Genomic DNA, 144,179 nt, shown 5'->3' with positions numbered 1-144,179 from the left:
CCTCTGTCTGACTAATTCTGTTTTCTGCTTCTGTTAGTCTGCTTTCCCTTGCCTCAGCTTCTTTCTTCATTACAGCTATTTCAGCTTTCAGTTCTCTAATTTTCTCAAGATAATCAGTATTTTCCTTGGGTGTCTCAACTGTTGTTTCCCTAATACTGCCATTCCTTTCCTCCAATGTTGTTTTCATTTCTGTGATTAATAAGTTTATTATTGCTTGCATACTTTTCTTATCTATGGTTACTTCTGATTGATTTATGGTTTCTTCTGGGCTCTTGTCTTCATTCACTGGGGTAGCAGTTTTATTTGTTTTTAATCTACCCATATTTTTTTTATTTATGTGTTTCTCTTTCTCTCTTTTTTTTTAATGCTCTGTTGTTCCTCAGTTGTTGTGTTGTGAGCACAAGTAGCACTGTACTAAATACCTTTATGACAATTGCACTCACCAACCTCCGGAATTACAGTAGCAACTGAGGTAAGTATTGAAGGAGTTTAATCATTACCAGTTAGCCAAAAAATTTCTCCAGTCCGTGAAAAAATAGTAACCAAATCCCAGTGAAGAAAGAGAAAAGAAAGAGAGGATAGCAAGAATAGACAGTTATACAAATCTACTATCCAGTGTATATTCTAGGGGTAACAAGAGTGTAAAGGGAACTAGAGCCGAGATACACACATAGAAAGTCCACTCTGGGTCAGATTTCTTCCCCAAAGTAATTCACAAATTCAGAAAGGCAAAGAAGAAAGAAGTGTATGACAGGATAAAAAAAAATAGTAATAATAAAAAAATAAAAAAGAGATAGAGAGAGATAAGAGAGAGAAAAGGGAGAATATAAGAAGAAGGGTTGTAATTAAAGAGCAGTGCGAGGAACTTCCCAAATGTGTATCAGTGAGTTTAAAAAAAAAAAAAAAAAAAAAACCCTGTTTGGTGGTATGGGGTATCCTGCTAGTAGCTGGTCCCAGGCGCTGATTATGGTGGGGCGGGGGGAGCGGCGGGAAGGATGTATGCTTGAAAATTAAAAGGAAGAAAAAAGAATTTTTTTCCCTTACTCTAATTCTTAACCCAAATTAAGTTATAGACACCTTGGTATGACCGCTGTGGCCCCTTATTGGCTGGCCTGCTAAAGGCAGAAAATCCTATTGTTTACAGGAGATGTGTCCGGAGCTCAAAGGCTAGCCGCTTCTCCGTAGTCCGCCATCTTCCGGGAAACCCCCCCCTCCAGACTTTTTTAAAGGATTTCTCAAAAATGAAAACTAGCTCCAAATCCTTTGATCCAATGAGAGCTATACTCAAGAAGTCTTTGGATCTGCTCTCAGGGTCGCGGTGGACCCTGGATTCTCCCAAGAGGAAGCCCCCGAGCTAAAGTGCTCTCTCCGGGTCCTCTGCCCGCCGCGCACTGCAACCGGCGGAGGAGCCGCCTTCCCGGGCGGGCGGAGGACAATGCCCAGCGCACTCGCCTTGCCCGGCGCAGCCTGGGAATTCTGGCGCCCCGCTAGTCCGTGTCACCTTTACTCTAATTCTTAACCCAAATTAAATTGTACCCACTCTTTGGTGTCACCCCTTATTAACTGGCCTGCTTAAGGCAGAAAATCCTACCGTTGCCGACGATGCGGTCAGAGCGTTCGCTGTCAGCAACTTCTCAGGCCGCCATCTTCCTCTCCCCCTTGGGTCCTTTTTATGACAATGAACCAGAATCTCAAAACCCGCCAAGCCTCTTCCCTTCTCCTCTTTGCTCTGGGTCTCATGACTGTGGTAATAATGAGAAAGAACACTGTAATAGGAGAGTTAGTTAAAGAAACTTCTGTACTTTCATTGTCTCTGACTTGATAGCAAGTCTATAATCATATAATTCACTAAATACATGGTAAGAAGCAAATCTTGTATTCTGATAAAGCTCCATAAAAATGGTATTTTTAGCATTATGATATTTTTCATTTGTTTAACTATGAAGGTAAATAAGAGATGGGACTAGAAATATAGTAATAATAATGACAGTAAGAAATGATTCTAAAACTTCACTAAGCACCATATATTGCCTTGGTGATTTTCCTACACTGCCTCATATAACTAGTTGTTAAAGATAAGTTGACGTTATCTCTGTTTCCTGTGAAGTAGAAAAGATTTTCAGAGGATTGATTAGTTTAATTTTAAATACACAAAAGAACAAAAATTATATAATACTTCTGAATCTAAAGTCTTTCCCTTATCTAATGAATAAATCAAGTTTCTCTTATTTGCTAGGATCATCCTGTGTTAAGATAAGATGCAAGCTAAAATTCTATCTGCATTCATAGTGGGAGACATTATAAAAGAGGACCATTATCATTCATGTCTTAAAGCATAACTAGGAATTTTACTAGTGAATAACATCAAGTATATAAATGTGGAAAGTTAGGAGAATGTATTTTATGGAAATAAAAATTATGTTGCTTCAGATTTAAAAGTAGGAAACAATAGAGTGTTGTTTTTTTTGGTGGTTAGGTAATAGACTATATACCAGGGACTTTCAAAATGTGAGTTTAGAGTTTGCAGCAAATATACTGAGGTAAGTGTCAGCCTTCCCTGGCTCACTGAAGGTTAATGTGTGTGTGTGTGTGTGTGGGGGGGGGGGTTCAGGAGGTGATGACAGTAACCTAGTTGGAAGAAAGCACAGAAGATGACATCAGTGCAGTAAGCAAGTGTAAGTGTCCCTTTATTATTTCTAGGTAGAGCCTTTTATCATGTCATCAGATACAATCCGCTCATACATGCAGAGTAGTTAGCTAAGTCCTTACATGAGAAGTACAGTGTCAGCATTACATCATACATTAGTGCTAGGGACAAAAGTTACTCAGTGCAGAAAATACCATGCACAGTACAGGCTTTGAGTGAGAAAAAAATATAGATTTTGAGCCAAGGCTACATCTGAAAACCAAGGCTATCATCCAGACTTTAGATTAGAGTGCCGTCCAGCCTACACTTGGCAATTTAGCCCACAGTAAGTTTCAGTGATCAAAAATAGCATCCATCAACATGCCTCAGAAGGCATAGAAAATAGTATCAAATACAATGTGCAAGGACTTGGGTTTGAGCCCCTGGTACCCACCTGCAGGGGGAAAGCTTTGTGAGTGGTGAAGCAGTGCTACAGGTGTCTCTCTATCTCTCTCCCTTTCTATCGCCCTTTCCCTCTTTATTTCTGGCTGTCCCTAACCAATAAATAAATATAATTAAAATAATTTGAAAAAGAGAGACATCTGCAGCCCTTCTTCATCATTTGCAAAGCTGTCCCCCTACTAGAGGGGGTGGGGCTCAAACCCAGGCCCTTGTGCATGGTAACATGTGAGCTCAACCAGGAGTGCCACCACCCTGCCTCTGAAATTAGAGAGGTTGTTTTATATTCACTAAAGAAAATGTAATTATGTTTGAAATGCAGTGGGGATAGAGTGTGCATGAAGGAATCTCTATATGATTTTAAAAAATGGGAAAAAGGACAACAAAAGTAAGTTACCAAAGCGTTAGTCAGTTTTGAACAATAGCTTATGCTGTAATGTTCTGCTCTTTGTTTTTTTACCCATTTAATATTGGTTCACAGTACTTTAGAATAAAAGCAGTATGCCTTTACACCTTTGTCTGGGTGTAAAATTCCATATAATCAGTACCAACTTTCTTGTTACCTCTCACAAAAACAAAATAAAGCAAAATAAAAAAATACTTATTTATACATATTTTTTCAACCCATTCATGCTTATGATTTCTAGTAAAATGTCTAAATCTTAAAATAATTTTGATTAGTTTATCAGCAATCAATAGGGGTGATTTTTCTGTGTCATTTTAAATAATTGACAAGACAAAAATTATGTTGATGTTCTTTCACAGTCATTAATAAGCACAAAAAGTGAGTGCAAGTTGTATTGATTTATGGATTTTAGTGAAATTGTTCAGTCAATCTTACGAAGGAGAAAGAGGCCCTAGAAAAATTTTACCCCCCCCCCATTCACCTTTGGACTTACTTGAGAGTAGAGACATCCAACTTAGGGGATTCAATCACAGGCCTCTAGCTTCACATCCAGTGGCTTATCCACTCAACGACAGCCATCAGCCATGCTGGGGAAGATAATCATGGAAACCTGTGAGGACCCACTTCCTGCTTTCAATCACACCTTTCAGATATTTTCCCTTCTCCATCTCACTCTTGCCTTCTTTCTTCCCTTTCCATGCCATATCTCAACAACGATCAAACCATCCTATTTAATTATTTGTGCATGCAACTTTTCCGAGTACTTTAAAACCATTTTATTTTACAACTGTAGCTTAATGCCTGCCAGAAACCTACAATCCATTGAGCTCATTGTCAATTTAATTTGCCACTTAATTCTTTCTTTCTTTTTTCTTCCTTTTTCTTTGTTGAGAACATAAGAGACCAATCACATTTGTATTGAGTCTGGTGGAGAATCAGAAAAAGAATATTTCAACAATCTATTTTTGTGTGTGAGTCATCTCTTTTTTTCCCCCACAGTAATAAAAAAGTGACTTTGTCACATTGCAACATGTAGTGATATGTTTGCGATGATTTTACTTGTATTTGTAATGTAAATTTTGTTGCAAAAATACAAGGTTCTTTGACTTTTCAGTAGCTGAATGTGTTCTTTGAATTTAAAAGGCACAATCAAAAGACGTTTCTCTAGACTGATAATGGGAACTCATTGATGTACAAGTTTAACCTTGACTACATGGGAATAAAATATATCAAGCATAAAACAATTAGTGTACTTACACTTATACAAAGGAAAATCTGGTAGGATAAGGAATATATGTTGATACTAGGGAAAGATTATATTTAAAGACATAATTTTCTTTATATTATTACATAATTTTGCCTGACTATGTAGAATAGCATAAGATACAATTCCTTTTGGTTAAAATTGAAGAGAGCAGGGCACCAATGTAAAAACACTGTGGTGGGGGGGGGGTTCCCAGAAGATGGCGGACTGAGAAGCCGCTAGCGGCATGAGCTCTGATCACATCTTCTGGAAACGGTAGGAATTTCTGCCTTTAGCAGGCCAGTCAATAAGGGGCCCTATCGGTGACACCAAGGAGTTGACTATAACTTAATTTGGGTTAAGAATTAGAGTAAAGGTGGCACGAACTAGCAGGCGGCTGCTAGAGACTTCCCAAGCGGCACCAGGCAAAAAAGAAGCTGAGGCAAGGGAAAGCAGACTAACAGAAGCAGAAAACAGAATTAGTCAGACAGAAGATGAGTTAGAGAAAACTAAGAAAGAGGTGAAAGAGCTTAAAAAGAGATTGAGAGACACTGAAAACAACAACAGAGACATTTGGGATGATCTCAAAAGAAGTAACATTCGTATAATTGGTCTGCCAGAGGAAGAAAGAGAGGAAGGGGAAGCAAACATTCTAGAGGAAATAATACAAGAAAACTTCCCAGCCCTGAATAACAGAAAGGATATCAAGGTTCAAGAGGCCCAGAGAGTACCAAACAGAATCAACCCAGACCTGAAGACACCAAGACACATCATAGTCACAATGAGAAGAAGTAAGGATAAAGAAAGGATCCTAAAGGCTGCAAGAGAGAAACAAAAAGTCACATACAAGGGAAAACCCATAAGATTATCTGCAGACTTCTCCACTCAAACTCTAAAAGCCAGAAGGGAGTGTCAAGATATCTATCGAGCCCTGAATGAAAAAGGGTTTCAACCAAGGATAATATATCCGGCTAGACTTTCATTCAAACTAGATGGAGAGATCAAAACCCACTTAGATAAAAAACAGTTAAAGGAGGCAAACATCACCAAGCCAGCCCTGAGAGAGGTACTAAATACCTCCTATAAACAAGAACATCACTATAATACTTGCAATATATCAGAGCAAACAATTTTTTTTTAGAACAATGGGACTACAATACATTAAATCCATAATATCAATAAATGTCAATGGCTTAAACTCACCCATCAAAAGGCACAGGGTGGGGGGATGGATCAGAAAACATAACCCAACCATATGCTGCTTGCAAGAATCCCATCTGTCACAACAAGATAAACACAGACTTAAAGTGAAAGGATGGAAAACTATCATACAGGCTAACGGTCCACAAAAAAGGGCAGGAACAGCCATTCTCATCTCAGATACGATAGATTTCAAATTAAATAAAGTAATAAAACATAGACAAGGGCATTACATAGTGATTAGAGGATCAATCAGCCAAGAAGACTTAACAATTATTACATCTATGCACCCAACAAGGGACCATCTAAATACATTAAGCATCTACTGAAAGAATTTCAAAAATACATCAATAGTAATACAATAATAGTGGGAGACTTCAATACCCCACTCTCACACTTAGACAGATCAACAAAGCAGAGAACCAATAAAGATACAAGAGAATTGAATGAAGAGGTCGACAGACTAGACCTCTTGGACATTTTCAGACTCCTCCACCCCCAAAAACTGGAATACACCTTCTTTTCAAATCCACATAACACATACTCAAGGATAGACCACAGGTTAGGCCACAAAGACAGCATCAATAAATTCAAGAGCATTGAAATCATCCCAAGTATCTTCTCAGACCACAGTGGAGTAAAGCTAATATTTAACAACAAACAGAAAATTATTAAAAGTCACAGAATTTGGAAACTAAACAACATGCTCCTTAAGAACCACTGGGTCAGTGATTCACTCAAGCAGGAAATTCAAATGTTCCTGGAAACTAATGAAAATGAAGATACAACCTATCAAAATATTTGGGACACAGCGAAAGCAGTACTGAGAGGGAAACTTATAGCCATACAATCACATATTAAACACCAAGAAGAAGCTCAAATGAACGACCTTAGTGCACACCTCAAGGACTTAGAGGAAGAGGAACAAAGGAACCCTAAAGCAACGAGAAGGACAGAAATCACTAAAGTTAGAGCAGAAATAAACAACATCGAAAATAAGAGAACCATACAAAAGATCAATGAAGCCAAATGTTGGTTCTTTGAAAGATTAAACAAAATTTAAAAACCCCTAGCAAAACTCACCAAACAAAAAAGAGAGAAGACTCAAATTAATAGAATTGTAAACAATGGAGGAGATATCACAACTGACACCACAGAAATCCAGAGAATCCTGTGAAACTTCTATAAAGAACTATTTGCCACCAAGCTAGAGAATCTGGAAGAAATGGAACAATTCCTAGAAACCTATGCACTTCCAAAACTGAACCAAGAAGAACTACAAAATCTAAATGCACCAATCACAGACAAAGAAATTGAAACCGTAATTAAAAATCTCCCCAACAACAAAAGTCCTGGACGAATTCTACAAAACTTTCAGGAAACAGTTAATACCCATACTTCTTAAACTATTCCATAAGATTGAAGAAACAGGAATACTCCCATCCACCTTTTATGAAGCCAACATCACCCTGATACCAAAAGCTGATAGGGACAGAACAAAAAAGGAAAACTACAGACCAATATCTCTGATGAACATAGATGCCAAAATATTAAAGAAGATCTTTGCCAACTGGATACAGCAACACAATAAAAAGATTGTTCATCATGACCAAGTGGGATTCATCCCAGGAATTCAAGGCTGGCTCAACATCCGTAAGTCAATCAATGTCATTCACCACATCAATAAAAGCAAAGCCAAAAACCACATGATTATCTCAATAGATGCAGAGAAACCCTTTGACAAAATCCAACACCAATTCATGATCAAAACTCTACAAAAAATGGGAATAGATGGGAAATTCCTCAAGATAGTGGAGTCTATATATAGCAAACCTACAGCCAACATCATACTCAATGGACAGAAGCTGAAAGCATTCCCCCTCAGATCGGGGACTAAACAGGGCTGTCCACTGTCACTGTTACTCTTCAACATAGTATTGGAAGTTCTTGGCATAGCAATCAGGCAAGAAAAAGAAATCAAAGGAATACAGATTGTAAGGGAAGAAGTCAAGCTCTCACTATTTGCAGATGATATGATAGTATACATAGAAAGACCCAAAGAATCCAGTAGAAAATTACTGGAAGTTATTAGGCAATATAGCAAGGTATCAGGCTACAAAATCAATGTACAAAAATCAGTGGCATATCTTTATGCAAACACTAAATCTGAAGAAGAAGACATCCAGAAATCACTCCCCTTTACTGTTTCAGCAAAATCAATCAAATACCTAGGAATAAAGTTGACCAAAGAAGTCAAAGACTTGTATGCTGAAAACTATGAGTCGCTACTCAAGGAAATAGAAACTGATACCAAGAAATGGAACGATATCCCATGCTCATGGATTAGAAGAATAAACATCATCAAAATGAATTTTCTCCCCAGAGGCATATACAAATTTAATGCAATACCCATCAAAATTCCACCAAGCTTCTTTAAAAGAATAGAACAAACACTACAATAATTTATCTGGAACCTGAAAACACCTAGAATTGCCAAAACCATTTTGAGGAAAAGAAACAGAAATGGAGGCATCACACTCCCAGACCTTAAACTATATTATAAAGCCATCATCATCAAAACAGCATGGTACTGGAACAAAAATAGGCACACAGACCAGTGGAACAGAATTGAAAGCCCAGAAATAAATCCCAACACCTATGGGCTTCTAATCTTTGTTAAGGGGGCCCAAAGGATTAAATGGAAAAGGAGGCTCTCTTCAGTAAATGGTGCTGGGAAAACTGGGTTGAAACATGCAGAAGAATGAAATTGAACCACTTTATCTCACCAGAAACAAACATAAACTCCAAATCGATCAAACACCTAGATGTCAGACCAGAAACAATCAAATACTTAGAGGAAACATTGGTAAAACACTTTCCCACCTACACCTCAAGGACGTCTTTGATGAATCAAACCCAGTTGCAAGGAAGACTAAAGCAGAAACAAACCAATGGGACTACATCTTATTGAAAAGCTTCTGCACAGCCAAAGAAACTATTAAACAAACAGAGTGACCCCTCACAGAATGGGAGATCTTCACATCAGACAAGAAACTAATCACCAAAATATATAAAGAGCTCAGCAAACTTAGCACCAAAAAAGAAAATGACCCCATCCAAAAATGGGCAGTGGATATGAACAAAACATTCACCTCAGAGGAGATCCAAAAGGCTAACAAACATATGAAAAACTGCTCTCGGTCACTGATTGTCAGAGAAATGCAAATTAAGACAACACTTAGATACCACCTCACTCCTGTAAGAATGGCATACATCAAAAAGGACAGCAGCAACATGTTGGAGAGGATGTGGGGACAGAGGAACCCTTTTACATTGCTGGTGGGAATGTAAATTGGTACAGCCTCTGTGGAGAGCAGTCTGGAAAACTCTCACAAGGCTAGACATGGACCAGTAATTCCTCTCCTGGGGTTATACCCCAAGGACTCCATAACACCCAACCAAAAAGAGGTGTGTACTCCTATGTTCATAGCAGCACAATTCATAATAGCTAAAACCTGGAAGCAACCCAGGTGCCCAACAATAGATGAGTGGCTGAGAAAGCTGTGGTATATATACACAATGGAATACTATGCAGCTATCAAGAACAATGAACCCACCTTCTCTGACCCATCTTGGACAGAGCTAGAAGGAATTATGTTAAGTGAACTAAGTCAGAAAGATAAAGATGAGTATGGGATGATCCCACTCATCAACAGAAGTTGAGTAAGAAGATCTGAAAGAGAAACTAAAAGCAAGACCTGATCAAATTGTAAGTAGGCCACCAAAGTAAAAACCCTGTGGTGAGGGGTAGACATGCATCTTCCTGGGCCAGTGGTGGGTGGGAGTGGGTGGGAGGGATGGGTCACAGTCTTTTGGTGATGGGAATGGTATTTATGTACACTCCTAGCAAAATGTAGACATATAAATCAGTAGTTAATTAATATGAGAGGGGGAAAATCAGTTGTATGTCTCAAAGTTTCCCAAAACACAAACTGAATCTTTTTATATATAGGCTGTGTATTTGATATGCGGACTCTCTCAAAAGCCTAGACCAAGTAGTTTAGAAGCATCCAATAGCACAGCTATATACAATATATTGGATTCTGTACAGCAAACCATAACAAAAGGACTTTTCAAAGTTAACCCAATTAACAAATAATGTGATGATAACATTAACTATTGATTGTCTTTTTGAACCTTAAGTGATTAGGAACCTCACATCTCCACTATAGAGCCCCTACTTCCCCCAGTCCTGGAACCCTTGGATAGGGCCCACTTTCCCGTATGCCTCTCCCAATCCAAACCAAATAATATTGTATCCGCCGATCACAACCTAACCAACGCAACAATTGCCACCTCAACATGCTTCACCTCAGACTGCGTCCAGAGACTTCACATGTGGAATGACAACCCTTCGGCTTCATTACTCGGGTGAGACCTTTCCTTTTATAGTACAGTCTAATTTCATCTCAGGTAGTTCACTTTCTAACAAAGTCCCATAACCTAGATATACACCAGTTTCTGTGAGAGAGAGCTTATGTTCACACATATCCATAAACCACTGCAAAATATATACCGGAAAGGAGAAGTACATTAGAGTTTGCATGAGTACCTCCATAACACTTCCTCTCCACTATTCCATTCTTGGGATCCATGATTGCTCAACAAATTGTTTGGCTTCGTATGTTAACTCTCTTTTCAATCACCCGGTTCCAGATGCCACCAGGATGCACGCCAGGCTTCCCTGGATTGAAGACCCCACCAATGTGTCCTGGAGCTCTGCTTCCCCAGAGCCACACCTTACTAGGGAAAGAGAGAGGCAGACTGGGAATATGGACCGACCAGTCAACGCCCATGTTCAGCGGGGAAGCAATTACAGAAGCCAGACCTTCTACCTTCTACAACCCTCAATGACCCTGGGTCCATGCTCCCAGAGGGCTAGAGAATGGGAAAGCTATCATGGGAGGGGGTGGGTTATGGAGATTGGGTGATGGGAATTGTTTGGAGTTGTACCCCACCTACCTTATGTTTTTGTTCATTAATCCTTTCTTAAATAAAAAATTTAAAAAAAAATAAAACCACTGTGGTGAAGGGGAGGGTGGCCATTGGTCTTCCCGGCATTGTGGGTGGTGAGGTGTGGGGGTGGCAGGGTGGGGATGGGATACAGTCTTTTGGTGGTGGGAGTGGTTTTTATGTACAATCCTATTAAAGTGTAAACATATAAACCACTATTTAATTAATATGAGGCGAAAAACTGATGATATGTCTAGAACTTCTTAAAACACAGACTGAGTCTTTATAATACATAGGCTGTCTTTGATATTTTGTCTCCTCCAAAAGCCTAGACAGGGAGAATAGAAGCAACCCATAGCACAGCTATATACAAGATACTGGGTACTATACCCCAAACCCTATAAAAGGGACTTTCCAAAGTTAACCCTATCACCAAATAATGTGACAATAACAATAACTATCCATTGTCTTCTTGAACCCTAAGACAACAGGAACCTCATATTTCCACTATAGAGCCTATATTTCCCCCAGTCCTGGAATGTTAGGGTGGGGCCCACTTTTCTGCATGTTGCTCTCAATTCAAATAAAATAATATTGCATCCATGGATCGCAACCTAATCAATGCAGTGAGTGCCACCCCAGCATGCTTCACTTCAGACTGTGACCAGAGACTTCAGGTGTGGAATGACAACCCTTCAGCTTCATCACTCGGGTGAGATCTTTCCTTTCATAGTATTCTTTAATTCCATTCCAGGTGGTCCACTCCCCAGTAAAGTCCCCAAATCTAGATATCAACCAGGTCCCCTGAGATAGAGCATAGGTTCACCCGTGTCCATAAATTAGGGGAATAATAAATACCTGAAAGCAGAAGTACACAAGAGCATTCAGGGAATACCCCCCAACACTTCATCTGCACTATCCCAGCCTTTAGGTCCATGATTGTTCAATAATTTGTTTGGCTTTGTATGTTAACTCTCTTTTCAGCCACCAGGTTCCAGATGCCAGCAAGATGCTGACCAGACTTCCTTGGACAGACGACCCCATCAATGTGTACTGGAGCTCCATTTCCTCAGAGCCCCACCCTACTAGGGAAAAAGAGAGGCAGACTGGGAGTATGGATCAACCAGTTAATGCCCATGTTCAGTGGGGAAGCAATTACAGAAGCCAGACCTTCCACCCTCTGCAACCCACAGGGACCCTGAATCCATACTCCCAGAGAGATAGAGAATGGGAAGGCTATTAGGGGATGGGATGGGATATGGAGATCGGGTTATGGGAATTGTGGTGAATTGTACCCCTCTTATTCTATGGTTTTGTTAATGTCTCCTTTCTGAAATAAATAAAGAAAAACAACTTCTATCTATTTGTTTTGTGTGTGTGCTGAGAGAGAGGTGCCAGAGCAACACTCATTTCTGGATTATGCAGCACCATAACTGAACCAGTAACCTCATATATTCATGTCTTTATTCTATATAGAGATGAAGGGAAACATACTAAGTAGGGACATGTTCAGGCTTATATATCGTTTGCACATACCTATTAATTTGCTGAACAAATGAGGGCATGTTTCATTCTATTACTTAAAATAACCCTACGACTCACTAATATTTGACTGTTGAGTATCCACATGGCTAATTTGATATTCAGGTCCCTTCATTATCTCTCTACTATCCTTTCATGGCAATTAGATCATCCAAATAAAAAGGCCATAATGGACCCAGGACTTTCATGAAAAAGGTGACATTTGAGACTCCACAGATTTAAGTATTATGCCAAGTTTCAGAGCTTCTGGAAAACAAAAGATATTGCAACCCAGCCCTTCGGTCTTAATCATAAACCTTATTTTTCTGTCACAGCATTGAAGTTAAGACTTTTTTGTGGGATCATGGCATGATGCCTACATTTTTTGATTTGATAGAAACACTATCATCTTTTAACCCTGAAATTGATTTCCCATATACCCACCAAAGTTGTTTATAAACCGGCTGTTTTTTTTTTAACAAATAATATTTCTTAACAAATCTTTCTTATTTCTTATGGAAATATCAGATGATAAATAACAAGCACAAGAAGCTGAGTGGTAGTTCACCTGGTTAAGTGCAAATGTTACCATGTGCAAGGAACCAGATTAAAGCATCCATTCTCCACACTGCATCAACAGCAGGTCTGGAAGTGTCTTCTCTATCATCTATCTGTCTATCTGTCTATCCATCCCCCTCTTCTCTTCCATTTCTCTCTGTCCTATCCAATAAAATAGAATGGGGGCTCATAAACACACAATCTTAAATAATTCAACAAGAGATTTTTATAAGAAACACAACAATTTGTCGTAGCCAGGAGACACTGTAATCACTGATAAGCTTTGATGAGCTAATAAAATATTAAGTCACTAAAAGTTAGTGGAAATTCCTGAAGACACAGGCAGACAAATGGACCGATGCTTATATTTCTGAGTCTTGTGAGGTTACTGTTTTGACAACTCCAGGGAGGCATTTTAATAAAACTTTAGCATTACTTTAATAAGGAAATGTTGTTCAGTAGGATTGTTGTTGTCACAAGGGTATACATTTCCACATTTCCCTCATACAGGTGTCTCCACCGCAGGGACTTAGATCCCCAGACTCCCATTAGCGCTCCTCTCTTCCTTCTTCTGAGTCCCCAGACAGGCTGCAACATACCACAGTCCACTGAGGTTTAGACCTTTACTGTTAAGATCTGATCTGAACAGTGCTCTTGTCCTCCCAAATCTTCTATCTTCTTTCTCTGAAAGTCTAGTAAGAGTACTGTTCTTTTTTTTCTGCATATATATATTTTTAGAGGGTTTAAACATACTACTCTTACACATGTCTAATTACACTGCTCCTTGCCCTTTTCATATTAAAAAATCAGAGCCAGAAGTAGAAATGGCATAATACCATGTTACTAAAACTTTCCTTTTCCATTTCCCTGACACTCCAAGATCCCTCTGGAGCTCTAACCCATTGCAGGCATGGCGAGGCAACTGCCCATAGCACTACCAGATGAATTATCCCCCTGCCACCTGTCACGGGCTATTTAAATTTTACCTAGACATCTTCTGAAAGTTAGAGACAAAATGGCCATGTCATAAACAGTATAGAGTTCTCAAACTCTATAGGAAATGGAAACATTTATATCCCACTTTTGATAGCATGTCTTGTTAAAACTTATGTATAGGCTGGTTAAAAAAAAATAGAGAAGACAGAATGGAACCTAAATGTTCCTCAAACTTCAAACATCTAGCCAATCCTCCAGGCAGTTGCTTTCAACTCAAAATTTCTGACCTCACTCCTGCAGAGATTTCCAATTTATTAGAGCTGGTACCAGACCCAGTAATTTTAATCAGCCATTTGTAGAAATCAGTAAGTTGAGTAAGTACCCAAGGGCATTATGATTTTTGCACTACAATATTGGAAGAACTACTCTTATTCAAAAAAACTTGAGGCATTTCATAGCAAAGATTCTTAACTTACTGAGTGAATTGGAAGGATATTTGATAGCGGAACTATTTCTTTTTTTTTTTTTTTCATTTCTTATAAGAAATTATCATTTGACGTTCCTGATTTTAGAGTGTATCATTTCTTATATTTTTATATGCAATTTGGTATTTTCTTTTCTTTTTTTCTTTTTTGGCTTTGTTGGATAGGACAGAGAGAAATGGAGAGAGGAAGGGAAGACAGAGAGAAGGAAAGATAGACATTTGCAGACCTGCTTCACGGCCTGTGAAGCGACTCCCCTGCAGATGGGGAGCCGGGGGTTCGAACCAGGATCTACTGCCTAACTCCCAATTTGGTATTTTCATTTACTATCTGGTTAACTTTATAAAACTAGACGTTTGCTTACTTGAGTACTTTGTAAATAACAGATATCTGGAAGAGCAATATACTTCAAATAAGGAAACTTGCTGTATTTTGCAACTTCTATTATTCATGTATGTGTTAAATGATATTTCTGGAGTTCAATTTACTGTGCTTTAATTTCTATAATGTGTTTATTTTCTTTTTTATTGTTTGTTATTATTATTTATTTTTTATTTATTGGATAAAGACAGCTAGAAATTGAGAGGAAAGGGGAAATAGAGATGTAGAAAGACACCTGCAGCACAGCTTCACTACTCACAAAACTTTCCCCATGAAAGTAGGGACCGTGAACTTGAACTCAGGTCCTTGGTCATTGTAAAATGTGCACTCAACCGGGTATACCACTAGCCAGTCTCTATTTATTTTCTTTTTAAAAATAAAAATTAACCTTGTAAGAATGTTCATGGAAGAGTTTTATAACTCTAAAACATTTCTCAGGTATTATTTTTCTAAATTCTCACAGTAGCCTAAATGTAAGAAAAATTTCATTTACCCACAACTTAAATATGTAAAACCACATATCACTAAAATAAAAATTAATTTTGCCTTAAATAACTTATATATCTTTCTGCCTTCAGAAGATTTTGTTCTGAAAATATTGATGAATATTTCAATCAGATGGATGAAAAATGACAGGACTATTACTGGCAAACTCATCTCTTAATTAGGCTAGATTCATAACCGACACTTTCATCTGGTCTAAGAGTTTTGTTTTTCTAACCAATGTTTGATTTTGTTTTTTAATTTTTTTTTATCAGAGAAATTACAATTTACAAGACAGTGTTTTCAAAGCATCTGTTATTGAAATTGTTAAAGAAAGGCCAGGCTAAATGTGGACAAAGATAGGTATGCCACTATAAAGGAAAGGCATGCAAAGACATGTATAAGAGTCAACCACTAGGAATCTATTTCCGTACCCATTGTTTGCCATGCTATGGACCAATGAAATCTCACCAAGTAACTTAGAGACCTGTTCTGTAGGTATCAATACCCCATAGAACAATGGCTGCTGGTGTTCTTATGAAGATATCCAACACCAAGCCCTCAAGCTTTAATAAAGTTTTTTTCTTTTCCATACTTTTGGTTTTCTGGTCTCACTCACCACAGCAGTATTTGTCTGACAATTACCTGACATTGATGAAGTATTGTTAAAGATTCATTTTACTTTACCTTCCTTAATATTTTTGCCACGACCAATTTCTTAAAATTAGCAAATGAAATTGATAGCTATTGAAAACAAAACCAGAAATTTTCTCTAAAATATAGTTTGTTTCTTCTTGCCTTTACATATGATTACTTCCTTGAAGATAAAAGTAGTATGAAGACATTATTTTGTAAATTTATAGGTTGTCAGAAAAAATAATGATACATTTTTACATAGAAAAATGTGTAATGACATTTCTGAAAACTCAGTATTTATTCAGTTAGTGCATGTGTGTTTTGCTGGGGGTGGGGGGTGGGAGTCGTCAGGGATATCAGAAACCAGAGTACCTCACCAGAATATATAGTGCTGGATATTAGACCTAGGAATCACCCATGCAAGTCCTGTGCTCCATCTGCTGAACAATTTCCCTGGACTCCATAAATTATTTCATTTAAAATTTAAAATCACGTCTGTTGTTCTCTGAGAGATATGTACAAAAGATGCATTGTCCTTATTCCTGTTTTTATGCTTCTATTATACATGGAATAGAGAAGTTACTAAAGCTTTAACTTGTCTATAAACTGACTAGATTAGATAAAAATAAAAACATTTAAACAAGTACCTCCTGAAAAATCTGCTTTTGAGATACAAGAAATTTATTTTAAAAATAACACAGGTGGCATAACTAAGATGGGGTAAAGTGAGTCCACCACTCCCAGAGGGGATTTTTTTTCTTTTGAATTGTATATACTGCCCTGGGCACTGACTAGAAGAACAGGCTGGCTGTGTTCAGGTGTCATTTTATAAAACCAGGTAATGGGCCATGTTATAAGAAATGCTTCATGGATTTTGCCTATTTCTGCTCCTTCTTGTGAGCAAAGAGCTTTGCAGTTAACTTGTTCAGAGATAACTTCTTTTCAACAACAGTGGTATAACTTTAAGACTTTAGAGATAAAAGCAGCATCTCCTTCTGGAGAACTGTTTACTTTATTATTAGTGAAGATAAGTAAATGACTTATTGTAATAAAGATAATCTTTTCTTTCTGTAGAATGGGTAAAGTTTGCTAAGTAGCCACCTTTATAGTATTTCAGCTTCCAAATGCCAGTATTCTCAGTTAATGCAAATGCCAGCAGCTTCAGGCTTCCATAATGTGTGAACTGAGACTGACAACTGCAGCAAAGATGCTACTTCTGGTATTGTTATTTTAATAAGTAAACTCAGAGTGTTCTGCCAGTGTCTGTACAACAATGACAGGGTAATTTGTCAGCTAACAACTTGGGTGAACTCTAAGATCCCTCACAATTCTAGACAAGCTGAATTTGGTCTGGGTTAATAGTAGTCTGACTTGTAGTTTAAGTAACTCTCCAGCACCACTTGTTTTTCTAGTTCTAACAGATGATTTTGCTTTCTTCCAGAATGGACTGCTTAGACATTTTTTTTTTTCCTCAGAGGCTCTAATGCTTTAAACAGGCTAGGGTTTCAAAACAATTTTTACCATCTATGAAGATATAGATATGTACCACCTTCTGGACAGTGATGTGCAGGGGAACCGAGGAGAATATGGGGATATGAAACGAAAGTTCTAGAATATTAGAATAAACAAGTTAAGAAATAATCGCTAATACAAGAGATGGACAGACAGTAAAAAAGAGTCATCTACCTTGAAAATGGCACAAAGGAAGGCATGTAGGCAAAGAGGAAACCAACTGCCTGTTGTAGGTAGCCTAAGGTGATAGAATAATGTGAAGCTAGTATGCATGTCTTAGGCCTTCTGCCAGAAAATGACTAGGCACAAACCTTACAGCTACATGCACGTGTTTTTTTTTCCCCCACTGTTGCACATGATGTAAACATGGTTTTCACTTACTGCTGCTGCACATAATCACTATATGTTATCAGTCTGATCACCTGAACCTCCCTAAATCAGCTTTTTGCACTTTTTGTGTGATTTGGTATAAAGATACACCCTTTAGGAAAGTGAGAATAGGGACATACATCTACATTCCACTTGTTGACTTTGGGGCTGTGTCTGCCATCCTGTCTTCTGACCCAGGGAGCTGTTGCTGTTGCTGCCCTGAGGGCTGACCAGGGCTGCTGACCCAGATAACAGCTGCTAAGATGCAGAGTTGCTGCACAGGGACTAAACAGTGTTACGCTGAGCCAGCTTCTCTCTAGAATAAAGCTATGGTTGTTGATGCCTACCTGTGTCTCCTTTCAGCTTCTGCTGCCCCTGGCTGCCCCAAAAGAACAAGGAACAGTGTCTCAGCATGACAAATGAAGGGATAGGACACCTGCCTGTTAGACAAGAATCTACTGATTATATACCTTCTAGCTGATATAGGCGTCTGCTGAGGCAAACTCTGGCCGGAGTACGTTGCTAGGCACTGTGACTTCAGGGGCTGCTTTCTGTCTTATTCACCTCCTAGGTGTGAAGCCATATCTACTGATAAATTATTCAAAATAGGAGCTGACCTCTAGTTTTTGCACTGGGAAATGTCTTAAGCTTCTAAGGCCTGGGGGTTTGCAGAATATTGCTAATAATTTTATGCTACAGCAATCTACATATTTTAAACTAAATAGACTAACCCAAGGAATTTTCAAGAAGTATACAAGAGTGTTCATTATGATTATGGAAAAAAGATTTCTTTTCTTTTTTTTTTTAAATTTTTACTTATAAAAAGGAAACACTGACAAAACCATAGGATAGGGAGTCAGACGGTGGTGCAGTGGGTTAAGCACACATGGCACAAAGCCCAAGGACTGGCGGAAGGATCACGGTTCAAGCCCCCGGCTCTCCACCTGCAGGGGAGTCGCTTCACAGGCAATGAAGCAGGTCTGCAAGTGTCTGTCTTTCTCTTTCTCTCTCTGTCTTACCCTCCTCCCTCAATTTCTCTCTGTCCTATCCAACAACAATGACATCAATAACAATAATAATAACAATGGTAAACAACAGGGGCAACAAAAGGGAAAAAAGTAATAATAAATAAAAAATAAACTATGAATGCATATTGTTGTTGGATAGAAACAGAGAAACTTAAAAAGGAGGGGGAGGTAGAGAGAGGAAGAGAGACAAAAAACACCTGCAACTCTGCTTCACCATTTGTGAAGCTTTCCCCTGAAGGTGGGGACCAGGGACTTGAACCTGGGTCTTTGTGCACTATAACTGTATGCTTAACCAGGTGTGGCTATCTTTCGTATTATTTAATATTGACTTACAAAATTATGAAGCCACAAATATGTGTTGAATATTATATATTAATACATATGTTTTTGGATATATATACTATTTGCCCATTTTTTCTATGATTCTGCCTTCTTTTCTTTTCTTTTCTGTTACATCTATATCTATTACTACTTCTGCATGTCTTTTTTTTTCTCTCTTCTCTCACTGGATTTTGAATATCTCTGGATCAGTGCCCTCTTGTCATATTATCCTATCACTTCTTCCCATCTAGGTAGGAACCAAAATTCTTTATGGTGCAGAAGGTCAGAGTCCTGGCTTTTCTAATTACTTCTTCACTGAACCTGTGCATCTGGCAGGTTGATCCATATCCCCATCCTGTTTCTATTTTTCCCTAGTGGGGTAGGGCTCTGGAGAGGTGAGGTCCCAGGACACACTGGTTAAGTCATCTGCCCAGGGAGTTCAGGATGGAATCATAGTAGTATTCACAACTTGGTGCATAGATGGTGGTAAGCTGTAAAGCAAGGCAAATTATTTAATAATAAAGAACCAGAAAATAGGAGTAGAATAGCTGATAATAGGGATCTTATGGTGGAAAAAATATAAAAAGGCTATTTTTGGTTATTTTCTGGGGGCCTATGACTAGTAATGTTTGTCTAAGCTTGGTAGATGACATGCAGGTGGATTGAAAATATTTAGGAAGATCGTGTCAGTGTTGAGAATAGTGTTAGAAAGCTGTATTGGGGTAGAGAATAGCTTCCAAAATTGAAGAAAATAAATATAATTATCTGTTTACCCCATCAGTCTGACCCAGGGCTCATTTATATTCACATTTAGCACAGGAGACTGTGTAACTTCTAAATCAGTCTGCACTCACAGTCCATAGTCACAGCTAGGAATATTCAAGGCTGTAATCATTTTAGGATCAGTCTTCCTTGAGTGGCATTGAAAGATAACACAACCACCAATATACCATGAAAAAGATTCATTACTTTCTGTGATGAATTTAACTTGGTGGAATGTTTTGATCCTTCTCAAATATGAGGACATCTGGAGGCAGTGGAAAATCCAAAGATCCAACATTTTCAGAAAGTATTATCCAAACTAAATTCAGACATTGCAATAATATAATTACATTGACTGAGCATGTAAAGCACTTTTTTTGGTTAAACTAATAATACATGTTAGCCTACTGTCTGCTTTTTATACTCTCATGAGGCTAATAGATTCATTTTAGGTACTTCCAGATTTTACACTTTACATAAAATTGTAAAACGTAACACATTAATTAGGACTCAAGTAGTGCATCAAAACAGGCTGGTAGATTTATCCCACATATAGGTGATGCAATGTCCTTTATATGTTATTGTATTTTAAATATTTAAATAAGTTTAAAGCAATTTTTAAATTTTTATTTATGTATTTATTTTCCCTTTTGTCACCCTTGTTGTTTTTTATTGTAGTAGTAGTTATTACTGTTGTTGCTATTGATGTAGTTGTTGGATAGGACAGAGAGAAATGGAGAGAGGAGGAGAAGACAGAGAGGGGGAGAGAAAGACACCTGCAGACTGGCTTCATCAACTGTGAAGCCTTTCCTCTGAAGGTGGGAAGTCAAGGTCCCCACTGGGATCCTTTTGCCAGTTCTTGCGCTTTGCACCACGTGCGCTTAACCTGCTGTGCTATCACCTGACTTCCTATTATTTTTATTTTTTATTGGATAGAAACAGTAAGAAATCGATAGGGAATGGAGAAATAAAGAAGAAGAGAGACAGAGAGACACCTGCAGCGCTGCTTCACCACTCACAAAGCTTTCCCTCTGTAAGTGGGAAACAAGGGCTTAAACGTGGGTCTTTGTGCACTGTAACATATGCACTTAACCAGGTGCACTACCACCCGGCCCCTATTTTAAATATCTTTAGGCCAAGGTGACTAACCCTGTAGAGTGTATGCATTAACAGCTATAAAAGAGTTCAAGACCCTTGTCCTCAGATGGAGGGGAAAAGTGTCACAAGTGGTGAAGCAGTACAAATAACAAAACTAAAAAACTTAAAAAAAAATAAGTGAAAGAAGAAATGTTCTAGGATGAGACATGATAATATGCCAGGAGGTGACTTGCCAGTGGTGTGGCATAGGGCTTGGGATAAGAATTTCATGAAGTCACAGGCTGTGAGGGAAGAAAGGTCTATTTCCAGAAGACCAAGATTCAGTGGGCAGTGCTAGGGAAATAAGTCAGTTTATCAAGAGGCTTATAATTTTGAAAGAGAGATTACAGCTTTAAAATAATGTTTCTGATTTCTAACCTGTTTGTCTATGTCAAATTAGCTTTGGCAATTACTAGTACTGACAATTCCTTTTTTTTTTTTTCTTAAGGATTCTTAGCACCTTTATTCAGTTGATTATGCACCTTTGCAAACATGAACAAGTGCTTACAGGGTCTTGCTGATATTCTGTTTGGTGAGCTGTCAATTTATGCAAGATAGGAGTGAACTTATAGAAATGCTCAACAGGCTGGGGCTTATGGCCTGCCTTAAGTCAAATACATAAGTGCTCTAGTTAATGTTTAAATTAACTCTAGACATCTTGGGCATCTTAAAACTTCCTAAATTCACATTCTGAGAACCAGTGACCTCCAGAAAGTCCATGGAGGTTAGAAATCATATCAGTGGGGTTTACAGTTAACAATATTTATATACTTTTCACATATTTGGGATCTACTCTTTCCTGATTCAGATTTCTGATCTTTTTTTTTCAATTGTGACACCATCCCCACCCCACCCCCGGCAATAACTTAGGTCAGCAGCATATTAGATGTCAAGCACAGGCAAAAACTAGTTGGATCATGGGCCGCTTGCAGTATACCTAAAATAGATCTACTAGCTTTTTCCAAAATGGAGACCCCAAATCTCATTTTTTATATTCTTGCCTTTAGGGTCCTGATTATTATTATTACCATTATCATTTTGCCTCATTATTTACTTGCACATATAGATTTTAGATAAATATTTATAATGTTGATTTTTTTGTTGTTGTTTAATATTGACAAGACCATAGGATAAGAATGGTCCATTTTCACACAGTGCCCACCCCACCCCCCAAACTCCATATCTAATCCCATCTGTTGATAGCTTTCCTATTCTTTATCCCTCTAGGAACATGGACCCAGAGTCATTATAGGGTGCCGAGGTAGAAGTTTTGGTTTCTGTAATTGCTTCCTCTCTGAACATGGGCATTAGCAGGTAAATCCATATTCCCAGCCTGTTCCTCTCTCTCCCTAGTGGGGCAGGGATCTTGGGAGGTTGGGCTCCAAGACACAATGCTGAATTTTTATGAAGATTTGCAGCATCTTCCTTGACTGTATATTACCTATTCAATCTTTAGCAATGAATTGGCAGTATATGTATTAATTAGAATTATTAGAAAGAAGTTTTTATACTTGTTTGTTGAATTTATCTGTCATTTGTTTTTATCTCATGCAGAACCTGATTTCACTTAGAGCACAGTTATGAAAACATATGAGTTTAGTCAATGAGTCTGTTTCTTAAATTGAATTATATATATATTATTGCTTTATCATAAATTTCTAGTTTTATCCCATCATGATTTGATTATATGAAGACAGTTTAACTGTGTGATTTCTATTTTCTACACTTTAGGTAAATTAAATGCAGAAAATGAATCTACTGATTATGGTCCCATTTATTAATTTAACTTGCAGAGATGATAAGTGTTTTGGTGCTATTATTCAGATCATTTGATTCTCCTCACCATAAAAAGCAAATTACCTAACAGATTCATTATTCCTATTTTCTCAGCCTTTTTTCTAATAAATATTAACTCCTCAAATATAAATATTAACTCTATTTTATCATTTCAAGTAACTTTTGTACATATCAGATAAAGGTCTATTACTAATGTAATACCAAATCTCAGTAAAGTAAGTTCAAAGTGTTAGATTCTGGGTCTTGTTCCTGTTCTCTGATATCAAGATTCATTTTTAGGTGGTAACTTGCACATGAAGACTGCCCATTATTGGAAACTGACTTTCTTTCAGTTGGACATTTCTAGATGGTAGAATGGCTAAAGTATAATTGAGATGTCAACGCATTCTTGATAACTGGTTGGCCTTTTGTTGTTGTTGTTCCTTGGTTTTTGTTTCCCTCACGAAGAATATCACTAAGGCTCAGTGCCTGTATGTTGACAGTGACCATTTTATTTTGCTTTTTCCTTATCTTCTGACAGAAATAGAGAGAAGTAGGGGGTGGAGAGAGTAAGGGAGAGAGAAAGAGACAACTGCATTCTCTACAGTTCCCCAAGCTTTCCCTCTACAGTTAGGGGCTGCAGTCTTAAACTCCTATCCTCAATCATGGTAATGTTTCCAATCAGGTGAGCCACCCCCAGGCCTCCCATACAGTTCTTACTTAAAGGTAAGATAATAAAGCTCCAACTATAAAAGTTTCAAAAAGAGAAGTCCATTATGCACTTCACAGAACGGTTTATTTACTAATCAAAGAAGACTCACAGAGGGTCCAAGTGGCACATTAAGTTAGGCATATTAGGCGAAAGACACATCACTTGATCTTAGCCAAAAGGCTGAGAAATGATGGTAAAGACAAATCAGAGATAGTGAATGGAAAAGGACTTCTCTCCTGTTTTATTCCACAACATATCATTTATCACTCCTGATCCTAAATATTTGCATAGATAGAATTATTATTATTTTTATGCAGATAAAATAGTTTTAATTTATGTAATACTGTTTAATATAATATATATATATATTTTTATTGGGGGATTAATGTTTTACATTCAATAGTAAATACAACAGTTTGTACATGCATAACATTTCCCAATTTTCCATATAACAGTACAACCTCCCACTAGGTCCTCTGTCATCCTTTCTGGACCTGTATTCTCCGCCCTGCCTCCCCCCCCGCCCCCGAGTCCTTTACTTTGGTGCAATATGCCAATTCCAGTTCAAGTTCTACTTGTGTTTTCTCTTCTGATCTTGTTTTTCAACATCTGCCTGAGAGTGAGATCATCCCATATTCATCCTTCCATTTCTGGCTTATTTCACTTAACATGATTTTTTCAAGTTCCATCCAAGATCGGCTGAAAATGGTAAAATCACTGTTTTTTTTTTAGCTGAGGAGTATTCCATTGTGTATATAGACCACAACTTGCTCAGCCACTCATCTGTTGTTAGACACCTGGGTTGCTTCCAGTATTTGTCTATTACAAATTGTGCTGCTTAGAACATATGTGTACACAAATATTTTTGGATGGGTACTTTGGGTTCCTTAGGATATATCCCTAGGAGAGGGATTGCAGGATCATAGGGTAGGTCCATTTCTAGCCTTCTGAGAGTTCTCCAGACTGCTCTCCACAGAGGCTGGATCAATTGACATTCCCATCAGCAGTGTAGGAGGGTTCCTTTGACCCCACAACCTCTCCAGCATTTGTTGCTGTTACCTATTATGATGTATGACATTCTCACAGGACTGAAGTAGTATCTCATTGTTGTCTTTATTTGTATTTCTCTGTCAATAAAGACTTGGAGCATTTTTTCATGTGTTTCTCAGCCTTTTGGATCTATTCTATGATGAATGTTCTGTCCATGTCCTCTCCCCTTTGGGGGGGGGAGTTGTTTTCTTGTGGTTGAGTTTGGGAAGCTCTTTATATATTTTGGTTATTAGCCTCTTGTCTGATATATAGGATGTAAAGATCTCTCCCATTCTGTGAGGGGTCTCTTTGGGTATGGGCTTCTTTTGCTGTGCAGAAGCTTTTTAATTTGATATAGTCCCATCGGTTTGTACTTGTCTTAGTCTTCTTTGTAACCGGATTAGTTTCATTGAGGATATCTTTAAATTTTATGCAGAAAAGAGTTCTGCCAATATTTTCCTCTAAGTATCTGATAGTTTCTGGTCTAACATCCAAGTCCTTGATCGACTTGCAATTTACTTTTGTGTTTGGTGAAATATAGTGGTTCAGTTTCATTCTTCTGCATGTTTCAACCCATTTTTTCCAACACTGTTTGTTGAAGAGACTCTGCTTTCCCTATTTAATAGTCTGGGCCCCTTTGTTTAAGATTAGATGTCCATAGGTGTGGGGGCTTACTTCTAGGCTCTCAATTCTATTCCACTGATTAGTGTGTCTATTCATGTTTCAGCACCAAGCAGTTTTGATTACAGTGGCCCTATAATACAATTTGAGATCTGGGAGTGTAATGCCTCCAGTTCTGTTCTTTCTTCTCAAGATTTTGGCAATTCTAGGTCTTTTCTGGTTCGAAACATTTGTAGCATTTGTTCCATTCTCCTAAAAAATATGATTGGGATCTTGATGGAGATAGCATTAAATTTGTATATGGCTCTGAGTAGTATATTAATTTTGATGATGTTAATTCTTCCAACCCATGAACATGGAATATCTTTCCACTTCTTTGTGTCTTTTTCAATTTCCTTGAATAGTGACTCATAATGTTCAGTGTACAAGTCTTTGGCTTCTTTGGTTAGGTTTATTCCTAGATATTTTATTGTTTTTGTTGCTATAGTAAAAATAATTGATTTCTCTATTTCATCTTCTTCTAAGTTAGTGTTTGCATAGAGGAATGCCACTTACTGTTGAATATTAATTTTGTAGCTGAACACCTTACTGTATTGCCTGATGATTTCCAAAAGCTTCTTACTGGATTCCTTAGGTTTTTCTATGTATAATATTATGTCATCTGCAAATAGGGAGAGCTTGATGTCTTCTCTTCCGATCTGTATGCTTTTAATTCCTTGCTCCTCCCTGATTGCTATGGCAAGAACTTCTAACACTATGTTGAATAGTAATGGTGATAGTGGAAATCCCTGTCTAGTACCTGATCTGAGGGGAAATGCTATCATTTTTCAACCATTGGGTATGATATTGGCTGTAGGTATGCTTTATATAGACTCCACTGTCTTCAGGAATTTTGCATCTATTCCCATTTTTTGTAGTGTTTGATCATAAAGGGATGTTGTATTTTGTCAAAGGCTTTTTCTGCATCTACTTATATGACCATGTGGTTTTTGGTCTTGCTTTTGTTGTTTTGGTGGATCACATTGCTTGATTTACATATATTAAACCAATCTTGTATCCCAGGGATAAATCCCACTTGGTCATGATGAATGAATAATCTTTTTAATATACTGCTATATCCAGTTGGCTAGAATTTTGTTCAATATTTTAGCATCTATGTTCATCAGAGATATTGACCTATAGTTTTCTTTTTTTGTTGTCTCCCTGTCTGCTTTTGGTATCAGAGTGATGTTGTCTTCATAGAAGCTGAAAGAGAGTATTCTGGTGTCTCTCTTAATTCTTCTGGAAGACTTTTAAAAGTAGAAGTATTAGTTCTTCTTTGAATAATCTGTAGAATTTATTTGTAAAACCATCTGACCCAGGACTTTTATTCTTGGGAAGGTTTTTGATAACTATTTCAATTTCATTAACTGTGATGGGCCTATTCATGCTATCTAGTTCCTCTTTACATAATTTTGGAAGTTCGTAGGTATCTAGGAAATTATCCATTTCTTCCATGTTGTCTAGCTTGGTGGCATAGAGTTGTTCATAGAAGTCTCACATGATATGCTGAATTTCTGTGGTATCTGTTGGAATATCTCCTCTTTCATTTATATTATGATTTATTTAGGTCTTCTCTCTTTTTTGTTTTGTGAGTCTGGCTAAAGGTTTGTCGATTTTGTTCACTCGAAGAACCAACACTTACTTTCATTCATCTTTGGTATGGTTTTCTTATTTTCAGTGTGGTTTATTTCTGCACTAACTTTAGTGTTTTTTGTCCTTCTGGTTGTTTTACGGTTACTTTGTTCTTCTTATACTATGTCTTTAAGATGTGCAATCAGCTTGTTTATTTTTACTTTTTCTTTTTTCCTAATTTGTTTTTGTATGACTATGAACTTTGCTCTCAGTACTGCCTTAGTTGTGTTCCACATATTTTGATAGCTTGTGTCTTCATTTTCATTGAACTCTTGAAACATTTTGATTTCTTCCTTTATTTCCTCTTTGATCCTGTAGTTTTTAAGTAGTGTACTGTTGAGTTTCCACATCTTGGGACTATTACTATTCTTTTGTTTATTGTTAAGTGTTAGTTTAATTCCACTGTGGTCTGAGAAGATGCTTGGGATGATTTCAATGCTCTTGAAATTGCTAATGATGTCTTTGTGGCTTAACATATGATCTTTCCTTGAAAATGACCCATGTGGACCTGAGTAGAATGTGTATTCCAGCTTCTTTGGGTGAATTACTTTGAGAATGTCCAAGAATTCTAGCTTATATATCTCCTAGTTGCTGTTAATAAATTGTTGTAGCTCTTTCAGTAATGTTTGATGTATTTAGGTGGCTTCTCATTTAATGCATTGATGTTATTAATTGTTAAGTCCTCTTGATTGATTGATTCTCTGAATATTAGGTAATGTCCATCTCTATCTTTTTAAATTTTATTGATTTTAAAGTATATTGTGTTAGATATGAGAATAGCTGTTCCTGTCCTTTATTGTGGGCCATTGGCTTGTATGATAGTTTTCCATCCTTTCACTTTGAATCTGTGTTTGTCTTGTTGAGTTAGGTGGGTTTCCTGTAGACAATATATTGTTGGATTGTTTTTTCTGATCTGTCTTCCTACTCTGTGCCTTTTAATAGGTGAATTGAGGCCATTGACATTTATTGATATCATAGACTGAAGAAGATATTTTAATGACATTCTTGTAGTTTTTAGAGTGTGCATATTTATGGTGGTCTGACTGTAGAAGAACTTTCAGAATTTCTTTCAGGGAAGGCTTGTTAAATATAAATGTTGTATGTAGCAATTGCATGTTGGTTCATATGTTCTGGTTCTTTCTGATGAAATTCTGTTCCCTATTAAATTCATATATATTGAAGACTGTTAAACTCATATGTTGAAAGTACTGTAGCTGAAGATATAGTCAGCCCAGAGGGAATTATGAATAAAGGATGTTGTAAACATTACTTATAATTCCATGTGAGAGTTGTTCTTATAAGAAGAGAAACTAGGAAAACTTCCAAATGCAGAAAGTTCCACTGGAAGACTATTGAGAAAAGTGTCAATGTGCCAAGAGAGAAGTCAGGAGAAAACTTCATTGGCACCTTCAATTAAGCTTCTGCCTCCAAAATTATAAACAAGAACAAAAAAAAATAAGCATCTATAGTTTAAACCACTTCAAGTCATATTTTTTATGGCAGCTCCAGAAAGTGAACATGGTGATCCTGGCATAAATTCCATTATATTGGTTGAAGCAGAAACTAACCCACTCAGAATATCAAAAATGATATCTTAATGAGATGGGTGATAAGGAATCAACAATAATATGTTATATTGACCATATATCACTGGATTTTTTTTGTTGCTATTAAGCCCCTCTGCTCTTTAGTTACTGAATTTATATATGAAAACTTGCTTAGAGTTGCTTATGATCATGTGATAATATAACCAAGTGACAGTTATTCTGATAACCTCTGAGTTCTGTTTACTTTTTGTAGAGATTTAAAGTAAAAGATATACAAAAGTGTTTAAGTTTAAATCTAACATTGATTTGATACATCTATATGTTGTGATATGGTTGCCAATTTAGCAATAACTCACAACTCTTTAATTTCTTATAATTATATATATATATATATATATATATATATATATATATATATATATATTACATATTATTTTGTGGTGAGAAAAAGTTAGACATATTCTCTCAGAAACTTTGTTTTAGCCATTACCTCTTTCCTTACACTTGTTATTGCAATAGAATACATGTGTACCTTGTCACAAATAAGAATATAAGTAATCTGCCTATTTAAAGAAAATCTGCTGAAGATTTTAATAAAACTAAGTTGATTTTATTTACTAGCTTATGCTTCAATCCAGTCTTCTCCATTTGCTAATTTTTCTTTCTTCTTAAAGCAACTTGAATCAAGAAGCACCATCAACTTAGTTGACAAAGCACTTAGAACTAATGAATGAGGGAGTTGGCCAAGCACACGTGGCGCAAAACAGAATGATCTGGGTTTAAGCCCCCAGCTCCCCACCTGCAGGGGAGTCGCTTCACAGGCGGTAAAGTAAGTCTGCAGGTAACTTTCTCTCCCCCTCTCTGTCTTCCCCTCCTCTCTCCATGTCTCTCTGTCCTATCTAACAATGACAACAACAATAATAACTAAAAGAACAACAAAAACAATTGCAACAAAAGGGAAAATAAATAAAATTAAAAAAAAGTTTTTTTAAAAAAAGAACTAATAAATGAGTATCATTTTATCTTTTTTAAAATTTGTTGGATAAAAATAGTCAGAAATTGAGAGGGAAGGGGGTAATAGAGAGGGAGAGAGACAGAGAGACACCTGCAACACTGCTTCACCACTTGTGAAGCTTTCCCCTTGCATGTGGGGACCGGGGCTCGAACATGGGTCTTTATACACTGTAACATGTGTGCTCAACCACGTGTGCCACCACCTGGCCCCATAAATGAGTATCATTAATACCAATTAATATGTTTAAGCAAATCTTGCCTGCTACCAAATAGGCAAATTCAGGTGAAGAAACTGTTTTCAGAGAGAAACAAGGAACATTTTTTATTTTCAACCCTCCCTTTTTTCCATGTGTTTCTTGGTTTTAGGAGACGTTATTTCATTTCTATTAAATCTGTAAGTCATAAATGAACTGCTTTCCTGATATATATATATATATATTTTTTTTTTTTTTTTCTGGTAAGGCTTTCTTTACTGGCCTGGTAAGAAAAAGGGATCACTCACTAGAGCATTTCAAAATGAAGTTTAGAGGATGCTGTTGATTTTAAAAATTCCTCCATTATATACAATAGTCCTAGTTTCTAGGGGATTAGAGGACTGATGTTCTTTCAGCACATTACAAAGTCAATGCTGAGAATCTGGTCTATGTTCATTTCTATAATTCATTATAAACAAGCCAAGGCAAGCTCATAAGAGTGCATGTTTTTTTTTTCTATATTTATTTATTCATTTTCCCTTTGTTTTTGCCCTTGTTGTTTTATTGTTGTAGTTATTATTGTTGTTGTTATTGATGTCTTTGTTGTAGGATAGGACAGAGAGAAATGGAGAGAGGAGGGGGAGATGGAGAGGGGAGAAAGATAGACACTTGCAGATATGCTTCACCGCTTGTGAAACGGCTCTCCTGCAGGTGGGGAGCCGGGGGCTTGAACTGGGATCCTCTCGACGGTCATTGTGCTTCGTGCCACCTGCGCTTAGACGCTGTGCTACCGCCCAACTCCCCAAGAGTGCATGTCCTATTACTGGCTACCACCTAAGGAAGGTTTCAGGAATTGATTGAAGTTTATGAACATGTAAATGTCATTTTCCCCCCTTTCTGCTTGGGCTGGTTCTACAAAAACTAAATGCATTTGAAAGAAAAACTTCCTCCCAAACCAATAAATACCGTCCCCACAGACTGATAAAATGAAGAATTGGATGGGGTCATTTGCTTTTTTGGTGCTAAGTTTGCTGAGCTCTTTATATATTTTGGTGATTAGTTTCTTGTCTGATGTGAAGATCTCCCATTCTGTGAGGGGTCTCTTTGTTTGTTTAATAGTTTCTTTGGATGTGCAGAAGCTTTTCAATTTGATGTAGTCCCATTGGTTTGTTTCTGCTTTAGTCTTCTTTGCAGTTGGGTTTGATTCATCAAAGATGTCCTTGAGGTGTAGGTGGGAAAGTGTTTTACCAATGTTTTCCTCTAAGTATTTGATTGTTTCTGGTCTGACATCCAGGACTTTAATCCATTTGGAGTTGATTTTTGTTTCTGGTGAGATAAAATGGTTCAATTTCATTCTTCTGCATGTTACAACCCAGTTTTCCCAGCACCATTTATTGAAGAGAGCCTTCTTTTTCCATTTAATGCTTTGGGCCCCCTTATCTAAGAATAGATGTCCATAGGTATGGGGATTTATTTCTGGGCTTTCAATTCATTTCAACTGGTCTGTGTGCCTATTTTTATTCCAGTACCATGCTGTTTTGATGATGATGGCTTTATAATATAGTTTAAGGTCAGGGAGTGTGATGCCTCCATTTCTGTTTCTGTTCCTCAAGATGGTTTTGGCAATTCTAGGTGTTTTCAGGTTCCAGATAAATGATTGTAGTGTTTGTTCTACTCTCTTAAAGAAGCTTGGTGGAACTTCGATGGGTATTGCATTAAGTTTGTATATGGCTCTGGGGAGAATATTCATTTTGATGATATTTACTCTTCCAATCCATGAGCATGGGATATCTTTCCATTTCATGGTATCAGTTTCTATTCCCTTGAGTAGCGACTCATAGTTTTCAGCATACAAGTCTTTCACTTCTTTGGTCAACTTTATTCCCGGGTATTTGATTGATATTGCTGAAACAGTAAATAGGAGTGATTTCTGAATGTCTTCTTCTTCAGATTTACTGTTTGCATAAAGAAATGCCACTGATTTTTATACATTGATTTTGTAGCTGATACCTTGCTATATTGCCTAATAACTTCCAGTAGTTTTCTGCTGGATTCTTTAGGTTTTTCTATGTATACTATCATATCATCTGCAAAAAATGGGCAGAGGATATGAACTAAACATTCACTACAGAGGAGACCCAAAAGGCTAACAAACATATGAAAAACTGCTCTAGGTCACTGATTGTCAGATAAATTAAGACAACACTAAGATACAACCTCACTCCTGTAAGAATGACATACATCAAAAAGGACAGCAGCAACAAGTGCGGGAGAGGCTGTGGGTACAGAGGAACCCTCTTGCATTGCTGGTGGGAACATAAATTGGTACAGCCTCTGTGGATGGCAGTCTGGAAAACTCTCAGAAGGCTAGACATGGACCTCCCATATGATCCAGTAATTCCTCTCCTGGGGTTATACCCCAAGGACTCCATAACACCCAACCAAAAAGAGGTATTTAATCCTATGTTCATAGCAGCATAATGCATAATAGCTAAAACCTGGAATCAACCCAGGTGCCCAAAAACAACAGATGAGTGGCTGAGAAAGCTGTGGTATATATACACAATGGAATACTACACAGCTATCAAGAACAATGAACCCACCTTCTCTGACCCATCTTGGACAGAGCTAGAAGGAATTATGTTAAGTGAGCTAAGTCAGAAAGATAAAGATGAGTATGGGATGATCCCACTCATCAACAGAAGTTGAGGAAGAAGATCTGAAAGGGAAACTAAAAGCAGGACCTGACCAAATTGTAAGTAGGGCACAAACTATCGATTGTCTTTTTGAACCCTAAGACAGCAGGAACCTCACATCTCCACTATAGAGCCTCTACTTCCCCCAGTTCTGGAACTCTTGGATAGGGCCCACTTTCCTGTATGCCTCTCCTAATCCATATCAAATAATATTGTTAGGACCTGACCAAATTGTAAGTAGGGCACCAAAGTAAAAACCCTGTGGTGAGGGGTAGACATGCAGTTCCTGGGCCAGTGGAGGGGTGGGAGTGGGTGGGAGGGATGGGTCACAGTCTTTTCGTGGTGAGAATGGTGTTTATGTACACTCCTAGTAAAATGTAGTCATATAAATCACTAGTTAATTAATATGAGAGGGGGAAAATTAATTGTATGTCTCAAAGGTTTTCAAAACACAAACTGAATCTTTTTAATATATAGGCTGTTTATTTGATATGCGGACTCTCTCAAAAGCCTAGACCAAGTAGACCAAGTAGATCAGAAGCAACCAATAGCACAGCTATATACAAGATACGGGGTACTGTACAGCAAACCCTAACAAGAGGACTTTTCAAAGTTAAACCAATTACCAAATAATGTGATGATAACATTAACTATCGATTGTCTTTTTGAACCCTAAGACAGGAGGAACCTTACATCTCCACTATAGAGCCTCTACTTCCCCCAGTTCTGGAACTCTTGGATAGGTCCCACTTTCCTGTATGCCTCTCCTAATCCATATCAAATAATATTGTATCTGCCGATCACAACCTAACCAACAGAACGATAGCCACCTCAACATGCTTCACTTCAGACAGTGTCCAGAGACTTCACGTGTGGAATGACAACCCTTCAGCTTCATTACTCCGGTGAGACCTTTCCTTTCATAGGAAATTCCATCTATTCTAAATTCTTAATTCCATCTCAGGTGGTTCACTTTGTAACAAAGTCCCAAAACCTAGATATATACCAGTTTCTGTGAGAGAGAGCATATCTTCACATGTATCTATAAACTACTGAAAAATATATACCCGAAAGCAGAAGTACACTAGAGTTTGCAGTGAGTACCCCTCTAAGACTTCCTCTCCACTATTCCAAGCTTTGGGTCCATGATTGCTCAACAATTTGTTTGGCTTTGTATGTTAACTCTCTTTTCAGTCACCAGGTTCCAGATGCCATCAGGATGCTGATTAGGCTTCTGAGGACTGAAGACCCCACCAATGTGTCCTGGAGCTCCGCTTCCCCAGAGACCCACCCTACTAGGGAAAGAGAGAGGCAGACTGGGAGTATGGACCGACCAGTCAATGCCCATGTTCAGCGGGGAAGCAATTACAGAAGCCAGACCTTCTACCTTCCGCAACACACAATGACGCTGTGTCCATGCTCCCAGAGGGATAGAGAATGGGAAAGCTATCAGGGGATGGGTGGGATATGGAGATTCGGAGGTGGTAATTGTGTGGAATTGTACCCCTCCTACCCTATGGTTTTGTTAATTAATCCTTTCTTAAAATTAAAAAATGAAGAATTGCATGATTGTGACTGTTCATTAAAAGTGAAAGACCCTGTGAATTAAATAAAGAAAAAGCATATCTTTTTATCAGGTGGAAAATCTCAGTTTTTTACTTTAAACAGATTTCTGGTCATTATGCAACCCCATTTCTGACTGAATTGGGAATGTTTAATCTAAATGAAAAGATGTATTTGAAAAATTCATCTTTTATATATACTAGAGTTAATTATAATATCAAAACTGTATGACAGATGATCTACAAATGGGTAATTTAGTAGTTGTTAATGGGATCAATGAATTGATATATTTTTATATCAATGAAAAGACTTTCTCAAATACAATAAAAATACATATCTTGTGTTTCTTCTTAGCATGGCACACACAATTACAGCTCCTCTTAGTTATAACTACAATGAGGTAATACATAAATTTTTGGACCAAACTTGGGTCTAAACAAGTTTGGAAAATGTCTTTACAAACGACTCATAAAGTAAAATTGGTTTAGTGTTCCGTCATTATTAAAGTAACCAACTTGTGTACAACAAATTTTTTTTCTTTTCCACTTTATTTTTATGATTTTGCCTTGTAGGAGAATCAGAGGACTTCTTCCTGCAATAAAAGCAGGAGATGGCAGTAGGAAACACTATCTCTTCCTTTCTCTTGTCCAGGAGGATGAATTAAACATGAACTAAATACTAAGGAGTGGTGGTAGATAGATAAAAGATCACGAATAATTCCTACATCAGTTAAAAATCATTTAATCAGTCATTTAATAAATGTTGACACTAGAGGATTATACCTAAAATAGTATCAGTCCTAAAAAGGAAAATAAATATAGAAGTGTAAATAAGGGGAGGCAATGGTATCATGGTGGTTAGGGTTTGGTGATGGGAGCAGTTTTCCAGAGAAAAGGAATACTGATCACTTTGAAGTGTCCAGAAAAAACATTTTTTTCAGTTTTGTGGGAATGATTTCATTGTAGCCGTAGGATGCACTTCTAAACTGTGTAAAGAAATGTAGAATTGTGTAAGTTAAACTTTAACTTTGATTTGATATATCATATGTTGTGATAATACAGTTGCCAACTTAGCATTAAGTCAAACCTCTTTAATTTATTATAATTATATATATATACATATATATTATATATTATTTTGTGGTGAGAAAAGGTTAGACCTATTCTCTCAGCAACTTTTCTTTAGTCATTGCCTCTTTCCCTACATTTGTTATTGCAATAGAGAAGTCAGGTTGGCTTATTGGTAGCAGCTATAACTTGGTGATTGAAAAAGCATTAAGATATAAAGCAGAACAAATTGTTAAATAATCAGGAACCTAAAGGCAAGAATACAGCAGATAATATTTGGGGTCTCTATTTTGGAAAAGCTAGTAGGTCTATTTTAGGTATATTCCAAGGGGCCCCTGATATTACTATATTGCACACTTTAAGTTTAAATATTTCTGGATTCACTATAGCTGCTTTCCAACTTAGGGCTAGGGATATATATCTCATCAATGATTTGGGTTTTGTTCTTAGAGCTGTGAAATCTTTCTGGGAGCCTTTAGTCAGGATATATGGCATCCTATTACCCAGATAACATCTGTTAAATTCTTTCTAGGCTTCTTCATAAGATACAGGAATTTTTTTTTCTTTTTTCAGAAAACAGTGACATACACAAGTATAGACCTAGCGTGTTCATTTCATATTATAAGAAGTCACCATTGCTATATTGTAAACCCAACCTGAGGCTATAGAGTGTGAATATTAGCCAATGTGTCAACTATAAGTTCTACAACACAATCTCTCTCTTTTATAGAAAACTGCAGAAAAACCAAGTACTTTTACAGCAGCCCAGATCAAATGTACAAGAACTCTGAATCCTCTAGTGCCATCTTGTAGTAAATATAAGGCACTTCGAAAGAGACTTAAACTGAGCCCAAATTATTCTGTTGGCATTGTTTCCTTTAATCTCCCAATAAAGACTTAAAAAAAAAATGTTAGATAGACCAAAATTCTAATGAACTACACTACTGTTGATTTTATTTCCTGAATAATAACATTGAGTGGGGAGCAAGAAGATAACATAATGATTATGCAAATAACTTTTATCTGCAATTAGGCTCCTGAGGCAATTAGGCTCCAGGTTCAATTCCTGTCACTACCAAAAACCTGAATTGAGCAATGCTCTGGATGAAAACAAACAGATGGACGTCCCTTTAAGGAAATAAGGCTGGGAGTCTGGTGACAGTGCAGCAGGTTAAGTGCAAGTGGCACAAAGCGCAAGGACCCAGAAGGGTCCCGGTTCGAGCCCCCAGCTACCCACCTGCAGGGAAATCAGTTCACAGGTGGTGAAGCAGGTCTGCAGGTGTCTTTCTTTCCTTCTCTGTCTTTCCTTCCTCTCTCCATTTCTCTCTGTCCTATCCAACAAAGGCATCAATAACAATAATAACGACAATGGCAAAACAATAAGGGCAACGGAAGAAAATAAATATCAAAAGAAGAAAAGAAAGTTAAATTCAAGACTAATGTTTGTTCATTGTCTATTAAAAAACACATATACAAATGTCTGTTGAGACAAGTACGCCCCCCAGAGGCAAGAAATGTTTTTTTTTAAGCTGATAAAGTTTTGCCCACAGAGGCAAAAAAAAAAAAAGGCCCCCTCAGGCCTTCCCTTGGCAGCACACTGGTTCTTGTTACTTGCTTACATGTTTCTCCATGTTTGTGCCAGTTTCTTTTTTAAAAATGCCTGTATGATAGAGGTTTCTGTTCACCCCACACCCCTGATACTGTAGTCATTTAGTTAAAAAGAAAAGGGGGAATTGTTGTGTGCTTTACATTGGGTTGTTCTAGCTCTCTCCCTGCCAAGAAAATTGGATCAGACCTGCTAGTTTCGTGGGCCCACTTGGCCCCGCCCCAAGGAACCCCGACAGGGTTCCAGAGTTCCAGAGTTCCAGAGTTCGAGAGTGCTTGACGCCGTCGCGTGGGAAAGAGGCAACAGAGTTCTCTTTGGTGATTAGTTTGGGTTAGTTTATGAATCGTTGTTCCTGAATAAAGAAATACAGCTTCCCTGCCCAGCCGTATGTCTCCGGTCGTCTCTGTTACCCGCCCGTGAAGCTAGGCCAGCCAGCTGGAGCCTCCGAATTTTAACAACATTTAGCCATTAATAACCACTCTCAATTGATATGCTCTAGCTAGCAAAAATAATTCAACATAAATTCCTTTTATAAAAATGGTTACCTGTTATCAGACATTATATAATTATATACAAAATTTGTTTTTGAACTACTGAAATAAATGGGTCCACATTATTTAATGAGGTCTCTATTTGGCACTGTGCCTGTGGAAGCAGAACAGCTTCATGAAAAGCACTAATAAAACATGTTACCCCCTGGTAACTGAAGGTGAAGATATAATAGGTCTGTCTTCCAAGAAACATTACAGAAATCATCTGGTGAGTGAGTCACTTACTACAAGGGATCTCACCTAATTAAAGCCTACACAAGAATGTTCCAGGGTATTACTTTTGGGAAATGAACTGCTTCTTTAGTAGATTGATCTTTGTTTCTTAGCTGAATAAAGTTAGACTCAAAGGACACTTTGGTAATGAAGTCAGAGGATGAATATAGTGCATTGTGTTTGCACTGTGTTATTTACATTCTTACCAAGGTTTACTGCAACAAGCATGTCAAGCATCTTCCAAAGTGAAGCATCTTAGGTAATCTTTTCTAAGTCTCAAAGAGAAATAGGAAGACTTAAAAATTAAGTTACACTATTAATATAGGCATGTTTTTCTGCTTTTAGATTTATTATAGTTTATTTTTACCAAATTCTAAGATGATAACTTATTTGCAACATTATATGCTTCAAATATATATTTAAATATATTACTTATTTATTCTGTAAATTTTGGATAGAGACAGAAAGAAAATCAGAGGGCAAGTGGAGATAGAGTGAGGTAAAGAGAGAGAATGGGTTCAGAGGCTTGAACACAGGTTCTCTATATGGTATGCCATTGCCTAGGCCCATAATATATACACTATTTTTTAAGTTTATTGTTTTTTATTGTTTATCCTGTAGAAATGCAGAAAAATCCATATCACAATTATCAATGGTTGGAGATATCTAACTAAAGAGATGGCTAATTTCCCTAGAATATTCGATTGATTTCAATATCCTTTGTCAACTCTTGTCTGAGTCTTAACACTCTGCACCTGGGTGTCATTTTTCAGAGGGATGTCAACTGAGAGACAGAAACAACACTGAAATGTAAAAAAAAACCCAAATACTCAATCATGAAATATCAATATTTTAATGAGTATGTATAGACATTTTCTTTGACTGATCAGTTTTACCAAGCATTTCATATATTTCAAATAAATGTTCAGATAAAGCTAACATAATAAGCTTGTAAATATGTCTTTGAAATTAAAAACACAATTTTGGAGTTTATGGTAAAGCACTTATAATTTTAAATTATTGCCCTTGATGCTATGATATGAATTAATATGAGAATGAATATGACTTTTTTTTTTCTTCCTCCTCCAGGGTTATTGCTGGGCTCGGTGCCTGCACCATGAATCCACCGCTCCTGGAGGCCATATTTTCCCCCCTTTTGTTGCTCTTGTTGTAGCTTCGTTGTAGTTATTATTATTGCCCTTGTTGACGCAATTCGTTGTTGGATAGGACAGAGAGAAATGGAGAGAGGAGGGGAAGACAGAGAAGGAGAGAGAAAGATAGACAACTGCAGACCTGCTTCACCGCCTGTGAAGCGACTCCCCTGCAGGTGGGGAGCCGGGGGCTCGAACCGGGATCCTTACACCGGTCCCTGCGCTTTGCGTCACATGCGCTTAATCCACTGCGCCACCGCCCGACCCCCGAATATGACATTTTTTAAGACTCCCTCCAGTTGATTAAAATTCTTTTTAGTCCAATGATCACAAAATTAGCTTCAACCTGAGACAATTTTGAGAATTAAATCAAATGCTATTGAAACCTATGACAGAATGATACATGTGAGGTGTTTCTTGGGAAAACTGGATTACATTATGACTTCGTTTATAGACCTCTGTTTATGCAATAGAATGGAATTATTTCCTTGAGATAAATTGATAAATTATCTAATTCAAACAATTAATTTAGATCTTCAGATAGTAGGCAGTACAATTTTGGAAATACACCTTGTCACTTTTACAGAGAAAGCAGATCTGTTACTCTAATCCACTAATATCCATAATTGTTAGTTTGTTTCTGGTTGTCTTGTCAGCTATCCTGCTGCTGTAATTGTACTCATTATTCAATCGTTAGGCGGAGAATAAACAAATCCATACAACAACATACAGTGAGAGGAGAAAAAAGATCTCCGCCTAAGCAGGGCTTCAAGATCTCCTTTTATTTTCTTTTCTAAAATTGCCTCTGCTTCCTCCAAAGTATACCTTAAATCAGGGTACTCTTAGCATAGCACTGTGCTTGTGGGTACAATGGTACCACTACAGAAATGGCTGTTTCTTTCTCTCTTTCCCTCCCTTTACTATGAGAGTCCTTAAACCCAGGCACTTTTATTTTTGTCATTTCTGGGCTGTAGAATGTTCCAGTATATAAATCTGACTCTGACCATGTCATGTTCCTGTTCTAATAGATTCCCACTACATAGAATAAAGAAGTGTGAATTCTTACCTTGATCTGAGGGTTTTCATTTCATTTATTTTCACTGATTTTTGTTTTCCATTGTTGTTGTTGCTGTTATTATAGTTGCTGTTGCTGCTGCTGTTGAACAAGAGAGAAATTGAGAAAGAAGGGGAAGAGAGAAACCTGTGACCTGCTTCACCACTTGTGAAGCTATGCCCATCCCTTCACCTCCCCACCCAGAAGGTGGGGATCTGGGGATTCTAACTGGGATCCTTGAATTGGTCCTTGTGCTTTGCACTATGTACGCCATATATTACTACCGCACAACCCCCATTTTCAATGATTTAAGATATATGTATGTATATACATATCCTATTTTTAAAATATTTATTTATAAAAAGGAAATACTGACAAAAACCTTACAATAAGAGGGGTACAACTCCACATAATCCCCTCCACCAGAAATCCATATCCCATTCCCTCCCCTGATAGCTTTCCTATTCTTTTTCCTCTGGAAACATGGACTCAGGGACAGTATGGGGTGCAGAAGGTGGACAGTGGCATCTGTAAATGCTTCCCTGCTGAACATAGGCATTGGCAGGTCGATCCATATACCCAGCCTTTATCTCTCTTTCCCTTGTGGGGAAGGGTTCTGGGGAGGGATGGCTCTAGGACACATTGGTGGGGTCATCTGTGAACCACAAGAAGGAGTCATTAGCACAACTGGTATGGCTGAAATTATAGTAGTATATTACTCCTTGATTGTTCCTGGTGAGGTTAGTATGCACCCTATAAAGATCTTTGGTCCATGCTCCCAGAGGGACAAAGAATAGGGAAACTTCCTGTGGAGGAGAAGGGATATGGAACTCTGGTGGTGGGAATTGTATGGAATTGTAGCCCTTTTATATCACAATCTTGCCAATCATTTTTAAATCACCAATAAAACATTATTTTTTTTTAAAAAACACATTACTACTATGTTGGTTGGATAATTCATCTGAGGTTGTGCCTGGTTTGCCATGTACACATTCAGATTTGAGCCAGGACCCCATCAAACTGGAGAAAATCTTTCATACTGTAGTGTCTTTCCCTCTTTCACTACTTCTCTTTATCTCTCAGCTTCTGTCTCTGTCTGTAAATGTTAGCCTGGAACAGTGAGATCCTGATGATGACAATATATATATGCTTTTGTATTCAGCAATTCTGGAAAAAAAAACAATTGGTCTTAATTAATACAAAATTAAAAGTGGCCAGATGGTGACACACCTGGTTGAGTGCAGGTTACAATGTACAAGGACCCAGGTTCGAGTCCCCGGTCCCTACCTGCAGGGAGAAAACTTTGCAAGCCGTGAAACAGTGCTGCAGGTACCTCTCTTCCTCTCTATCTCCCCCTTCCTTCTTGATTTCTGATTATCTGTATACAATAAATAAAAATAATAAAAATAAAAAAACAAAGTTTATATAAAACTTATAAATGATAAAAAGTTATTGTATAATATTTCATTTGGAAGTGTGATTTAAAATATATAACATTTAAATGTTTACATATTATTGTATATGGTACAACTTAAATTTGAAATAACTTTAAAGCTTTCAAAATGTATTCCAAATTGTTTTTCTCACGTATCTCATAATTAAAATTTGTGATCCTAACCTTATAAATATCACTAGATATATGTGCTGACATCAGATGTCTCCTACTGTGATACTGAGATGAACCCAGCATGTTTTTCTGTGATGTATATAAAGAAAGCCAAATCGATGGGTATTGTATATAATATTTAACTGATAATATTTAGCAATTTCAACATCATAGGAGACAGATTGAAGAGCTATCATGGATGAGAAAAAAAGTCTGGCAACTAAATGGTAAGGTGTGATCCTAATTTAGTTGTGACTATATAAAATGATAAAATTGGTGAAATTTGAGTAGAATATCTAGACTGACTTCTAATTTTACATCAGTAAATTCTTTTTTGTAATATTTATTTTATTTATTTATTCCCTTTTGTTGCCCTTGTTCTTTTATTGTTGTAGTTATTATTGTTGTCATAGTTGTTGTTGTATAGGACAGAGAAATGGAGAGAGGTGGGGAAGACAGAGGGGGAGAGAAAGATAGACACCTGCAGACCTGTTTCACTGCTTGTGAAGCGACTCCCCTGCAGGTGGGGAGCCAGGGCTCGAACTGGGATCCTTATGCCAGTCCTTGTGCTTTGCGCCACTGCGCTTAACCTGCTGTGCTACAGCCCGACTCCCTACATCAGTAAATTCTTATATAAAAAATAAAATACCTCCTTTTGTCAATGTTGATATCATCTTCCTTCTTCTTATAGGAACATTGGTCATTCTGGATTAAGTGCTCATATTACTTCAGTGTGAATCACATTAACTAATTTAATTATATCTGTAATGACTCAGTATTTAAATTAGTTTACATTCTGTAGTTCTAGGGTTTTGGACCTTATCTATTCAAGGGACACAATTTAACCTTTAATAGTATGTCTTCTATAAATTGTGTCTTCTATAAATTACCCTAGATATGCTACTGTTTTGTTAGCAATAAAATCCTCAATGATATTTATAATAACTGAAATAAATTGAATGCAAATTCACTATTTAAGAGAGAGCCATGTTTTTATGGAAAATAATAAGTGCTACATTCTCTTAAATTTCATGAAGCTCTGCATATATTGTAGTAGTAAACATCAACATTTATAAGTAAGGTTTTATATTAAGAATTCTTCAGAGTAATAGAACTATTCTATGTATATACACAAATGCACATACACACATACACAAGAACGTGTATCATTTATACACATAAATGATACAAGGAAAACAGAAATAAATATAAGCCAATGGGACTACTATATGTAACTGAAAAGTTTCTGCATTGCAAAAAGAATCACCTCTGAAACAGAGACTTCCCATGGAGCAGGGTTAAAGCTTTATGTCATGTATAACAGACTAAAGGCTAGTAGACAAAATACATAAAGAAGTCACTAAAATCAGCAATAAAAAATTTGAAAATAGAGGGAGTACATAAACATAATCTTCTTCAAAGGAAAGATGCAAAGAGCCAACAGCCCCTGAAAAAAATGTTCAAAGTCACTGAGGATCAAGGAAATGCAAAGAAAAGCAGCAATGAGATACTTGTGAGATACTTGCATAGAGATACTTGCTTTATACTTGTGACAATGACATATATCAGAAAAGACATGAACACCAATGGTTGGGTAGTCTAGAGGGGAACATTCAACAGAAATAGAACTTGCCTATAATGCTACAATTCCTCTTCTGAGGCTATACCCAAAGGAAACAAAGACACATACTTGAAGAAATCAAGTTGAATGAGATAAACTAGAAAGAGAAGGACCAATACTGAATGATATCATTCCCAGTTGGAGTTTAAATAATGCAAACATTAACAGAAAACATAAGGTGAAATTTGGACCCAGCAGGGTCTGTTTTATTACACCAAAGCAAAATACACAGGGAAGGAATGAAAAGGATTAGAAGGTGGAGTCTTGGTGCATAGTAGTGCAAAGGAGCCTGGGCTGGGGGAATGAGTGACTTTCAGACACCTAGACTCCTATCATATAGAGATGAGAGGTTGTGCCTATGAGTCATAATTGAACTATAGACCATGAACCTATCATAACATATGCATTAAAATAAAATATAAGTAAACAATATAAAGAGTTGGTTTATGCTATATAGAAACTGATATTATACAAAATTTGAAGAGTGATTTGACAAGATGGAGACTTAGAAGAGAAGAAGCGACAATGGTGTAATTCTGGTTTGAATCTGAAACTCCAGAAAGCATAAGATATATTGGTGTGTTGACAGTCTTGATGCTCAGGAAGAATCAGTCCTTCTAATTCAGTTTGAGATTAGAGAACATGATGCTTCATTTGCAGACAGACAGGCAAAATTTTATTTTTTTCACATTAGGGCAAGCCTTTCAGTTCCATCCAGGGTTTTAGTTGATTGGCTGAGGCCTACTCAAATTAGAGCTCATTCTACCAATGTAAATGTTATGGTTGTCAAAAGTTGTTGCACAGAATAACATTTGACCAAATATTTGGTAATCCTGTGACCAAGTCAAGTGGACATGCAAAATTAGTCATCACATATTTTAATCATACAGCTGTAATAAACTCATAACCCAAACAGTAGCAGCAGTGGGTGAAATATGCTGCTATATCCTTCATTAGTTAGCCATATCTCATGTGTAAAGCTATTTACAACTTAACATAAACATGAATGTTTATACAAGAAGATTCATCTCCTACCAAATATCTATATTTTGCCTTTGTTTTAAACAAGGATTTAGTTATAAGCCTGTAGCAGGTATCCATATGTTCCTATCCAGGCCTAACATAAAACTTTGATGACAGGGAGGTCCTAATCAGATTAAGAGTATTTCCCTGACTAGATGCTTCCAGTTTCTATGTTGTTGCTCCATGTTGAAGTCTTCCATTACCCTGAGGGAGAAAAAAAATATGAATATGAAATTTCTTTTACCTCCACCTTGAGATTTACCCTGTATTTATCACTCTCTTCTGTTGTCTTCCTGCACTGGAGACTTGACATATTATTTTCATTTATCCTGTGCATCTTGTGTCAAAAGATGTAAGAAATTAATTCAGTTCCCATGTTAGTAGTCTGATACATTTCCTCCTCTGTTTATTCTTGAAAACCCATGCTGGTTTATATCCTACTCTATGGACATCCATTGTAGTCCAATCTTGTTATTTCATATGCTAAACCACCACCTTTCAATTATTCAGTTGCTAAACTTATAGAAAGGAGCTAGTTATGTTCAAGAACAAAATCTGTTTGTTTCCAGGATTAAAACTGGTAGATGCTACCTGAACTTTAAATAGCTTGGCTTAACCCATAGGAAGCCCTCTGGACAGAAAAGCAATGTAATAGAAACCCTTGACCTTGAAGTATAGAGGCTAGAGTTATAGTACAACTCCAGAAACCTGAAGCAGTTATACTGTTGTTTCATGACTACTGACCTCTTCCTTTACCCACTGAGATTCTTTCCAGGGTTGCTGGGAATATCAAGGATCTGGACAACTAGCCTTTGGATAAATTAGTTATATATGTGAGAACCAAGCTGCAGAATCCCCAATAGTAAAAACCTTAAGACAAAAGGTGAAGATGTGGGGTGAGGGCACTAGTTAACTATGTAAAGCACACTGGTTGCTGAACTTGAGGTCAAGGAATATTATTGCCTTGTTACTTCATAGAGGCACCATGGATAATATCATGAAGAACCTCTCTCTCTCTCTCCCTCTCCCTTTTCAACAAAAAAATAGGGGGAGGGCAGTGGTGGCAAAGCTCACTCAGTGGAACCACACAGTATAAGGTGATTTCATGGATTTATTACCAGTGTTACAATAAAAAATAATGATAGTACAATAAGAAACTTGATTTTTTCTGTCTGATTATACCTATAGTATAATCAGACAGAAAATGATGATAGAGAAAGGGAAATATATGCCTTTTCCCACAACTGAATTGTTCTTCATTTGGTTCAACATTATAGTGTTCTTGTGACTTTATTTGTGTTTGATTTTAGCATTATATTATATGAAAAGGAGCACTATTCAAATGACTCCTCAGTTACAGGAGATGAATGGCTCCTGTCACCAGATAGATTTTCAGAATGTACAAACTCTTGTACCGGTAAAGGCTACATCAGGGGTAGCATCTTTTACAGACAGGTGGGTATTTTCTGACTAAAGATCTTCTAATTTGTTTAACTAATAATGAGAATTCAGAACTCTGTGTGAAAATGACTCATTAGTAGTATATGAACTACATTTATCAGGTGTAGAGAAATCAGGTCATATCAATATATAGCTAAGAGTCTTCCCCTCACTTCAATGGTGATTTTATGAATAAATCTCTCACTTTCTTTCTTTCTTTCTTTCTTTTTTTTTTTTTGCCTCCAGGGTTATTGCCTGGGCTCAGTGCCTGCACCATGAATCCACTGCTCCTGGAGGGCCATTTTTTTCCTTTTGTTACCCTGGTTGTTTTACCATTGTTGTGGTTATTATTGTTATTGTTGATGTCATTGTTGTTGGATAGGACAGAGATAAATGGAGAGAGGAGGGGAAGACAGAGAGAAAGACAACAACTGCAGACCTGCTTCACTGCCTGTAAAGAGACTCCCCTGCAGATGGGGAGCCTGGGGCTCCAATTGGGATCCTTCTGCTGGTCCTTGTGCTTTGCTCCAGGTGTGCTTAACCCACTGAGCTACCACCCAACCACCATATCACTTTCTTAACTCTAGATGAAACCATGTGTTGATTTTGCAATAGTATATCCAAAAATATAAACTTTATTTTAAGAATATTTATAAATGCCTTAACAATATAAAGTATAGTATGAGGGAAAATAATGTATATATCAATTACTTCATTATTAGGGACTATTTAAATTTTTTTCCATTTAGTTTTGAAGATATATCTACTTATAAGTGAACAACTGTTTTTGTTTATATTGAACTACAGAGAATCACCAATTTTTTTATGTGACTTAGTTTTACTCTGATTAATTCTTAATCTATAATGAAATAATTTTGGCATTCCATTTCTGTTATACCAGTGTAAGAATTCTTTATCTAGATTTCACTAACTCTCAGTGTATAAACAACTGTAGATGATATGTAAATGTCTTCTGAGAATAGAAAGTTTCTTTCAAACTTATACTTGCCTTGTGGATGATAACTTAGAACTACAAATATGACACCAAGACACATCATAGTCACAACGAGAAGAAGTAAGGATAAAGAAAGGATCCTAAAGGCTGCAAGAGAGAAACAAAAAGTCACATACAGGGGAAAATCCATAAGATTATCTGCAGACTTCTCCACTCAAACTCTAAAAGCCAGAAGAGAAAGGCAAGATATCTATCGAGCCCTGAATGAAAAAGGGTTTCAACCAAGGATAATATCCTGCTAGACTTTCATTCAAACTAGATGGAGGGATCAAAACCTTCTTAGACAAACAACAGTTAAAGGAGGCAACCATCGCCAAACCAGCCCTGAAAGAGGTTCAAAAAGACCTCTTATAAACAAGAACATCACTATAATACTGGCAATATATCAGAGCAAACAAAAAAATTTTTTTTTAACAATGGCACTACAATACATTAAATCCATAATATCAATAAATGTCAATGGCTTAAACTCACCCATCAAAAGACACAGAGTTGGGGGATGGATCAGAAAATATAATTCTACCATATGCTGCTAGAAAGAATCCCATTTGACACAACAAGATAAACACAGACTTCAAGTGAAAGGATGGAAAACTATCATACAGGCTAACGGACCACAAAAAAGGGCAGGAACAGCGATTCTCATTTCAGACACGATAGATTTTAAATTAAATAAAGTAATAAAAGATAGGCAAGGACATTACATTATGATTAGAGGATCAATCAGCCAAGAAGACTTAACACTTATTAACATCTATGCACCCAATGAAGGACCATCTAAATACATCAAGCACTTACTGAAAGAATTTCAAAAATACATCCAGAGTAATACAACAATAGTGGGAGACTTCAATACCCCACTCTCACACTTAGACAGATCAATAAAGCAGAGAACCAACAAAGATACAAAGGAATTGAATGAAGAGATTGCCAGACTATACCTCTTGAACATTTTCAGAGTCCTTCACCCCAAAAAACTGGAATACAACTTCTTTTCAAATCTACATAACACATACTCAAGGATAGACCACATGTTAGGCCACAAAGGCAGCATCAATAAATTCAAGAGCATTGAAATCATCCCAAGATCACAGTGGAGTAAAACTAACACTTAACAACAAACAGAAAATTATTAAAAGTCACAGATTTTGGAACCTAAACAACATACTCCTTAAGAACCACTGGGTCAGAGACTCAGTCAAGCAGGAAATTCAAATGTTCCTGGAAACAAATGAAAATAAAGACACAACCTATCAAAATATTTGGGACACAGCTAAAGCAGTACTGAGAGGGAAACATAGCCATACAATCACATATTAAACACAGAGAAGAAGCTCAAATGAATGACCTTACTGCACACCTCAAGGACTTAGAGAAAAAGGAACAAAGGAACCCTAAAGCATCCAGAAGGACAGAAATCACTAAATTTTGAGCAGAAATAAACAACATCGAAAATAAAAGAACCATACAAAAGATCAATGAAGCCAAATTTTGGTTCTTTGAAAGATTAAAAAAAATTGACAACCCCCTAGCCAGACTCACCAAACAAAAAAAAAGAGAAGACTCAAATTAATAGAATTGTAAACGATAGAGGAGATATCACAAATGATGCTACAGAAATTCAGAGAATCCTGCGAAACTTCTATAAAGAACTATACGCCACCAAACTAGAGAATCTGGAAGAAATGGAACAATTCATAGAAGCAAATGACTTTCCCAAACTGAACCAAGAAGAACTGCAAAATCTAAATGCACCAAGCACAGACAAAGTAATTGAAACCGTTATTAAGAATCTCCCCAACAGAAGTACACTAGAGCAGAAGTACACTAGAGTTTGCAGTGAGTACCTCCCTAATACTTCCTCTCCACTTTTCTAAGCTTTGGGTCCATGATTGCTCAAAAATTTGTTTGGCTTTGTATGTTAACTCTCTTTTCAGTCACCAGGTTCCAGGTGTCATCAGGATGCCAGCCAGACTTCCCTGGATTGAAGACCCCACCAATGTGTCCTGGAGCTCAGCTTCCCCAGAGACCCACCCTACTAGGGAAAGAGAGAGGCAGACTGGGAGTATGGACCGACCAGTCAACGCCCATGTTCAGCAGGGAAGCAATTACAGAAGCCAGACCTTCTACCTTCTGCAACCCACAATGACCCTGGGTCCATGCTCCCAGAGGGATAGAGAATGGGAAAGCTATTGGGGGAGGGGGTGGGATATGGAGATTGGGTGGTGGGAATTGTGTGGAGTTGTACCCCTCCTACTCTACGGTTTTGTTAATTAATCCTTTCTTAAATAAAAAAAAAAAAAAAGAATCTCCCCAACAACAAAAGTCCTGGACCAGATGGTTTCACATATGAATTCTACAAAACTTTCAGGAAACAGTTAGTACCCATACTTCTGAGGCTTTTCCATAAGATTGAAGAAACAGGAATACTCCCTTCCACCTTCTATGAAGCCAACATCACCCTGATACCAAAAGCTGATAGGGACAGAACAAAAAGGAAAACTACAGACCAATATCTCTGATGAACATAGATGCCAAAATATTAAACAAGATCTTGGCCAACCGGATACAGCAACATATCAAAAAGATTGTTCATCATGACCAAGTGGGATTCATCCCAGGAATGCAAGACTAGTTCAACATCCATAAGTCAATCAATGTCATTCACCACATAAATAAAAGCAAAGCCAAAAATCACATGATTATCTCAGTAGATTCAGAGAAAGCCATTGACAAGATCCAACACCCAATCATGCTCAAAACTCCACAAAAAATGGGAATAGATGGGAAATTCCTCAGAATAGTGGAGTCTATATATAGCAAACCTACAGCCAAAATCATACTCAATGACAGAAGCTGAAAGCATTCCCCCTCAGATCAGGTACTAGACAAGGCTGTCCACTTTCACCGTTACTGTTCAACATAGTATTGGAAGTTCTTGCCATAGCAATCAGGCAAGAGAAAGAAATCAAAGGAATACACATTGCAAGGGAAGAAGTCAAACTCTCACTATTTGCAGATGATATGATAGCATACATAGAAAAACCTAAAGAATCCAGCAGAAAATTGCTGGAAGTTACTAGGCAATATAGCAAGGTATCAGGCTACAAAATCAATGTACAAAAATCAGTCGCATTTCTTTATGCAAAAACTAAATCTGAAGAAGAAGACATCCAAAAATCACTCCCATTTACTGTTTCAGCAAAATCAATTAAATACTTAGGAATAAAGTTGACCAAAAAAGTGAAAGACTTGTATGCTGAAAACTATGAGTCGCTAAACAAGGAATTAGAAACTGATACCAAGAAATGGAAAGATATCCCATGATCATGGATTGGAAGAATAAATATCATCAAAATGAATATTCTCCCCAGAGCCATATACAAACTTAATGCAATACCCATCAAAGTTCCACCAAGCTTCTTTGACAAAATCCAACACCCATTCATGCTCAAAACTCTACAAAAAATGGGAATAGATGGGAAATTCCTCAAGATAGTGGAGTCTATATATAGCAAACCTACAGCCATCATCATACTCAATGGACAGAAGCTGAAATCATTCCCCCTCAGATCGGGGACTAGACAGAGCTGTCCACTGTCACCGTTACTCTTCAACATAGTATTGGAAGTTCTTGCCATAGCAATCAGGCAAGAGAAAGGAATCAAAGGAATACAGAGCTGAGGCTCTTATCCTGGAAATCCCCAAACAGTAGCTTGCTCTACAGTCCCACAACATGTTTTCCACCTTGTACCTTCAAACCAGTGCCATGGCTATGTTGATAAAGACTTTTTTAGGTTTTCTTTTTTATCAAGAGCAAACTTTTATCAAAGCTTAACCATGAGTACCCTTAATATAAGCTTAAAAGAAAATTAGTGAACACTGTATTAGCAAATATCCCCTGATTTCAAGCTGTTTTTACTTTAGTTATCATTTATTCTTTTTACCTCCCTGATTCTCTGTGTATGTCTTTCAGTTCCTGTTGCTACATAAATAGACACAGATATGTACAATTGCATCAATATAGATGAACTAGATGGATACACAGAGAAAGATAAAGGTATAAGTATGAAGGAGAAATTAAGCAGAGGCAGGCTAGTGGTGCACCTGGTTGAGCACACATGTTACAATGAGCAGGGACCCAAGTTCTAGCCCATTGGTCCCCACCTGTAGGGGAAAATCTTTGTGAGTAGTCAAGCAGGTCTTTAGGTTTCTCCTTTTCTCTCCCCCAACCCCATGCTCTCAATTTCTGGCGGCCTATATCCAATAAATAAAGATAATACAAAAATTTAAAAAAAGAAAAGAAACTAAGCAAGAATGAAATACTAATAAAGCTTCTCTATGTCTCTGAGTTCATTTCTCTCAAGTCTGAATTTAATAACATGAATGAATATATAGTTATACACACACACACACACACACACACAGCCTGTGATAGTGAAGATATGAAATGATGATGTTCATGGGATTACTGTATTTTTTTTTTCTGTATAGCTGTCAAGAAGATCATATGGTCAATCTTAGGCTTAGTGTTTCTGTCATGAGAATCTTCAGAACTGAGTGCCAGGAAAATGTGTAAAACCATTTAACTTCCAGATCTTTATTTCATTCAGTGGCACTGGAGTTATGAAGATAAAACATAGCTTGAAATTATTCTAAAAAGTAGGACAGTTTTACCCAGAAGGAGATAAAAAATTAGAAATATATAAATCAATACAAGTACCAGAAATATGATTTCAAAATGATAACATTTGGAGGCGGGAGTGGAGGGATGGTTCCTTAAATGGGAACAAACATTTTGTGGATTCTAAAAGACCTGGCTGTACATTACCTCACTGCACAAAGGGGCTGGATATGAACTAGAATACTCCTAATTTTGTCTGACAATGTCTGATGTGAATTATAACTACTTTATGTTAATATTTAATGCTTATACTGAGAGGAATAATGATATGCAAATAAACAAACACATATAAACAATGATGGAATATAAGGCTTTTGTCTATGATAAAATTAATAGAAAATTCATTATAACTTCAGTATGGAATTCATTATATTTCTGAAGTTGGTAATAAGCTTAATATCAAAGAGACAAAAATTATCAGAGCTATAACATTTGTTACTTTGGAGAGTTTGACTTTGGAAATTGAAAATAAAACAAAACAAAACAGAACAACCAAAAATCCTTTAATATAAGTTATTCTCTTCTTTTCTTGGAAAAACGTTATGGGAACCTAGATTTGTTCTTTCTATTATCAGACTGGAACATTTTTAAAATAATTTATTGACTTAAGTATTTGTTGTTATTAAGGCCTGCCACATGCATTATTCTAACATCAGGGGTGGACTCTGTTTTCTTTTTTCCTTCTTCCCTTCCTTCTTCCCCACTCTCCCTCTTTCATTCCACCTTTCTTTTCATCTATATTTATTAGATAAAAACATAGGACAGGGAGGAAGAGAGGAGAGAGAGAGAGAGAGAGAGAGAAAAAAAACCGACAAACCTTCTTTCAGTGTGTCAGGGACTGTACTTGAACCAGGGTCTTGCACATGGCAAATCATAAGACTATCTAAGTAAACTATTTCATTGGGCCTTTACTTTTCTTTCAGTTTCAAGTAGAGAGACAAAACAAGAAGAGACTCCACAGCTATGCTCTATAGTCTATGGAGCCCCCCTGCTGTGAATACCATATTGTGCCTGGGATATGAAGCCAAGTCCTAATGTATTGCAAAGCATGTACTCTATTGGGTGATCTCTCTCCCAGTCAAGAAAGGCATGTTTTTATGCTTAACTCAACATAATATGGTGTTGCATATTTAGAAATCAACTGACATTATAGAAAAATACATTTCTATGTTTCCAGTTTTTCCTGATGATAAAAATATTCAACTTAATGGGCCTCTGAAATCCCCTCTGCACTACCCCCTGGATAATTAGTAACATCAATCTTATCACATCTTAGGCCTGCTCTGTGTCAAAGTTAATTGTGATTGTAAGGACACTGATAGCAGAGCTGTCATAACTGTTCTAGGTTGCAGTGCCAATCAATATGGTTTCTTTAGGGCTGCTGTAATTGCAACTGGGTTGCCACGCCTGTCTGCACAGCTATCAACTGTGATGAAGACATTGCTCACTACAGAACTGGATCTTTCCTGATGAAAAGTTGAATAATTGCTCCAGGACCAGTTTTAATGAACTACTGTAATTGTGTGTGTTCATGCATGTGCAGGTGTGCATGTATTTGTGCGTGTGTGTGTATGTGTGTGTGGTCCAGGAGGTGGCACAGTAGATGAAGCTCTCTCAAGCATGAGGTCCTGAGTTCAATCCCTGGCAGCACATGTATTAGAGTGATGTCTGGTTCTTTCTTTCTCCTATCTTTCCCATAAATAAATAAAATAAAGTAATAAAAAAAGAAGTACTTTCATTTAAAAAATAATAATAAAGTTTGTTAGGTGGTCAGTTCAGTAAATTGTTATGTTGTGCACTGCTGCCACGAGGCTACAACAATAGGGTGATTGTTTTTTTTAATCTAATCTTGTTTTAGTTATTTAAAAGATCATAAAATTGGGCATTGGGTGGTAGCACAGGGGGTTAAGTGCACACGTGGCATAAAGCAAAATGCAAGGATCAGCATAAGGATCTGGTTTCCAGCCTCTGGCTCCCTTCTTGCAGGGGAGTTGCTTCACAGGCAGTGAAGCAGGTCTGCAGGTGTCTGTCTTTCTCTCCCTCTCTCTGACTTCCCCTCCTCTCTCCATTTCTCTCTGTCCCATCCAACAACAAATGACATCAACAATAACAATAGTAAGCACAACAAGGCCACAACAACAAGGGCAACGAAAGGGGGAAAAATGGCCTCCAAGGGCAGTGGATTCATGGTGCAGGCACTGAGCCCCAGCAATAACCCTGGAGGCAAAAAAAATCATAAAATTACAAGGGCATAGCTCCACACAGCACCCACCAGTATAATAGTATAATTCTGTGCCCACCCGTCACCCAACCTCTTTCAGGAAACCACTATAAGTTTCACAGAGTCATATCAACAGTTTAGCTACATTTTATTTTTAGATGTTCATATGATTCAATCATTTTTACTAAGACTGAGTAGATAGCATAATGGTTATGCAAAAAGCCATCCATGCCTGAGGCACCAAAGGTCCTAGGTTCAATTATCAGTATTACCATAAGCAAAAGCTGTGTGGTATTTGGAAAAATTTTTTTCTTTATATTGCACATATGAGGGGAACCATCCCGTTGTTGTATTTAAGTAAATGAGGGCCATTTGGTAACATATATAAACTATAACAATGACAATCTTTGAATGCAAAGAACTTAGTGATAAAATCCACATTTTCTTATGTAGAACCAGAGGTTGGGAAATTGTACAATCATTATACAAAAGACTGGACAGGACTAATTTTTTATTAATAACATTCATCAGTCTCAGACTTTGTTTTTAATTGAAAAAAATTAAAGATTAAGTTCATACGTGGTAGATTTTCATGAGTGAGCACAAGAGAAAATAAAGCACCACTCAGTTCATACCAAGTAAAACCAAGAGACTCAGATGTGCAGGCTTTGTACTCCACCAGCTTGAGCTATCTCCCTAACCACCAGTAAATTTCTTTTCTCCTTTTTTTTTCCAAAATAGTTTTAGGGAGAACTTTTGAAATCTTTGATATGTCAGCAAGGATCTGTGTAAGAATTACACAGTTGATGATAGGTCTTCTTTGTTTTAATTTGCTACTTTCATTCCTTGGTTGATAAGATAGGATTATTCCTCTGTGAACTCAAGTTTTCCTCAGTTCTGTGGGAACAAACATTCTTGCCACTATGACTAAGTTTGCTAGATAATTTAACAATTCAGGTTGGGGAGACTCTCCTAGAAAGTGTTTTATGTGACATGCAGCTATAAATTCCACTGTAGTTGAATGATAGGGCCTTTAGAATGAAAAGAGGTGTAAAAAAATCTAGTTATAGGAATCTGTATAAGCATCATAGATACTCCAGGAAAAACTCTTCTGTTTAGAAGATTCAATTGTGATTATATTGTATCTTGCTTCGTATGCTTTACAATTCAAATTCTAGTGTGATAAGAAGGAAGGGAGGACAGAACATGAGCAGAAAGAACAATAGACTCTCAGAGGAAATCCTAAGTATATTTACCTCAACAACAGCATGAAGGAAGGTATCAGCTTTGTCCACACCATCACAGGCAATGTGAGATAAAATCCTCCCCCGCCAGTAGCCTGGTGTGCTTATCAGTACAAAAGTACTTGTATGACTCTGATTTAGTTTGAACTAAAAAAAAAAAAAAAAAAAAAAAACAGTGTAGGTACTGCAGGGTAAGTTTCTCAAAAACTCAGAATTACAAACCTCAAACTAATCTCTTCATTATATTGGAGAAAAGCAGTTGTGTAGTGTTGCCAAAATTTATGACTATTTGTTTCAAAGGTATTCCTGCATTGTCTCTTTTAGTTCGAGCACAGAGAAAGAAGTCTTCCCTTATTAATAAGAACAAAGTGTGGTATATTGTCACTTCACCATTTATTTAATTACCCACTTATCAATTACCTAATATTAATTCCCTTCATTATGTAACATTTACTATGTAGTATAAGTGCTCAGAGACTCATTAATACATTAATACATACACTAATTAATGACATTAATTTATTAATTATGTTGATTATCAAATGCATCAATAGTAACAAGTTAATTTTTCAGATTTATACTTCTGTAGAATATTCAGGGGTATTTTTAATGCTTGCGATTTTAAGCCTGTTTGCAATGTTATACAGATAGCTAGGTAGCATAGACAAAACTTAAGCCTAAGAATATTTTGAATTAAGTCTCCTAAATCAACGAAATCTGGATTATTTGATATGTCAGATAATTCCATTTATATTGGGAGCATTTATGAAGCAGAGAAAGGGAATAGATAGTGTAATGCATAAACAAACTCTTGCTCTGCACCTGAAGATCTCAGGTTATTAAAGGGGCAGTCACTGAGAAGGGAGAAGATTCAAATGGATGGAAAAGGCACAGTTAAGAACAGTAGAGGCAGGTAGTGTTTTCATGGTGGGCAAGGTATGGTACATAACACATATAAGGGGATACCCTTATATGTACCCTTGAGATAGAAAACAGTCCTATAAATCAACATTCTATTAACAGTAACAATATTTGCCTTCTTGTGATTTAACTTAACCTCCATACTTCCAGAATTAGAACTGCAATCAGGTATCACTCTCAGCAACTCTGCCCCATAATATGAATTTGCTTTCTGTTTATGGTAGAGTAAGAGAAAGAGTTCTAGATTGATATATAATAGACTAGAGACATCTAGATGTTTTCTTTACTTGTCACCTGAAAAGAGAGTTGCAATTATCAGAGTGTGGCTTATCATAAAACAGAAGAAAGCCAATAATTATTAATAATGTTCTTGGGGCTGGGAGGTGGTGCACCAGGTTAAGAGCACACATTGCAGTGTGCAAGGTTCAAGGTTCAAGCCCCTGATACTCACCTGCAGGAAGAAAGTTTCATGAATGGTTGAAGCAGGTCTGAAGCTGTCTCTCTCCCTCTCTATCACCCCTCTCCTCTCAATTTATCTCTATCTCTGTCCAATAATAAATAAATAATTAAAATAATAATAATGTTCTTGATAGTGCTGCAATTGCCCTTGCTATAAAGTGTTACTGAAACAAAAACAAACAAACAAAAAACTAGGGGCCGGTGGTGTCGTAACTGATTGGGCACACATATTACAATGCGCAAGGACCTAGGTTCAAGTCTCTGGTCCCCATCTGCAGGGGGAATGCTTGGCAAGAGGTAAAACAATACTGCAGGTGTCTCTCTGTCTCTCTCCCTCTCTATCATTCCCTTCCCTCTTGATTTATATCCATCTCCATCTAAAAAAATGAAGATAAAAAAAAAACTAAAATAGTATTTGCAATGAACTAAAACTGCTGAGTCAAACTTAGAAGTTACAAAAATCACAATATATTTATGCAGCTAATGAATTCCTATGGTGGACTGTAACCAGAGATATGAAACCTAAGTTGTCAACCTAGCAACTTTTCAAATCTGTCAAGATCTTTCCTAACACACGGGACTACCTAATCCATGTTAGATGGAACATCATCTAACAAAGTTACAGATGCAGATATAGGCAAGGGTTTAGGGTACTGGGTACAGGTATACATTTATCCATATAATTCAAAGTAATAGTATTCAATAGTCCTCGGTGATTAGACTTAGACCTAATAAACCTGGAATCCTAGTTGAAGTGCCTAAAGAAGGCATCATAAATTCTCCAGTCTATTATACTTTGGAAAAATTAGCTTGGAAATTTATCAGAAATGCTCAAATTCCCCCAAAACTAATTCTGTCTGGCTTCAATAAATGACAATGTTTAAACAACTGGGAGAAAGTCTAAGGTCATCAGACAAAAAGAGGACTAGAAAAGTTGGATAAGGGCAAGAGACTGGTCCACTTATGGCCCTTTTGGTCAATATCACACCACCTCATCATCTGGGACCTCGTCAGGGAATCCTTGGATTTCCTCTAATGGATCCCTCTCTGCACCACCACTGGTCACTTCCATCAGGTATATCATAACAAGCCCTCTTGTGGGCCTTCCCAGGACCTTGTCTTTACCATAAGCAGTGATGGCAAGCACCACATCTGATGTGGTGAGATGCTGGGGTATCCTGCCTTGCCAGTAGAGGGAGACTGTCCTGAAATAAGCATAGCTTACATTGTTTCCAGTTATGACCATGACCTGTGAGCTCAGACCAATAGAGACTTAGAGGTTACACAGCCTTTGGGCCCTAGGTCAAATGGATAGAGGTAAATGGTTAATTCTATCCACATAATTTTTTTAAGAATGCCCCAACAGAATTTTCTAGCCCTTTTCTCTACTCTGACATCATTTTCTCAGACAATATCGTTATCCAACTTCATCCTATCTATCAAACTCAAGTATAAATTACCATATTCATAAGCCCCTAGAAACATGCCTAAAATGGACTTCCCAGTTTTCTTCCACCTTAAGATTCCTAATCTCATCTACTCTGTCCCTACCTTTTGGTACCTGTTCTTTAGTCATTTTGTCTAACTTTATGTCCAGGCACCTTCCAGACACTAAGTTACAGCTGCTACCGTGATTAATTCTATCCTGACTTCTCTGGGCAGATGACCTTGTCCTGGAACCTCATCTCTCCAAAGCTCTGGCCCACTAGGGAAAGATAGAGACAGGTTGGGGGTTTGAATCAACGTGCCAATGCCCAAGTCCAGCAGAGAGGCAATTACAGAAACAGAACTTCTACATTCTGCACCCCAAAACAATCTTTATCCATATTTCCAGTGGGGAAGAAGTAATAGGAGAAAGAGTGTAAGAGGACTCTGAACACGGGATCCATCAGGGAGGAACCACTGCATGTAGTAAAGGGTTATGAGTGGCCTTCAGGGGAATAGAGGATGGAACCTGGATGAAAGAGGGGAATTATGTACAAATCTAGACAGATAGTTGTAGAGATGATAGTTAACCATGTCTGCAACCTTGGGAGACACAATTTTGTAAATTAGTATTAAATCACTAATAAAAAATAATTACAATGTACTAAAATCACACTCATTATCAGTTTTAAATTTGAAAGTAGATGAGATGATGTGTGAACTTCTTTTTGGTTTCCTTAATATTTGCTTTGTTTTCCTACTTGTATAGTTAATTCATTCTGTTGTTACTGGGTAGTGGCACATTCAGCATAGGAATTTTTATTATTCTAGTGAAAAAGTTTCCAGATGTTTTATTCAATCATTGTTAGCTCATGAGCAAAACCAGCCACTTAGTAATAACAATTGTGTCCTTCCAGATATGAAATACAGTGTGTGTGTGTGTGTGTGTGTGTGTGTGTGTTAGTGAGTTTAGAATCAGTTTTCATCAGTGATATGTAAAAAAAAAATGTATCTAAATACTTATTTCCTAAACCAATTCAACCTGTCTGAGCCAGGATGAGTTTTTCTTTTCTACTGGTCTGACTTGTTACTTGGGTGAATAATCAGTCAATCAAAACTTTCTACAATTGTGGGTCCTGTCTATTCTTCAACAAAACTGAGATCTCTGGGGCTAAGAATAGCAACAGTTAACCTGAGGCTTATTGCTTAGTGGGTGTGATGTTCTCTCCCAGGGAGCAACCACACTGTTGGTCGCGTTGTTTGGATTTTAATTGGAGTCTTACTGATAAGGACCCCAGATAATGGACTGATAATTGCACAGTGAAGTCCACCAGAATATTCCCCTGATAAAACTGCCTGCCATTTTCTATACACGTGGCTGCATGGTCATTTCTATGATTCGCTCTTGAACATACTCACCTTTCATCTTCAGAAACGTGCATTATCTTTCCTGAAAAGCTGTTGAGTATAAATCAGACCCCTACTAACTCATCTTCTCCATTTGATTTACAGCCTCTGTTACATACATATTTTCCAATTTATAAATTGTTTCACCTTCAATTGCAGCTCTATTTTTTTTTGTCTGTTCAGATTTTCTTGTGACTGCTAAGGATGTTCTCTTTCATAGTGCCAAGACTATCTACATTACAAAGGTTTAACTTTAAAGACAGTTAAAGCTGCTTCTACAATGAACTGAATGTGCTGAGTTATGATTAGAGGGGTTCAGAATTATAACATAACTGACTAAATAATTCTCACTCAGATCAGTTTTAAATCACAATCAGGTGAAATTAATATGTAAGCGTCTTCTAATTCCCTCAGATATATGATCTGCACCCCTACTAGAATGTTTACTTCATTTTGCTACTGCTGGCTAGTGGTACTCCCAGCATAAGTATATTTTTCTATTGCTGTGAGAAACATCCATCTTTTCTGCCACCAAAGTGCCACCTCCTTGCACTATAGTTCATTGTGCCCCTTCTCCCTTCAGACTGCTCAAAGCTGTGTGAACTACATAAAGCCAGAAGTATTTAGAAAAATCAGGTAAGAAATGTTTGCTTTCTGAATAATCAGCTTAAACAAAAAAACTTAGGGCATTAAGTATTTGTAAAGTATACTTTTCCCTTCCATTCCATGCTCCTCCCCCTCTCAATTTTTCTGTGATTCTATGAAAAAAAATAATGAAATAATGTCTTTTTGAATTTATGGATCAGACAGCAGTACTTATAACTTTCTAGAGAAGATGCACTTATCTGGATTATGTTTTGATTTTGTTTGTTCTTTAATTTTTTATTTATAAAAAGTTCATAGGATGAGGGGTACAATTCTCAGCCTCAGAACTCCCTATCCCATCCCCCCTACCCTCTGAAAGTTTTCCTATTCTTTATCCCTCCGGGAGTATGGACTCAGGATCATTATGGGGTACAGAAGGTCTAGCTTCTGTAATTGCTTTCCTACTGAAAATGGTCATTGGCAGGATGATCCATACTCACAAGCTGTCTCTCTCTTTCCCTAGAGGGGAAGGGGCCCAGGAATCTGGAGTTCCAGAACACACTGGTGGTCTGCACATGAAAGTCAGGTAGGCATCATGGTGGAATCTGGAACCTGATGGCTAAAAAAGAGTTAAGATATAAAGCAAAACAAATTGTAGACTAATCATGAACCTAAAGGCAAGAATATTGCAGATGAAGATTTAGGGTCTAATTTTTGGGAAAAGCTAGTAGGTCTATTTTAGGTATGTTCCAAGGGTCCATAACTTTACTAGTTTTTGCCTGAGCCCGACATTTAACATGAAGGAGGATCCAAGGTATTGTCTGGGGGAAATGGTGTCCTAGTTGGAGAAAGGACTAGAAAGCTGGATCAGGGAAGACTGCAGCTCCAAAATATGGGAAAATTATATAAATACTGTTAACTGTAAACCCCAGCGATTTGATCTGGGGTCCATATTCAGCACAGGAGCCCATGTAACCTCTGCATCCCTGTAGGTCTGAGCTTGCATTCTGTGGTCATGGCTAGGACTAATTTCAGTACCCATCTTCCTCAAGTAGTAGAGTTGTTTGTTTGTTTGTTTTACCATGATAGAATTGAAACACAGCTTTGTACAAGTTTAAGGCATGTCAGACAACACGTACTACAAAGTGAATAGTGCAGTTAACAGTCATCTCTGGGTTACCATCAGTTAAGGAAAGATCTCAAAAATGTGTTTTCTGGGTATAGGCAGTAGCACACCCAACAGATCACACACATTCCATGCACTAGAACCCAGGTTCAAGCCCCTGTTACCCACTTGCTAGAGAAAGCCTCACAAGTAGTAAAGCAGTTCTGCAAATATTTCTCTTTCTCTTTCCCATTCTACCCTCCTCCTTCCCCTGTCAATTTCTCTGTGTCTGTCTCAAAAAAAAAAAAAATGGAAAATATGGTCACCAGGAGTGCTAGCTTTATTGTGCATTTATCACAATGACCCAACAATAACAATAACTAAAGAGAGAAAAAGAAGTATTTTTCTTCTTATTTATGGTTTATATATTAAATTTAGAGGTGAAGGACTTGCAGAGGTACGGCTAAAGAGTAGAAGGAGTAAGAAGCAAACTGCTTTGGTCTCCCAGGTCAGGTAGGGAAAGCACCTGAAAACTCAATAAATTATGACCAGGATTTCTTCAGAAACTCACCAAGTCACAGGGCTTCTAGGTGAATGGATCTTGTTCTTCACTTTCAACTCACTTGAAGGAACATCACTAGATTAGGGACTGAATGGTGGTACACATGTTCCACTAAGCAAGGACTCTCGTTCAAACCCCTAACCCCCAACGTTGAGTGTGTGTGTGTGGTAAAGCTTTGAGAGTGGTGAAGCAGTATTGCAAGTATCTCTGTCTTTTTCTCTCTAGCAACCCTTCCCTCTCAATTTCTGGCTGTCTCTATGTAATAAATAAATAGGCATAAGAAAAGGACATCACTGGATTTATGGTTCCTGTTTCTCAAAACCAGCCTGCATGCAAAAAACAAAACAAAAAAAAAACATGCAATAAAACATGGACAGTTAGGTGGTTACTGATAGATAGATCCACCCATGTAATGAAGGCCATGGTCAAAACATAGCTGTTGGACAAGAGTCACTTGTTGATGTTTTATTCTAGATAAAAAAAAAAAATGAAGACATTTACTACTTTTGGATGATGCAATAATTCAAAGAAACTAGGTGCTGAAGACTTTGTAGGCTCTTGTCATATTTCAGAATAATGTCTATCATGGGAAAAATAGTCATTTTCAGCTATATCAACATTGTCCTGAGTTCTGATGACTTTTAGCATGCTCTGCAAATGTCTCAACATTACATTCAGAAAGATGGCTATGGCTTAAGCATCTTAAACTCTGCTTAATGGAGTTGGTAAACATAAGTACATTTATTTTTCCTTTAAAGCAATGGACTTTAGAATATTTGTCAAATATATTTTTCCACTGGAATAAAAAAAAAATCACATAACGATGAGGACAAATGGAAAACAGGAAGCCTCCAGGATTTATACTTGAGTGGTGAGTGAATTTGGGGCTAAAGTCTTTATATATGTCACCTAGTGGAAGATGACTAATTTTGCTACAGTATTACTATAGTCTCCTAGGGTTGCTGTAGCAAATTATTACAAACTGGGTAGCTTGAAACAGCACAAATGTATTTTCTTTACAGTTCTGGCTATGGAAGTCTGGAATGAGTCTTGTGGGACTGCCATCAAGCTGTTGGCAAGCTGATGTTCTCTCTGGAGGCCAAAAAGGAAAAATTGATTTCTTGCCTTTCTCCAGCATGCAGAGGAGAGGTTTAGCAACCTTTAGCTCTGACTCTACTTCCAGCGGCTGTCATACGACAGTCTTCTATTTGTGGTCAAATCACCCTCTGTCTCCTTCTAATAAAAATACTTAAGATGACACTTAGATCCAGCTGGAGGATCATCTGTTTCAATATTCTTAACTTAATTGCATCTGTAAGGACACATTTCTTCAATTTAACAAAGACTACAGGATTATGGCAGATTTTTTTTTGGGGGGAGGGAGCATTATCTAGCTAGTTATTAAAAAATAAAATAGAAAAGTAAATTGGCTGGGCTGGGTAGTGGCACACTTGGTTGAGCGCACATGTTACAGTGCTCAAGAAGGACACGAGTTCAAGCCCCTGGTTCCCATCTGCAGAGGGAAACTTTGTGAGTGTTTAAATAGTACTATACTGCAGGTGTCTTTCTCTCCTTCTCCTTCTCTATCTCTCCTTTCTCTCCTGAATTCTGATTGTCTTTATCTAATAAAAAAGACAATAGAATGTAAATAAATAAATAAGTAAATTAGTGAGGGCAGCATACCTGGTTAAGCACACATGATACCAAGTTCAAAGACCTAGACAAAGATCCTGGTTCAAGCACACTGTTCCCCAAATGGTGAAACAGTTCTGCAAGTGTCTCTCTTTCTCCCTCTCTCTTACCCTCTCCTCCCCTCCCCTCTCAATTTCTCTGTCTTATCCAATAAAATGGGAAAGAATAGCTGCAGGTGCAGTGGATTCACAGTGGCCGTCACCAAGCCCCAGCAATAGCCCTGGAGGCAAAAATACAAATAAACAAAAATAGATGTATTATCAGACACTACAGTAAAGGCTACCTAATAAGTTGGGTGGTGGCGCACCTGGTTGAGCTCACATGGTACAATGTGCAAGGACCTGAATTAAAAGATCCTGGTGCTCCTGACTAGCAGGGCAGAGGCTTCACCGTTAGTGAAGCAGGTATATAGGTGTTTATCTTTCTTCCTCAACCTCCTCCTCCCTTTGTAACTTCTCTCTGTCCTATCAAATATAACTAGAAAGAAAAAAATAGCAGTGGATTTTTAGTGCCAAAGCAGAGCCCCAGTAATGGCCCTGTAGCACCAGTAATGACTATGGTGGTGGTGGAGGCAATTATAAAATTAATATATATATAGGGGGTCGGGCAGTAGCACAGCGGGTTAAGCGCAGGTGGCGCAAAGTGCGAGGATCGGCATAAGGATCCCGGTTCAAGTACCCAGCTCCCCACCTTCAGGGGAGTCACTTCACAGGCGGTGAATCAGGTCTGCAGGTGTCTCTCTTTCTCCCTCTCTGTCTTCCCCTCCTTTCTCCATTTCTCTCTGTCGTATCCAACAACAATGGCATCAATAACTACAACAATAAAACAACAAGGGTAACAAAAGGGAATAAATAAGTAAATAAAATATTTTTTTAAATAATATATATATATATATATTTTAAGTAGTAAACTCACCACTTGCATAGGAGAAAATTCACTAATGCTAAAGCAGGCGTCTTGCTTTTCCTGTCTTCTCTCTGTTCATCTATGTAAATTTCTCTCTGTTTCTATCTAAAATATATAAAGTTTTTTCAAGTGGTAATCTATTATTATTTCAAATAAAAACCACACACAACAGTTTTGTCTTAGAAGTCAACGTAAAAAAAAACAAACAAACCTGGATCTAACTTTTCCAGACCATTATTAAAATAGTTAAACATGACAGTTAATGTAAATTGATTTGATAAACTCTGTATGGTTTTCTTTCAATTGGCATTCACTTTTAAATTACATTTATTTTGTACATTTTAGAATAATTAGTAATTAGTTTATCTATTTATTGGATAGAGACAGATAGAAAAAGAGAGGAAAGAGAAGGAGATAAGCAGATTCCTACAGTGCAGATTCACCACCTGCAAAGCTTTCCCCCTGCAGGTAGGGGCCTGGGTCTTGAACCTGGATCTTTGACCATTTTAATATGTGTGCTCACCAGATAAACTACTGCCGGGATAATATTTTGTATCTTTTTTATATATTTGACATTTATATGAACAATAAAAGCAACAAAAATGTTATCAGATCTATTGTCTCATATTGCCAATACTAGTTGTAGTGCATATGCTTTACCTTTTGTACCTGGTTGGACCTGTTAATACTAAAAGCTCTTAAACTCTTATGTAATAATCTTTTGTGTTTATAAAAATATTCACTGTTTCACCAGTCTTTGGTATATTTCAGTTGTTCAACAGATTTCATGCAAGATAGATTATAGATGATCAAGAATTAGAGCATAATGACAATCAGAAACAAAGGTGGGGTGTTTATAGATGAGCATTTTTTAAAATATTTGTTTTTATTTATTCCCTTTTGTTGCCCTTATTGTTTTATTGTTGTAGTTATTATTGTTGTCGTCATTGTTGGATAGGACAGAGAGAAATGGGGAGAGGAGGGGAAGACAGAGAGGTGGAGAGAAAGATAGACACCTGCAGACCTGCTTCACCGTCGGTGAAACGACTCCCCTGCAGGTGGGGAGCTGGGGGCTCGAACCAGGATCCTTCTGCTGGTCCTTGTGCTTTGCACCACCTGCGCATAACCCACTGCGCTCCAGCCCGACTCCCAGATGAGCATTTTATTCTTCAATTCTAGCTGCTGTAACAGAAATCCAGAGACTGGATCATTTAAACAGCAAATACTCATTTTTCTTCTGGAAGCTGGATATTTAAGATTAAGGTGCTAGTCTACTTGAAATTTAGCTATTTCCCTCTTCCCAGGTTATAGATGACTCCTTTCAACTCATATAACCACCTAGAGAGAAAATGTTGACCTCTTTACTTATTATTATTATTGCTATTATTATTATTATTACCACTGCCATCGGGGTTATTGTTGGGGCATGGTGCCTACATGACAAATCTATTACTCTAACTGGTCTTTTTATTTCTTTTTTTTTACATTTTTATTTTTCTATTTGACAAGATTAACATAAACTGAGAGAGGAAGGAGAGATAGAGAGGGAGAGAGATAAATATCTGTAGCATTTCATATAGCTTCCACCCTGCAGGTGGTGACTAGGCATTTGGCCCAGGTCCTGGCATATGGTAATGCATGCACTCAGCCAGTTATGGTACTATCCAGCTCCAGTATCTTTTTATTTTTATAAGGGACTGATTCTATAATGGGAGGTTCATTCTCATGAATTCATCGAAACCTAAAATCTTACCTCCATATACCATCATAGTGGGATTTTAGGTTTTGATAGATGAATTTTGGTTCAACGCAAGTGGTAATTTTTTCTTAAAAGTTTAAATACAAAGTATATTTTAGTACAGACTACTAAGCATATGTTATTAGCATCAAAAATTGGGTATCTATTATCTGATTTTTCAGAAGTTGAGCAGACTAATAAGACTTAAAGAAGGATAATAGCTACTTTAACAGTCTTTTATTATTTATTTATTTACTATTGTATAGAGACAGAGAGAAATTCAGAGGCTTGGGGAGATAGAGAGTGGGAAGAGACAGAGAGACACACTTCACCACTAATGAAACTTCACTCTTCAGGTAGGAGCCAGGGGCTTGAACTTAGGTCATTGCATATTGTAATGTGTTCAGTTAACTATGTGTGCTTATGGGATAGGGCTTATGTATCCATAATTTAGGGGAAAATATATACCTTAAATATATACATGTATCCATAAGTTAGGGGGAAATATATACCTTAAAGCAAAAAATGCACAATAGTTTGCAGAGTCAATAAATGCAGCAAACAAGTAGAAAGACTCAAAAAGACACCATAAAGTACCTAATGAAATAGTTTCTCCTTAGACCTAGATACCCTCCTCACCTACGTCCTATTACACATCCCTCAATCACTCCAAAACTAACCTAGTCAGACAAAGTAAGGACTATAAAAACTGAATAAGGGCAAAAGACAGCATACTTTAATAAAGTTAACAATATTTATGTACTTTTCCGATGTTTGGGAGCTACTCTCTTCCCTGATCCAGCTTTCTAGTCCTATTTCCAACTTGGACACCATTTCCTCAGATAATAACTTTGCTCCACCTGCGTGTCAGATGTCAAGGTCAAGAAAAAACTAGTAAAGTTATGGGCCCTTAGAATATACCTAAAATAGACCTACTAGATTTTTCCAAAACAGAGACCATAAATCTTCACTTGCAATAATCTTGCCTTTAGGTTTATGATTAGTCAACAATTTGTTCTGCTTTATATCTTAACTCCTTTTCAGCCACCAGGTTCCAGATTCCAACATGATGCCATCCTTATTTCCCTATGCAGATGACCCTACCAATGTGTCTTGGAACCCTGTATTCCCAGACCCCTGCCCCTCTAGGAAAAAAGAGAGACAGGCTGGGAGTATGGATCAACATGCCAATGCCCATGTTCAGTGGGGAAGCAATTACATTAGCCTTCACCTTCTGCACCCCATAATTATCCTGGGTCCATACTCCCAAAGGGTTAAAGAATAGGAAAGCTATCAAAGGAGGGGATGGGATATGGAGTCCTGGTAGTGGGAATTGTGTGTAATTGTACCCCTCTTATCCTATGATTGTGGCAATATTTCCATTTTATAAATAAAAAGATAAAAAAGTTCATCAGCTGGTGATTTATACAGTTGTTTATGAAGGACGTTTTTTTTAATCTCTTTAATTGGGTGATTAATGGTTTACTGTGGACAGTAAAATACAATAGTTTGTATATGCAAAACATTTCCCAATTTTCCACATAACATTACAAATTCTACTAGGTTCTCCTCTGCCATCATGTTCCAGGACCTGAACCCTCTCACCCCATCCAAGAGTCTTTTACTTTGTGCAATACCAGACCAAGTTCTTCTTAGTGATTTCCCTTTTGATTTTATTTTTCAACTTCTGTCTATGATAAGGAATGTTTTATGTCAATGTTTCAAGACAGGTAGGGTGGAAATTACAATATGCGGTCTCTCATATATTTCATCTCTGAGACATGAACTATATTTGGTCATCAAAGGTAAAAAAAAGTAATAATATGTAATTTTATGATTAACAATGTGATGAGTATGCCTTTGTATGATAGTCACACATACAAGAAGATAAAATCTATCGGGCTGAATTACTACAATTACAGCAATGGTTTTGTCATTTTATCAACACAGAAAACCAGCCTAATACCTTACACTTGAATAAGAAGACTATTTGTGCATGTGGGACTATGTGTAAGCTTGGTAGAGCTTAGGGAAAACTCCCCCCTTCCCTGGATGGAGGTCTGGGAAAGACACCCCCTTGTTAGCCTCTATCACAGAGATAAGCAAAGGGAAAAAATATCTCTCAGACTCAGTTTCCCCCATCAGACTCTCAAGCCCACAGAGATCTCACTGTTTCTCCCCGCTAACTGCAGGCCACATAGCTGCCTGTTTTAAGGTTCATTCAAAGTTCACATAGTCACCCAGAGTTCACACAATCACCTCAGTTTTAGAACATGCTCCATCATACACCTCAAACCCCAGACAAAAGAAACTCCAAACTCTATTTCCTTATGGCCTTTGATATCTATCAAACCTTGTTTATCTTCTCTCTATCTCACCCTATTGGTTTAACTCCTATGTTTCTCTCAAATACCTTTGGATAATTAAGTTGCTTGCATCATGGAGAATACTTGTCTTGACCTTTATGTATCGCATCAATTCTTGTCATACCAGCACCCCCCCCCCCACCATAGGGGCAAGCTGACCTTTAAGAAACCTGTAATTTCTGACATATTGAAAAATGTTCTTTATCTGAATCCCTATTTAAACCCAAGCCTACCGTCCAATAAATGAGAGTGTTCCAATTCTCCCTGGTGTTTCTTGCCTATATTGTTGAGTCCCTTGAACTAGTGAGGGAGAACTGGTCATTTACCTTCCTGGCTGGGAGCCAACCCACGTAAGTGCCAGCATGTGCATAGGACATAAAACTAGATGAGGATGAACATCAATTCATGGGATAATATGTGGTTTGATCTGATATTTTTCACTGAGAATAACTAAAAGGTTTGCTGGGATAAGCAACACAACTTATGGTGGTATAAGATACATCACAAACACTAGGAAACATTTCAATAGTCATAGCTGACTCTGCTCTAGTACAAGTGTGTTTTGATATAAGAAGAAAAATGCAAAAATTAGATGTGTGTTGTTAGTCGTCTTTTAAAAACTATTTTATAAGACCTGAGTGGTGGCACACCTAGTTGAGTGCACATGGTACAATGTGCAAGGACCTGGGTTGGAGCCCCCAGTCCCCACTTGCAGTAAGAAAGCTTTGCAAGTGTTGAAGTAGTACTGCAGGTGTCTTTCTGTATCTCTCCCTCTCTATGCCTTCCCTCTTGATTTCTATCTATCTCAATCTCATAAATAAATAAAGATAATAAAAAAATTAAAAGTTATCTTAGGGGTTCCTAGAAGATGGCGGACTGAGAAGCTGGTAGTGGCTTGAGCTCTGACCACATCTCCTGGAAACGTTAGGATTTACTGCCTTTAGTAGGCCTTCAATAAGGGGTCCTAGCGGTTACACCAAGGAGGTGACTATAACTTAATTTGGGTTAAAAAATAGAGTAGAAAAAAGGGAAAAAATTTTCTTTTAAATTATTAATCCCAAAGCACACCTCCTCCCCTCCACCCCCCCCATAACCAGTCCCTCGGGACCAGCTCCTAGCAGGCTCCCCTGCTAAGCTTCTTTCTTTACCAAGATTCCTGTCCCACCAGGGAGTATCATTCATTCTAAGTCTATTCCCTTCTGAAACCTATGGCCTTTTTTCTTTCTAAGTAGCCAACCCCCCCATCCCAGCCCACATAGCTAATTAAATAATTAAAAATAAATAAATAAATAAATAACTCATTCCTTTCACCGCTCTTTTATTACTGTTCTTTTTCTTATCATTTTCTTTTTTCTCTCTCTCTTTTATTTTTCTTTTTCTCATTCTTGTCATCCTTTCTTTCTTAATCCTACAGCTTCCAAAGCCATAGGCCCCATCCCCCACACCACCAAACAGTGTGCTTTCACTGAATTCAATGATACACGTTTGGGAATTATTTTGGGGAAGAATTCTGACTCAGAGTGGTCTCTCACTGCGAGTATCTCTGTTCAACTTCTCTTCCTCCTTTAGCTACCCCTAGAATATACAGTGGATAACAGATTTGTGTAACTGTCTATTTCAGGTATCCTTGTCTAGTCCTGAGGTTTTTTTTTTAATTTTTTTTTCTTTCTTAAAAATCAGCTGCCTCTGCTCACAAGGTTTGAGGTAATCTGGGATAGTTTTTTTTTTTTACCATGCTCTATTTTATTATTAATATTATATAAAGGCATATATCTCCCCCCCCTTTAGGTTGATCAGAATTAACACTTAGGGTATCTTTCATTGCTAGAGTAGTGGGCATCTTATCTATTGTGGGAGGAACTTGTCTCGTTACTCCTACCTCCACTACAGACTCTCCCCTTCCCCTCCTCCTAGCTAATTAAAACAATAAAATACAATTAAATTAAATTAAATTAAAAATAAAGTAATAAAAAAACCTTTCCTTTCACTGCTCTTTAATTACAGCTCTTTTTCTTATCTTTTCTCTTTTCTCTATCTTGTTTCTTTTTTCTTTGTTTTCTTTTTTTTTTATCTTGTCATACACTTCTTCCTTCTTCTTTGCCTTTCTGAATTTGTGAATTATTTTGGGGAAGAAATCTGACTCAGAGTGGACTCTCTATGTGTGTATCTCTGATCTACTTCCCTTTACCCTCTTGAACCCCTAGAATATGCAGTGGATAGTAGATTTGCATAACTGTCTATTCTTGCTATCCCTTCTTTCTTTTCTCTTTCTTCTTCACTGGGATTTGATTACTATTTTTTCAAGGACTGGAGACATTGTTTGGCTAACTGGTAGTGATTAAACTGCTTCAATACTTGCTTCAGTTACTATTGTAATTCTTGAGGTTGGTGAGTGCAATTGTCATAAAGGTATTTAGTACAGTGTTACTTGTACTGAAGACACAACAACAGAGGAACAACAGAGCATAAAAAAAGAAACACATAAATCAAAAAAATAAGTAGATCAAAAACAAATAAAACTGCTACTACAATGAATAAAGACAAGAGCCCAGAAGAATCTACAAATCAGCCAGAAGTAACCATAGATAAGAAAAGTATGCAAGAAATAATAAACTTATTAATCACAGAAATGAAAACAACCTTGGAGGAAAGGAATGGCAGTATTAGGGAAACAACAGTTGAGACCCCCAAGGAAAATACTGATTATCTTGAGGCAATTAGAGAACTGAAAGCTGAAATAGCTGTAATAAAGAAAGAAGCTGAGGCAAGGTAAAGCAGACTAACAGAAGCAGAAAACAGAATTAGTCAGACAGAGGATGAGCTAGAGAAAACGAAGAAAGAGGTGAAAGAGCTCAAAAAGAGATTGAGAGACACTGAAAACAACAACAGAGACATATGGGATGATCTCAAAAGAAGTAACATTCATATAATTGGCCTGCCAGAGGAAGAAAGAGAGGAAGGGGAAGCAAACATTCTGGAGGAAATAATAGAAGAAAACTTCCCAGACCTGAATAACAGAAAGGACATCAAGATTCAAGAGGCCCAGAGAGTTCCAAACAGAATCAACCCAGACCTGAAGACACCAAGACACATCATAGTCACAATGAGAAGGAGGAAGGATAAAGAAAGGATCCTAAAGGCTGCAAGAGAGAAACAAAAATTCACATACAAGAGAAAACCCATAAGATTATCTGCAGACTTCTCCACTCAAACTCTAAAAGCCAGAAGAGAATGGCAAGATATCTATCAAGCCCTGAATTTAAAAGGTTTTCAACCAAGGATAATATATCCTGCTAGACTTTCATTCAAACTAGATGGAGGGATCAAGCCTTCTAAAACAAACAAGAGTTAAAGGAGGCAACCATCAACAAACCATCCCTGAAAGAGGTTCTAAAAGACCTCTTATAAACAAGAACATCACTATAATACTGGCAATATATCAGAGCAAACAAAAAAGTTTTTTTTTGAACAAAGGCACTACAATACATTAAATCCATAATATTAATAAATGTCAATGGCTTAAACTCACCCATCAAAAGGCACAGAGTGGGGGGATGGATCAGAAAACATAACCCAACTATATGCTGCTTGCAAGAATCCCATCATCACAACAAGGTAAAAACGGACTTCAAGTGAAAGAATGGAAAACTATCACACAGGCTAACGGACCACAAAAAAGGACAGTAACATCCATTATCATCTCTGACACAATAGATTTTAAATTATATAAAGTAATAAAAGATAGGCAAGGACATTACATAATGATTAGAGGATCAATCAGCCAAGAAGACTTAACAATTATTAACATCTATGCACCTAATTAAAGACCATCTAAATGCGTCAAGCATTTACTGAAAGAATTTCAAAAATACATCAATAGTAATACAATAATAGTGGGAGACTTCAATACCCCACTCTCACACTTAGACAGATCAACAAAGCAGAGAACCAGCAAAGATACAAGAGAATTGAATGAAGAGATTGACAGACTAGACCTCTTAGACATTTTCAGAGTCCTTCAAACCAAAAAACTGGAATACACCTTCTTTTCAAATCCACATAACACATACTCAGGATAGACCACATGTTAGGCTACAAAGACACATCAATAAATTCAAGAGAATCGGAATCATCCCAAGTATCTTCTCAGACCACAGTGGAGTTAAAACTAACATTTAATAACAAACAGAAAATTATTAAAAGTCACAGAATTTGGAAACTAAACAACATACTCCTTAAGAACCACTGGGTCAGAGATTCAGTCAAGCAGGAAATTCAAATGTTCCTGGAAACAAATGAAAATGAAGACACAATCTATCAAAATATTCGGAATACAGCTAAAGCATTATGAGAGGGAAACTTATAGCCATATAATCACATATTAATCACCAAGAAAAAGCTCAAATGAATGACCTTACTGCACACCTCAAGGACATAGAGGAAGAGGAACAAAGGAACCCTAAAGCAACCAGAAGGACAGAAATCACTAAAATTAGAGCAGAAATAAACAACATCGAAAATAAAAGAACCATACAAAAGATCAGTGAAGCCAAATGTTGGTTCTTTGAAAGATTAAACAAAATTGACAAACTCCTAGCCAGAATCACCAAACAAAAAAGATAGAAGACTCAAATTATTATAATTGTAAACAATGGAGGAGATATCACAGCTGACACCACAGATATACAGAGAATCTCTTGAAACTTCTATAAAGAACTATATACCACCAAGCTAGAGAATCTGGAAGAAATGGAACAATTCCTAGAAGCATATGCCCTTCCAAAAGTGAACCAAGAAGAGCTACAAAATCTAAATGCACCAATCACAGACAAAGAAATTTAAACCGTTATTAAGAATCTCCCCAACAACAAAAGTCCAGGACCAGATGGCTTCTCAAACGAATTCTACAAAACTTTCAGGAAACAGTACCCATACTTCTGAAGCTTTTCCATAAGATTGAAGAAACAGGAATACTCCCTTCCACCTTTTATGAAGCCAACATCACCCTGATACCAAAAGCTGATAGGGACAGATCAAAAAAGGAAAACTACAGACCAATATCTCTGATGAACATAGATACCAAAATATTAAACAAGATCTTGGCCAACCGGATACAGCAACACATCAAAAAGATTGTTCATCACAACCAAGTGGAATTCATCCCAGGAATGCAAGGCTGGTTCAACATCCGTAAGTCAATCAATGTCATTCACCACATCAATAAAAGCAAAGCCAAAAACCACATGAGTATCTCAATAGATGCAGAGAAAGCCTTTTCACAAAATCCAACACCCATTCATGCTCAAAACTCTACAAAAATTGGGAATATATGGTAAATTTCTCAAGATAGTGGAGTCTATATATAGCAAACCTACAGCCAAAATCATACGCAATGGACAGAAGCATTCCCCCTCAGATCGGGGACTAGACAGGGTTGTCCACTGTCACTGTTACTCTTCAACATAGTATTGGAAGTTCTTGCCATAGCAATCAGGCAAGAGAAAGAAATCAAAGGAATACAGATTGGAAGGGAAGGAGTCAAGCTCTCACTATTTGCAGATGATATGATAGTATACATAGAAAAACCTAAAGAATCCAAAAGAAAACTACTGGAAATTATTAGGCAATATAGCAAGGTATCAGGCTACAAAATCAGTGTACAAAAATCAGTGGCATTTCTTTATGCAAACACTAAATCTGAAGAAGAAGACATCCAGAAATCACCCCCTTTCCTGTTTCAGCAAAATCAATCAAATACCAAGAAATAAAGTAAATAAAAGAAGCAAAAGAATTATATACTGAAAACTATGAGTCGCTACTCAAGGAAATAGAAACTGATACGAAGAAATGGAAAGATATCCCATGCTCATGGATTGGAAGAATAAATATCATCAAAATGAGTATTCTCCCAGAGCCATATACAAATTTAATGCAATACCCATCAAAGTTCCAGCAAGCTTCTTTAAGAGAATAGAACAAAAACTACAATAATTTATCTGGAACCTGAAAACACCTAGAATTGCCCAAACCATCTTGAGGAAAAGAAACAGAAACGGAGGCATCACACTCCCAGACCTTAAACTATATTATAAAGCCATCATCATCAAAACAGCATGGTACTGGAACAAAGATAGGCACACAGACCAGTGGAACAGAATTGAAAGCCCAGAAATAAATCCCCACACCTATGGACATCTAATCTTTGATAAGGGGGCCCAAAGGATTAAATGGAAAAAGGAGGCTCTCTTTAAAAAATGGTGCTGGAAAAACTGGGTTGTAACATGCAGAAGAATGAAATTGAACCACTTTATCTCACCAGAAACAAAAATCAACTCCAAATTGATCAAAGACCTAGATGTCAGACCAGAAACAATCAAATACTTAGAGGAAAACATTGGTAAAACAGTTTCCCACCTACACCTCAAGGACATCTTTGATGAATCAAACCCAATTGCAAGGAAGACTAAAGCAGAAACAAACCAATGGGACTACATCAAATTGAAAAGCTTCTACACACCCACAGAAACTATTAAACAAACAGAGAGACCCCTCACAGAATGGGAGATCTTCACATGCCATACATCAGATAAGAAACTAATCACCAAAATATATAAATAATTCAGCAAACTTAGCACCAAAAAAGCAAATGACCCCATCCAAAAATGGACAGAGGATATGAACAAAACATTCACCTGAGAGGAGATCCAAAAGGCTAACAAACATATGAAAAACTCCTCTAGGTCACTGATTGTCAGAGAAACGCAAATTAAGACAACACTAAGATACCACCTCACTCCTGTAAGAATGGCATACATCAAAAAGGACAGCAGCAACAAATGCTGGAGAGGTTGTGAGGACAGAGAAACTATTTTACATTGCTGGTGGGAATGTAAATTGGTCCAGCCTCTGTGGAGAGCAGTCTGGAAAACTCTCAGAAGGTTAGAAATGGACCTTCCATATGATCCAGTAATTCCTCTCCTGGGGTTATACCCCAAGAAGTCCATAACATCCAGCCAAAAAGCGCTGTGTACTCCTATGTTCATAGCAGCACAACTCATAATAGGTAAAATTGGAAGCAACCCAGGTGCCAACAACAGATGAGTGGCTGAGAAAGCTGTGGTATATATACCCAATGGAATACTATGCAGCTTTCAAGAACAATGAACCCACCTTCTCTGACCCATCTTGGACAGAGCTAGAAGGAATTATGTTAAGTGAGCTAAGTCAGAAAGATAAAGATGAGTATGAGATGATCCCACTCCTCAACAGAAGTTGACTAAGAAGATCTGAAAGGGAAACTAAAAGCAGGACCTGACCAAATTGTATGTACGGCACCAAAGTAAAAACCCTGTGGTAAGGGGTAGACATGCAGTTTCCTGGGCCAGTGGGGGAAGGGAGTGCGTGGGATGGATGGGTCACAGTCTTTTGGTGGTGGGAATGGTGTTTATGTACACTCCTAGCAAAATATAGATATATAAATCACTAGTTAATTAATTTGAGAGGGGTAAAATTAATTGTATGTCTCGAAGTTTTTCAAAAGACAAATTGAATCTTTTTAATATATAGGCTGTGTATTTGATATGCGGACTCTCTCAAAAGCCTAGACCAAGTAGATTAGAAGCATCCAATAGCACAGCTATATACAAGATACTGGGTACTGTACAGCAAACCCTAACAAAAAGGACTTTTCAAAATTAACCCAATTACCAATTAATGTGATGATAACATTAACTATCTATTGTCTTTTTGAATCCTAAGACAGCAGGAACCTCACATCTCCACTATAGAGCCTCTACTTCCCCCAGTCCTGGAACCCTTGGATAGGGCCCACTTTCCCATATGCCTCTCCCAATCCATATCAAATAATATTGCATCCGCCAATTCCAACCTAACCACGCAACGATTGCCACCTCAACATGCTTCACTTCAAGCTGTGTCCAGAGACTTCACATGTGGAATGACAACCCTTCAGCTTCTTTATTCGGGTGAGACCTTTCCTTTGATAGTATACTCTAATTTCATCTCAGGTGGTTCACTTTCTAACAAAGTCCCCAAACCTAGGTATACACCAGTTTCTGTGAGAGAGAACATATATTCACACGTATCTATAAAATACTGCAAAATATATACCTAAAAGCAGAAGTACACTAGAGTTTTCAGTGAGTACCTCCCTAACACTTCCTCTCCACTATTCCAAGCTTTGGGTCCATGATTGCTCAACAATTTGTTTGGCTTTGTATGTTAACTCTCTTTTCAGTCACCAGGTTCCAGATGCCATCAGGATGCTGATTAGGCTTCCCTGGATTGAAGACCCCACCAATGTGTCCTAGAGCTCAGCTTCCCCAGAGACACACCCTACTAGGGAAAGAGAGAGGCAGACTGGGAGTATGGACCGACCAGTCAGTGCCCATGTTCAGCGGGAAAGTAATTACATAAGCCAGACCTTCTACCTGCTGCAACCCACAATAACTCTGGGTCCATGCTCCCAGAGGGATGGAAAATGGGAAAGCTGTCAGGAGAGGGTGTGGGATATGAAGATTGGGCAGTGGGAATTGTGTGGAGTTATACCCCTCCTACCCTATGGTTTTGTTAATTAATCCTTTCTTAAATAAAAAAAAATTTAAAAAAGGAGACAGGTTTTTTTTTTTAAGTTTTTTATTTATAAAAAGGAAACATTGACAAAACCATAGGATAAGAGTGATACAACTCCGCACAATTCCCACCACCCCCTGATAACTCCGTATCCCATCCTCTCCCCTGATAGATCTGTGAGTATGGATGCAAGGTCCTTGTGGGATGCAGAAGGTGGAAGGTCTGGCTTCTATAATTGCTTCCTCACTGAACATGGAGGTTGACAGGTCAATCCATACTCCCAGCCTATCTCTCTCTTTCCCTAGTGGGGCAGGGCTCTGGGGAAGCAGAACTCCAAGGCATATTGATAGATTTGTTGTTGTTGTTGTTGTTGTTTTCATAAAAGTGATTATAATAGGAATGAGGTGGGGCACATCTGGCTGAATGTTCTCATGATCTTTCTTGCACAAGGACTTGGGTTCAAGCTCCCATCTTCAGGAGGGAAGCTTTACCAGTGGTAATGCAATGTTGCAGCTTTCTCTCTCCCTCTTTATATCTCTCCCTCAATTTCCCTCTATTCTATCAAATAAAATGATTGCATAAATAAATAAATAAATAAATAAATATGGTGTATTGAACCAAAGTAAAAGACTCTAGGGTAGGGAGGAGGTTCAGGTCCTGGAACATTATGACAGAGGACCTAGAGGGGCTTGGATCATTATGTTGAAAGCTGAGATGTTATACATGTATAAAATACTGTATTTTACTTTTGTCAGTTTATTTTATTGTTGACTATAAACCATTAATACCTGAAATAAAAATAAATAAAATATATAGCTGATTCTCAATAGATAAACAGTGTATTATACCAAAGTAAAAGACTCTGGGATGTGTGGGTGGGGGGAACACAGGTCTGAGGAAAGGATGACAAAGGACCTAGTGGGGATTGTATTATTGTTATATGGAAAACTGGCAAATGTTATGCATGTAAAACTATTATAATTACTGGCAACTGTAAAAAAATCTACCAGTAAAGGAAAAAAATCAAAGAAGTAAATATTTAAAGCACTTGACTATAATGTGCTAAAGAGATAACTCAGCAGTAGAGCATAGGACTTGCATATACATGAGTTTCTAGAGTTGAGTGTACATTGGTCTCTTTCTCTCACAAGAAATATAGAAATTTAGGATTTCATCAATACTCATAATTTCTCTATATTTGTAGGAGAGATATGATATTAAGTAAGACCTGTTGTGGTCTTAAAAACTTTTAAATTATTTTTCTCTGTGTGTGTGTTTTTTTTATTTTTGAGAGAACAAGAGGAGGAAAAAGTGATGAAGGTAGGGTTTCCTCTGATTATATTTTTGTACTGAATTTTTAAAAAATCATTGCTTGCCTTCAGAGAAATGATATAATCTCTGCAGTTTAATCAAAGTTTCTCTTTATTGAAAGAGTTTTGTGGGGCAAATGAAGTCAACAGAGCTCTAATCTCACTTGGACAGTGTTTAAATCCAGCTGGAATTTTACAGTAGAAGGGAAAAATAAGTTAGAGGAGGATGTAATTTTCTACAAACCTAAGATGAATTCAATCACCACAAAAATCTCATTTTTGTATAACTGGTAGGTTATTAGCATTGGAGCTAAAGTTCCAAGTATTCTAAATATTAAGAAGATAAACGTTGAGCTTTCAACCAATATTCAGTTTTCAAATGTTATTCACTGCTTGGTCTGGTGAACATTATTTCAAATTGAAGTGCTAATTGTTCTCACAACCCAAATTGTCTTTCTTAGGGGGTTGAGCACTAGCACATCAGGTTAAGTGCACATAGCATGAAGAGCAAGGATCCCAGTTCCAGCCTCAGGCTAACAACCTGCAAGGGGGATCACTGCACAAGAAGTGAAGCAGGTCTGCTGGTGTCTATCTCTCCCCCTCTCTATTTTCCCCTCCTTTCTCAATTTTTCTCTGTCCTATTAAAAAAAAATAGAAAAATAGCTGCAGAAGCAGTAGACTTGTAATGTAGGCAGTGAGACCCAGCAATAACACTGGAAGCTAATATAGTAATAATAATAATAATGACAATGATAATAATAATAAAAATAGTCTTACATAGCACTGTGGTTTAAGGGTATGTTAGTGCCAGAGGATGTTCATATGCTCATATGCTTAGGACCTGAGAATGTTAGTCTAATATGAAGGATTTCAAATGCAAAGAAATTGAATCTCAACCTCTGGTTTTGATGTTGGGAGTGGTTCAAAACTATATTATCTTATGATAATAAGATATATTATCAAAACTATATTATGATAATAATCTCATTAATCACTGTTAAATCATTAATAAAAATAAACTAAATAAAATGAAGAGAACATACTTCTTTGCTTTATATATTAATCTTGAATTACTCTAAAAATACTCACAAACATGTAAAAAAAATACCACTGGATAATTTACAACTTTTTTCAAATTTCTATTTTCCTCTACATGTTAGGAAAAACATAACCAAAGAGGAGAATATTCAGTAAGCATAGGAATCATTAGCACAGTAAGGACATTTATTAGGAGATGAACTAAGGTTAAATTTACTTAGGAGAGCAACTTAAATTCAAGCACAAATATTTGAAAGATTTTAAAGTTATGAGGACAAAAAGATACATTACCAGAGCAAATACATTTCTCACCCCTGAAAGATTTAATCTGTTTAAGAATATTTGCTATTTTTCTCTTCCAATCCAAATTACAAAATTTTCTATAGTAGACATATTGTTGTTTACTTTGAAAAATTAATAATTTATTTACATATTTATTTATTTATTTATTTTTACTAGAGCACTGCTTAACTCTAGTTTATGGTGGTGCAGTGGATTGAACTTGGGACTTTGGAGCCTCAGGCATGTTTCTTTGTATAACCATTATGCTATCTACTCCCACACTAAACTATTTTTCTTTCTTTTTATTTATAAAAAGGAAACACAAGGTTAAGCGCACTTGGCACAAAGTACAAAGACCAGTTAGGATCCCGGTTCAAGCCCCCAGCTCCCCACCTGCAGGGGAGTCGCTTCACAGGAGGTGATGCAGGTCTGCAGGTGTCTCTCTGTCTCTCTTCCTCTCTACCTCTCCTTTCTCAATTTCTCCCTGTCTCTATCCAATAACAAACAAATAAATAAAAATAAAATAAAAAGTCTAAAAAAAAAGAAAAGGAAACACAAAACCATAGGATAAGAGGGGTACAACTCCACACATTTCCCACCAGCAGAACTCCGTATCCCATGCCCTCCCTTTATAGCTTTCCTATTCTTTTTTTTTTTTTTTTTTTTCCCTTCCAGGGTTATTGCTGGGCTCAGTGCCTGCACCATGAATTCACTGCTCCTGGAGGCCATTTTTCCCCCTTTTGTTGCCCTTGTTGCTGTAGCCTTGTTGTGGTTATTATTATTGCCATTACTGACATTGTTCATTGTTGGATAAGACAGAGAGAAATGGAGAGAGGAGGGGAAGATAGAGAGGGGGAGAGATAGATAGACACCTGCTTCCCTGCCAGTGAAGTGACTCCCTTGCAGGTGGGGAGCAGGGGCTCGAACCAGGACCCTTAGGCCTGTCCTTGCACTTTGCGCCACATGCGCTTAACCAACTGTGCCACCTCCCAACCCCAGCTTTCCTATTCTTTAACCCTCTGGTAGTATGGACCCAAGGGCATTTTGAGATGCAGAAAGTGAAAGGTCTGACTTCTTTAATTGCTTCTCCACTAAACATGGGCATTGACAGGTCAATTCATACTCCCAGCCTGCCTCTCTTTTTCCCTAGTGGGGCTGGGTTCTGGAGAATCGAAGCTCCAGGACATATTGGTGGGGTCCTCTGTCCAGGGAAGTCTGTTTGGCATCATGCTAGCATCTGGTACCTGGTGGATGAAAAGAGAGTTAACATACAAAGCCAAACAAGTTGTTGATGAGCCTAAAGACAGGAATAATGCAGATGAAGAGTTGGGGGAAGGTCTCCATTTTGTAGAGAGCTAGTAGACATATTTTGCTTATATTCCAAAGGGCCTGTGGCTATACTAGTTTTTTTTTTTTTTCCCCTGAGCCTGAAATCTGATATGCAGGTGGATCCAAGTTATTGTCTGTGGAGATGATGTCATGGCTGGAAAAAAGACCAGACAGCTGGATCGTGGAAGAAAGTAGCTCCCAAATATGGAAAGGGTAATAAATATTGTTGACTATAAACCCAAATGATTTGATGTGATCTGGGGCCCATATTCAGCTTAGGACTTGATGTGACCTCTACATCCCTGTATATCTGAGCTCACATTCTGTGGTCATGGGTAGGAACGTTCCAAGCTGTCCCAATATCAGAACCCATTTTCCTCAAGTATAGCATAGAGTATGTTGTCCAGCCTCCCTTCGGAGGATGGAACATTCTCTACAATTGTTGATCCAAGTTGATGGCAAGGTCCTTAGGGGCCCACAAAGGTTTCATAGGTAAATATAATCCTATTCCAGGTGGTTCACTTCCTAGCAAAGTCCAAAAACCTAGATATAGACCAGGTCCCATGAGATAGAGCATATGTTCACATATATTCATAAATTACGGAAAAATATATACCTGAAAGCAAAAGTACATGATAGTCTGTGGTATGTATAAAGTTCATAATGAAATCGTGTCTACTTAGACTTTCTCTCCTCACCTACTTCCTATTATATTTCCCTCACTCACTCCAAAGCTAACCTTATCAAAGCAAGAACTGCAAAAGCTGAAAAAAGGCAGGAGACTGGCATATTTTAATAATGAGTCTTTAGTCACTATCAGGCCACCCCCATCAGCTGGGGCCCTGTTCAGGGAGTCCTAAGATTCCCAAACAGACATGATGGGCCTAGACCTTGAATAAATCCCTCTCTCCATTGTTAGTAGTCATCTCTTTCAGGAACAACGAAATAGAGTCCTAAACTATTTTTTAGTGTAACAATTGCTGACTGAAAAGTAATTCATGGCATGGAAGATAGCATAATGGGTATGGAAAAATATTTTCATACCTGAGGCTTGATTCAGATCTCCAGGATCAATCTCTCACCCACTACAAATCAGAGCTGAATAGTGTTCCAGTAAAGGAAAAAAGAAGGAAGGAAGGGAAGGAAGGAAAGGAGAAAGGACAATTCACTGGGGTCAGAGAATAGCACACCAGGTAGAGCGTGCATTTTGTCATGCACTTTCTGTGGAATGACTCTTTGGATTTTTTGGCCTAATGCAGAAAAAATTCTCATAGTACATCAAAATATTAAAATTATAAACTTATAGAGCTAAAAAAGAAACTAAATTCTATGTCTTAACTTGTGAAGTTGTGGAACACAGTTTCAGAGTTTTAAAGGAATTATTAGATAAGAATTAAGAGAAAATTTATTAGAAGGCACTAATACACTTCCTATAAATGGAGAATAGGCATTTAATTTCTACACTATAAATTATCTATGTCACTCTATATATACAATAGAGACAACTTGGACTGCTCCTTGGTATCTGGGAAATCTTTTCCAAAACATCAAACTCACAGATTCTACCCTTGCACACCTCGTCCTCCCTAACTCAGCAACATGAAATCTCTGAATTTGATGAATGATTTCTGTCAGGTGGGACTAATAAGCAAATCATTATTGGGTTGCCTTAAAGACCATTAGAGCTTGCCTGACCCTGAGGGTGCCACTGACTTGTGTTTATGTTGTATTAGCAAGAAGTTGAAATGATTCTGGACCTACTCTAGGTAAAATGTCTTATTTACAAAACATGCTTTTCATATTTGTTCCTAAGAGATGACACTACAGGTTTAATATTTTTATTGATTTATGCCATGGAACTCATATCAATCCACTGAATTTTGATTGAGTTTAACTTTTTCATGTGCAAAGAAGTCAATTTATTCTAACATAATTTCCTAGCACTTTTATTCAAAATGCTAACCATGGATCCATATTGATACATGACTTGGTAACTAAATTAGGAATTAAATTCCAGGATAAAAGCCTGAAAGTATTTGATGACTGTTTTTGTTTTCTTCACTTTATTTTATGAAAGCATATAAACTCCTCTTAAGATGTCATTCTTAAACTTTCAATTTATTTTGATTCATTTCTCTCTTATAAAAATCTATAGAGCTGGCAATTTGCTTTGTGTTTCTACTGTTGGATATTTTATTCTAGTTATCTCCTTAGAATAAAGAAAGCAAAATAGTTAAATTGTGAAAATATGGAATTTATCTCCACATATGTTTCTAAAATTATATTATTTTGGGAATTGGCTGATTGTGTTAACATAAATTGTCATAGATTGTTATCACACATTTATAGGCTTCTTTTTCCTCCTTTCTGCTATCTTGAGAATCAGACACATCTGGCATCTCATTTAAGTCAATGAAGTTCATTAATTATATCTCATTATTTCAGTTATGATATATAATAGATCTCACACTTGTGAGACTTCAAAAAATATCAAAAATTTATGCTGCTGCTCTTCTCTCATGAGGGCAAAGCAAAAGAACTGAAGTCTTACCTCCCCAGAGTCCTATCCCACTAGGCAAAAGATAGACACAGACTGGCTATGGATTCACCTGCCAACATCCATGTCCAGTGGACAAGCAATTACAGAAGCCAGACATTCCACTTTTTGCACTCCATAAAGAACTTTGCTCCACACTCTCAGCGGGATATAGAATAGGAACATTCTATAGAGAGGATGGAACACAAGACTCTGGTAGTGGGACTGTGTGGAATTGTGCTTCTGTTAAATTATAATCTTGTTAATCATTATTAAATCACTAGAAAAAAAAAAAGAAATATCCTAAGGAAACTGCCACCTTTGTACTATTAGGCACTCCTGACTTTCCAATTGGACAGTTAAAAGTGTTCATCTTCTGTTTGCCAGTTACTGGTTAAGATATCTTTAAAGTTATTTTAATCCATTTGAATATACCCTATTGTAAATGTCATTTCTCTTATCTTTGAGTAATGAGGTGTCATAAATTTAAGATCATCAAAACCACAGGCAGCGCTAAAGAACGTTCTGCTTTGCAGGTAAATTGTGGAGGGAAGGAAAGAGCATTGAAGTTACATGGTATTATAGCATGTGATGTCCTTTGAACAAAGACTTAGTTGGAGCGGAGGGAGGGAAAGGGGGATATCCCAGACATCCTTCTCTTCCCAGACTGTTTCATGAAAGTAGAAAGTCAGCTGTGAGGTCAAAGTCACTTTTCTTGCTGGCAGGATAGTCTGACCCTAATCACCAGGACCTCAGTGGCAACTGAGACAATTTAGGATTAGATAGACTTTTTATGGCCAAATGTTTCCATTCCCTTTATTTTTCTTCTTTCTTTCCTTCCTTCCTTCCTTCCTTCCTTCCTTCCTTCCTTCCTTCCTTCCTTTCTCTCTCTCTCTCTCTCTCTCTCTTTCTTTCTTTCCCTTCCTTCCTTCCTTCCTTCCTTCCTTCCTTCCTCCTTTCTTTCTCTCTCTCTCTTTCTTTCTTTCTTTCCTTCTATCCTTCTCTCTCTCTCTCCCTCCTTCCTTTCCTTCCTTTCCTTCCTTCCTTCCTTCCTTCCTTCCTTCCTTCCTTCCTTCCTTCCACCTTTCTCTCTCTTTTTCTTTTCCTTCCTTCCTTCCTTCCTTCCTTCCTCCTTTCATTCTCTCTCTCTCTCTCTCTCTCTCTCTCTCTCTCTCTCTCTCTCTCTCTTCCTCTTTTTCCCCCTTTAATTCATGCAGTCTATGAGTGGTTTCACATGAACCCTTTAAATCTGTCTTTTAAATTTGAAGAGATCTTTGTGTCTAGCCAGCATTGCGATGCCTCTTTGCTGCTTGATTTTTTTCTCTCCCTCCCCTTTTGTTCCATACAGGCTGGGGGTATGGATCCACATGCCAACATCCATGTCTAGTGGAAAACGATCAAATAGTGATGATAGTATATAGTACAACCTCCAAATAGTGATGTTATTCTCTCTACCAGGAGTCCCAGAAGTTTTTTGATTAAATTCATTGAGTTATATTGTTGTGATATTAGTTTTCTGGGAGAGAGAACCAACTTTCCCTGACTAGGTCACCATAGCTATACCTTCCAGAAATCACTCTTACTCCATTGCACTTTGTTCTGTGTTTTATAATGACTTACAACTTGCAGTACAAACTGATGGGATGTATGTCAGTGCAACTTGTTGGCATGCATATACAACTGTATTTCCTAATCATGCTGGCAGTACCAACTAGCAACTATATGATGGAGAGGCAATTTAATGTAATAAATATAAATTAAAAATATAAATACATGAGTAAAAAAAACAATAAAATCCAAAATGCAGCAGACGTGGAATCATAAAATTAACTTTGCTGGCCCAAGATAGATTATCTAGCTGTCTCAGGAGAATCATGTAATTGAATGTCTGAATTCGCACATTTCTGGTTTTGTTATGAAAGCTAACTCTAGTAGGATAAAGCTCAGTAAGTTTTATTAGTTTCACAAGTAGCCCTTACTGATATAGGAAAATTGAATCACAAAACGATTTATGAAGCTCTCTGCTCTTGATAATGCTGTTTTTAAAACTGTTATGTCCTGTTTCAATATGTTGCATGGTATGAAACAACATACAGTTAAACTGGAAAAAAAATAGTACACCTGCAGCTTCCTGGGACAGTGCGGGGTGGGAGTGGATGGGAGGGATGGGTCATAGTCTTTTGGTGATGGGAATGGTGTTTATGTACACTCCTAGTCAAATGTAGTCATATAAATCACTAGTTAATTAATATGCAGGGGAAAATTAATTGTATGTCTCGAAGTTTTTCAAAACACAAACTGAATCTTTTCAATATATAGGCTGTGTAATTGATATGCAGTCTCTCTCAAAAGCCTAGACCAACTAGATCAGAAGCAACCAATAGCACAGCTATATACAAGATACTGGGTACTGTACAGCAAACCCTAACAAAAGGACTTTTCAAAGTTAACCCAATTACCAAATAATGTGATGATAACATTAACTATCTATTGTCTTTTTGAACCCTAAGACAGCAGGAACCTCACATCTCCACTATCTATACCCTACTTCCCCGAGTCCTGGAACCCTTGGATAGGGCCCACTTTCCCATATGCCTCTCCCATTCCATATCAAATAATATTGCATCTGCTGATCACAACCTAACCAATGCAACGATGGCCACCTCAACATGCTTCACTTCAGACTGTGTCCAGAGACTTCACGTGTGGAATGACAACCCTTCAGCTTCATTACTCGGGTGAGACCTTTCCTTTCATAGTATACTCTAATTCCATCTCAGGTGGTTCACTTTCTAACAAAGTCCCAAAACCTAGATATAGACCAGGTTCTGTGAGAGAGAGCATATGTTCACACGTATCTATAACCTACTGCAAAATATATACCTGAAAGCAGAAGTACACTAGAGTTTGCAGTGAGTACCTCCCTAACACTTCCTCTCCACTATTCCAAGCTTTGGGTCCATGATTGCTCAACAATTTGTTTGGCTTCGTATGTTAACTCTCTTTTCAGTCACCAGGTTCCAGATGCCATCAGGATGCTGGCCAGGCTTCCTTAGACTGAAGACCCCACCAATGTGTCCTGGAGCTCCGCTTCCCGAGAGACCCACCCTACTAGGGAAAGAGAGAGGCAGACTGGGAGTATGGACCGACCAGTCAATGCCCATGTTCAGCGGGGAAGCAATTATAGAAGCCAGACCTTCCACCTTCTGCAACCCACAATGACCCTGGGTCCATGCTCCCAGAGGGATAGAGAATGGGAAAGCTTATCAGGGTAGGGGGTGGGATATGGAGATTGGGTAGTGGGAGTTGTGTGGAATTGTACCCCTCCTACCCTATGGTTTTGTTAATTAATCCTTTCTTAAATAAAAAATATATATAGTCTACCTAGGTACTGTGTTGGCTTTTCTTTTCTTTTTCTTTTTTAAATATTTATTTATTCCCATTGGTTTTTATTGTTGTTGTAGTTATTATTATTGTTATTGATGTTATTGTTGTTGGATAGGACAGAGAGAAATGGCGAGAAGAGGGGAAGACAGAGAGGGGGAGAGAAAGACAGACACCTGCAGACCTGCTTCACTGCCTGTGAAGCGACATCCCTGCAGGTGGGGAACCGGGGGCTCGAACTGGGATCCTGATGCCAGTCCTTGCGCTTTGTACCACATGTGCTTAGCCCACTGCACTACCACCCAATTCCCTGTGCTGGCTTTTCTATGTGCAAGACCCAAGGTTGAGCCTAGTTCCCACCCCATGGATAAGGCTCTGGTGCTCTTTTACTTTTTTATCTCTCTCTCTCTTTTGTTTTTTCTGTCTCTGAAACTATATTTGAACATTTTAACCTGGTATAGTAAAAGTCTGGTGATGACAAAATAAAAAGTACAAATAAATTTAACACAACTGGCTTGTCAATTGTTTACACTGTTATGCCTTGGTAACATCTAAAATATATAAAGGGTTCTAATTTAAATATTATAGTGTCATTATTATTATTAGAAAGGCAATATATTATTTATTATATGGTAGTAAGTACACATCTGTGAAATGATATTATTTGTACATCATGTGATGCTGAGTACGACTTTTAGTTTTCTCTTCAGATAAAATGAAATTCACCATCTTGAAAATGCAGAAATATTTGTAGTCACTGTGAATATTCTACAGATTACAAAACCAAGTGTGTAATGACCAAATCTACAAATGGATATTGATCATGGTATTTTAATCTAAGAGGATAAATCATACATTTTGTGGTTTATATTTCCTTTTAAGATGAATTATTTCTTTAACAGTTTTATTTTTTATTATCTTTATTTATTGGATAGAGACAGCCAGAAATCAAGAGGGAGGGGTATTAAAGAGGGAAAGAGAGAGAGAGAACCCTGCAGCCCTACTTCACTCTTTGTAAAGCTTTCCCCCTGCAGGTGGGGATTGGGGGCTTGAACCCATGTCCTTGCACATTGTAATACATGTGCTCAGCCAGGTGTGCCGCTACCCAGCCCCCTAAAATGATTTATTTCATATGAATTAGAAAGGGCTTCATGAAAAAGAGTTAGAGAGAGAGAGAGAGGGAGATTAGGACATCATTCTTGTTGGTATGCTTCTAGTTCTGCTTCTGGGATCTAGTTCTGCTTCTGGGATCTAGTTCTGCTTCTGTTATATTGCTTGACATTGTGGTCTATTTACATGGTCTTTTCTGTTACATTGGTTTGGTCTCACTTCCCCCACCTCCGGGAGATTTGGTTTAGTCCTTGCTAGTTTCGTGCTTCTCCCTTCTGCTCGCTCCCTATTCTATGTACTTCCTGAGTTCCTGACTCTGCCAAGGGATGAGAAAGATGGAGGAGCACATGGTATGGTGATTAGGTTGTTTGCCCGCTCCTGAATAAAGATTAGACTGCATTCTCAGCTCATTTATGAGTTTCTGGTCATCTATTACCTGCCCATGAAGCCAGCCCGAAGAAAACAACATATGGCGCTACAACATGGGTGCCTGACCCGTGCATCTCTCAGATAAGTGAAGACAATTTGGCTACCTATCTACAATGGGCTGCTTTTCTGTTTGTGAAGAGGTTTCCAAAGGCCTCTGCCCTTTCTTCATGAGACTGTTTTTCTGTTTCTGGAACATTTCTCTTTTGGCCACACTGTGGTTTCCGCCCAATGCCTGCCTGCAGGAGGCAGCTCACCATTGCTTGACGTGGGACGTTCGGTGCGGGCTCCCTCCACACTACTCGGCCACCGGGACCAAGGCAGCAGGCATGGTGGGCAAGGTTGCAGCCTATCCTGGATGCCACCTCGGGGCACCTCGGACAGCGCCTTCTGCACGGCTGTCCCGCCCGCCCTCCTGCTATGAAGTCTGGGCAGATCCCGGATTACCTGGAGACCGTGGGCTCCCTGCCAGGACTGGGCCCCTGGCCAAGATTCCCAGCTCGGCTCTGAAGGCAGAGGAGTTAGAATATGCAGACATCCCTGCAGAGATCGCAACCTACAATTCCTGGAGCTGAAGTTGTGCAAGAAGCCACCACCGGACAAAGCACCCCCGAACAACTAGACAGTATAGATCTAAACTCGTGTTTAAAATGACATGTCTTCGTAACAAAAGTTTTTCTCCTTGTGTATTGAAGACCATGTTTATGTGTGTGTTTAAAGTTTGGTAAACATTAACTTTAAGGTTAAAAATGTAACTTTAAGGCTATATTCTTACAAGGCAAAGTTAAATGAAAAGGTTTTCAACATAGTTCTATAAAAGTAAAATTAACTTACATTTAAAGTCTGAGGTAAGAATTAGTTTAAAAATCAATATATTTTAACTAAGTTGGTCTAAAAAACCTGCGCACACCTAGGGTGTGTTTCCATCTTGAATGGGTGTAAGGAAAGGTTAAATAAGATGTTGTTGATATGTAAAGCCCTCAAATACCGTCTCAATTAGAACCGGTAGATTGCACAATGGTTATGCTAATGATTCTCATGCCTGAGGCTCTAGCAGTGGTTCTTTAACTTACCACATTTTATTGTGCTTAGATTGTTAAGGAGCCTTAAAATAAAACGAAAAAGACCTTCCAAATTTATAAAGATACTTAAACCAATTATAATCATCGAGTTATCTATTGTGGTAAACTTCTAACCTGCTACAAGTTTTGTTTCGTAAGTAAGTGAATTGCAGCTGTCAAGTTCTTTACAGAAAAGCAGAATTCCAATGGCTAACCTTCCTCATGCAACAATTCACCCCCTGGCAATTCTTCGGTGGACATCTGCTTTGGACTGGCACTTCTATCGGACTCACTGGTACACCTCTTGGACACTTTGCACAAATCTAGCAGCTTCCCTTTACGCTGCTGGGTTTCTCAAAGACTGACTGCAACCAGCTGCCATGGGACTCTATAGGCCATACCCACCCCCCATGTTAGGTAATGCCCACAGAGGCAAGAAAGGCCCGTCGAGGCAAAAAAGCCCACAGAGGCAAGAAAGGTCCTTTAGCTTGATAAAGCCTTGCCCACAGAGGCAAGAAACGTCCCCCTCAGGCCTTCCCTTGGCAGCACACTGGTTCTTGTTGCTCGTTTACTTGTTTGTTACTCCATGTTTGTGCCAGTTTCTTTTTTGAAAATGCCCTGTATGATATAGGTTTCTGTTCATCCCACACTCCTGATACTATGGTCAATTAGTTAAAAAGAAAAGGGGGAATTGTTGGTATGCTTCTAGTTCTGCTTCTGGGATCTAGTTCTGCTTCTGTTACATTGCTTGACATTGTGGTCTATTTACATGGTCTTTTCTGTTACATTGGTTTGGTCTCACTCCCCCCCCTCCGCCTCCGGGAGATTTGGTTTAGCCCTTGCTAGTTTCGTGCTTCTCCCTTCTCCCTGCCCCCTATCCTACGTACTTCCTGAGTTCCTGACTCTGCCGCGGGATGAGAAAGATGGAGGAGCACATGGTATGGTGATTAGGTTGTTTGCCTGCTCCTGAATAAAGATTAGACTGCATTCTCAGCTCAGCCATGAGTTTCTGGTCATCTGTTACCTGCCCATGAAGCCAGCCTGGAGAAAACAACACATTCTGATACATGTAATTGTTCAATCTTGGTTCAAATAGGGAGCCAAGTCCTAAACTCTATAAATTGAGCTGTTTCCCAGATCACCAACACATATTAAAAAAATAATATTTGGGAAAGACAGCAGGAGGTGGTGCACTGGGTAAGAACACATGCTGTCATGCCCAAGGGCTGGGATTTGAGACCTGCTCCCTAGCTGCAAGTGGCAAAGCAGGTCTGCAGGTGTTTTATTGTTTTCTCTCCCTCTTCATCTCCCCATACCCTCTCAATTTATCCCTTTTCTATCAAATAAAATTAAAAGAAAAACAAATGGCTGCTGGTAACAGTGGATTATTTGTGCAGGCGCCATGCTCCAGCAATAACCTTAATGACTACTCAAAAAAAAAAAAGGAATTGTTCCCTTGTTTAAAATCTTGCCATGTTGATTTTTTTTTTTTTTACTTCTGCTTCATGTAGAAAATTCTAATTCTAGGGGCCAGGCAATGGCACATCTAGTTAACTGCAAATGTCAGAGTGCACTAGGATCTTGGTACAAGCCTATTGTCCTCACATGCAGGGGGAAATTTTCACTAGATCACCACTAAGTAGGGGGCTTCAGGTGTCTGACTCATCCTCCCCTTTCAATTTCTCTCTTTCTCTATCCAATAATATACAAATAAATATGTATTTTTAAAAAAGAAAAATTCCAGATCTATGTTTGTGCTCCTGAAAGAGATGAAAAAAATTCAAGTGGCTATAAATAATTACTAATGATTACTAATTATTAGGTTAGACTAATAAGAAAAGTTAGAACCATCTAAGTGCTCATATTTTTTTAATATTTATTTTCCTTTTTGTTGCCCTTGTTTTTTATTATTGTAATTATTGTTATTGATGTTGTCATTGTTGGATAGGACAGAGAGAAATGGAGAGAGGAGGGGAAGAATGAAAGGGGAGGGAAAGACAGACACCTGCAGACCAGCCTCACCGCCTGTGAAGCGACTCCCCTGCTGGTGGGGAGCCGGGGGCTCGAACCATCTTTCTTATGCTGGTCCATACAGTCCTTGCACTTGGCGCTACGTGCACTTAACCCACTGCACTACCACCGAGCTCCCATAAGTGCTCATATTTGGAGGAAGTCCATCTGTGACAACACTTGTATATTCCAAAAAGATTCTGATTATTATTTCTTATTCTGACATATTTCAATACAAAATTAACTAAGCATAGATAATGCATCACAGGTGTATATGTAGATCTAAGAAGAGAGTCATTATCTCAAATTATTGCATTCGTTTTAGTTACTTCTTTAATTGTCTTGAGCATTCATTTGAAGAACAGTATTTACATTATCATCTATAAAACAAATCAAAGCAAATTCTAAAATTATGGTGATTTGCCTTTTACCCTTTTTGAAGGAGTGTGAGTCAATACCATAATAAACTCTTTCTTGGGTTGGTCAGTAGTGCGGCCAGTAGAGAATACACATTACATTGTGTGAGGACCTGGGTTCAAGCCACTTCCACTGCTCTTTCTCTTCTTGTCTTAAAAAAAAAAAAAGAATCCCCATCTTCATTTTGCTAAGTATCAAAAGTATTAAATTGTGTTCTGTGAACTACTATAGCTAGGATGACAAATAATATATGTATACTTTATGTGTCTCTTTGTCAAGCAATCTAATATTTTAAAATAAATAAAAAGTATTTCAGTGTAAGTCACACCCTCCTTCTTTTCTTGGTGCATCTAAATAAAAGGTTCAGAACAATTGTGGATCTTAGGTTTAATTTACCTAATAGCTCAACCCTTATGGACACATGTCAAGAAACACATTTTCAGAATGTCTTTGAACCTCAAAGTGTACAGATAAGATGAAGAGAATTTTTTTTTTTTTTTTTTTACCAGAGCACAATTCAGCTCTGGCTTATGGTGGTGCGAGGGGTTGAACCTGGGACTTCATAGCCTCAGGCATGAGAGTCTGTTTGCATACCCATTATGCTATCTACCCTCCACCCGGGAAGAGAAATTTTCAAGAGCAAGTGAGCATAAAGCAATCATATGATTACTATAGTTTAATTAAATATTCACATCCTTATTTACATGAATAATTAATGTGTTGAATGTTTCACTTTGTCCTAATGTTGAAATTAGTAATTCTATTTAAAAAGTCAGCATGAATGATTTGCATGGATATCCACAGTATTAAAGGATAATATTTTTCCTTTTCTGCACAGAGTTCATTTATTTGTGCATTATCATATAATATATGTAGTAGCAATAAAATTGGTTCCATCTGCCCTTTTATGTAGTGAGGCATCGAACTGGTGTACACATTGAAAATACCGCTACCTTAAAAAATTAGAAAATCCAAAAAATTCTCAAGTCCAAACTCCATAAGGGGATACCTTGGGGTAAACTCCAGTGTTACAGTTGTCTCTGTGTGTGTCTCTTTTCTTATGTACTTTTCTCCCTGTCTCTATTTCTGAATGAAAAAGTTAACCTGGGCAGTTGATATATCACACATAGCTCTGAAAAAATTACTAATGCTGTGGCTTGTACTAAAGATTATTTTCTGTTGCCAAGCATCTGTTTGGGAATTGTATAATAAACTCAGTCACTTGCATCTTATTTTTCTAGTTCTAAAATAATGCAAGTTAATCATTGAAATAACAGATTGAGTTAGACGTTTTTCATAACATTCTCCCCTATATACACATAAATAGTTTTGTTTTTTTTTCTAATGCAAAGCTCTTGAACACTTAAATGTATTCCAATTTGTTTTGGTACCTGATGCAAACAGTTTTGAAATTAAAAGACATAATTTACTTGAGGCAATTATAGAGCATTGGATTGTCATTATTAACAAAATAGGAGGGCAAGATATAGTTTACCTAGTAGAGTACATTTATAGGGGCTGGATGATGGTGCACCTGGTTGAACTCACAAGTTATAATGTGCAAGGACCTGGGTTTGAGTCCCTGGTCCCCACCCATAGGGGGAAAGTTTTGCAATTGGTGAAACAGTGCTACAGGTCTCTCTCTTTCTTTCCCTCTCTATCTCCTTCTTCCCTCTCAACTTCAGTTTGTCTCTATGCAAAAATACATAAAGATAATAAAAAATAATTTAAAAATCGTGTACATTTTGTGTGTACCTGGATTCAAGCTTTGACCCACCACATAGATATACCTGCGTGGGAAGGTAGAATTTCAGAGCACTGCTGCTGCTATATGGTGTCTCTCCTCTCTTAATCTCTCTCTCTAGATCTCTATTTTTCTCTCCTTATCTCTTTCACCTTCCATAGAAAAAGAGATAGGCAGGAAAAGAGTCTACCAGGAGTGGCGAAATAATTCAGTCTTGGATCCCTAGTCATAAACCTGGTGGAAATGAGAGAGAGAAGAGAGACAATATTCAACTACCTATTGAAAGTGATCATGTCAGTGATTTAATACACATTTTTTAACTTGGCCATTATTAAATAAAATCATAGGTATATTAATATAAATTCTATGTGTATGGTATTTAAGTAGAAAAAGATAAATGGAATATTTTGATTTGTAAACAGAAGTATTGTCACCCCATTAGTAATGGCCCAATGATAGCTAGATTCAAACCTTGTGTTACTAGTGGTTTTGAAACACACACACACACACACACACACACACACACACACACACACACACATATATATTTAACTTAAAGTTAAATAGTAGGGGTGATTAATTTATACAAGCCCAAATAAAAATAATTTCATTCAGTAAGAATACAAGGAGAGGTCTAGGTGGTGGTGCTCCTTGTTAAATGTTGCATGTTATCATGCTCAAAGACCAGAATTCAAACCTCCAGTCCCCATCTGTAAGATGAAAGCTTCATGAGCAGTGAAGCAGTGATGTAGGTGACTCTCTTTATCTCTGTTTTTTCTCCTTCTCTACTTCTTTCTCTGTTTCTATCCAATAAATAAATATAGAAAATATTTTACAAGATTACAAAGCATAATAAAGGACACCAAAATATAGTGTAATAAGCAACATTATATAAATAAGAAATTATTTAAGACAAATTATAAATTAAGATTAATTCTGAAAATAATTCATGCACATGAATTTTCTTCAGACAATATATTATATATTCAAGCTATACTTATGCATTGAAGTATGTTCATAAGGAAGATATAGTAAATGCATATATTTTTATTGCATGTTTCCTACATATCAGACACTACTCTAATTTTACCTACACTAACTTATTTAGTTCAGTTGTATTATGGTAAAGGCAGAAAGCTGAAATTGTGAAAATTTTCATTCTAAAATTGTGATTTCCAGTCAGTAATAAAAGAAAGTTACTGTTAAATGTGCACAATGCCGATCACAATAGCTGTTCATTTCACTCCCAGTTGAAATATATCTCACACTACTGTCAGTTTCAGAATATGTAAATATTATCTTCGACATCCAGACATTTATTAAGTTACAGACTGTATTAGCCTTCAGTCTTCTGTAAGATTTTTTGAAGTGATTTGTATTACAAATGTAAAAAATAATCAGTTTCAGGATTTGGTAAATGTAGCCACCTATAAATTATTTTAATTTAGTCAAACAGTAGCAAAATTTATTTGGAGGTAAAGTACCTACTGTTTTGTAGAATCCATCACCTGTAGTTTTGTGAAAAATGTGGAAATAAATTTATTTCTATTATAAGTGTTCCAGCTTTCTAGTACATGGATATTAAATGTATCACAGAAAATAATTTGCTGCTAAGATGCTGAATATCATTGCGCATTTTCTGGCTTGAATTCATATTATTCATAATAATACCTTTGACTTTCTGGGACATTAGTCAGAAATTAGTTGTTTAGAGGAACTACAAAAGGAAATATGTAAATATAGCATTGCTTACAGATACTCAATTACAGAAACATCACCTCATTTAATTCAATTAATATTTGAATAGTATTTTGTTATTCTTTTCACTTTTTAAAAGCACACATGTATTCTTACCTGTCATATTAGACAGCCACTGAACTATATTCTCTGAATTTTATTTGAAAATTATCAAAGAAAAATTGTGACTATCATCTTTCTAAATATTTTATTAACATATCTATTATAATACTATAATACCACACTATAATGTAAAGTGTATTTAATTTAGTATCATTTACTTATTGGTAATATGAAACAATTAACTTAAAATGAGGAAGCTAACTATTTAAACTTCCTCAATTAAACTCATGAAAATATTCTCAATAAAACAGAAAATCTTATTTATACTTTTTAAATATTTATTCCCTTTTGTTGCCCTTGTTTTATTGTTGTAGTCATTGTTGGATAGGATAGAGAGAAATGGGGAGAGGAAGGGAAGACAGAGACGGGGAGAGAAATACACCTGCAGACCTGCTTTACCATTTATGAAGTCTGCAGGTGTTTTTCTCTCCTGCAGGTGAGGAGCTGGAGGCTTGAACCCGGATCCTTATGCCTGTCCTTGCATTTTGCGCTATGTACGCATAACCCACTGTGCTACTGGCCAAGTCCCTATTTATATGTTAAAAGAGATGACCATGGGTTGCACCAACATCTACCGTCTATTATTAATAAGATCATTTCAACTAGTTTCACAAATACACACTATAGTCTACTACAGCTTTTCTTACTTCATTAAAGAAGAAAATATGTGTTCAGTTTTGGGGAAGTGATTTTAGCAAGAAAGTGGCTAAATTTTAATTTTCCATTTCTATGTACTATTGTGGCTTAATCTCAACCAAAAGCACAGGACTAGCTCTCCCGCCCAACTAGAACCTGTTCTGTAGATAAGCTGTCTTCCCAACATCTCAAGCCACCATATCTTTCTTTCAAGTTTGTCCATCTCACATGACTGTTATGTAAGGACTACTACAATGACAACAACAACAAAAGTAGCATATAACGGCTAAACCACTGCTGCCTTATGATAATACTGTAGCCTGTGATGGGATTAGTAGAAAAACATGGCAAAATTCAGGACCAAGAAATAACAATAATAGGAGTCTACTCTAGCAGACCAGGAAGAAGACTGATGAAGGACACAGCTAGGGTTGCTGGAGTTTGTGGCCTTTGATAAACAATGTAAAAAATAGTTTACATGTGTCCAGGGGTCATATAAAAGGTTGGCCATGTAACATTTTAGAAGAAATGGTAAGATCTTTGCAAAATATTTTGTTTACTCATATTTTTGGCAAGGTTTTATCTGAGAAAACTTAGATTTTTTAAAGATGATTCTATGCTAAAGAGCCAGAAGGGACAGGATACATTATGATCCCATGTGTTTCCCCATATTTCCTGCTGCAAGGATCAAATAAATTTTTTTTTTTTACCACTCTAGCTATTTTTTTTCCAGATGATATTCAAGTAAAATCAGGGTACAGAGTTCAATGATACAACAAGCAAGCTACCAGTGGCATGAATTTACCAGGTTAAATTCATGCCAGCAGGGCCTTGGCAGTGTACACCTGGCTGAGTGCACATATTACAATGTGCAAGAACTTGGATTCAAGCCACTGGTCCCAACCTGAAGTATTAAAGCTTCAAGATTGGTTAAGCAGTGCTGAGGTGTCTCTCTTTCTCTCTATCTTCCTCTCTTTTCTCAAATTCTATTTCTCTCCAAAAATAAGAAAGTAAAGTAAAAGTAAAAATAATTTCACTTAAAAATTCATGCTAAAATCCATCTTCTGGGGGCTTGGTGGTGGTACATCTGGTTTAGCACACATATTACAATGTGCAAGAACCTGGGTTCAAGCCCCTGGTCCCCACCTGCAGAAGGAAAGCTCTGCAAGTGGTGAAGCAGTGCTGCAGATATCTCTCTCTCTCTCTCTCTCTCTCTCTCTCTCTCTCTCTCTCACACACACACACACACACACACATACCTCCTTCCCTCTCTATTTCTGCTTATCTCTATCCAATAAATACATACAGTAAAACTGTAGCATTCATTTAATCATGAAAATGTTGGGTCATTGAGAGTGAATAAAGGTCAGCAGATAAAGAAAAAGTATATATATATATATATATATCCTGCTTCTTCTAATATACAAAGAAAGTGACTTTCCTAAAAGAAGGGACCACATTTACTTCTTATGAAACTATTGACCTTGCACTGAACAGTTAGGAAAGTGCAATAGCACAAGGAGAGATATTCTTTCTGTTCTGTCCATCTAGAGTGGGGTCACAACAGAAACTCTTATTTAATTGCTATTACGCTCACACAGAGAATATTCTGATGTCGTTAGAATTAAAAATGAATGAATTTCTAGAGCTTAAAACAGTTTTTTCAAATTTTTAATCAATATCATCTTGGTTGTAGTTGCTCATATGTGGCACCTCTTGTCAATAAACTGAAATTCTATCTGTGCATTGTGGGAGCCAACAATCCAAAAAACAGATTGTGTTATTAGTAAATCCATATCTTAAGCACATCCCATTGGACATGAAGCAGTGTTGAGTATCTCTTGAGGTTATATCTTCCCTATCATGACGCTATCCTACAGAGAGCCACAGAGTAAAATGAGATGAGAGGTGCCAGGTTCACCTGGCTGAGAGCACATGTTAGCATAAGCAAGGTCCCAGGTTAAGTCCCCTGGTATTCACCTTCAAGGAGGAAGCTTTATGAGCAGTGCATCAATGCTGCAGGTCTCTCTCTCTCCTTTCCCTCTCAGTTTCTGTCTCTACCCAATAGATAATAAATACAATTATTAAAAAATGAGAAGAGGACATTCAAGCTAATAGAATTCAGATCAGTCAAATAAACCTCTAAAGGATGTTTCTAAAATACCAAGGCAGTCTTTTCATATTCTTACTTAATGTGTTTTGACAATTGCAATGCAACACAATGTTATACATTTTCAATTTGCAGTGTATTGTGATGCAGTATACCGGTTGACCGCAGGAAGTCAGGCACAGTGCTTGGCTGACATCAGCCTTGGCTACAGAGCATACAGTGATCTGCACAAATGTATAATGAACTATTGGTGGAGCCAGTTTGTGCAAATGCACAAGGCATTGTTGGTGGACTGAATAGATTTAAAAGCACAACCAGCCAAAAGTCCACTCCTTTTGGTTGCTGCTGCTTCTCCTGTTCAGATGCTTCTGGGCTGAGGCTGTTCAAGGTGCCAGTCATGGTTACATCTCCTGGGAATTGAACATGTGTGAATCAGCTAGCCAGTAAGCTCTTAAGTCTCCTCTAGAGCAATCAGCAACCTATACCTCAGCTGATAATTGCTTATCTCATGGGACTGAACATTTGATAACTACTCATGGACTTTGTGGACCTAGCATATTCTTAACCTCTGATGATAATTACTTATTTGCAGTACCTGAAATAATGCCCCATACCTCTGTATTGCCTTAATAAAACTTTGATTCTTTTAAACCTACTCCCAATTGTCCCACAGCTGAATCCATTATGGGCCATACTTCAGCCAAAACCCCTTTTAATTTTTAGTTACAACAGAGATGCTCTGGTGGTTAGCATATTTTATTCTATTTCATATTTTATATGAAAAAGATCAAGTCAAGTACTTTGGTTAAGCACCTACTAGAGATGATTAATTATCATGAAGACCTTATGGAATTTACATTTGGCCTGGTAAGTTGATGATTCCTTTCATTGAAAATTTTGGGTTAGAGATGAGTGAAATTTATCTGTTAAAGAGAGACTTAAATGCACACCCAGGTGTAACGTAACTTCCTGTTTTGGTAAACAATATGTGAGAATAAATGATGATCACATTCTAGATTACTATGCTTGTGTGTTATGAGTGATCTTTTTTCTTTTCCATTGACTGAAACTGTTTTTGTAGTAGACAGAGGCCTATGGTTATGGAAGAGAAAATAAAGAAGTCTCCTAACATGGGGGCTGGGCAGTAGCACAGTGGGTTAAGCGCACATGGCATGAAATGCAGGGACCCAGCTTAAGGATCCCACTTCACCCCCAGATCCCCACCTGCAGGGGGGTCACTTCACAGGCAGTGAAGCAAGTTTACAGGTGTCTATCTTTCTCTCCCCGTCTTCCTCTCCTCTCTTGATTTCTCTCTGTCTTATCCAACAACAATGACAGCAATTACAACAACAATAATAAAATCAATGATAAACAACAAGGGCAACAAAAGGGAAAAAAACTGGCCTCCAGAAGCAGTGGACTAGTAGTGCAGGCACCAAGCCCCAGAGAGCCCAGCAATAACCCTGGAGGCAAAAAAAAAAGTCTCAAATGTCAGGTAAGAGTAGATGTTTTTATATTTCATTTTATGTATTTATTTTGAATAGAGACGGAGAGAACCTAAAATGGAAGAGGTTGATAGAAAAGAAGTGATAATGAGAAACACCTGCAGCATTGCTTCACCACTCATGAAACTTCCCTTCTTCAGGTGGGAAATGAGTTTGAATCCAGGTGCTAGCGCATTGTAACATGTATGCTGTGTTAAGTGTGCCACTGCACAGCTCCAAACACTTGTAAATCACCATATTTGAGGTCTTAAAATTTAGAATATTAAATAAATCAATGATAAAGTACTTTTGAAATTTCTCAATTGCCTGAAACCTTACATGGAGGCAAAGTAGACATTTTGAATATCAGTTGCTTCCTGTTAATTATTTTTGCACTTTGGCTCACTTGCTATAGCATGAGATGATTTATACCTACTGTGTCTCATAAACAATATTCATTCAATAAGTGCTTATTGGACTGAATTCATTAAAATTTTTCCATCATTTATTATTCATCATTCATTCTTTCCAAAGACAAGAATTCTTCCTAAATAAAGTTTCATAGTCCCAAAAGAGTTTCTAGAATTTTAATACTGTTTCAATACCTTCATCTAAACACAAACATATAAGCCAAATTGGCGTCATTATGCCAAAATGAAATTAGCTTTTGACAGAACAGTTCCAAAATAAATTACCCCAAACAGGCTCTTTATCCTTGGCAAGTACAAAACCCTGCTGCTGAGTAAATTTGCTTCTGTGCCTGGTAATGAAATCTATGTGATGCTCCTTCTTTAGATTTAACTATTGCTCTGCTCAGAATTTGGTTTGAGGCTCAGTTTCAGTTGCATCTTTTGAGCTACGTTCATTGTGTGGCTGTATGTACACTATGCATCTCAAAAACATAAATGACTATCAGAAGAGAGATGAGCTATTTGATAGCCAGGCATCAACATCATATCAGCTATCATAACCACGCATTCATTATTTCATATTTGTCCTCTGAATGAATTTTATAACATATGATGTTTGGGCAACTCTGAATCCTACTTTGTTCCATTCCAAAAGATATTATGAAGCTGGCCCATACATGTTTACATTATTTTTCTTATATATTCATGTTATTTTTCTCTCTCTGCCTCTCTGTCTCACTTTTTTCTTATATAAAAAGTACAAAGAAAAAAAAAGAAACAAGAAACAAAATGTCATTCAAGGAATTATATTCATTTAGTCTTACTTCTATGTGAGCTACACTAATAATATTGTCAAGAAAGAAACTGGCAGTGTAACTATTATGAGAAAAGAATGAAAACAATTAAAATGTTTCATTAAATATTCTGTTCCTGTAAGCATGGCATGTTTGCATTCTGGTTAGTCTTGATATGAGTCTTCTAGATTCATTATCAACAGATTTCATCTTCTCGTAAGTTTTTCTCTCAGTGCTTCACTGAAGATATAATTTGTCAATCCTTTTCTCAATTCCTGATCGTATTCTCTAAGGAGTACTTTGTTTACTGCTTGTGGAGCACGTGTCCTTTTCTCTGTGAATAAAAGATACGAGTGGTCAGTGTGATATCACAATGTAACGGTTATCTCAGGTTCACGTTGCAACTATATTGACTAAGTTCTGGTACTTTTATTTTAATTTTTTATTTAAGAAAGGATTAATGAACAAAACCATAAGGTAGGAGGGGTACAACTCCACACAATTCCCACCACCAAATCTCCTTAACCCACCCCCTCCCCTGATAGCTTTCCCATTCTCTAGCCCTCTGGGAGCATGGACCCAGGGTCATTGTGGGTTGCAGAAGGTAGAAGGTCTGGCTTCTGTAATTGCTTCCTCGCTGAACATGGGCGTTAACTGGTCGGTCCATACTCCCAGTCTGCCTCTCTCTTTCCCTAGTAGGGTGGGTCTCTGGGGAAGCTGAGCTCCAGGACACATTGGTGGGGTCTTCAGTCTAGGGAAGCCTGGCCGGCATCCTGATGACATCTGGAACCTGGTGACTGAAAAGAGAGGTAACATACGAAGCCAAACAAATTGTTGAGCAATCATAGACCCAAAGATTGGAATAGGGGGATACTCACTGCAAACTCTAGTGCACTTCTGCTTTCAGATATATATTTTGCAGTAGTTTACGGATACGTGTGAACATTTGCACTCTCTCACAGAAACTGGTGTATATCTAGGATTTGGGACTTTGTTAGAAAGTGAACCACCTGAGACGGAATTAGAGTATACTATGAAAGGAAAGGTCTCACTCAAGTAATGAAGTTGAAGGGTTGTCATTCCACTTGTGACGTCTCTGGACACAGTCTGAAGTGAAGCATGTTGAGGTGGCAATCGTTGCATTGGTTAGGTTGTGATCGGCAGATGCAATATTATTTGATATGGATAGGGAGAGGCATATGGGAAAGTGGGCCAATCCAAGGGTTCCAGGACTGGGGCAAGTAGGGGTTCTATAGTGGAGATGTGAGGTTCCTGCTGTCTTAGGGTTCAAAAAGACAATCGATAGTTAATGTTATCATCACATTGTTTGGTAATTGGGTTAACTTTGAAAATTCCTTTTGTTAGGGTTTGCTGTACAGTACCCAGTATCTTGTATATAGCTGTGCTATTGGATGCTTCTGATCTACTTGGTCTAGGCTTTTGAGAGAGTCTGCATATCAATTACACAGCCCATATATTGAAAAGATTCAGTTTGTGTTTTGAGAAACTTCGAGACATACAATTAATTTTCCCTCTCTCATTTTAATTAACTAGTGATTTGTATGACAACATTTGACTAGGAGTGTACATAAACACCATTCCCACCACCATAAGACTGTAACCCATCCCTCCCACCCATTCCCACCCCCCACTGGCCCAGGAAGCTGCATGTCTACCCCTCACCACAGGGTTTTTACTTTGGTGCCCTACTTACAATTTGGTCAGGTCCTGCTTTTACTTTCCCTTTCAGATCTTCTTACTCAACTTCTGTTGATGAGTGGGATCATCCCATACTCATCTTTATCTTTCTGACTTAGTTCACTTAGCATAATTCCTTCTAGCTCTGTCCAAGATGGGTCAGCGAAGGTGGGTTCATTGTTCTTGATAGCTGCATAGTATTCCATTGTGTATATATACCACAGCTTTCTCAGTCACTCATCTGTTGCTGGGCACCTGGGTTGCTTCCAGGTTTTAGCTATTATAAATTGTGCTGCTATGAACATAGGAGTACACACCTCTTTTTGGTTGGGTGTTAGGAGTCCTTGGGGTATAAGCCCGGGAGAGGAATTACTGGATCATATGGGAGGTCCATGTCGAGCCTTCTGAGAGTTTTCCAGACTGCTCTCCACAGAGGCTGGACCAATTTACATTCCCACCAGCAGTGTAAAAGGGTTCCTCTGTCCCCACAACCTCTCCAGCATTTGTTGCTGCTGTCCTTTTTGATGTATGCCATTCTTACAGGAGTGAGGTGGTATCTTAGTGTTGTCTTAATTTGCATTTCTCTGACAATCAGTGACCTAGAGCAGTTTTTCATATGTTTGTTAGCCTTTTGGATCTCCTCTGAGGTCAATGTTTTTTTCATATCCTCTGCCCATTTTTGGATGGGGTCATTTGCTTTTTTGGTGCTAAGTTTGCTGAGTTCTTTATATATTTTGGTGATTAGTTTCTTGTCTGATGTATGGCATGTGAAGATCTTCTCCCTTTCTGTGAGGGGTCTCTTTGTTTGTGTGATAGTTTCTTTGGATGTGCAGAAGCTTTTCAATTTGATGTAGTCCCATTGGTTTGTTTCTGCTTTAGTCTTCCTTGTAATTGGGTTTGATTCATCAAAGATGTCCTTGAGGTGTAGGTGGGAAAGTGTTTTACCAATGTTTTCCTCTAAGTATTTGATTGTTTCTGGTCTGACATCTAGGTCTTTGATCCATTTGGAGTTGATTTTTGTTTCTGGTGAGATAAAGTTGTTCAATTTCATTCTTCTGCATGTTACAACCCAGTTTTCCCAGCATTTGGTGGAACTTTGATGGGTATTGCATAAAATTTGTATATGGCTCTGGGGAGAATATTAATTTTGATGATATTTATTCTTCCAATCTATGTATGTTTTCTATTCATTCATTCATTCATTCATTCATTCATTCATTCATTCATTCATTGCCAGAGATACAGAAGGACACACACACACATACACACACACACTATAGCACTGTACAAATGTGGCTCATGGTAGTGATAGGGTTTTCACCTGGGGCCTTAGAGCATCAAGCAAGAAAGTCTTTTACACAATTATTATGCTGTGTCCCCAGCCTCTCCTCCTTTCTCCCTTCCTTCCTTCCTTCCTTCCTTCCTTCCTTCCTTCCTTCCTTCCTTCCTCCCTTCCTCTTTCTTTCTTTCTCTTTCTTTCTTTCTTTCTTTCTTTCTTTCTTTCTTTCTTTCTTTCCTCCTTTTCTGTTGGGTGATTAATGGTTTAGAACACAGTTGACTATACACATGGTGGGCACAATTTCTCAGCTTCATGTGACAAATGCATAAAAAGTACTATCACCAACTAGGATAGTAAACACTCTTTCCTCCCTCACTAACATTAACTCTCCCACTCCTTCCCAACTGCTTTTTTAAAGTATTTATTTATTATTTATTTTCCCTTTTATTGCCCTTGTTGTTTTTATTGTTGTTGTACTTATTATTGTTGTTACTGATGTCATCATTGTTAGGACAAAGAGAAATGGAGAGAGGAGAGGAAGACAGAGAGAGGGAGAAAAAAACACCTGCAGACTTGCTTCATCATCTGTGAAGCAACTACACTGCAGGTGGGGAACTGGTGGCTCTAACCGAGATTCTTAAGCCAGTCCTTAATGCTTTGTGCCACATGCGCTTAACCCACTGTGTTACCACCCGACTCCTCTCAACTTTTCAAGCAAGGTTAATAGTGTCAAAAATTGAAAAAAGTTATATGGTATAGGATGTTAACTTGAAACAATGCATTTTGAATGAAAGAAGGTGCTATAAAATAAAGAATACAGGTAACCTCTAGAAGTTGGAGGGATAGGGCTTTCTTCCCCCAATTGTCAAAGGAAGCCAAGGTGATGGTGTCAACATTTTGATTTTGGCCCAATAGAGCTAATTTAGATTTCTGATCTTTAGAACTGTAATACTTTTTAAAAAAATTTATTCTTCAGTGTTTGTGATAATTTATTCAAGCAGTGATAAGAATTTATTTTATTTATCTATTTATTTTTATTAGTAGATAGAGACAGCGAAGAATTGAAGGAGGGAGAGATAGAGAAGGAAAGAGAAAGACATCTGCAGCCCTGACTCACCACTTGTGAGCTTTTCCTCCAGCAGGTAGGAACCAGGGGCTTGAACCCATGTCCTTGTAAACTGTAATGTGTGTGCTTAACCAGGAAAAGTACTACCTGGCCCTACAGTGATAAAAAATTAAGACAGCATTATTTCTGGTTTACTATTTCTATAGTTTACTATGTAACTTAATCTTGCCATTTCAATGAAATATGAATTGCTGATGCTATAGGCAAAGAGTTGATGTGACCTGGTTGACTTCTTCCCAGGAAGGCAATAGCTATCTTGTGGTTACTGAAACATTGATTTCAGTGTGTGGGGGGGAGGCAGGGGCAGAGAGGCACACAGTAAAACTATCTAAATGCCTTTTTATTTTCCACATTACTTTGATCACTGACATTGTTTTTTAGGCTTTTTCTACTGAAATTACACTGTTTTCTTTTTTATTGTGGGAAGTAAGGGTTTACAGTCTATAGGAAATGCAGTTGTTGGTACATGTGTAACATTTGTCAGTTTTCCGTAATACATCCAAATGATCCTCCTTGGCTTAACAAGTATTTGGGGATTGATTTCCTTTTCTGCAATAATAACAGATGTGGAATAGGGTGTTTGAGCATGCAGGAAATAGTATGTCCTGTATTCCTTCCTCTACATTTGTCGAAATTGAATTGAATTTTATTATATTTTCCACTGGAGTTACTGCTGGTTTGGGTGGATGCATGATGAATCTACCACTGATAGCTGCCTTTTTTTTTTTTTTTTTTTGCTTAGAGACTGAGTATTGGAGGGATTTAGAGGGAAGGTAGAAATAGGGAGAAAGAAAGACATCTGCAGCACTATACTACTTCATAGCTGTGAAGCATCCCCACATGCAGGTGGGAACTTGGAGTTTGAACCTGGTAATATATGCATCTAGGAATATATGTCCCACTTCCTGTTCCCTGATTCTTTTTAGTGAAATATTATGAGTCTAAAGGGAAACTATCTATAAAGATTCACAAACATATCCTTCACTGTCCGGTGATAATATAATTTCTATTGATATTGTGGACTTGGTTTCCTGAGAACTTTCTCACATCTTTGCTATTCTGAAAGACCTCATCTTGGAATGGCGTTGGTGAGTATTATGGATGAAGTTCACAGTTTTCTCTGACTCTGACAGCTGGTAAATGAACATACAGGAAATAGAGACCCTATCACATTTTAATTGAAAACAAAATAACTTCAGTATATCTGTAGAGCTGTAATGCCTAAAAATAAATAAATAAATAAATAAATAAATAAATAAATGAATAAATGATGAATTTAATGTGTGGTGAACCATTAGTAGGTAGTAGTGTCTAATCATCAAAAAATGAAAAAAAAATTCCTACAGTATCTATTGAACTGACTTTGGTAGGATTAACCATGTGAAAAATAATGTTCTTTCCTGGTTTTCAATAAAAAAGAAAAGCTGTTCCTCAAAAGTTGCATGATTTTTTTTAATGAAAAGTATCACTACAAACTAATAGCTAATGTAAGAATGTGCCAATTCAATCTCATCAAAGTTTTATTATCATGTTAAGTGATATTACCATGTTAAGTGATATTATCATGTTAAGTCAGGAACAAAAAGGATGATTATGGGATGATCTCACTCATGGTCAGAAGTTGACAAACAAGATTAGAAGTGAAAACACAAAGCAGAACTTGGGCTGGCATTGGTGTACTGCACCAAAGTAAAAGACTCTGGGCTGAGGGGCAAGGTTTAGGTCCTGGAACATGATGGCAGAGGAGGACCTAGCGAGGGTTGGATTGGTACGTGGAAAACAGGGAAATGTTATGTTGTACAAATGATTGTATTTTACTGTCAACTGTAAACCATTAATCCCCCAATAAAGAGATTAAAAAAAAAAAAAGGATTTCAGCCCTTAGAAAACATTAAAGTGTAACACTTAAGCAGTGCATTGTCAATGTTCCTTTTTTTTTTAAATTTTTTATTTAAGAAAGGATTAATGAACAAAAACATAGGGTAGGAGGGATACAACTCCACACAATTCCCACCACCCAATCTCCATAACCCACCCCCTCCCATGATAGCTTTCCCATTCTCTAGCCCTCTGGGAGCATGGACCCAGGGTCATTGAGGGTTGCAGAAGGTAGAAGGTCTGGCTTCTGTAATTGCTTCAATCTTCCTTTTTACTATTTAACATAATGTGGCAGATTCTGCAATACACCACACACACAAAAACAAACAAACAAACAAAACAACTATCATTGGAGCAAACTGAGCTTCTGTATACACTTAATAACACAATCACAATATGTGTTTGTGTTATTAATAATTATTAATAATTATTAATAATTATTAATAATTAATAATTAATAATAATTATTTAATAATTATTAATAATTATTAATAGTTATTAATAATTATTAAAAATTATTAAAATAATTTTTTTCTTTTGAAATACCTAAATCTGGCCAGAGAATGCAAAAGAATCAGTGTCAATGTTCTCTTTATAGTTTGATGTATCTTTATTTTTTTTTAGACTTTAATTTTAATACTTACCCTGTGGAAATAATGACAGTTCATTTTTCACAGTGCTAACTTTAAAACTCTTTGTGATTTTCAGTAAACCTTTATGTATTTGATCAATTTTATTCTAAGACAGGTTACTGTCCTTTGAGAGAGATAGAATTATTGTAATTTCACTTGCCATTTGTGAACAAATAGATACTGTTTGAACAAGTAAAAGAGCTCCAAAGAAATAATCAGTAAGTGTCAGAGACGAAAGAGGTCAAATTCTGAGAATCTGACTCAGGAACTTTCTGCTACCTTGGACAGCATACAATTTGGAAAGTGAATTTATAGACTCAATGAATTTTACTTTTCTTTTTCTTAAGAGAGTTAATGCTTTACAGTGCAGTTACTGACATTAGTATAATTTCATTACTCACCAGGACATTAAAGTTCTCTTCCGCTCCTTCCCCAGTACCTTTTACTTTGATGCAAAGTACCATGCTCAGTCTACTTTTCACTTTGTTTTCCCTTTCTATCTGTTTCTGTTAGGTCCCACATAATAGTTATCTCAGTTAACATCATGATGTCTTCAGCTCCCATCCAAGATGATGCAAAGGAGATTACTTCATCATCTTAGCAGCTGAATAATATCCCATCATGTATATATACAACCACAGTGTTTTAAAATTTTTTTGTCAGTTATCTGATACTGAACATATGGGTTACTTCCAAGTTTCAGAAATTATAAATTGCACTACTATGAACATATGTATGTATAGATCCTTCCAACAGGTGTTTTTTTTTTCCTTTGGATAAATCCCCATGAGATAAGTTACTGGGCCATACAGTAGGTCCATTTCTAGTGTTCTGAGAAATCTCCAGCTTTCTAGTAACTGGAGCAATTTACATTCCCACTAGCCAAGTAGAAGTGATCATGCGCTGCAAGCTCAGTCTCACAGTAATGCAGAGGTTACACATTCTGTGCTAAATATGAATAGATCTGGGCACTATGTCAGATCAATGGGGTCAACAGTTACTGGTATTTATATATTTTCCTTGTATTTGGGAACTACTCTCTGTGCCAATTCAGCTTGCTAGCTCTAGTCTTAACTTTGACACCATTTTCCCAAATGATATTTTTAGTTCACCTGTATGTTAACTATCAAGTTCAGGCAAAAATTACTAAAGTCCTGTGCTCCTTGCTATATAACTTAAATAGGTTTCCCAGCTTTTCCCAACACAAATGCATCTAGTTTCATCTGCTCTATTATTTTGTTTATTAAACATTTTCCCTGATTTATATATTACTGCCTTTCAGCTAGTAACTTATAGATGCTACTATGATTACATCCTGATTTCTCTGGTCAGATGACCTCATCAGTGTGTTCCAAAATCGCACCTATCCCAATAGGGAAAGATAGAAACAGGCTGGAGTTATGGAGTGGCCTGCCAACACCCATGTCTAGCAGAGAAGCAATTACAGAAGTTAAACTTCAGCCTCCTTCACTCCATAAAGAAACTTTATTCTATACTCCCAGAGGGATAATGACTAGTAAGTTTCCATTGGAGGAGATGGGACACAGAACCCTGATGGTGGGAACCGTGTGGAATTATGCCTCTATTATTTTACAGTCTTGTAAATCATTATTCAATCTCTAATAAAAATCTAAAAAAAGCATCAAAGATAAGCTTGATATAGTCTTCCTTTCTATGTATTTTTGTATTTCTCTCTCATTTTAAAATAAAATAAATGAAATATTTTCAAAATAAAAAATAAATATAAACACAGGTAAAACATAACAGTGATTTTAGTGTTTTCTCAAGATCATATGAAGTAAAAAGAATAGTAGACAGAAAAATTTAGTAATTTATACTTACAAAGCATTCCATTAGTGTTTGAAAATGGATTACTAAATAGTAAATTATAATATATATAAGCACATCTTAAAGTTGCAAAGAAAACATTTGAAATTATTAAATATTGTTTCCAAAATTATTCAAGTATCTAAAATATCATACTGCTACAGTTATTCTGTAACATATTGTAAGCTATTGCTTCTGTAGGCAACATTGTTACTGGAATTTGTCATGAATAATCTCATTTATACCAGTATAAAACAGAAGAGAGTTCTCAGTAAATTTTCTTTCAGATTTGTAGAAATGGTGGCTAGGCAGTTGTCCTGGTGAGATAGTTTGGTCCCAGGTTTATTCCCTGATATGGCATATGACTGAACTGTACTCTGGTCTTCTGGTCACTCTCTCTACTTTCTCATTCTCAAAAAATAAATAAATCTTGAAAAAAATCCAAAGTGGTCTGAGTAGGCAGCATAACGGTTATGTAAAAAGACTTCTATACCTGTGGCTTTGAGGTTCCAGGTTCAATCTCTAGCACCACCATAAGCCAGAGCTGAAAAGTGTTCTAGTCTCTATTTATCTCTATCTCTCTTTAATTAAAAATAAGTGTATAAGATATTTTTAAAATTCAAAATGTAAAAATTACATACATACACACACCACCACCACTGTAACTTTAATCTAATATCAACATCCTGCTTTCTTTTTTTTTATTTAAAAAGGAAACATTGACAAAACCATAGGATAAGAGGGGTACAACTTCATACATTTCCCACCACCAGAACTCCATATTGGATCCCTTCCTTTGATAACTTTCTATTCTTTATCCCTCTAGGAGTATGGACCAAAGGGCATTGTGAGATGCAGACGGTGGAAGGTCTGACTTCTGTAATTGCTTCCCCACTGAACATGGTCATTGACAGGTCTATCCATACTCCCATCCTGCCTCTCTCTTTCTCTAGTGGGGAAGGGCTCTGGGAAAGGAGTTCCAGGATATATTGGTGGGGTTGTCTATCCAGGGAAGTCTGGTTGGCATTATGCTAGCATCTGGAACCTGGTGGCTGAAAAGAGAGTTAACATACAAAGCCAAACAAATTGTTGAACAATCATGAAACTAAAGGCTGGAATAGTGCAGATGAAGAATGGGGGGTACTCCACTTTGTAGGTAGCTATTAGGCATATTTTAGTTATATTCCAAAGGGTCTGTGGCTATACTAGTCTTTTTTTTCCCTGAGCCTGAAATCTGATATGCAGGTGGATCCAAGTTATTGTCTTGATGATGTCATGGCTGGAAAAGGAACAGAAAGTTGGATCAGGTGAGATAGAGTAGCTCCCCAATATGGAAAAGGGTATAAATATTCTGGACTGTAATCAATTTGCAACATCCTGCTTTCAATAGAGACACCTGTCATGTTACGCAGGATTCCAGAAATTTCTGATAGGTATGTTCAGATCGGATTGTAATCCAAAACATATCCCTGAAATATATTTGAATGTTTACCTGCCTAGTAAAACTGTGCCATCATGATTAATGCAAAACTGGTGTTAAAATATTAACAGAAATTTTGAGGCTGGGTGGCAGTGTACAGGGTTAAGAGCACATAGTACTAAGTGCAAGGAGCAGCACAAAGATTCCAGTTCAAGCTCCTAACTCCCCACTTTCAGGGAGGATACTTCAAAAGCTATTAAGCAGGTCTGCAGGAGTCTACCTTTCTCTCCACCTCTCTATCTCTCCCTCCCCTATCAATTTCTCTCTATATTAAAAAAAATATAATAATGGAAAATTTTCACGCTGTTTTGCTACAACCAAGTCCTTAGTCATCTTTTATTGAATAGAAGCTACACCGAAGGAAATATTAGTACTTTCAGAGCTATTAAATTTTTAAAAAATGATAATGTTCTCAGTAAGCCATGGATACAAGTTTGTGTTTTTCATAAGCACACTTATGGTGTTTGCATTCCATAAATGAAGTCTTTATAATTTCTTTCTTTTTTAATGTTTATTTATTTATTTCCTTTTTGTTGCCCTTGTTTTTATTATTGTTGTAATTATTATTGTTGATGTCGTGGTTGTCGGATAGGACAGAGAGAAATGGAGAGAGGAGGGGAAGACAGAGATGGGGAGAAAAAGATAGACACCTGCAGACCTGCTTCACTGTCTGTGAAGTGACTCCACTGGGCTCGAAAGGAGACCCTTATGCCAGTCCTTACTCTTTGTGCCACATGCACTTAACCCACTGCTGCTCTACTGTCCGACTCCAAGTATTTATAATTATTATTAAGATTCTGTAGATCAGAAAATCAGGGGTGATTCATCACATTAAAACTGAGTAATTCATTCAAGGACAGTGGGGTGTTGGTTCTGGATGCAGTTTGAATACAGGAAATCTGACTTTTTAAATGTCCCCTGTATTTAACCAATAGTATTATTTTGCCTCACAACATAATTACAGAACTTTATATTTAATAAACTTAATTGGCATAGTAAAAATATAGCTGTCATTTGTTACTTTTTATGTAGAAAATAATCTCAATAATTTATTATTTATAGAGCTATCTGAAGTTAAAGGATAACTGAGATTGAAGACAGCTTTATCCTGACATATTGACCATTTTATTTCTAGTCAGTCAAAGTCCTTTGTTGAAAGCTACAAGAGAATATAGAGTTCTGAATCACACTGACGCTTTCATAAACCAGTTGTTAAAATGACAGACAGATGTTCCACACAACTGGTCATTCACAAGAGGAAAAATGGCACTGATTGGATTAGAAGTAGAAAGACTAATGCATTTTTGTCCTTAAGGGTTAGAAGACAAATAGATCTTTCAGTTTTGCAGTGAGCTCGACAAGCAATCCAAAAGCATTATTTGTGCAAGGGAGTTTGTAGACCCTGTTCCATTTGTCACTGCAACTAGTGACTGTGACTCAGGAAAATTTGAGTTATGGTTCAGGTCCCACATTCAAAGCAATATCTTGGGTTTAAAGATGATTCACAGCTCTTCCAAGAACATCTGCACCAAATTATCAGTTCTTCAAGTGACAATGTGCTTTGGAAGGAAGAATGCTTAGGCTTCACTACCTTGACAAAAAAGAAATGAAATTGAATTATCTCCCAAAACATATAATATATAATATAATTGCATATAAGAGATACCAAACATTGTGAACTCTCCGTTTGTGTTCAGTCATACACTACTCTGAAAGGCAGGGCAAATATTTTGCCTTTGATTCTATTTAGTTTTCAGGTAGATTTTCTCAGAAAATTTAAATCTAAAATGAGAATAATAGTAATAATAATAATAGTGGGATATTCACTACAACTATATGCTTTACATGGCCTTTGGATTTTAGCAGTAATTATAAAAAGAGTGTCTTCAAACGCATGATGTTTTTCACATTGAGAGACAATGCAAGACACATAATATATATTACTAGTCCTTGACAGCATGAAAGCTTGGAGACACAGAGTATGCTTAAATCTGTGGACCCTTAAAAATCTACAATCATTAAAAAGATACTACCTGGGGCCCTAGTAGTGCCAATATCTGTAACACAAATGTTGAATACACAATAGATCAATCTGAATATGAATGCTAACTACCAATATATGTGTGAAATAGTTTCAGTACTCAAACAATTGCCTAGATGATGAGCCACATAAAGTGGATTCATTGTAAACTGGCAAATGCAAGCCAGCGTAACAGTCTGACAAACACCAGGTCTAGGCACTGAGAAGAAAATAGTCTTGACTTGTATACATTGTACTTCCAATAAGGAAGAAAACAAATAATGTCAAGCAATACTCAGTGACACAAGGCAAACTCTTTTAGAAGACATTGAAGGAAGGTTTCTGAGAAGCTGAGGAGTATGAATGTATGAAGAGTAGGAGTGGCTTCACAAAGGATTAAGTTGAAGGTATTTTAGGGATTGCCAAAGTATTGAATATAAGGGAAGTCCCTAAAGAATACAAGATAAACGCTACACACTTCTCTGGGTTGTTTTTGCATTATGAAAGAAAACAAACTAGGGGCTGGGTTGTGGGACACCAGGTTAATAGCATACACTACAGTGCATAAGGACCCAGGTTCAAGTCCACCATCCCCCTGCAGCAGATAAGCTTCAGGAGCAGTGAAACAATGCTGCAGGTGTCTCTCCCTCTTTTCTTTATCTCTATCCAACATAAATAAACAAAATAAATACTTCAGTAGCTAGGTGATGACAAACCTGGTTAAAGGCACACATTATAGCACACAAGGACTTGTGTTCAAGCCCCTTGTCCCCACCTGCCAGGGGGAAACTTCAGGAGTGGTGAAGTAAAGATGCAGGTGCCTCTCTGTCTCTTTCCCTCTCTATTCCTCCCTTCAATTTCTTTCTATTACTACCCAGTAATAAATAAATAAAGATTTATAAAAATAATAAATATTATTTGAAACCATAATCAGGTTATGAGGAAAATATCAAAATTAACTTTTTACATATAGTGATTTTTCTTTTACTTCTTTTTTTTAAGTATTTATTTATTCCCTTTTGTTGCCCTAGTTGTTTTCTTGTTGTAGTTATTATTGTTGTCGTCATTGTTGGATAGGACAGAGAGAAATGAAGAGAGGAGGGGAAGACAGAGAGGGGAAGAGAAAGACAGACACCTGCAGACCTGCTTCACCGCCTGTGAAGTGACTCCACAGCAGGTGGGGAACCAGGGGCTGGAACCGAAATCCTTACGCCAGTCCTCGCGCTTTGAGCCAAGTGCGCTTAACCCGCTGCACTACCGCCCGACTCCCGATATAGTGATTTTTCATATAGCCATAAAGTTGGATGTAAATGGGACAAACTAAAGTTTATAACCTGTCCTAAATAATGGGCAGGAGGTGGGGGATGGGATGGGACACAGTCTCTTGGTGGTGGGAATGGAGTTTATGTACATTCCTATTAATATGTAGTCATATAAATCACTTTTTAATTAATATAACAGGGGAAAATTGATTGAATGTCTCAAACTTTTAAATGCACAGACTTTAATGTTGACTCTTTTAAAAGCTTAGACCAGGGAGAACAGAAGCAACAAGTGGTACAACTGTATACAAATAATGTCAAAGGACATAAATTATAGTGTTGTTGTGTATGATACAGAAAATCTGAACAAAGATATTTTTCAAAGTCAACCTAATTGCCAAGTAATGTGATTATAGCAATAACTATCTATTGCCTTCATAAGGCAATAGATAAGACAGCAGGAACCTCCCACTTTCTCTATAGAGCCTATATTTCCGTCAGTCCTGGAATCTCTAGAGTGGGGCTCACTTTCCTGCATGCTTCTCTAAATTCATACCAAATGATATCACATCTGCTGATCCCAACTTAATCAACATAACGACTACCATCTCCATATATTTCACTTCAGACTGTGTCCAGAGACGTCAGGCATGGAATATCAATCTTCAGCCTCATTACTCGGGTGAGACCTTTCCTTTCATAGGATTCTCTAATTCCATTCCAGGTGGTTCACTTTCTAGCAAAGTCCCAAAATCTAGATATAGATCAGGTCCCATGAGATAGGGCATATGTTCACATGTATTCATAAACTAGGGCAAAAAATATACTTGAAAGTAAAAATACACAATAATCTGCAGTGAGTCAGTGTGAAGTTTATAATGAAATAGTGTCTACTTAGACTTGGATACACTCCTCACCTATTTCCTATTATACTTCCCTCACTCACTCCCAAGATATATTTATCAAAGCAAGGACTGCAATAACTGAATAAGGGCAAAAGACTGGCATACTTTAACGATGACTCTTCAGTCACTATTAGGCCACCCCATCAGCTGGGGCCCTATTTGGGAAGTCCTGAGGTTCCCAAACAGACATGATGGGAGTAGATCTCGAGTAAATCACTTTCAACATAGTTACCAATCATCTCAATCAGGAACAACAAAACAGACCCCTTTGTGGACCCCCCATAGGACCTTGCCCTCAACTTGGCTCAACAACAGTAGAGAATGTTCCATCCTCCTAAGGAAAGTCTGGACAACATACTCCATGCTACACCTGAGGAAGATGGGTCCTGATATTGAGGCAGCTTGGAACGTTCCTACTCATGACCACAGAATGCGAGCTCAGATCTACAGAGATGCAGAGGTCACATAGGTTCCTTGGCTGAATGTGGGCCCCAGATCACATCAAATTGGTGGGGTTTACAGCCAACATTACTTATACACCTTTCCCATATTTGGGAGCTACTCTATTCCCTGATCCAGCTTTCTGGTCCTTTTTCCAGCCATGATACCATCTCCTCAGACAATAATTTGGATCCACCTTCATATCAGATTTCAGGTTCAGGAAAAAAAAATTGGATAGCCGCAGGCACTTTGGAATATAAATAAAATATGCCTGCTAGCTATCTACAAAACAGAGAGCCCCCAACTCTTCATCTGCACTACTCCAGCCTTTTGGTTTATGGTTAGTCAACAATTTGTTTGGCTTTATATGTTAAATCTCTTTTCACCCACCAGGTTCCAGATGCTAGCACAATGCTGACGAGACTTGCCTGGACAGACAACCCCACCAATGTGTCCTGGAGCTCTGATTCCCCAGAATCCCGCCCCACTAAGGAAAGAGAGAGGGAGGCTGGGAGTATGGGTTGACCTGTCAATGCCCATGTTCAGTGGGGAAGCAATTATAGAAGCCAGACCTTCCACCTTCTGCATCCCACAATGACCTTGGGTCCATACTCCCAGATGATTAAAGGAAAGCTATCAAGGGAAGGGATGAGATACGGAGCTCTGGTGGTGAGAATTGTGTGGAGTTGTACCCCTCTTATCCTATGGTTTTGTCAATGTTTCCTTTTTATAAATAAATTAAATTAAAATAAAAATATTCAGCATTAAACAAAAGAATGGGATAAACACATGAGGCAGCTAGAAAAGATAACATTTCATAAGTGACTTGTCCTGGGGCTGGGGAAATAAGTCAACTGGTAGAAAGTCTGCCTAGTCTAGACCAGTTTTAGAGTCCCTGACACACCACATGGAAGTACTATAGCATTGGAGAAAGCTTCAGTATTGAGATATTTCATTTCCCCTGTGTCTTGTCTATCTCTCTGTGTACCTAGAGAAAGTGCGTAGACAACTGTCAAAATAGCTCGTCTGAGAAGTACACTTGAATTGTCACTTGTGACTCAGGTTATCCCAGTCCCTACAGCACTAGAGGAAATGTAGGTGCTCTGGTGTCTTTCACTTTTTCTATTTCCCTATATCTTTCTATATGAATAAAAATAGAACAGTGAATGATATCTGACACAAAACATTCAATAAACTAAAAAGTAAGTAAGAAAAATGGATCTAGAGAGTGAAATGGGGTATTTTTGTAAGGTCCCAACAGAGTCGATAAAAAATAGACTATATTCCTGACTTAAGAATAATGTCCATTACTACTTGTGTAATTTTTGATATATATAATTTATGGAAGAAATTATAGAAGCGCTTGAATGTGAACCTCAGGAACAAGATGAAGCTTGAAATTTTGCTTGGCACCTATACGAAACATGTTTTACAATACCACTACAAATAACCTTAGGAAGAAATATGCTGCTTAAAACAGAGAGGAAGATTTTCAACAATAACAGATCGTAATTTTTGCCCATTAGAGTCATAGCCTTTCAAGGAGGCAGTCAAAGGCAAGGACAAATACTGGGGAAAAGCACATTCTGCTATTAAAGGTAGATGTATTCCTTAAGCAAAGAGGTCGAGGTAAATAGATGGCAACTGTAACCACTAAGAAAACTGCAGGAGTAGATGAATCAGTGATAACCACAGATAGGTGTTGGGGAGCTTCAGGTTCAGGTGCCTAACTTTCCACGAGGCAGATTTTTGCTCCTACTTTTTTAGATGCAGCCTGTAGAACCCTAGGAAAGTCAGGGTATTTGTTAGGCATTAGGCCCCCTGGCAAGAAGGAGAGTAAAATTATGAGGCTCCTGGGTCCTGGGTTTACATCCAGAAATTTCTTAAATATTTTTTCTTCTTATTTATTTTATTTATAAAAAGGAAACACTGACAAAATCATACAATAAGAGGGGAACAGCTCCACACAATTCCCACCACAAGAACTCCATATCCCATCCCTCCCCTGATAGCTTTCCTATTCTTTAACCCTCTGGGAGTACGGAACCAAGGTAGGATGCAGAAGGTGGAAGGTCTGGCTTCTATAATTGCTTCCTTGCTGAACATGGGCAGTGACAGGTAATCCATACTCCCATCCTGCCTATCTCTTTCCATAGTGGGGTGGGGTTCTGGGGAATCAGAGCTCCAGGACACAATCATCAAATATTATCTCTAATCTCAAGATCCTGTGACATGTCACCAATGTATTTTATGGTTTCAGGCCTAAAGCACAAACTTTAATCCATTTTATTAATTTATTTTAAATTCCAGTGTCTTCACACTGATTTTTTAAAAATTTTACTTATTATTTAATAGAGACAGAGAGAAATTGAAAAGGAAAGGAGACAGATAGATACAGAGAGAGAGAGCGAGAGAGAGAGAGAGAGAGACTGACCTGCATCCCTATTTCACTATTCATGAAACTTCACCCCTGCAGGGGGGGACCAGAGGCTTGAACTTGTGTCCTTGCTCACTGTAATGTTAGCATTTAATCAAGTGCACCACTACCTGGCCTTAATAAGATCCATTTTGAAGATCAATTTTGTGTATGCTGAAAAAAGTAGTGGTAAATTTTTTATGTGTGCTTATTCAATTTTTACAATTCCATTTGTTGAAGAGTTTTTCTCCATGGTATGATCTTGGCTTCTTTGTAATAGACTACATGCCCAAATATATGTGGAATCATTTATATTACACTGGTCTCTGTGCCTGTTTTTGTTTCAGTAGGATACCATTTTAATTGCTATTGTACTGCAGTGTAGATTGAAGTCAGGGAGGATGACACATTCATTTTATTTTATTTCCTCCCATAATTTATTGGACTATTTATCATCTCTTATAGTTCCACAGAAATTTTTAGCCTTATAATTAATAAACATGGATTATCCCTCCATTTCTTTTTAAATTTTTAATTTAATTTAATTTTTAAATTTTTATTTATAAAAAGGAATCATGGACAAAACCATAAGATAAGAGGGGTACAACTCCACATAATTCCCACAACCAGAACTCCATATCTTTCCACTCCCCAGATAGCTTTTCTGTTCTTTAACCCACTGGGAGTATGGACCCAGGGTCATTATGGGATGTAAAACGTGGAAGGTCTGGCTTCTGTAATTGCTTCCCCGCTGAACATGGGTGTTGACAGGTCGGTCCATACTACCAACCAGTCTCTCTCTTTCCCTAGTGGGGCAGGGATCTAGGAAATCGGAGCTCCAGGACACATTGCTGGAGTCGCCTGCCCAGGGAAGTTGGTTGGTATCATGGTAACATCTGGAAGCTGGTGACTGAAAAAAAGAGTTAATATATAAAGCCAAACAAATTGTTGACTAATCCTGAAAATAAAGGCTAGAATATTACAGATGAAGATGGGGTCTCCATTTTGAAGATAGCTAGTAGGCCTATTTTAGTTATAGTCTGAAGTGCCCATGACTATACTAGTTTTTCCCTGAGCCTGACATCTGACATGCAGGTGGACCCAAGTTATTGTCTGGGGAGATGATGTCATGGATGGAAAAAGGGCTAGAAAGCTGGATCAGGGGAAGTTGGATAAGGGAAATCAGTAGCTGCCAAATATATGAAAGGTGTATAAATATTATTGACTGTAGACCCCATCGATTTGATCTGGGACCCATATTCAGCTTAGGAGCCTAGGTAACCTCTGCATCCCTATAGATCTGAGCTCACATTCTGTGGTCATCAGTATGAACATTACAAGCTGCCTCAATTTCAGGACCCATCTTCCTCAGGTAGAACATAGAGTATGTTGTCCAGCATTCATTTGAAGGATTGAACATTCTTTACCATTGTTGGTCCACAGTGAGGGCAAGGTCCTATGGGGTCTATTGTGTTGTTCCTGATGGAGGTGATCAGTGACAATGGAGAGATGGATCTATTTGAGGTCTAGGTTTGTCATGTCTGTGTTATCCTTTCATTCCTTTGTGCCTTCTATTTTCTTTAAAATGTCTTATACATGTCATTATAAGGATCTTCTGATTTAATTCTTTAGTTTAATACAAGGTGTTTTACCCTTTTTTGGTTGCAATTGTAATTGGGTTTTCTGCCTTGATTAGTTGCTAACATGTTGTGTATATAAATGCATTAGATTTACATATAAGATTTTGAATCCTGTCACATTACTGAATTTATAGTTACTAGTAGTTTTTGACAGAATCTTTGCCATTGCTAATGCAAATTATCATCAAATAGTGAAGATTTCACTTCTTTCCTCTTTTTCTTTTTCTTTTCTTTCTTTTTTTTTTTTTTTTTTTTGCTTACTGAGTTATTGCTGGAGGCTCGTGCTAGCACTAGGAATCTGTGGCTGGTGGAGGCAATTTTTTGTTTGATAGAACTGAGAGAAATTGACAGGAGAGGGAAAGGGGGAGAGAGAGAGAGAGAGAGAGAGCGAGAGAAACAATGAGAAAGATAGACACTTGTAGTCTTGTTGCATAGCTTGAGGTGACCATCCCTACAGTTGGGGAGCTGGGACCTCAAACTGGGATCCTTGAGAGGGGACTTGCACTTCTTACTATGTGCATTTAACCCAGTGTGACATGGCCTGACTCCCTACTTCTTTTTCAGCTTATTTTTTATTTTATTTAAGAAAGGATTAATTAAGAAAACCATAGGATAGGAGGGGTACAATTCCACACAATTACCACCACCCAATCTCCATATCCCACCCCCTCCCCTGATAGCTTTCCCACTATCTATCCCTCTGGGAGCATGGACCCAGGGTCTTTATGGGTTGTAGAAGGTGGAAAGTCTGGCTTCTGTAATTGATTCCCTGCAGAACATGGACGTTGACCGGTCGGTCCATACTCCCAGTCTGCCTCTCTCTTTCCCTAATAGGGTGGGTCTCTGAGGAAGCGGAGCTCCAGGACACATTGGTGGGGTCTTCAGTCCAGGGAAGCCTGGCCAGCATCCTGATGACATCGGGAACCTGGTGACTGAAAAGAGAGTTAACATACAGAGCCAAACAAATTGTTGAGCAATCATGGACCCAGAGCTTGGAATAGTGGAGAGGAAGTATTAGGGGATACTCACTGCAAACTCTAGTGTACTTCTGCTTTCAGGTATATATTTTGCAGTAGTTTATGGATACGTGTGAAGATAGGCTCTCTCTCACAGAAACTGGTGTATATCTAGGTTCTGGGACCTTGTTAGAAAGTGAACCACCTGAGATGGAGTTAGAGAATACTATGAAAGGAAAGGTCTCACCCGAGTAAAGAAGCTGAAGGATTGTCATTCCACACGTGAAGTCTCTGGACACAGTCTGAAGTGAAGCATGTTGAGGTGGCAATCGTTGTGTTGGTTAGGTTGTGATCGGCAGATGCAATATAATTTGATATGGATTGGGAGAGGCATACGGGAAAGTGGGCCCTATCCAAGGGTTCCAGGACTGGGGGAAGTAGAGGCTCTATAGTGGAGATGTGAGGTTCCTGCTGTCTTGGGGTTCAAAAGACAATCGATAGTTAATGTTATCATCACATTATTTGGTAATTGGGTTAACTTTGAAAAGTCCTTTTGTTAGTGTTTGCTGTACAGTACCCAGTATCTTGTATATAGCTGTGCTATTGGTTGTTTCTGACCTACTTGGTCTAGGCTTTTGAGAGAATCCGCATATCAAATACACAGGCTATGTATTAAAAAGATTCAGTCTGTGTTTTAAAAAACTTCAAGACATATAATTAATTTTCCCCCTCTCATATTAATTAACTAGTGATTTATATGACTACATTTGACTAGGAGTGTACATAAACACCATTCCCACCACCAAAAGACTGTGACCAATCCCTTCCACCCACTCCCACCCCCCCCCCACTGGCCCAGGAAGCTGCATGTCTACCCCTCACCACAGGGTTTTTACTTTGGTGCCCTACTTACAATTTGGTCAGGTCCTGCTTTTACTTTCCCTTTCAGATCTTCTTACTCAACTTTGTTGATGGGTGGGATCATCCCATACTCATCTTTATCTTTCTGACTTAGTTCACTTAACATAATTCCTTCTAGCTCTGTCCAAGATGGGACAGAGAAGGTGGGTTCATTGTTCTTGAGAGCTGCATAGTATTCCATTGTGTATATATACCACAGCTTTCTCAGCCTCTCATCTGTTGTTTTTGGGCACCTGGGTTGCTTCCAGGTTTTAGCTATTATGAATTGTGCTGCTATGAACATAGGAGTACAAACCTATTTTTGGTTGGGTGTTACCTTAGGGTATAGGCCCGGGAGAGGAATTACTGGATCATATGGGAGGTCCATGTCGAGCCTTCTGAGAGTTTTCCAGACTGCTCTCCACAGAGGCTGGACCAATTTACATTCCCACCAGCAGTGTAAAAGGGTTCCTCTGTCCCCACAACCTCTCCAGCATTTGTTGCTGTTGTCCTTTTTGATGTATGCCATTCTTACAGGAGTGAGGTGGTATCTTAGTGTTGTCTTAATTTGCATTTCTCTGACAATCAGTGACCTAGAGCAGTTTTTCATATGTTTGTTAGCCTTTTGGATCTCCTCTCAGGTGAATGTTTTGTTCATATCCTCTGCCCATTTTTGGATGGGGTCATTTGCTTTTATGGTGCAAAGTTTGCTGAGCTCTTTATATATTTTAGTGATTAGTTTATTATTTGATGTATGGCATGTGAAGATCTTCTCCCATTCTGTGAGGGGTCTCTTTGTTTGTTTAATAGTTTCTTTGGCTGTGCAGAAGCTTTTCAATTTGATGTAGTCCCATTGGTTTGTTTCTGCTTTAGTCTTCCTTGCAATTGGGTTTGATTCATCAAAGATGTCCTTGAGGTGTAGGTGGGAAACTGTTTTACCAATGTTTTCCTCTAAGTATTTGATTGTTTCTGGTCTGACATCTAGGTCTTTGATCAATTTGGAGTTGATTTTTGTTTCTGGTGAGATAAAGTGGTTCAATTTCATTCTTCTGCATGTTACAACCCAGTTTTCCCAGCACCATTTATTGAAGAGAGCCTCCTTTTTGCAGTTAATCCTTTGGGCTCCCTTATCAAAGATTAGATGTCCATAGGTGTGGGGATTTATTTCTGGGCTTTCAATTCTGTTCCACTGGTCTGTGTGCCTATCTTTGTTCCAGTACCATGATGTTTTGATGATGATGGCTTTATAATATAGTTTAAGGTCTGTGAGTGTGATGCCTCCATTTCTGTTTCTTTTCCTCAAGATGGTTAGGGCAATTCTAGGTGTTTTCAGGTTCCAGATAAATGATTGTAGTGTTTTTTCTATTCTCTTAAAGAAGCTTGGTGGAACTTTGATGGGTATTGCATTAAATTTGTATATGGCTCTGGGGAGAATATTCATTTTGATGATATTTATTCTTCCAATCCATGAGCATGGGATATCATTCCATTTCTTGGTATCAGTTCTATTTCCTTGAGTAGCGACTCATAGTTTTCTGTATACAAGTCTTTCACTTCTTTGGTCAACTTTATTTCTAGGTATTTGATTGATTTTGCTGAAACAGCAAATGGGAGTGATTTCTGGATGTCTTCCTCTTCAGATTTAGAGTTTGCATAAAGAAATGCCACTGATTTTTGTACACTGATTTTGTAGCCTGATACCTTGCTATATTGCCTAATAATTTCCAGTAGTTTTCTTTTGGATTCTTTAGGTTTTTCTATGTATACTATCATATCATCTACAAATAGTGAGAGCTTGACTTCTTCCCTTCCAATCTGTATTCCTTTGATTCCTTTCTCTTGCCTGATTGCTATGGAAAGAACTTCCAGTACTATGTTTTAGAGTAAAGCTGACAGTGGACAGCCCTGTCTAGTCCCTGATCTGAGGGGGAATGCTTTCAGCTTCTGTTCATTGAGTATGATGTTGGCTGTAGGTTTGCTATATATAGACTCCACTATCTTGAGGAATTTCCCATCTATTCCCATTTTTTGTAGAGTTTTGCACCCAACTGCAGGTAAGGAAGCTTCATGAGCAGAAGAGCAATACTGAAGATGTCTCTCTATCTTCCCCTTCTTTCTTGATTTCTGTCTTCATCCAAAACAAAGAAAACATATTCAAATATCATATATCATGTTAACCAACTGCATATATGGAAGCATCACTATATAATATTTATTGTAATGGCAATATAATTATCTTATAAACTAATGTTTAGTGTATAGTGTATTGAATATAGTTACAGAATACTAGTTTAGAATGCTATATACTTGAAATCATATAAAACTATATTACAGAAAAGAATTAACAAATAAAACTGACATATAAAGCAGAAGGACATTTGGACCTCTGGCTGAATCAAGATCAGCACATTCTGAATCTCTATTCACTTTCTGTCTCTTCCTAAGTAACTTTCCATAGTAGGAGTATTTGAGATTTCCAACAAACTCTCTAGTCACTATGAAAACCACTAAATTAATGGTTAAGATCCAGGTATAAATTTAGAAAGTGTGCAATATCCTGACAAAGCAACTATGTAGCTGTGTGACTTGTCTCTGTGACTTTCAGCTTTCTCTACACTAGATAAAGTAAGTAGGGTATAAAGAGGATGACTTTTAAATTTCATCCTAGCCAAACCTTTACAAGGTTTGATCTACATTTAATTACTTACAAGAATAGAAAAGCTTAAAAGTTTACAATCACTGTGCTTCTGAAGTCAAAATGACAAGGTCCCCAGAGGAAATGTAGCCATAAATCATTGTTCAGGCTGGTTGAAATAGCTAGCAATCTTTGTTTCCTTTGTATTTTAGAGCAATTTGCAAAAGGATACAGAACCCCTATGACTTTCTATGATCATAAAAATGAATGACTAGAATGAAACAGATGAATGGCCAGTGGCTATAATACATATTAATTGAATTATTTCCTAAGTACTTCATAAATATGAATTTATAATGGCCTATTATAAGAAAGAAAATTTAATTGTTTTGCCATCTAAAATTCTAGAGTCCATTTAAAATACTTAGTGCCCCCCCCGTTTATTATGTGTGTAGTGAAATGAAAAGATAAACAGGGTATTCCAAGGCACAAAATGAGTCAGTGTGGATTTTCTTGTTAATTTTCAGCTTTTTTTTTTTAAGTTCTAAAAAAGTTGTACAAAGTTATTAGTATTATGAACATGGTCATTTGGTCAGTGATCTATTTTAGTGTTATCTGATTCTGGTGGTTATATCTATTAAAACAATAACTTCTGAGGCAAGCAAAACAATAATAAACTAGCATCCCAGTAAATAACCAGAGCAAATTTGTGATCACTACTTCAGATAAAAACAAAGATTTTTGCATATAATTACCAGTTCTGAGATGGACAATTCAATATATGGTGTCCATATAACAGCTTTGGGACAACTATCCTGGAAACAGAGACAACAGTGGCAGCAATTACATGAACTATGGGAGCCCACAGTTTTAGAAACAACTCATTGAAACACAGGAAGTGCCAAGGGAGGAGGAAAAAAAAAAGGAGCACAGAAGGAGTACCAGTCCTTCATTATTAAATGTTTAGTACTTCACTTTGTTACCATTCACCTATTTCTTTTTTTAAAATTTATTTATTTAAAAAAGGCGACATTAACAAAACCGTAGGATAGGAGGGGTACAACTCCACACAATTCCCACCACCCAATCTCCATATCCCATCCTCTCCCCTGATAGCTTTCCCACTCTCTCTCCCTCTGGGAGCATGGACCCAGGGTCATTGTGGGTTGCAGAGGGTGGAAGGTCTGGCTTCTGTAATTGCTTCCCCACTGAACATGGGCATTGACTGGTTGGTCCATACTCCCAGTCTGCTTCTCTCTTCCCCTAGTAGGGTAGGTCTCTGGGGAAGTGGAGCTCCTGGGCACATTGGTGGGGTTGTCAGTCCAAGGAAGTCTGGTCGGCATCATGCTGGCATCCGGAACCTGGTGGCTGAAAAGAGAGTTAACATATAAAGCCAAATAAATTGTTGACCAATCATGGGCTTAAAGGCTGGAATAGTGCAGATGAAGAGCTGGAGGGGTACTCTCTGCAGACTCTTGTGTGCTTCTGCTTTCAGGTATATATTTTTCCCTGGTTTATGGACTACAAGATGCTGGGTACTATACAGCAAACCCTAACAAAGGGACTTTTCAAAGTTAACCCAATTACCAAATACTGTGAAGATAACAATAACTATCCATTGTCTTCTTGAACCCTAAGACAGCAGGAACCTCACATTTCCACTAGAGAGCCTATATTTCCCCCAGTCCTGGAACTTTACAGTGGGGCCCACTTTCCTGCATGCTTCTCTCAATTCATATCAAATAATATTGCATCCACTGATCACAACCTAATCAACACAACGAGTGCCACCCCAGAATGCTTCACTTCAGACTTTGTCCAGAGACTTCACCTGTGGAATGACAACCCTTCAGCTTCATCACTCGGGTAAGACCTTTCCTTTCATAGTATTCTCTAATTCCATTCCAGGTGTTCCACTCCTCAGTAAAGTCACCAAACCTGGATATACACCAGGTCCCCTGAGATAGAGCATATGTTCACATGTGTCCATAAACAAGGGAAAAATATACCTGAAAGCAGAAGTACACAAGAGTTTGCAGAGAGTACCCCCCAACTCTTCATCTGCACCATTCACCAATTTCTGATGTAACTGTTTCTTTCTTTACTGGGAGGGCGGGTTAATGAATTATAGTATGGTTGTTGACTCATGGGTACAGCTTCTCATCTTTCCATGATCAGTGTCTGCAAAACACTCTCACTCTCAACTTAGGTTCTTTTCCACTATCAAGTACCAGGACCCCAGTGACCTGCTCCCTCCTCCATTCCTCTACTTCTACAAATTCCTTTGAATAATACACCAAAGTAAGATGTCTAACACAGAGGAAATATGGAATACATTTCTGTTTTTGCTTAATGATTATAGAAGAGAATGCTCCCAAGTGCACGTTTCCTTATGTAGATAACTATGTCCCTAATCTGAGAGTCAAGCTACTCTTCAACCAAAGACTACTATTTCCCTTCAGAAGGTCATCTCTAGAAGATTCTCTCCTGTGGATCTAAGCACTCATATGATCCTCTTTTCTAACTTATTTCATGAAAGTGAAAACACTCTGATTTTTCTGCATCTGTTTTGTTACATTGTCCCCTGTGGATTTCCTACATTCTGTCCACATTTATATTGATAGCATCTACATGAAGTCCTGTGGCAATCATGCTGTATATGTTGCCACTTGTAGGTCAATGATTAATAACTGCTCTATCTTGTAGAATGGCAGATAATACAAAAATCACGTCTTAGACTTGTCCTTTAAAAGATATGTTTATTTAACCAAACATTAAATGCTCATATTGAACTAGAAAATAGATTAATACAAGCTTATGCTTCTCTTGTGTCTGATGTGCCTTATAGTAATCAATGATTGCAGCTTCTGTACCTCCTCCCTCCACATTCCTAAGCAGGACAACTAAGCAGGAATCCAGTCCAGCCAGAAGAGATAAGATCCCTGTATCCAACTAGCACGAGGGCCAAAGATCATTTGCCTGCAGTGTGCCAATGTCTGCATTCTCTTTGCAACCAAAGTGTAAAACCCTAGATAAACTTGTGCTGTTTCTTTGTTGATGGAGAGATCTTCCTGGAGTGATCCAGATGTCTCACTCACAGATGTAATAAAACTCCTCTTTTTCAGCACACCTGGCTCTGGTCTTGTGTTTGGGTATAATTTCTGCAACAATATGAATGTCTATACTACATGCACAATGCTCTATCTGTTAGAGAATGAGAAAATAGTATATTGTCTAACTCATCTTGTTCTGTTACTAATAACATCTTTAAATTGATCATAACATCTAAGATCTTTTCAAATTTAATGTACATATATCAGAATATTTGCTACAATGGGAGAGATGGCATAATGGTTATGCAAAAGTCTTTTACACTTGTGTCAGAAGTCCTAGGTTCAGTCAGTCCCTCAAACCACATGAACCAGAGCTGAGCAGTGCTCTGAAAAACAATTCAAAAAAATAGACTAAGACAGAGATGTGTGTGTGTGTGTGTGTGTGTGTGTGTGTGTGTGTGTGTGTGTGTGTGTATGAGAGAGAGAGAGAGAGAGAGAGAGAGAGAGAGATTTACTTGTTTAGCTATTGGTGGAGCAACACTGCTTTGAAATATGAAGTGCTAGGGATGAATCTGAGGTCCCATACCTGCAAGTTTAGTGTTCTATCTGCTGAGATGTCTCTTTTTTTTTTTTTTGTCTTCCTCCTTATCTTTTTTTTTTTTTAATTTTTTATTTAAGAAAGGATTAGTGAACAAAAGCATAAGGTAGGAGGGGTACAACTCCACACAATTCCCAACACCCAATCCCCATAACCCACCCCCTCCCCTGATAGCTTTCCCATTCTCTATCCCTCTGGGGGCATGGACCCAGGGTCGTTGAGGGTTGCAGAAGGTAGAAGGTCTGGCTTCTGTAATTGCTTCCCCGCTGAACATGGGCGTTGACTGGTCGGTCCATACCCCCAGTCTGCCTCTCTCTTTCCCTAGTAGGGTGTGACTCTGGGGAAGCTGAGCTCCAGGACACATTGGTGGGGTCTTCAATCCAGGGAAGCCTAGCCAGCATCCTGGTGGCATCTGGAACCTGGTGATTGAAAAGAGAGTTAACATATGAAGCCAAACAATTTGTTGAGCAATCATGGATCCCAAGCTTGGAATAGTGGAGAGGAAGTGTTAGGGAGGTACTCACTGCAAACTCTAGTGTAGTCCTGCTTTCAGGTATATATTTTGCAGTAGTTTATGGATACGTGTGCACATAAGCTCTCTCTCACAGAAACTGGTGTATATCTAGGTTATGGGACTTTGTTAGAAAGTGAACTACCTGAGATGAAATTAGAGTGTACTATTAAAGGAAAGGTCTCACCCGAGTAATGAAGCTGAAGGGTTGTCGTCTCTTTAGCCACCAAAGTATGTTTTGGAAAGTTAACCTAGGGGCTGGGCAGTGTCATACCCAGTTAAGCACACACAGTATGAAATGCAAGGACCCACAGAAGGATCCAGCTTTGAGTCTCTGCTCTCTACTACAGGAGAAATGCTTCACCAAGTGGTGAAGCAGATCTGCAGGCATCTCTCTGTCTCCCTCCCTCTCTATCTCCCCTCTCCTCTCTCAATTTCTCTCTGTCCTCTCCAATAATGAGTAAAAAAAAAAAAAAGGCCTCCAGGAGTCGTGGATTCATAGTGTTGACACCCAGCCCCAGCCATAACCCTGAAGGCAAAGAAAAAAAGAAAGAAGAAAGTTAACATCAAACATACAATGCTTTACCCAAACTCCAGTTACAAGTAAGAAGGGAATTTTATCCTCTTTAATCTTTTATCTACTACAGTTTCATTTGTGCTTTACTATATGGAGAGAAATTGTTTCTGTCCTTCATTGGGTATGCCATGGCTTAGGTGCTAAGTTACTGAAATGATTTAAACTTATGACACTCTTGTTATACTCTAAGTTACTGAAATCATTTAAATTTATGACACTCTTGTCCTATGTGATCTTATACTCTAGTATCATTTCTTGTTATACTACTGACATGACACTTTTCTTTAATCTAACAGGAACACATACATTTAAAATTCTTTGGTATTTCCCATGTCAAAAGCAATATATGGTCAATCACATTCCTCTGAATCATAAAAAACCTTCATAATATTGTCACATTATGTTTATACATTTGTTTCCTCAGGCTTTCAGATTGCTCTGTTTACTCAGAAAAATCCTTCCCTGACTTTTTAGATTACGTAGCACTTGATTTTCAGCCTGTGGGTTACATTTTCTGGATATTCATTTCCATCTTCTTCCATTTAAAAATGTAATTTATTTAATACAAGAATATTTTTTTACCATATCTTTAAAGACACTTCTTTTTCCTTCCTGAAAATATAAACATGTTTGTATGGCATCATCTAATATTTAAAATAAATTGTAACCATTTCCTCATATGTTAAAAGGCATGTTAAAGTCAGAACTTTATGAGGAATTTGGAATAAGCTGGATTCTGGTCTTTATATGTAGTATTTTTTTACAAGTTATATTAACCAATATTTTATTTATTTATTAATGAGAAAGATAGGAGGAGAAAGAGAGAAAGAACCATACTTCACTCTGGTATATGTGCTGCTGGGGACTGAAGTCAGGTCCTTGTGCTTTAGAGCCCAGTGCTTTATCTACTGCACCATCTCCCAAACCAGTATATGTAGAATCTTTTTAACTGTTTTTGGTTAGACATATTGGGATATAGTTTTACATATATGTAAATTAAACATAACAAAAACATTGTCCTGCAGTTAATTCCGTCTTCTTGTATGAGCCCTAGAACCCTCACATAGATGTAGAAATAGTTTGTAGCATTTGAATTATGAGCCAAGTTGCAAGTGCAAGGTCTGTAACAATTTTAGAGCCAACAAGATTTCTGAATCTAAGTGACCTTTTACAACCAAACACTGTCTCCTTGCCAGAAACAAAATTCCCTTAAGTGTGTGGCTGTCTCCTGATTCTGTGCCATATATCTGATATGTAGTCACTTTGTAAATGCCAAGCATATTATAAGATCAAAATAAATTTGGGTCTAGAATTATTTTCAATTTTCTTTTCAGTCAGTAGATAAACATTTGCTCATTTTCTCACTGTAGGCATGCTTCTGATGTCAAGGCTGTGATTAAAGATTTATTTTGGACTTAATAGAGAATAAAATAAATCAACTAGGTAACATGGTGGTTACTGTTTGGCTGAAACCTTTTCCAATCTTTGAAATGGCAATAAAATATTGATGGAAATTTTCCCCTTTTTTTACATTTCCTCCTTATATTATTATTTTCTTTATTGGGGGATTAATATTTTACTGTTGACAGTAAATACAATAGTTTTTTTTCCTTTTTTATTTAAGAAAGGATTAATTATCAAAACCATAGGGTACAAGGGGTACAACTCCACACAGTTCCCACCACCAAATCTCCATATCCCACCCTCTCCCCTGATAGCTTTCCCACTCTCTATCCCTCTGGGAGCATGGACCCAGGGTCATTGTGGGTTGCAGAAGGTAGAAGGTCTGGCTTCTGTAATTGCTTCCCTGCTGAACATGGGCGTTAACTGGTCGATCCATACTCCCAGTCTGCCTCTCTCTTTCCCTAATAGGGTGTGTCTCTGGGGAAGCAGAGCTCCAGGACACATTGGTGGGGTCTTCAGTCCAGGGAAGCCTGGCCAGAATACTGATGATATCTGGAACCTGGTGACCGACTAATGAAGCTGAAGGGTTGTCATTCCACATGTGAAGTCTCTGGACACAGTCTGAAGTGAAGCATGTTGAGGTGGCAATCGTTGCGTTGGTTAGGTTGTGATCGGCAGATGCAATATAATTTGATATGGATTGGGAGAGGCATACGGGAAAGTGGGCCCTATCCAAGGGTTCCAGAACTGGGGGAAGTAGAGGCTCTATAGTGGAGATGTGAGGTTCCTGCTGTCTTAGGGTTCAAAAAGACAATCGATAGTTAATGTTATCATCACATTATTTGGTAATTGGGTTAACTTTGAACAGTCCTTTTGTTAGGGTTTGCTGTACAGTACCCAGTAAAATGTAGTCACATAAATCACTAGTTAATTAATATGAGAGGGGGAAATTAATTGTATGTCTTGAAGTTTTTTAAAACACAAACTGAATCTTTTTAATATATAGGCGTTGTAATTGATATGCAGACTCTCTCAAAAGCCTAGACCAAGTAGATCAGAAGCAACCAATAGCACAGCTATATACAAGATACTGGGTACTGTACAGCAAATCCTAACAAAAGGACTTTTCAAAGTTAACCCAATTACCAAATAATGTGATAATAACATTAACTATCGATTGTATTTTTTAACAATACAATAGTTTTTACATGCATAACATTTCCTAATTTTGCACATAACAATACATCCCCCACTAAGTCCTCTTCTCTCCTCTCCTCTCCTCCTCTACCTTCCTCTTTTCTCCTCTTCTATCTCTTTCTCTCTCTGAAAAATTCAGCACATTACAATGAAACTCTGGATAACACACACACACACACACACACATACACATGGCTTTATTTACTCTTAGAAGTTCATGAGCTTGCTATTTCAACAGTGACTTAATAAGACTAACCCAATAAAATATAGAGGAAGAGAAGAGAATTTAGATACAAATCTTTGTACAGCCTTCCTCTAATATCTGTGGAAAAATCTACAGTGAATTGCCTAGTGCAACAGAAAACTTTCACCAATATACTACTATCCCCCAAAGTCCCTGCCATGTAAACTATGTAGGTTGGTTCAGACTAGGCAATATGATAACATTCAATTCAGTTTTCATATCTCAGTGACTTGAGATATTAAACTGGGAGATACATTGGTTGTTATGCAAAAATACTTTCATGTCTTGAGACTTCAGGATCCTAGGTTCAATACCTGGTACCTACACAAACCAGAGTTGAGCAGTGTTCTAGTAAAAGTAATATCAAAATTGTAATTCTTTATGGGGTTATTGTATATTAGTTATGTGTTAGTAGTGTAATCTCTGCTGTATGGACTATTCAAGATATAAGTTGTTTGAGAAACAGCTTATTAGAAGAAAATTCTCTGTGGGTTACTGGCTTTTCTGCATTACTTATGCAAATGCACTTGCAGCTCTTATTATGGACTCTATTTGCAAGGATGTTTGCACAACTTTGAGAAGGGATAATAATGTCCTATAAAGGAGAATCTTTGAATCTGATGAGGGTAATGAACACATTATCTCCCAACTGCAGTGATGGAGGAAATATTGGATGGATCTGCTAGCATCCATTTTAACACTAATGTTTTCTAAACTCTGAGCTCTTCAAAATCTTGACAAAATTTAATTTGTGCAGCATTGATTAGTGACTTTTTTCATGGAACTTAAAAGAGAATTAGTAGAAATATGAAACTCCTGCTGCTGGATATACTGTAACAGATAATTTGCCTCCGATCCAAGAGTCTCATCTGTTCTCAAACATCGATGAAATTGGGACTAGTTAATTTGTTAGCTTGCAGATAAGGCAAAATTACAGGTTTACAATATTCTCACCTTTTGCGCTATGTGAATCATGACATCTTATAGTAGCTAGTTGGAAAATTCTAATAAAATTAGTCAGCCGTGACTTACACTCCAAGCAAAAAGTGACTAGTTGGAGATATATTAACTGAAACTTATCACTTGTTATGATTATAGCAAATGAAGGAGTTAACATACCCTTTCTAGACCAGTTCTTGGTCCAGTTCTCCAGCAAAAAAAAAAATAAGGAAGGGAGGAAGGAAGGAAGGAAGGAAGGAAGGAAGGAAGGAAGGAAGGAAGGAAGGAAGGAAGGAAGGAAGAAGGGAAGATTTTTAGATTGGTTAATGTTAGAAGTCCTTATCCTTACAGACTTTCTCATAATATTCTTTGTGGACTGAACATTGTCTCCTTTAGAGACTTCAAATACTGATGACCAGCAGTTGGTGAAAACTTTCATATGAAGTGCTTCCTCTTTTATGACATGCTTATTTTCAACTTGGGAAATTAGTTGGTTTTTCTAGATTATTACTCTTGAAAGGTTATTTATTTATAAATAAGAGGGAGTTTCATTTTATATTTTAGGATAGACAAATAGACACTTACAGACCTGTTTCATCTTTCATAAAGTGTCCCCATTGTTTTTCAGGCTGCAATCTACTTCTACAATAATCCTACTGAGGGTAAATTCTGGATATGTCCAAGATTTTTCTTGGCCCACAGGCTAAGAGAGTGGTGGTATTGGCATATGTGACAACCCATAACCCTGATGTCTGACTACTGCCGTAAGGTCCAGGAGATTGTTCATGGGATACTGAAATAAACTCCGTATCTTTTATTTATTTATTTAATTTTAAAAATATTTATTTATTCATTCCCTTGTCGTTTTATTGTTGTAGTTATTACTGTTGTTGATATTGATGTTGTCGTTGCTGGATAGAACAGAGAGAAATGGAGAGAGGAGGGAAAGACAGAAAGTGGGAGAGAAAGACAGACACTTGCAGACCTGCTTCATCGCCTGTGAAGCAACTCCCCTGCAGGTGGGGAGCTGGGGGCTCGAACCCGGATCCTTATGCTGGTCCTTGCACTTTGCGCCACGTGTGCTTAACCTGCAGCGTTACTGCCCGACTCCCAATAAACTCAGTAACATATAGCATCAAAGGAATGTACCTAATGTAATGGCATTCAGATCGTGGAAGTTTTAAACATCCTTACCTGTACTCTGATGTTCTCTCTGTTAGAAATGTATTCTAATCTTTATCTTTGTAATATATAACCATCTGTTACTTGTACCTTAATGTTAACTCTTAGAAGTTTTACTTAAAAAACATCTTTAATTGTCCTCATTCCTTTTTGATGTAATGTATAATTTTACAAATAAATAACTCCTGGAATCTTGGGGTGGATGGGCTCACACTTGACACTGTCCCAGCTCAGGATTTCCTGTAAGTGTCCCACCTGACCTCTTTTGATTGACCGTATGGCAACTGATTGAAGTTATTCTCTCTACACTGAGAGGCATTTCATCTCAGGGCCTTGGCAACTGACTAAGGTTCTCTATACTCTACATCTCTGTATCTATCTTTCCTCGCCAAGTGACATAGTCAAGGTAAATATTTAAAAGCAGCTTAGTGAGGCTATGGATATAGCATATTGTTTATGCACAAAAGAGTTTATACCTGATGAACCAAATATCCCCTGTCCAATCTCTACCATCACCATCACCATCAGCCACAATTAAGCAATGGTCTAGGGGAGAAAAAAATAAAACCATAGGAAGTCATAATTTGGGACACTAGTTAATCATGTGCTCTATTTCTTTTCTATAGTCAGTCAGTCTTGTTCAAGTAAATGATGTATTTTAAAAGAATAAATATTAAATTGTATAATGAATAACATAGTGATGCCATAGAAGTTCAGAATTAATAATTAGCATAGCATTTCTATTATCTGCACTTAGACTTCAGAAACAAAATGAATTAGAATAGTAGAATTTAGTTATTTGTAAAATTTTTGAAATATTCATATACATATCTACCTTCCCTAGTTGGGTAGAGTTCTGGAGAGGCTAGTTTCCAGGACACACTGGTAAGATTGTCTTCCCAAAGAACTCGGGAATTATGGTAGGGTCTGCAACTTGGTGAAATGACATTATTTCTAACTTGGTTTCAAGCCTTCTGCTTTTCAAATATTTTCTTTGTTCACAAGATTTACAAAGACTGAGAGATTTATAATCTTCTATTGGCTGGCTTATTAGTCTGATGAATAAATAGCATAATTTCAGTCTAAAGCCAAGGGTATGAGAGCATTAATATATAGTATATCAGTATTATTAATTATAATTGCAATTGATATATTTAATTGTATATATTTAATAGTACCTTAAATTAATTTTTGTAACTTAGATAATGTTACTACAGAAATTTATATAAATGTATCAGTACACTTATATAACTGTATAGTCATCTTATCTAGGGTTATAAAACTAATCTAATATAGGATGCTAGTTTAATCTAAATTACTAAATATAACTAAATACAAATTTCTTTTCTAATCTAATCAATGTCCCAAAACTGATTTAAAAATATCATTTCCAAATCAATGTTCCTAAACATAAACAATATAAGTACCTCTTCTAATCAAATTAATCTTCTAATTTCTAATCCCTCTAATCAAGAATAAATTCCCATCAAATGTAATCAATATTCTAAAATCTAATAAATATTTAAGTTCTGTATTAGAATAATTATATTTGAATACAGTCTATGCTTCTAACTCTATTCAGATATGTCCCTATCCTAAATCTACTCATACAAATTATGCTTCTACTCTAATCAATACACTTGGGAATATACAAGAGTTATACAAGAAGTTCTTGTATAATCTAAATTCCTAAAGATAATAAAAATATATGTTACTATTTTAATTTAATCAATGTGATTAATTCTAATCAAATATATGTTACTTTTAATCAATATAACTAAGTCTAATTAAATATAAATTCATGTTCTAACCTAATCAATGTCTCTAAATCAAAACAGATATGTTTCTATTCTAATCTAATCAAAATTCCTAAATGCATATAAATTTTTAAACTAATTTAATCACACATAGACTTTAAATGCAACCAAATATTAAACTGTCACAGTTGTTAAGTAAAGACAGAAATCCAGCACTGATTTAATGTTCTTAAATCCAACAAATCCTGTGTAAACCAAAGTCCATAAATAAATAAAAATGCTCCTGTTCTAGCACAAAGATAAGCAACTAGTTCAAAATAAATCTTTGCACTAATACAATGAAGGAACCTATTCTAGATTCCCTACTCTGTGAACACTATTATAAAATGTAATTTTTCTCTGATCAGTTATAGAAATTTTATTAAATCAGATCAGGGATTTATAAAATCCCCAAATCTGATAAAAGAAAAAAAGTTACATTTCTAACTAAATTTCTCCACACTTAAATATAATTTGAGGTATTTGAATGTTAAAGCCCAAAATTCAACCAATGTAAAATATTACCTCCTAAAATTTAGTCAAAATTTTCAAATTTAATTAAAAATAAATTATCATCTGTTGGGATATAAATCCCTAAATTTAATCAAATAAATATTCTCTGATGAAATAACTAAGATCCAGAAATACAGTGCAAGAAAAATTATTGTTTTGTTCTAATTAAAGACTCTCAATCCAATAAAATCTATCTGTGTTAATGCAGCCAAGTCCAGAAACATAGTCAAGAAGTGCTTCTGCTCTAATAAATTCAGAACGATGAATTCTGATCAAGTATGATTTCATGTGCTAGTCCAAAAGAGATGAAATTTAACTATAAGTAAGTTACACTATCATCACAACCAAATTCACCAAATCAAATAAAGCATTATTTCCTGCTTTGATATAGTCAAGTTCCCAGATACTGTTAAGGAAAACATATTGCTAAAATTTCCTCAACTAACAAAGGGTACCTTTCTGAGCTGACTCAGTGAAACCTGAAATCCAACCAAAGTTAACATCCTCTTTGAATCTAACCAGTCACTTAATCATACATAATCCGTGTCTGTCAATATCCCTAAATCCAGTTTTATAAAGTATTTATTCTATTGCAACCAAAGTCTAGAATCCAATCTTATTAATAACCTTGCTCTAACCAGTGAACTTAAATGTGATCAAATATTCTACTATAGACATTGAAATTCAGTTATGAATATCTTTTGATCCTGGTCCAGTCAAAATCTTCAGATCCAACCAAAGATCATATTCTGTTTGAATTTGGCTTGATGAGTACTTGAAATAATTTTATCCAAATTCATTAATCTAATAAGTATCATAAAATCCATTCAAGAACTAGTCAAAGTCAGGATATCTTGTGAATTATGAATTCTGCACTAATCTAGTCTCCAAAATCCATGCAGAAAAAATATTGCAAGGTTCTAAGAAGGATAAATAACAAGTCAACTTTGAAGGTTGAATATAATTCACTAGTAAAAACCACCTAATACTGGATTGTTGGTTTTCGGTGACTTTTGGTTATTAATTTGATCTTTGTAAGTGATCCATTAATATTATTTATTATGCCCTTGTTCATTTTGGGGAGATTGTATGTACCTAAGACTTTTTCAATTTCTTCTAGTTTTTTTAGCTTAGTAGCATAAGTAAATTCATATTAGTATCTTTTGGTCCTTAACACTTCTGTGATGTCTGTTGCAATCATTCTTTCATTTATAACCCTATTTTTATAGTTTTTGTTTGTGCCTTAATAATGATTTACAAAATTGTAAGATTATAAGGGTATAATTCCAAACCATTCCCACCACTAGAATTCTGTGTCCCCATCCCACTGCAGTAGAAATTACATTTCCCAAGGTCACAGATATGGGTAGACTTTGTATCTACATCTATTTGCCTATATCTCAATCTCTCTCTCTCTCTCTATATATATATGTATATGTATATGTATATGTATATGTATATGTATATGTATATGTATATGTATATACATATATATATGTCATCTATACCATCTATATCTCTATATCTCCATATCATTTTCTCTATTTTTTTCTACAGTACTACTTTGCTTCTTTTCTAAGTCATGCCTATACCTTTTACTACTTCCAAGTGTCCTTCCTTTTCCCTCTACTTTCTCAGATAAGCTAAACAGTGCCTGACTTCCTCTGGAATCCAGATTTCTTTTCTTTTCAATGATGGTATACAAACCACATGTTTTAGGTCCTGGAGGAATTGGGGTCCAGAGCCCTCTGCTCATCCTACCCTAACATTTCCTCCTTCTGGGGGTATGTACCAAAATTCTTTTTGAGGTGCAGAAGGTGGGAGTCCTTGCTTCTGTAATTTCATCTCTGCTGGGACAGGGACATTAGCAGTTTGATCCATATACCCAGTCTATTTCTACCCTTTCCAAGTGGGATAGGCCTCTGGGAAGGAGGTGAGGTCCTGGGACATTTTGGCGAGGTCATCTGCCCTGAGTCATAAGGATGAAATCGTAGTAGCATCTACAATTTGGTGACTGAATGGTAATAACATATTAAGCAAGATAAAAGATTTAATAAACAGAAACCAAGGAGTAGGAATAGAGCAGAAATTTCATTCTTTGTTTCTCAATGAGTCTAACTAAGGGTGTGTCAATTAAGCTTGCTCTTCAAAGAGGCAGCTATCAGTAATCAAATAGATCCAAATTGGAAAAGAGCAGATATAGCAATAACTACCAGCTAATGGAAAGTAATCCCCAATAGACTTTTTGTTTTCAAAAATTATAGTAAAATTATAGTCAATGTGACACATGGAGTTCTGTTGCATTCTTAAGTGCAGACAATGAACTAGAAAACGAAGCCATATAAATTAAATTAAAAATAACATAAAAAGCAAATGAATATAGAGAAATATAGTTACAAAAGGAGATGCAGACCTCAGATATGTGCTATATTCTTTAAATTGTATTTTACAGAGATATTGAAATCTTTAGCTCAATACTCTGCTGTAATTTTCACACTTACCTTCCTCTTCTAAATGAATGACTTTAATATAACTTAGCAATTGAGTATCAGCTAAATTGATATTTTTATTAATATGTGATACTAACATATTTAATCTGCATGCTTGTGTTAATTATTATATCTTAATGCATATATTTTGTGTGGACAATAGCTGTGGTGATACAGTGGCACTCAAAAACCATATTAAAGTACTCTGAGTCTTAGAGATTAAGTGCTATTATTAATATTTGTATTTCCCTACATCTATTATGTATCTGTAGATTATCTACCTACCTACCTCTCTATTTTAAATCTATCCTAAATCTATCATGTATACTACCTGTCAGTCGACCAACTATTAATTTTCTATCAATATTATCAATTTATCATTGTTAATCTTGTAGGTCATCGATTCATTAATCCACTGGATTTCAATTGAATTCAATAGGATATGTTTCACCAAAAAATGCACATATATTTCAAAAGACATTTTGACATTCTTTAATTGGTTTCTTTCTCTTAGAGTTAAATATATTTTTATGAGATAAGGAAACATAATGAGATATATTTAAGATCATCTCCTACGAAAATTCCACCTTAATGTTCCATTTCTTCTATCTGGAGACAACATATTTAAACATAGTCACCCAAAGGATAGACTGAATTTGTGAAGAAATTCTGAGTTATCTTGATGGCAATAAGATCCTGTGAGACAAATAATACAACACAATTTGGATAAAAATATACATGATTACATTTATGTTTCATGTTGAGGGCAATGAAAATATAATTTATTATGATATGGCTTGGGGGCTGGGTGGCAGTGCAGTGGGATAAGCACACATGGAGCGAAGTGCAAGGACTAGAGTAAGGATCTGGATTTGAGTCCCCAACTCCCCACCTGCAGGAGGGTCGCTTCACAGGCACTTAAGCAGGTTTGTGGGTGTCTGTCCTTTTCTCAACCTCTGTGTCTTCCCATCTCTCTCAATTTCTCTTTCCTATCCAACAACAATGACAACGATAACAACAATAATAACAACAACAAAGGCAACAAAAATAGTCTCCAGGAGCAGTGGATTCTTAATGCAGTCACCGAGCCCCAACAGTATCCCTGGAGTAAATAAATAAAACAGTAAATAAATAAAAATTAAAATAATAATAATAATATGACTCAAACTTTTAGAAGCATAATTTCTTTCTCTATGTTTGTATTATTCAGCATTTACTTTTTTTTTTTTGGTTGAGCAAAGTTTTGGATTTTTGGATTTATTAGATCTAATAGATTTTGAATATATTTTGAAACTAGATTCTCACTTTTTAAATAAGGATAATAAAAACTGTGATTATATATATATGTGTGTATATATATATTTCTTTTTTTTAAGAAGAAGAGATACAGAAAGAAGACACAGACATACCAGAACACTGCTCAACTTTGCCTTATCTTATTGTGGTGCTGGGGATTGAACTAGGAACCTCAGATTCTCAAATATAAATGTCTTTATAACCATTTTGTTTCCTCAGTCTTGTATGTTATTTTAATATTTTAAATTTTATTTTAATGAGAGATAGAGATAGATATAGAAAAAGACCAGAGTACTGCTCAACGCTGATTTACGGTGGTGGTACTGGGGACTGAACCTGGAACCTTGGATCCTCAGGTATGAAAGTCTCTTTTTTTTTTAACTGATCAGAAAATATTTATTATCAATAAAGATGGTTAGTCTTCTTAATATAAAGATACATTAGAACAAAGTCTTAAAGAACAATTTGAAATATTGTTTAAAGCATCCTTTTAAAATAAATTTTACAGTGATATAATATTGTTTTACAAAGTTCTTAGGCAGCAGGGGTTTAATCCCATACCTTTCCCACCACCAAAGTCTGTGTCACCATTTGCTCCATTGTAAACTGCAGTGGTTCTCCCATGGTAATATATATATATATATATATATATATATATATATATATATATATATATATATATATATATATATTTGCCTCTATTTCCCCTGTGGCCCTGCCTTCATCTTCCTTTCTAAGTTATACCTACACCTATTACTATTTCCAAATGTCCTTCCTTTGTTCTTCTTCTTTGTCCAGGTTCTTATGGTATTGGAGTCCAGAGCCCTTTGCTCATCTTCACCAATCATCTCTTCCCCTCTGAGAGTATGGACTAAAATTCTTCATGAAACATAGAAAGGTACAAAGGCTTTTTGTCTTAATATTATGCAGTCTCCCTAGTACTAAGCATAATGTTAAAGCTTAAAGAAAATTTCTCTAAAATTTCTAGCTCATATGTTAACTAAATTCAAGTTTTGTTTATTGTTATATTCTTGAATTCAAAATAGTTATATTGTAGTAAATACAAACATTTACTAAAATTATATCTTAGGTTTCTAGAAGGAACTATTTTATTTCTCATACATGTTTTATATAAATTTGACCTATTATTTTATTGTGGAATTCTTGTCAAATTCAACTTTATGGTGATCATGTACCTCTTACTGTCTTTAGAGTCTACAAAGCATAATTTCAGTAAAATTCCACTTATTTTTTCTTTCTTTTTTATTTATAAACAGGAAACATTGACAAAACCATAGGATAAGAGGGGTATAACTCCACACAGTTCCCACCACAAGAACTCTGTATCCCATCCCCTCCCTTGATAGCTTTCTTATTCTTTAACCCTCTGGGAGTTTGTGGTCATTGTGGGATGCAGAAGGTAGAAGGTCTGGCTTCTGTAATTGCTTCCCTGCTGAACATGGACATTGACAGGACAATCCATACTCCCAGCCTGCCTCTCTCTTTCCCTAGTGGGGCAGGGTTCTGGGGAATCAGAGCTCCAGGACACATTGGTGGGGTTGTCTGTCTAGGGAAGTCTGGTTGGCATCATGCTAGCATCTGGAACCTGGTGGCTGAAAAGAAGCCAAACAAGTTGTTGACTAATCATGAACCTAAAGGCTGGAATAGTGCAGATGAAGAGTGGGTGGGGGGGGGAGGTCTATGTTTTGTAGATACATAGTAGGCATGTTTTATTTATATTCCAAAGGGCCTGTGGCTATACTAGTTTTGTTTAATAAGGTTATTTATGAGAGATGTTGGGGGAGGGGAGACCAGAGCACATGAGCACATGGAACCATATGTATAGTGTTTTATCCTTTGCATCTTTTCCTGAGTTATCTTTCTTTCTTTCTTCCTACCTTTCCTTCCTTCCTTCCTTCCTTCCTTCCTTCCTTCCTTCCTTCCTTCCTTCTTTCTTTCCTGTTTTCTTTCTTCCTGCCATTACACTATTGGGGCCTAACAAATACAAGATTCCATTAGTCCTACTGGACTTTGTCTATTATTATTTTGAGAAAGAGAGAAAGAGAGAGAGATCACAGCATTGCTCCATTGCTTTTTTGAAGCTTCCCCTCAACATTGTGCTTTTATACTGTGTTGGGGTCTTGAGTCTGGGTCCTTGAATATGATAATGTGTACATGATACCAGATGAACTATCTCCTGGCCTTTTAAAACTTTTCTTGCCACTGACCTAATTTACTGCTGTTCTTGGTCTCTAGGTACTCTGGATGCTGTAGCTTCCTGTGTACCCAATTTCTCTACTAGGACACTGCCTCAATGTTTCTTACTTGTGACTCACATCATCCCCACACAAGAGCCAGAGGAGGCAGGCTATCAAAGAATGTCACCTGCACTGAAATCAATATGCCTTCTTGAAATGGATTTGACTGCTATGATGCATATTTATTCTATGAAAAGAAAGACAACACTTAGCTACAGTAGTTAGCCACGATCTTGTTTCCATTCCAAAAGAAATACTCTCATCAGAGTAATAGCTTCTCTTTGAGTGAGTACAGTTGTAGAATGTAAAAGAACTGGTCAACACAAGGTCACCCTGAAATGTTCTTGAATCTGTTTGCTGTTGCTTTACTGCTGTATCTCTCTGCCATCCCTGTGTGTTGAAGACCGCAGTTTATGAGACACCTCTGCGTTCACCATGCATGGCTGTGCTCTCACATTTGCTTCACCTGAAATCACATCTATTGCTGTTTACATATCACTGCTTTTTCACTATCATTAGAGGACATGTAACAAGGATATTTTCCTTAAGAGGTGGCAAAAATAGGTCATTGGATGAAAGGGAAGCTTGTGCTGTGGAGTAGAAATCTAACCAAGGTAGTAATTTGTACAGGATACATTTTGACTTTATTATAGGGTGTTTTAAGCAAAAGACTTTAACATTTGTATTGTCAGTTCTGGTATTTATATTACTTTCAAGGAGCTATAGATGCATCTTTAGATAATTTAGATCATGCATGTGAAGTTGACACTAGTAAATTTTGGATTTAGTTTAGAAAAGTAGTAACTTAACCTGAGTGAAAAGGTAAGTTAATTAACTTAATGATTTGCCATTTTGTTCATACACACTGATATGTACATATATGTCCTCATGGGGAAAACTCCTCCATGAATATCTATTCATTGCTAATCACATCAGAAATAATACTGTTTTCTAAGCACTAGAATACACATATGATGAGGGGTAAATTCATATTAAGAAGATACATTAGTTAGCCAGTTAAAATGTGGAACTGTACTCTGAGGAATAAGCTAATTAAACCTCCTTAATGCCCAAAAGACAAGCATACACACACAAGGACTTCCAGATTTCCTCTCTATCTGAATATTTATATGTGATAATCAAAGTCAATGTCACACAAGATAAAAAACTGTTTTCCAAATATTGCTATCCCCTGTATTCTCTTACTTTGAAGCACTTGGCTGTTCTGTGTAGCTTATCTGAACTTGTAAATACTACAAGAAATATATTTATTAAATTATTCAACATTCTTAATATAGGTGTAACATTTGTTTAAATTAGGCTCTGATTGGCTTAAAAGTGAATGTTAAATCTTATAGGGTCAAGAATTATACTCTCCCTTATCAATGCCCAGTAGAGATGATCTATTCTTCACTATTTATGCTAAAGACACATTTATTTTAGTTGAGCAAACTACTACCTTAATATCATATTTTATTTTATTATTAAAACCAGAGAACTGATTTTTATAAAATTTTATTAGTGATTTAAAGTTGATTTACAAAACTATATGTCAACATGGGTATAAATACCCTCCATTCCCACCACCAGGGTTCTGCATTTTCAGTCTCCCTACAGCAAGCCACCACAGTTCCCCCAAGGTTGTTAACATGGACCAGACATCATCTCTACAGGTATTTGTCTATATTTATACATAATTTTCCCCTTTTTCTTCCAGGTCCAGTCCTCTCTTCTCCTCCAAGCCACTGATAACACCATCACTGCCCCCAGTTGTCCCTCTCCTTTTTCTCCTCCTCTATCTTTCTGGGTGCTGATAGAGCTGGTGTTCACAGCCCTCTTATATTCTTCCTCCTATCATTTCTCCCCCACTGGAAGTATGGGCCAAGGTTGTTTCAGGGTCACTGGTGATGCTGTGAATGACCATTTGAATTTGGGATCTCACAGCATCAGACATGAAAGTCATTTATATAACCACTTTGTTGTCTCCCTGGAGCTCTATTTTATCATTTTCTCACTCTCAATGCCTGAAGATGTCTTTCAGACTTACCTTGGAATTCTTTATAGTTCTCCAAATTTCTATTTCCAGGCATGTAATTTTGATGCATTACTTTTCTTACCCAGCATTTCTCCTGATTTAAAAAATGGTCCTTTTAATAACTAACCTTAGTTTCTTTCATAAAAACAAAAGGATTGTAAGGCTGATCCATATCCCCAGTCTGTTTATATCTTTTCCTACTGGATTAGGGCTCTGGGACACATTGGTGAGGTCTGTGTCCAGCATAGAAGCAATTACATAAGGCAGATCTCTCATGTTTTCTACACCATAAAGAATTTTGGTATACATTCTCAAAGGTGGAAAAATGTTCAAGGTAGATAACCAGAGTGCTCTGAACTCCAATTCCATCAGGACCTGGAGAGGGAAGAAGAAAAGAAGGACACTTGGAAGTAGTAATGGGTGTAGGTATGACTTAGAAAGAAAGAGAAGACAGAACCATCAAAAAAGGGGATATATATTGATCCATAATCAATCTGTGTCTGTGATCTCGGGTGTACTACTGAAGTTTCCAATGGATGAAATGGGGTAATAGAACTTTGGTGGTGGGGACAGTGTGTAATTATAAGCCTGTTATCTTATAATTTGTAAATCAATATTAAGTCACTAATAAAAAATGAATAGGGTTGGGGAGACAGCAAAAGTTTATACAAAAAACATTCATGCCTGGAGTTCTGAGGTTGCAGGTTTAACCCCTAGCACCACGATAGCCAGAGTATTCTGGTCTTTCTCTCTGTATATTTCTATCTCATTAAAATGAAACGATAAAATAAAAGTATCAAAAATGTATAGTCTTAAATGAAAGAAACTAATTTCCTTATTATCTATGCATTTGTGTTCCATTTTGTTAATAAAATCCTGAGCCTATTTTATGAGACAC

This window comes from Erinaceus europaeus, chromosome 14 (assembly GCF_950295315.1).
Source record: "Erinaceus europaeus chromosome 14, mEriEur2.1, whole genome shotgun sequence".
Taxonomy (NCBI): Eukaryota; Metazoa; Chordata; class Mammalia; order Eulipotyphla; family Erinaceidae; genus Erinaceus; species Erinaceus europaeus.
This window is presented reverse-complemented; position numbering follows the sequence as displayed.